At 39.6% G+C, this 118,210-nt stretch overlaps 1 protein-coding gene across 2 annotated transcripts; it reads left to right on the top strand.

Annotated features, from left to right (window-relative positions):
• The first annotated feature begins 14,915 nt into the window (after positions 1 to 14,915).
• On the top strand, positions 14,916 to 111,321 carry rspo2 (R-spondin 2). Of its 2 annotated transcripts, XM_062991323.1 has the most exons (6): positions 14,916 to 15,031; positions 54,530 to 54,715; positions 75,123 to 75,266; positions 75,397 to 75,585; positions 84,531 to 84,536; positions 110,525 to 111,321. In XM_062991323.1, exons 1-6 carry the CDS (start codon positions 14,932 to 14,934, stop codon positions 110,632 to 110,634), a joined length of 735 nt encoding a protein of 244 aa, XP_062847393.1. In that variant the 5' UTR covers positions 14,916 to 14,931; the 3' UTR covers positions 110,635 to 111,321. The 2 variants fall into 2 exon arrangements, with proteins under 2 accessions (XP_062847393.1, XP_062847392.1); XM_062991322.1 differs by lacking the exon at positions 84,531 to 84,536 and having other exon boundaries at positions 110,516 to 111,321.
• Positions 111,322 to 118,210: the final 6,889 nt, after the last annotated feature.

The raw sequence follows: 118,210 nt of genomic DNA, 5'->3' as shown, positions 1-118,210 counted from the left end.
TCCTTATCTCATCCCTGCATCAGCACAGCTGCGGGCTTTTTGTGTTTGTTCTTTCATGTCTTTTGCTGCTTCGTGTCTTTATTATTTTCTCTCTCATACACGGTGGGGGCCGAGACACGATGCACGTTCTCTGTCTGTTTTGGCCTCTATCAGCTGACACGTTTATGAGCGCTGTCTTTCTGGATGAGTGAAGAAGGGGGAGCTTACAGCTGCCATAGTGTTCAGGCTCGTAGCCAGACTGCTAAAGCACTGACGTCATCTTTGCTTTCACAGTGAGAAAGCGGGCAAGCAAGCGGGCGGGCGGCCACGGAAAGAGGAGGTGGAGGTGGATAAAGTGATTGGTTTACTGGTCTTTTGTCGGTTCTTTGCCATGACACATTACAAAAATAAAACTTGTAGACCTTAATTATCACCATGCACCTTAGAGTGCTGTATCAAATGTTGTTTCAGTACCACATCCAGACCAGTGTTCGACATGGCAGGCACATTTCTCCACTGCGATGCCTGTAACTTTTCTCTTAATATAAAAAAAATTAAAACCAAACAAAGGTCACTTGAGCTTTTGGTTAACATTATAACATTACTGCACAGGCTTTCCTTTCATGTGAGAAAAATGTTTCACATTTACACAAAATAAGCTGCGGTAATATTCACTGTTATGTTTGTTCTGGTCAATTTTCTGTCATTGGTAAAGTTTTATTTCTCCTTTACAGAGCAGTTTGAAAAAGTACAGGATATTACATTTAGCGTTATACCTCATTAAATTCAACCTCGGTGACATTTGCAAGTCATTTATTTATACAGTAGGACAAATATTTACACTTGGTTAATCCCATGCAGCACTTCTATGTGAATGGAATAGATTAAACATGGTATGGGCCAGAGATGCGACTCGAGTCCGAGTCGCATGTAAGTCGCACACACAGCGACTTCAGACTCAACTCGGACTCGACTCGTGACTCGCAAAAAAAATTACTTGTGGGCAGCAAAAGTCAGCAACGTTAGTTACGTGTGACAATTATTTATATATATATACTGTATATATATATGATCTGACATTTGATCGTGTCATTTTCTGCTCTCTCATAGCGCTCCGGCCGTCTTAACCCACAACGCACGCAATGGCTAAATGTTCCAGCCATCTTTCGGCATAGTGATGAAACGTTGCTCCCTACTCCCTCCTTTGAATTTAAATCTCACTTCAAATGGTGGAATACGTAGTGCACTTCACAGTAACAGATAATGTGAATGGAACGCCCCGAATTGGTGCTAATGATTGAAAAATCTGCTTTCTGAACCAATCAGACCTTCTGATTAAAATATTTAGTAAGAAATGCTGTTATTTGCATGTATTTAGTTGGTAGCGTCGCACTGATGTGTCAATGAAACGCTTGATTGGCTTTCTAACGAGTTAGTGTTTTACTTTACAACCGGGAAAAGTTTGGAGGTTTTTAATTATAAGCACATTTACAAAATAACGGATTATATTCCTAATGGGACACACGGTTATAAATTTAATAGCATCTGGAACAACATAAGCTAAGCATAAGCAGTGGTTTTAAGCTTTTAACTGGTACCTAGGAAAGTAAAGGCACATAGGCAAGATAAAAAGCAAAATACAGTTACTAATCTGTTGCTGTTTTTTTTATCTGAACTTACATATTATTTGTTAATTTCTACGCTACATTTCCAATATATGTTTTGTGTTTATTATATTGACTTGTGACTTGATTTAGACTCTAGCCTAATGACTCGTGACTCGACTTGGACTTGTATTTTGTGACTTGTGAACATCTCTGGTATGGGTTCTGTGGTTAAGAGCCTGCATTTGGGACCATGCAAGTCCAAGCTCCACGACTGGCAAGTCAGAGAGACACCAGTACTACCATCCTATACTGCCCAGAAAAGCTATGGATCCTTAAAAAGTCCAAATCGGGTTTGATTGTAGAACAGTGTTGGTTCAAGCCCCACCATTGCCAAGTTACATTGTTGGGCTCTTGAGTGAAGCCCTAACCCTTAATCCTGGATTGGATAATTTTAAGTTGCTGGGTTAAAGTACAGAGGGGCCAAAAAGTATTTAGTCAGCCACTGATTGTGCAAGTTTTCCTACTTAGAAAGATGAGAGAGGTCTGTAATTTTCATCATAGGTACACTTCAACTATGAGAGACAAAATGAGAAAAAAAAAATACAGGAAATCACATTGTAGGATTTTTAAAGAATTTATTTGTAAATTATGGTGGAAAATAAGTATTTGGTCAATAACAAAAGTTCAACTCAATACTTTGTAACATAACCTTTGTTGGCAATGACAGAGTCTTCACCAGGTTTGCACACACTGTAGCTGGTATTTTGGCCCATTCCTCCATGCAGATCTCCTCTAGAGCAGTGATGTTTTGGGGCTGTCGCTGGGCAACATGGACTTTCAACTCCCTCCACAAATTTTCTATGGGGTTGAGGTCTGGAGACTGGCTAGGCCACTCCAGGACCTTCAAATGCTTTTTACGGAGCCACTCCTTCGTTGCCCGAGCGGTGTTTTTTGGGATCATTGTCATGCTGGAAGACCCAGCCACGTTCCATCTTCAATGCTCTCACTGATGGAAGGAGGTTTTGGCTTAAAATCTCACGATACATGGCCCCGTTCATTCTTCCCTTAACACGGATCAGTCGTCCTGTCCCCTTTGCAGAAAAACAGCCCCAAAGCATGATGTTTCCACCCCCATGCTTCACAGTAGGTATGGTGTTCTTGGGATGCAACTCAGCATTCTTCTTCCTCCAAACACGACGAGTTGAGTTTTTACCAAAAAGTTCCATTTTGGTTTCATCTGACCACATGATATTCTCCCAATCCTCTTCTGGATCATCCATATGCTCTCTGGCAAACTTCAGACGGGCCTGGACATGTACTGGCTTAAGCAGGGGGACACGCCTGGCACTGCAGGATTTGAGTCCCTCTCGGCGTAGTGTGTTACTGATGGTAGCCTTTGTTACTTTGGTCCCAGCTCTCTGCAGGTCATTCATCAGGTCCCTCCGTGTAGTTCTGGGATTTTTGCTCACCGTTCTCATGATTATTTTGACCCCACGGGATGAGATCTTGCGTGGGGCCCCAGATCGAGGGAGATTATCAATGGTCTTGTATGTCTTTTCAATTTCGTTGTATAAGTGTACAAGTACAATGTGCAATGACAACAAAGGATTCGTATTTCGTATCGTCTTCCATTTTCTTACAATTGCTCCCACAGTTGATTTATTCACACCAACCTGCTTGCCTATTGTAGATTCACTCTTCCCAGCCTGGTGTAAGTCTACAATTTTCTTCCTGGTGTCCTTCGACAGCTCTTTGGTCTTGGCCATGGTTAAGTTTGGAGTCTGACTGTTTGAGGCTGTGGACAGGTGTCTTTTATACAGATAACGAGGTCAAACAGGTGCCATTAATACAGGTAACGAGTGGAGGACAGAAGAGCTTCTTAAAGAAGAAGTTACAGGTCTGTGAGAGCCAGAAATCTTGCTTGTTTGTGGGTGACCAAATACTTATTTTCCACCATAATTTACAAACAAATTCTTTAAAAATCCTACAATGTGATTCCCTGGATTTTTTTTTCTCATTTTGTCTCTCATAGTTGAAGTGTAGCTATGATGAAAATTACAGACCTCTCTCATCTTTCTAGGTAGGAGAACTTGCACAATCAGTGGCTGACTAAATACTTTTTGGCCCCACTGTATCTGCTAAATGTAAGTATTCAACTGTCTAAATTCTACGTAAATATCTTAAACCCCAAATATTTTGAATCTGATTTGGTTGTATGTAGTTCAAGATTTGATCCATGTTAAAATGTTCAAATGTATCAGATGCTCTTAAATACTGGGCCACTTGAACAAGGCAAGGAGTATTTTAAATCAGGAACTAATGTTATTGTTTCATAAACCCTATACAGAAAAATGAGCCAATATATTAACACACGCATTTTAGAGAATGTTCTTGGTGTTCTTCCAGGTATATATAGCTGATATTCTCTCTGACTAAGCCTGTCAACCTTATGAAAGCACTTTACATGATGTTCCTAAACTACATCTAATATATCAATATACGCTGATCAGCCATAACATTAAAACCACCTCGTTTCTACACTCACTGTCCATTTTATCAGCTCCACTTACCATATAGAAGCACTTTGTAGTTCTACAATTACTGACTGGAGTCCATCTGTTTCTCTGCATGCTTTGTTAGCCCCCTTTCATGCTGTTCTTCAATGGTCAGGACTCTCCCAGGACCACTACAGAGCAGGTATTATTTGGGTGGTGGATCATTCTCAGCACTGCAGTGACACTGACCATGGTGGTGGTGTGTTAATGTGTGTTGTGCTGGTATGAGTGGATCAGACACAGCAATGCTGATGGAGTTTTTAAACACCTCACTGTCACTGCTGGACTGAGAATAGTCCACCAACCAAAAATATATACAGCCAACAGCGCCCCATGGGCAGCGTCTTGTGACCACTGATGATGACCAACTTTACATCTACAAGGTGAACCAACTAGGTAGGAGTGTCTAATAGAGTGGACAGTGAGTGGACATGGTATTTAACAACTCCAGCAGCGCTGCTGTGTCTGATCCACTCATACCAGCACAACACACACTAACACACCACCACCATGTCAGTGGTCTGTTCTCTTATTGTAAGAAGACAGTTGGCAAACAGACAAGAAAAGTCTAATCAGTGAACCTAAAGGTCCGGTCTAAAGTAAATATTAGTAACCTGGTGCATCAGGTACATTAGCACGATGCTTTTAACATGCAGCATGCCTTTATCTGGTGATTAAAGGAATACAAAACAGCAGTTGTCTGTTATTAATTTTGGGAGGTATTATGTGGTTGTGTGTGCATTTTAAGCATCTGTAAATAATTTGGATAACCGCAGCCCTTTTAATCGCATGTCAAACTTGCCATTTCTTTAGGTTGAAATCATTAAACCTTAACCTTAGGCTAAGTGACTCTCTTAAGATTTGCATTCTCTACTAGATACAGATTATTAAAGCTCTTGTTGGTAGACGGAGCTTTGCTTTGGCAATTCCCATTGAGAATTTTTGAACTTAAGGATCGGATATTTCCTATTGGTGATCAGTGAAGTTAATGGTTTATGGACTAATTCAATTATTTACTTACTTTAAATGTAATCTATTCCATGACCAGGTTACGTTTTTCTTAGGAGCTTATGACCACATACTAGCATCATACAAGCTGACATGCTGAAAATGCCAAACATCAAACTGAAATTCCAAATAGACTAGGCATGTAAAATTTTGGAATTGACAGTATTGTTGTGTTATATTACCTTGTTTACAGTATTGGTATTTCTTAGTCTAACTAGGTTCGATGACAAGAGTTTGATGCTTAATGTTAACCATGAGTCAATTTGATCTTACTGAAAGACTAAAACTAAAAGCTAGACCTTTTTAGGCATTAACATTAATGAAATCAAAATTTGGGCACAAATCATTACTAAACATCAAAGCAACAACACTTTGAGATAAATAAATTACATAACCTGTTTAATCAGTTAATTCCAACCAAAACACATATGACTTTTATGACAATCATTTATATTGTGATATCAAAATACATATCACTTTTGTGATACTCATTTATATTATGACAGTAAAATACATATCACTTTTGTGTTACTCATTTATATTATGAAATCAAAATACATATCACTTTTGTGATACTCATTTATATTATGACATTAAAATACATATCACTTTTGTAATACTCATTTATATTATGACATCAAAATACATATCACTTTTGTAATACTCTTTATATTATGACATCAAAATACATATCACTTTTGTGATACTCGTTTATATTATGACATCAAAATACATATCACTTTTGTGATACTCGTTTATATTATGATATCAAAATACATATCACTTTTGTGACACTTATTTATATTGACATCAAAATACAAAATTAGTAACAAATACTTTTGTGTTACTCATTTATATTGTGACATCAAAATACATATCACTTTTGTGACACTCATATTATGACATCAAAATACATATCACTTTTGTGACACTTATTTATATTGACATCAAAATACAAAATTAGTAACAAATACTTTTGTGACACTCATTTGTATTATGACATCAAAATACACATCACTTTTGTAATACTCTTTTTATTATGACATCAAAATACATATCACTTTTGTTACACTCATTTATATTATGACATCAAAATACATATCACTTTTGTGTTACTCATTTATATTATGACATCAAAATACATATCACTTTTGTGTTACTTATTTATATTGTGACATCAAAATACATATCACTTTTGTAATACTCTTTATATTATGACATCAAAATACATATCACTTTTGTTACACTCATTTATATTATGACATCAAAATACATATCACTTTTGTGTTACTTATTTATATTGTGACATCAAAATACATATCACTTTTGTGTTACTCATTTATATTGTCACATCAAAATACATATAACTTTTGTAATACTCTTTATATTATGACATCAAAATACATATCACTTTTGTGACAATCATTTATATTGTGACATCAAAATACATATCACTTTTGTGACAATCATTTATATTGACACATCAAAATACACATCACTTTTGTAATACTCTTTATATTATGACATCAAAATACACATCACTTTTGTAATACTCGTTTATATTATGACATCAAAATACATATCACTTTTGTGATACTCGTTTATATTATGATATCAAAATACATATCACTTTTGTGACACTTATTTATATTGACATCAAAATACAAAATTAGTAACAAATACTTTTGTGTTACTCATTTATATTGTGACATCAAAATACATATCACTTTTGTGACACTCATATTATGACATCAAAATACATATCACTTTTGTGACACTTATTTATATTGACATCAAAATACAAAATTAGTAACAAATACTTTTGTGACACTCATTTGTATTATGACATCAAAATACATATCACTTTTGTTACACTCATTTATATTGACATCAAAATACACATCACTTTTGTAATACTCTTTTTATTATGACATCAAAATACATATCACTTTTGTTACACTCATTTATATTATGACATCAAAATACATATCACTTTTGTGTTACTCATTTATATTATGACATCAAAATACATATCACTTTTGTTACACTCATTTATATTATGACATCAAAATACATATCACTTTTGTGTTACTTATTTATATTGTGACATCAAAATACATATCACTTTTGTTACACTCATTTATATTGTGACATCAAAATACATATCACTTTTGTAATACTCTTTATATTATGACATCAAAATACATATCACTTTTGTTACACTCATTTATATTATGACATCAAAATACATATCACTTTTGTGTTACTTATTTATATTGTGACATCAAAATACATATCACTTTTGTGTTACTCATTTATATTGTCACATCAAAATACATATAACTTTTGTAATACTCTTTATATTATGACATCAAAATACATATCACTTTTGTGACAATCATTTATATTGTGACATCAAAATACATATCACTTTTGTGTTACTCATTTATATTGTGACATCAAAATACATATCACTTTTGTGTTACTCATTTATATTGTCACATCAAAATACATATAACTTTTGTGACAATCATTTATATTGTGACATCAAAATACATATCACTTTTGTGACACTCATTTATATTGACATCAAAATACACATCACTTTTGTGACACTCATTTATATTATGACATCAAAATACATATCACTTTTGTGACACTCATTTATATTGTGACATCAAAATACATATCACTTTTGTGACACTCATTTATATTGTGACATCAAAATACACATCACTTTTGTGACACTCATTTATATTATGACATCAAAATACATATCACTTTTGTGACACTCATTTATATTGACATCAAAATACACATCACTTTTGTGACACTCATTTATATTGTGACATCAAAATACACATCACTTTTGTGACACTCATTTATATTGTGATATCAAAATACACATCACTTTTGTGACACTCATTTATATTGTGACATCAAAATACACATCACTTTTGTGACACTCATTTATATTATGACATCAAAATACACATCACTTTTGTGACACTCATTTATATTGTCACATCAAAATACACATCACTTTTGTGACACTCATTTATATTGTCACATCAAAATACACATCACTTTTGTGACACTCATTTATATTGTCACATCAAAATACATATCACTTTTGTGACACTCATTTATATTGACATCAAAATACACATCACTTTTGTGACACTCATTTATATTATGACATCAAAATACATATCACTTTTGTGACACTCATTTATATTGACATCAAAATACACATCACTTTTGTGACACTCATTTATATTATGACATCAAAATACATATCACTTTTGTGACACTCATTTATATTGTCACATCAAAATACATATCACTTTTGTGACACTCATTTATATTGTCACATCAAAATACACATCACTTTTGTGACACTCATTTATATTGTCACATCAAAATACACATCACTTTTGTGACACTCATTTATATTGTCACATCAAAATACATATCACTTTTGTGACACTCATTTATATTGTCACATCAAAATACACATCACTTTTGTGACACTCATTTATATTGTCACATCAAAATACACATCACTTTTGTGATACTCATTAATATTGATACATCAAAATACATATCCTTTTTGTGTTATTCATTTATATTGTGACATCAAAATACACATCACTTTTGTGATACTCGTTTATATTATGACATCAAAATACATATCACTTTTGTGATACTCATTTACAGTATATTGTGACATCAAAATATACATCACATCCAGTAGTCTTAAAATGCAACTGTATATAAATTAAATAATCTTACTTAATTAATAAAAGGTTTTTTGGGTGTAAAATTATTAGGATTAATAAGATTGTCTGAAAACTGTACAGCTTCCAAAGTCTAGTCCAACTTAAGTACTGTACATTAAAACTAACTGGTGCAAATGCATACTGATTTGAATTAAAGAGATACTTTACATCAACACTAACTGCCAAACAACCCTAAAATATTTAACCTTGAACCAATGTTACCAAACATACTTTGTAAATCAAATAATTACACTCAGATTGTAACAAGATTAAGCCAATTTTAGATTTGAAATTACTTTTAAAAGATTTGTACAGCTGCTGTACGTTTTTTACAAGGACAATAACAAAAAAAAAACCATGGAATTAAAAAGAGAATGCAGAATTTTTAAGTGTAAATGGTAAAAACCAAATCAGTAATATATCATAATACCTTCATTTTAAAATTACAAGGAAATTCAAATGTAATGGTTAGCATATTTCTCAAACTGCATTTTAGTACAACAGATTTTTTTAGTAAATCCTGCAACTACTTATAGTTTTAAACTTTCAGATTTAAATGTGATTAGTTTGGCTACTTCAGGAAGAAAATAATAAGCATTAGATTAAGTGACTAACAGCAAACAACCACACAGTATTTTTTTTTACCTATATCATCTGTACAGAGAGAATTTAACCTAACAGAATTGAACCAACTGTGTTTTCTTGACCCAGTTCTAAGCTTGCTGTGGGAAACCTAAAACTTTTTAAATTCTGTATCTAAAGACATCATTACTATAGAAAATCACTTGTCATTTTCCCAGCTGTTTTTAAACTAGCTTTAGTATAACATCTTTTAAAGGAAGTGAACCTGGATATCAACCAGTTATTTTAAAGCTTTCATTTTTAAGCAAAATTTTTGAGAAACTAGTTTTTAATCAGCTACAAAGTACATTTAAAATGAAGCACCAAAATATAAATGTACCAGTGAAGTTTTATGACACATTACAGCACAGAACCTACCTTTTTAGAAGTAGTGATTAATATCATAACAATATTGAGTGCAACACACCTACAGTTCTGGTACTAGCGGACCTGTGTTTTGATTCAACAAATTCTTTTAGAAAGATTCATTGAGAATGTTGGTCTGTCTGGAATTGTTTGACTACCATGACTTTGAGGAAGAAACTTTTTGCATCTATAAATGACCACTCCTCCAAGCTCTATGAGATTGCCTGTGGGTTACCACAAGGATTAATTTTAGGACCATTACTTTTTAATTTTTACTTGCTTCCCCTGGGCCGTGTCATTCAGAGGCAGGGCTTCATCTTCTACAAGTATGATGAAGATACTCTGCTTTGTGTGGTTTATCTCTTGATAACACTGGGCCAATTGATACATTTGTTAAATGTTTCTTAGATATAAAGGTCTGGATGTTACAGAACTTTCTACAGATAAACCTGGACAAAACAGAAGTATTGATCATTGATCAAAAGGCATTAATGAGAAGCCTTCAAAGTTGACTCCCAAACTAAATGTGCTAAGACTTAACTCAATCCAAGAAACAATACATCTAGCTGTGCTTTTTGACTGTGATTTTAATTTCAGAGCTCATGTGCAATAAGTAACTAAATGCCATTTAATCATTTAAAGAAAAGCAAGAAATTAGGCCATTTCTTTCTCTTGGACTAACACAGAGACTGATCCATGCTTTTGAAGCTATAACACTCTTTCAGTCTTTCTGGTGTATTAAATAACTTTCAGTGACAATTTATTCAAATTTCTGCTGCATGAGTACTGACTAAGCAAACTACCTTGGACATATGAACTAGGTAGGCTCTTCAGATCCTTCAAGTCCTCTCTTCTAGTTCTTTCCGGAAGCAAAACAAAAACATTTGGCGATGATGCATTCTGCTATTATGCTCCAAAACACTAGAACAGCTTTTCAATGGATGTAAAGGAATCTTTAATACATTGATATTTGATATTAATAAAAAAGAATGAAAACATTCAGTTTGACTTCATGTAGTGCTTTATAGTTATATGGTCTTAGTGTCTTACTGTTTTATAATTTCATGATTTTGGTGATTAATGGTCTTAATGTTTTATAATTTGTTTAGATTATATTTTAATGATCTTAATTAATCACTCATTCACTCACACACTGTCTTAACTGCTTATCCAATTAGGGTCGCAGGGGGGTGCTGGAGCCTATCCCAGCTTTTCAATGGGCGCAAGGCACACAGTAACACCCTGGACGGGGCGCCAGTCCATCGCAGGGCAGACACACACACACCCACACCCATTCACCTATAGGGCAATTCAGTGTCTCCAATTAACGTGACTGCATGTTTTTGGACCGTGGGAGGAAACCGGAGGAAACCCATGCAGACATGGGGAGAACATGCTCCACACGGAACCACCCTGTCTGGGGATCGAACCCAGGACCTTGTTGCTGTGAGGCGACAGTGCTACCCACTTAGCCAATATGCCGTCCGTGATCTTAATTACACTTACAGTATTTTATGTATGAATGTCATTTATGTTAATTTCTATTTCTTTTCTTTCATTTCAATGTCCATTTAACTGCTTTTCAATCACTTTAAACTGTAATCTGATTTGAGAGGTGCTATAGCTGTATTAATAAAGTTTTGATTGATTTATATTAGCCCAACAAATGCAGCACAATACTAAAGATGCATGATTTATTTGCCTAATGGAGTACATGGATTACTAGCATAAATACTACTATTTCCCCTCATAATTATTCATTTTAGTCACATTCAGTGACACCTGAACAAAAAAAAAAACTGTGTTCTTTATCAAATGATACATACAGTATTATTGAAATTCCCGGCTAGCACCTTGGGCCATACTGGCACAGCAAATGGTTTGGTGGACCAGGGTTTAAACCTTGCCTTTGGTCACTGTTTATTAGAAGTTTTGTGTATTGTACCTGAGGGAGTTCTTTGGGCATTTAGGTTTTTGTTTTACATCGAGTTGGATTAGCTGCTTTAAATCTTTCACAAGATTAAGTAAACATGAGTGTGATGCCTTTGTCAGTCATTTGATGATAAAACTGACAATCTGTTGTGTGTGATAAAGGGATAAAATAAATATGAAAGCTTTTTGTCTGACTAGGGGCTTCTGTGATGTAAAATCCTTGCAGACTCCCTATTGGGCAAGCAGTGCTTTTACTGAGAGTGGGGTTATTCAGGATGTGTCCTGAATCTTTTTGCATGGTCTGTCAGTACTAATGGCGCTTCAGTAGCCACCAATCTGGCCTTCATTTGTTCTTCAAAGCTTATTCTAGAAGACTGCTATTGTGTATAGATTGTGCTAGAAGAAAAGCCACAAATGTTGGGAATATAAAGGACAAATAAATAGAAGATTAAGTGCCACACCTAGTGGTCAAGCAGGGTAAAACATTTGTGTTTAATTTATTCACTGAAACACTTATAGATAGAAGGAGGTGCATGGATGTCTACAAGTGAATGAGTATTTGCATTCTCTTCACAAGTGTGTATATGTGTGTGTGCTCGCTTATAACCATGTATTACAAGCCTTTAACACTATTATACAGCATTGTTTTAAATGTTTCTAATCATTTATAAAGACATTTGTAAAGTGATTTTTGATACTGAGTGCAAATGTTCAAGACTATATGTAACTTAATTTTATGCATTACACCTAACATGCACTTGTTTAAAAATGCTAAGCAGACCCAACCCAGAGGACCTTGATTTCTGATCTAGATCTAAATCACTTGAGAAAGAGTAACTTCTGACTCGTGTTCAATATGATGAAACATTTAATCCTGATGAAGTGGTTTCATGCTCCTATCCCCAAGCATGTTTAGAAGGGCACTTCTATAAACACCTCTTGGAGATTTCAGTCAACAGAAATTAATTATTCATCATTTTTTTGGAACATTGGGGTCATTCGTATGTACCATCCAGTACAGTTAGACTTGCGGAATCTATCACAATGTGAATAAAAGCTGTTCCATTGGCTTTTGGTCGCCCAGCACCTTACTAAAAAGTGGTTAAAGTTGGGAGTAAAGAGTTTTGCATCTGTCCACATCGGTTTTCTCCCACATGGGATAATCCAGTTTCCAATTACCCTCCAAAGAAAAGCGAACATGCTGAAAAGTGATGAATTAGCTACTGTATACTTTTAGGTTTGAGTGAATGTGATGCCCTGATATGAATCTGTGCCCTGTCTAGGGTTGGTCCCTGCCTTGTGTCCAGTGTTTCTAGGCAGCACTGATTCCATTGTGACCCTGACAAGAATGAAGCAGATATTGAATCTGTTTTTTAATGATGCTTTATAGGAGTGGCATAATGGTGCAGCTGGAAGTAGGTGCTGCACAGCAACATGAGTCCTGGGAACATGGGTTGCAATCCTCACCTATGGCCACTCTTGAGAGTTGTGCATGTTCTCCTTGTGTCTGTGTGGGGTTGCTCGGTTTTGATGTTGAGTCTCCACCTTCCAAAGCATGCATGAATTAATAACTAATTCTGTAAAGCTGTAGCCTATTGGTTAAGGTACTGGGCTAGTTATCAGAAGGTTGCTGGTTCAAGCCCCACTAATCACCTACCAGGTTGCTGCTGTTGGGCCCTTGAGCAAGGCCCTTAACACTTAATTGCTCAGACTGTATACTGTAACAGTACTGCAAGTCGCTTTGGATAAAAGCATCTGCTAAATGCTGAAAATGTAAATGTAATTCTTCCCAAGTGTAAGTGGATGAATGTATGTGGTGCCCAAAGATTCACTGGTCTAAGGTGTAGAGTGACCACCAGAATGAAGCAGTTATTGAAGATGAAAGAAAAAATGATCAATGATTATGGATCAAGTAGTAATGTTATACTACAGCCATGATCACCAAACAGATTCAGAGAAAACACGTGCTCACCAATGCCACACCTGCTTAATTTTAATGCGTGCCTAAAACTCGGACCTAAACCCTTCCTTATCAGCAGGCTACCATTAATTCCTGTTAGACCCGATGGATTTAATTGCGTGTATCAATTTGGAAATCACGAACTGGGGACGGATCAGGGTAACACACAGTGTTCTCGCCGGCGGGGCTTCCAAAAGCCTCACGAAGATGTTGAGTCTCCACGTGACGAGAGCGCAGAGCTTATATAGTAAAAGCAGCCAAGCATCAGCACCACTTCATTCTCTTCATTCAGTCATCAGAGCAGCACAACGAGCGGAGCTTATAACGCGTACATACTGCTGAACAGAACAGGCGGAGAGAGGCTCACATACACCAGCGACCTCACATGTTTCACGATCACTAATGAGATTCAGGTGATCGACATAAAGTCTGTGTGTGTGTGTGTGTGTGTGTGTGTGTGTGTGTGTGTGTGTGTGTGGAGGACAAAACTTGAGCGCGTTTTCAGGCTGCTGCACATGAAGAGCGATTGTGCGCTGAATAGCGGATCCACTGCAGCCGACTGACTAACTTTTCTCCGGCGGGAGGGATGCTCTGTGCTCCAACTCCACTTTGGATTTCTGAAGGAACTTGATATTGGTAGTCTGTGTATGTCTGATCGTGTCGGTGTGTCGCTTTATTAAACATTTGCACGTTTTTTTTGCCGAAATATTGGGTTGGCGTTGTGCGCTTTTTGCAAGCATGGGGCAAAGAAACTTTGGTTTATTATAGGATAAAGTGCTATATTTTTGTTGATTAAGCAGAACCTTCATCCTGCTGTTCTAGACTACTCTAATTCTACACTAATCCGAACTTACAACCCACACATTGCAGCAGGATCATTACTTTTTATGATTAACCTGTGTATGCGCTTCGGACATGCTTCATAAAAATGACATTAGTCGCTGATAAACTCTTTCCCGTCTAATGAGCGAAACGCTGAACTATGGACTTCTAAACTGCCCCTACCCGTTTAGGATCAGTCTATTCTACAGACTGGCTTAAAGCTCATATACGGACACTGAGGACTTGGGAAAACCCTTTGGCACTTTTAACCTGAATTGACAGAACGACCAGCCGCCCAGATGCAGTTTCGACTTTTCTCCTTTGCTTTGATCGTGTTGAACTGCATGGACTACAGCCACTGTCAGACACAGGCGCATCGCTGGAGGAGGAACAAAAGAGGTAAAATAACACACATTATTAATTAAAATACCATTAATACATGTTCCACTGAAAGAAAAAGACCTGCGTTTTTTTTTTTTGGCTTCATTCAAGTGGGTCTAGTTTAGAGGCAGATTTTAGACCCCCTATAAAATGCTTTTACAATAAAAGAAGTGATTAATGCTGTTAATTTGATTGGATTTACTCTAACTGCACAGGTTCCTAAGTACTATTAGCCAATAATGTGCAAAGTAAAGAGTTTATTAAGCATGGACAGCATGAAACTTGTGATTCTAGCTAGAATGTTTCAGGTTTGGATCCATTAAAGCTCAATTAAGTTGATGTTAGAACCCTCTATAGCCACAGCAAGAAGGTCCTGGGTTCGATCCCCAGGTGTGGAGTTTGCATGCTCTCTCCATGTCTGCATGGGTTTCCTCAGGGAGCTCCGATTTCCTTCCACAGTCCAAAGACCTGCAAGTGAGGTGAATTGGAGATACAAAATTGTCCATGACTGTGTTTGACTATAAACTTGTGAACTGATAAATCTTGTGTATTAAATGACTAACATTTCTGTCATGAATGTAACCAAAGTGTAAAACATGGTGTTAAAATCCTAATAAAATCATAAAACAAATAAGTATTATTAGCCTATTATGTGCAAAATAAAGAGTTTATTAGGCATGAACAACCCTTAAGTTAAAGAAGTTAAAACCCTCTATTGCCACAGCAAGAAGGTCCTGGGTTCGATTCCCAGGTGGGGCCATCCGGGTCCTTTTTGTGTGGAGTTTGCATGTTCTCCCCGTCTCTGCATAGCTTTCCTCCCACAGTCCAAAGACATGTAAGTGAGGTGAAATGGAGATATAAAATTGTCCATGACTGTGTTTGACATTAAATCTTGTGAACTTGTGAACATGGCATTAAAATCCTAATAAAATAATAAAATAAACAAGTACTATTAGCCTATTATGAGCCAAATAAAGAGTTTATTAGGCATGAACAGAATAAAACGTGATTCTAGCTATCACAGGTTATGATGAATTAAACCTTAAAAGTTAAAGTTAGAACCTTCTAAAGCTACTTTTGGAAACATTGTAGCCTGTAGGATTTGATTTAGTGCTTGCATCCTGTGTTATGTTGGTTTGGTTATTTGGGTTTAGGGAATAGCAAAAGACTCTTAAAGACTCTTAAACTGGAGATACAATACTTTAGAAACTCATTGAACTCATTATGTCTAGGGAACTCATGTTCTTAAGACTTCAAGTGGGGGAGGTCAACGTGTTCCATACATCACACATGGGTTATGAGTTCCACATCACAGTTAAACTGTGTATTTGTATTAATAAAGTTGTACTTTGGTTTTTGATAAACAAAAGAGGATGAGAGGTTTATTTGGTGATATTTGATGTTTAAGTTCAGCTGTATGGAGTATTAGCGCTCATTTGTGCTGTACGGAACACCAAGACTTTGCTTGTGCTGGTTTAACCAAAGAATCCTTAAAACATTGTCCAATATATGTCCATTATGAATGTTAAGGAAACCATATATTAACTCTTGGTACAATTCTTTGCATTGTAAGTATTAATATCAGACTAATGTAATGTTTTTTTTCCAGTACTCCATGTATTTCCATGTAAAGAGTTTTGCCACTTGAAACTGTATAAAACATCCTGGTCTTAAGTAAGATTTAAAGTTAATCTACATTTACATTACATTTACAAAATTTAGTTGAAATGTTTCAGCAATTTCCTTTGTATTAATTAGGGTGAACCTGTGTCTGGCACGTTGTCAATGAAATATTTCAATCAAATGGAATTTCATCACCTGCAACCTTACGTTAGTGTCCCTGCTGCAAGTAAAAACAGCCTGGGCCAAAGAATTTGCTTTCAGCTGGTAACCAACTTCAGCTGGTAAGGCTTGTCTAGGCTGATGGTTTGAGAGGAGTTTTAGATTCTGGTTAGGCTGGTTGTCCTTCTTCTATAACTACCGGAAAATGTGTTTTATCTGGTAACCAGCTTCAGCTGGTAAGGCTTATCTAGTCTGATGGTTTAAGAGGGGGTTTAGATGCTGGTTAGGCTGCTTGTCCTTCCTCTATATCTACAAGAAAATGTGTTTTCATAGAACTGTTGATAGCCTGTATAGTGTATATAATAAGACCGATTTAAAACATGATGGTTCATTCGTGTAGTCTATTTGTAAGCAACCTTTAACAGTACGTTGTATTGGAATACCTAGAATTACACATTTTGGGGGGTGTACTATTTTAGGTTACAAAGTGTGTAATATCTAACTGGCCCCACTGTGAGTGTTGGGTAGAAAAATAAACTCTTGGTTTAGCACATTCCCCCATGCCTTCACACCATCTCTGGGAAGTGTTCCCACAGGAACAGAGCACTACTCCTACCTTTGATTTTGCTTCCACTCCAGAAAAAGAGAGAGAGAGAGAGAAAGAGAGAGAGTGAGACAGACAGATAGAATAGAGAGAGTACGAGAACTAGAGAGTTCGTGTGTGCGCGCGTGTCGCATTACTTAAAGTGCTTAAAGGTAACAGCAGTCATGACCGTCGCATAAAGTGGCAATGAAGCAGTATTATACATCGTTTCTTTTCAGTACCGCTTTACAGTCACACAGTTAGTCTTACGGTCTATTGTGATAAATCTTTTTACCTAATATTCTAAATATAAGAAAATATTTATTGTATTTATACAGATACATATAACTGAACACTTTTGTCCGAAAAAATTACCATGAATGTTAATTGTGGGTGTATATATACATACAACCAGTTGGACTGCACTGTCACTTTATGCTGGAAGGAAATGTGTCCAAGATGTAACATATAACCACAAAAAACATTGAATTTAAAGCTTTTAAGCTGTCAAGTGAGCTTCACAGCAATATGGGCTTGAAGGCTGCTTTGCAAGAAATAATTCCCTGCTTCAAATTTGGCACCTAAAAGCACAAGGTTTGTTAATCACATGGACAAAGAAAATACATAAGCAGGGGCTTCTTTTCTTGCCTCTAAGCCCATGACAATGTGAAGACTGTGGACAGTGTTTGCTGTGCTTCAGATGTTTCATGACAGACCTGTCAAACTAGCTCTATTTATATGGGCATAATGAATTCTGGCTTGTAAATCTTACTAAATTATCTATTTACAATTAGCAGATCAAAGTTTCTCCACAAGGGGGAGCTACTGGCACTGTAGTCATTATGTACTTGTTTTAATCAACCTGCCCTAATTCATAAACTCAAGTGTTTATGAAAATATTATTTTCTCACTAATAATTGTAAGATTATATCTGTTTATAATAATTTTTTCTATTTGAATTCTTTGGGAGTTGAATTTTACCCATGCTGGATACAGACACAGTGATATTGCTGGTATTTTTATTCAGCATAATTTTTCCTAGTCAATTGTTTAACTTGTAAATAGACGTTTTTGTTTTTTTTCCCGCCCAATTTTCCTCCCAATATAGTCGTATCCAGACTAACACGCGCCCCCTTCGACACGTGCACAGTAGCCGACTGCATCTTTTCAGCCACACCCTGATCAACTCATTATCCATTGACTCTTTGCAGGTGCCATCAATCAGCCAGCAGAGGTCATAATTGCCTCGGTAATGAGGTCCCGTCCGTCTCTCACCCTGTATGAACAACAGCCAACGTTGTTTGTGTAGCTGCCCATCCTTCGACGAGTTCGAAATTTCAGCTCTGGTGTGCTAGCGTGTTTTACCACTGCACCACCTGAACGGTCATAGACGTGTTTTTAAGTTGTTGCATTATATATACAACATTTTCTCTAATTACAAAGAGCCAAATGTGACTGTTCTTTGAAGGCAATCTATATCTCACATAGTCAATATGCACACAATTCTTTCTCACAATCCATTATGATCTTTCAACACAACCATCAGTTTAGAAATATGGATTTGGATTAAAGCTGTACATAGTTCTCTAACTATTTGGTGGTGAATTGTAGAATCTTCTGGCTCCCACCAAACAATGGTAAAAACATGTACGAATTAAACCTTTTGTAATGCCTTTATTTTAGGCATGTACAGTCACAACCGACTTCATTACCTTCCTGTAGCCCATATGGAACAAGATGTCTAACACTGTATTAGCGTATGGTTAATGCTTATTTACAGTAGGAGTGATGCATTGCAACAAAAAGCTGACACAACGTAACACCATGCGTACACAGCCTACAACTGTATTTGATTTTCATGATTGACTGAATCACAAGCACTAATCATTTTATAGGGTTTTTTCCTCACACCCAGAAATCACTTCTTAAGTGGTTCAGTGAGCCAAAATATTTTACTGATGTTAGAAAACCTCTTGACCTGTAGTAGATCAGTTGTGACATTTGTTTTACTGTTCTGTCTACCTTAGACATACAGTATTTTTAAGTGGGTTAGCTTCGTTCTCCTCAGTCGGAGCAGGGATCGACATTGGTGGAGAGGAAGCATGATGCAATCGGGCAATTGAACGCGCTAAAAAAAGGGAGAAAAAGGGGAGAAAATGCATAAACAAAATAAAAAAAATAAAAAAAGTAGGTGGATTGTTTGCTTTACATTGTCCATAAGCAGAGTGATTAAATGGGTGTGCCCTGTAATGGATCGGAGCCCTGTTTATGGTGTATTTTGGATTTGTGCCCAGTGTTTTTGGTTGGCACCAGACCCACCACAACACTGGTTTAGAAAATGGATCATTCATTATTATTCCTATTAAAGGGTTACATTACATTCTTGATATATAGATATGCTATGGTCTTAGCATTTACTTTGTCATCAGTCATTTCCACATTTTCCTTTCCAACTAAATTATGCTGGCAACATCACTGCGAAAGCCGCAACATTCTTAGCACATTCTTGACACTGTGCAGCTACTTATAATATTACAATAGGTGTTGGCGGTTAAGAAAAAGGTGTCAGGTCTGAACATATCCCAAGTCATGAAAATATGTGGTCTGCCTCAAAATGTGTATTCTCAATAAAAGCCCTGGGAGAATCAAATGACCCAAGATGTCAATAAATGTCCATTCATGGTGTACTTTTACCTGGCATAAATTGGTCCATAAAAAGATTTAGTTATTGGTAATATCTTTAATTGGGGGTGGTTCTTGATCTAAATATGCAGCACTTGTGGGTCACTATGAACTTCTATGGAAACACGCCAGTTGTTTGTTGTTAAAGCTTTTACTTTGGCTAAAATCTACAGGTCCTATAATTATGTGGTTAAAAGTTATTTTGAACATTAAATACACTGGATCGGGCATCCAGGTGGCACAGCGGGATAATCCGCTAGCACACCAGTGCCAAGATTCTAAACTCCTCGGTTCGAAACTCGGCGTTGCCACCAGTCGGCTGGGCGGCATCTGGCGGGCATAATTGGCAGTGCCTGCAGCAAATACTAATTGGCCACCGTATCTGCTAGGACAGGACGACCGGACTGTGTGTGTGTGGGATCTTCTTATGCTGTGTAAGGACCCTGATTGGCGGAAGAGACGCCTGTGCACAACGCAGGGGCGAGAAGAGGAGGGCTGTGCACGTGTCAGAAGAGGCGTGGGCAGCAACTTGCTCTCCTCGGATGCAATCGGGTATCCCTCAGCAGCGGAAGACAAAACGACTGTGCTAAATCTGTAGGAAATCGGGGAGAAAATGCATTAAAAGAAGCACAGTAGGATGCTAGGTCAATGAGTTCGCTTCTGTAATCACTGAATCCACTTCTTAATGTCAGTCGTGTTTATCCACATCCTCTAGTTGATGCTGGTGGATTCATCTGGAAAAGAAAGAAATCTGAATCAAAATACCTTTTTGACATAGGACATCACGGCACAATGATCCATCAGTAGCTGCTTCGTGTTTCACCATGCATGCGTACAAGGAGTTGTAATATCACGGCATAGAGGAGGTAGCCAAAATGTAAACTAATGACTAGCATGCCTTCCAAGAACTGCACTGCTAATTATTAGCAGCAGGATAGCCCAAAGTCTAAATCATCTAAATTGATTTGAAATAAATTGCTATCAGATATAATGGAGCTAAAAGCAATGTAGGGCACGTGCCTCCTCAGCGTGAATGGGCATGATGCCCCTGATGTTAGGTATAATTATTTGCATGACATGGTGGGCGGGAAACCTACTTTTTAGCTTTAAGTCTTCCCCATCATCCATCTGCAAATAATCAGGCCATCACTGCCGGGGTACTGGCACACACACGTCTTCTGCTCCCATATATTTTGTATGAGAATTCTGTGATCTCAGATACTCCGTGATATAATTTTCTTAATGGGACCACAGTTGGCAAAGGGAAACTTTTTTTCCCTGAAAGAGAGCAGAAAAGGTAGAAAATTTAATTAATAAGGAAAGTAGTGACTAGGTGCAAAAATCAGTGTGTCAGGTGTAAAAATCAAGCTGTAGGGTTGCTGATTTGATCCTTTTGTTGATATTGGTGTTGAGTTTGTTACATGGGTTTTCCCAGGCGTCTAATTAAAACATGCCAATATACACTAATCAGCCATAACATTAAAACCACCTCCTTGTTTCTACACTCACTGTCCATTTTATCAGCTCCACTTACCATATAGAAGCACTTTGTAGTTTCTCTACATGTTTTTTTAGCCTGCTTTCACCCTGTTCTTCAATGGTCAGGACCCCCACAGGACCACCACAGAGCAGGTATTATTTGGGTGGTGGATCATTCTCAGCACGGCAGTGACACTGACATGGATGATTGTGCCAGAGATTGTGTTGAGATCTATTTTCATTATTTTATACACACTAAGCCATTCAGTTATTCTCTTGTGGGGCAGCACGGTATCTCAGTGAGTAGCATCGTCGCCTTACAGCAAGAAGGTCCTCGGTTCGATCCCCAGGTGGGGCAGTCCAGGTCCTTTCTGTGTGGAGTTTGCATGCTCTCCCTGTGTCTGCGTGGGTTACCTCCTGGCGCTTCGATTTCCTCCCACAGTCTAAAGACATGCAAGTGAGGTGAATTGGAGATACTAAATTGTCCATGACTGTGTTTGACATAACCAAGAGTGTAAAACATGACATTAAAATCCTAACAAATAAATAAAATAATCCTCTTGTGTCCTGTGGATGGTGACATTGTCATTCTGGCCCCTTTAGTTAGCAGAAAAATCTTCCATCATATTGATCAATGACTCCATTAATTTGGTATTTTATACCAGATCTTTTTATGTGTGACTCCTCATTTATGAAGCTTTTTTCCTTTAATTTGCCACGTCATTGAATACATATTTAAAAATTAGACCTACACAGATGTGCTACATATACATTTGCATCCACGATTCCCATCACTATGTGATGTAGCACTAGTGGGTGGTGGTAGCTCACTAGTCCCTGGACTAGTAATCAGAAGATTGCCCCACTGTTCAAGCCCCACTGTTGGGCCCTTGATTGCTTACCTTGTATTCAGTCACAATTGTATCTGTGACTCCTCATTTATTAAGGTTTTTTTTCCTTTAATTTGCCACCTGGCATTGAATACATATTTAGAGATTAGACCTACACAGATGTGCTACATATACATTTGCATCCACGATTCCTATCACTATGTGATGTAGCACTGGGGGTTGGGGTGGCGATAGCTCAGAGGTTAAGGTGATGGACTAGTAATCAAAAGATTGCAGATTCAAGCCACACCATTGGGCCCTCACTTGATTACCTTGTATTCAGTAACAATTGTAAATTGCTTTGGAGAGTGTCTGCTAAAATACCAGTAGAAGCTTCTATAGCTTACAGGACCTGTCCAGTATTTTGGGGCTCGAAAGAAGTAATGTGTCATGTTGGTCCTGACCTCATTGAAACAACATGTAAAATGTAGAGGCAGCCAGTCAAGCTTTAAATTTGCTTCCTTCCTACTGACCCTGCTCCAATTGACTGTTTTTCTTGCCTTGTGGATTCCTATGACAGCTTTATAAGCAGTCGTTGCAGGCTTGCATTTGTACAGCGGTATTTGAATCATTCCAAGGTTTGCCAGCCATTCCCTGTAAATACCATTGTACCGCTGTTATGCTCTCATGGAACAGATGTACGCATGTGCTGTCTGTGCTTATTAACATGTGCCGTCGGGTCTAAGGGTGGCATGGAGGGAGGTGCGACGGGTAGAGTGGAAGCCACACAGCAACATGGGTCTTTTGGGCCGGGTATTACATTTGCATTTACCCAAAGTGACTTACAGTACTGTGACAGTGTTTTGTCTAAGCAATTAAGGGTTAAGTGCCTTGCTCAAGGGCCCAACAGTGGCAACCTGGCAGTGGTGGGGCCTGAACCAGCAGCCTTCTGTTTTCTAGTCCAGTACCTTAACCACTAGGCTGCAATTGCCCGGGTATTGTTGCGATACCAGTTGTATTACATGACAGTTACTGTAATATGCTTAAGGTTGCCATGTTTTGCACTGTTCCACCTAACATTTGTATGCTTTGGAATGCAAAAATGCCAAATGAATTTTATTCTGATGCATTCGAATTGTATTCAAATGAATAATTTTTAATAATTGAAAAATAAGATATGTCCTAAAGTATTACTTTAATTATTAAAAAAAAACAAAAAACTCATAAATAACGAAATTATAAGAAATTCAAGGTGGTGTAGTCTTACACTCTGCCCTCTCTGTGCCTTCAACTTGACCCCATTTTTCTGTGTGAATAAAACACAACTGGCAGTAAGAAACATCCAATTTACACCTCTTTACCCCCTACTGTGCATGCTACAGAAGCAGAGGGGGTGCCAGCAAGCCCTGCTATGATATCATTGCTAGACTCTAGGGGATTGGTTTTCACTTTATTCCCTGGCTAATGATGCCACCTGCTGACTACATAAAAGCCACAAGGCTGAAGTACCATTAGCCTAGAGGAAGAGAGCAATCAGGGCTGTGGATTTGTAGTAGGGGTATTGATAACTTTTTTCTTGCTAATTATGTGCAAGAAATAATTGATTTTTGTGATTTTTTCCCTGTGAATAATTAATTAGGTGCATTAACAGTTTACTTAACCCCTTAAATGTGACTTTTATTATTAAGTAACTATAGAGGAAAGAAAACAGAATTAAATGTGTATTTTTTACAGTATATTGCCAAAAGTATTTGCTCGTCTGCCTTCACACGCATATGAACTTGAGTGACATCGCATTCTTAATCCATAGGGTTTAATATGATGTTGCACCTATAGCAGCTTCAACTCTTCTGGGAAGGTTTTCCACAAGGTTTAAGAGTGTGTTTATGGGAATTTTCCAGAACTTCCAGAAGCGCATTTGTGAGGTCAGACACTGATGTTGGACGAGAAGGCCTGGCTCGCAGTCTCCGCTCTAATTCATCCCAAAGGTGTTCTATCGGGTTGAGGTCAGGACTCTGTGTAGGCCAGTCAAGTTCTTCCACACGAAACTCATCCATGTCTTTATGGACCTTGCTTTGTGCACTGGTGCGCAGTCATGTTGGAACAGGAAGGGGCCATCCCCAAACTGTTCCCATAAAGTTGGGAGCATGAAATTGTCCAAAATCTCTTGGTATGCTGAAGCATTAAGAGTTCCTTTCACTGGAACTAAGGGGCCGAGCCCAACTCCTGAAAAACAACCCCACACAATAATCCCCCCTCCACCAAACTTTACACTTGGCACAATGCAGTCAGACAAGTACCGTTCTCCTGGCAACCGCCAAACCCAGACTCATCTATCGGATTGCCAGTCCAGTGGCGGCTTGCTTTACACCACTGCATTCGATGCTTTGTATTGCGCTTGGTGATGTAAGGCTTGGATGCAGCTGCTCGGCCATGGAAACCCATTCCATGAAGCTCTCTACCCACTGTTCTTGAGCTAATCTGAAGGCCACATGAAGTTTTTTGGTCTGTAGCGATTGACTCTGCAGAAAGTTGGCGACCTCTGTGCACTGTGACCCCGCTCTGTAATTTTACGTGGCCTACCACTTCGTGGCTGAGTTGCTGTCGTTCCCAATTGCTTCCACTTTGTTATAATACCACTGACAGTTGACTGTGGAATATTTAGTGGCAAGGAAATTTCACGACTGGACTTGCACAGGCATCCTATCATGGTACCACGCTGGAATTCCCTGAGCTCCTGAGAGCGACCCATTCTCTTACAAATGTTTGTAGAAGCAGTCTCCATGCCTAGGTGCTTGGTTTTATACACTTGTGGCCATAGAAGTGATTGGAACACCTGAATTCAATGATTTGGATGGGTGAGTGAATACTTTTGGCAATATAGTGTATGTCTAGACCAGTCTTCACAAGCTCTATTTGCAGAAAGTTTCATTGTGTGTCCCAAGACAAGTTCACAGTCTTAATTGATTATTAATTTTATTTGATGTTATTTATTTGATTAACCTGAAAGTGTTGAGATTATTTTTTTATATTCTGTACTTTGAAATGAATGATGGTTTTAAACCTGTAGACCTGTAAAAGTTCAAACTGCTGGGTGTAACACCTGTAAGTGGTTGTAAATGTGTAATGTATTCAGACCATTACCCTGATTCAATAACCACTCTGTGATGCTTAGTAGGTCTGAGAGGAGTTAAGAAGAGGCTGATTAAGCACTTGATAATGGAACTAATAGCTTGTAGGCAGAGAATCATGGGTGCTGTAATCCATAGAAAGCTTCTCTTATTGAACTCCTGAGCTGTGTATTACCCAGACGTGCTGTACCGCTGAACTGACATCACCCTTTCTTTTTTGGGAAAGTGATAATCAAGTAACTCTTTCGGTGAATGAAATCACAAAGACATTCTCACAGTAAAGCTTTAATTCATCAAAGAATATGCTTTTAATTGATAATTGCACCACATTCAAACATCATTGTAAGAATTACAGTGGCTGGTATTGAAACTAAAGTAATATTATGGCAGACAGAAACTGTCAGTGCATGACATGTAAACATACTTCACTCAGTGAAGTGTAAATACAAAATGTGAAAAAGAATTAGGGCAAATCAAATTTCCTATAACTGGCAAAAAGATGTATTAACTGAATACATCTGAAGTATTCACTTTTGGACTGAAAACTAGGGCCAGCTATAGCCTAGTGGTTAAGGTACTGGACCAGTGATCAGAGGGTCGCTGGTTCAAACCCCACCACTACCAGGTTGCTGCTGTTGGGCCCTTTAGCAAGGCCCTTAACCCTCAATTGCTCAGACTGTAACTGTAACTGTAATGTAAGTCACTGAAAATGTAATTGTAAATGTAAATGTCCTAAGAAAAACAGGCAAATGGCGGGAATACATTCTAAATAGGCTGTTAGCTTATTGCAAAGCATTATATGCTAGTTTACTCATGCCTGGGGAAAATTTAGAGTATTTAAACAACCTGTTAGCAGTTTGTTGATGCATGCTCAATAAGCCAGGTACACAAATCCACAAAGTTGAATCAGTTCATCCGGACACACGTTAGTTGTAGATATACGTTTCGCCACTCAATCCGAAAGACTTCTTCAGTCTGAGCTGGTGGTGGATACCTCAAACTTATATGCAGTTGATTGAGTGGCGAAACGTATCTCTACAACAAACTTGTGTCCAGATGAACTGATTCAACTTTGTGGACCTGTTAGCAGGTTTTGTGAAAGAAAAAACTGAGAAAACACACACATCGTAGAAGAGATGGACATATAAAGCTCCACACAGGCAGCAACCAGAGGTGGGACTCAAAGCTAGATTGCTGCAGATTTGTGCTGCCAACGCTACCATGCAGCTTTGTGTAAATATATTGTACATTAACAGACATGTGACAAAGTTAAAACATCAGTGGTGTGTTGGTCCTGTGTAATGTGTTGTGCTAAATAGGCTGATACTGATGGTATCAATATTAAGATGGTATAAAATCATTAACATTAACACTGGTTTTGTCCTGGTTAGGGTGATGGTGGAACCTGGGTGGGCGTTGGTAGAAAATACCAATTTAGAATAGCCAAAACAATATCAAACATTATGGGTCAAACCCCTGACCATGGGGCTGTGTAGCATAGCACCTACAGTACCTGCCTCTTCTTTGCCAGTGGTGGGTATAGGGCAGTTGTAGCCTAGTGGTTAAGGTACTGGACTAGTAATTAAAAGGTCACTGGTTCAAACCCCGCCACTGCCAGGTTGCCACTGTTGGGCCATTGAGCAAAGGACTCGATTGCTTAGACAATATACTGTCACAGTACTGTAAGTTGCTTTGAATAAAAGCGTCTGCTAAATGCCAAAAATGTAAATGTAATTCATTCATTTACACGCTAAATGTTTCTCATTAGGGTCAGAGGTAACTCAGTGGTTAAGTAATCAATAACCAGATTACTGAATGTTGCCGGTTCAAGCCCCACCATTGCCAAGCTGCTACTGTTGGACCCCTGAGCTAGGCCCTTAACCCTCATTTGCTTAAATTGTATTTGGTCACAATTGTAAGTCACTCAATGGTATTGTATTGTTCTGACAACAGTGCTTTTATTTAAATGTAATTAATTTATTTACCTATTACCTAGGATGGCCAGCCGTCCGGCTTTAGGTCGGACAGTCCGGTTTTTCAGCTGCCAGTCCTCCGCCCATGCAACGCTAGGACGGACACTTAAAAATCCTCCTTTTGGAGTGAACTGGTTACATTTTTTATCAATATTATCTGTCATTGACTCAGGTACATGTCAAAACAAATGCTTTGTATTTCATTGGTTTAACAGCCTCATTTGACTGCTTATAGTGCTACCTATCGTAGGCGGACCCTCTAAATGCTAGTCTGTGATTGGGTGGTTGAATTTCACCCGCTCGCTCTGTTCTGCGTACACCTCTACCTGAGTCAATTGGTCAGCTCTCATGCTCAGGAACGCTGTGAAAATGCCAAATATATCAAAAGTAGACACAACATTTGTTGAGTAAAACAGTAATTTGTTATAGAATTCTGTGTTATATGGTCAAAAACTCTGTTATATGGGTTATGGTTTCATTCTGTGTGTTGCAGTATCATGTCCCCCTGTTCCTGGTATGACGTCCTCCTTCTGGGGTGTAATGTCCTCCTTTTTGTGACTATAAATGTGGCCACCCTATTATTACCTAATTTATTTGTTTTGAAGTCTACTCTTTACACATAGTAGAGTAAGTAGAAAGTACCATAATTTGTGTGATGACCTGAAGCATAACTAAATTAACCACTGACAGATACTGTGAGTGCAGATGGCAGTTGCATCCTTGTACTTCTAGTTCTGTGCTATTCTTGCATAAGGCCTCATCTACACAGCCTCATCTAGCCCACCACCACTGAGCTCTCGAGTTTGAATCTCAGCTATCAACCGTACTAGCAACCTTAGAAGACACGATTGTCTGTGTTCTGAGGATAGGACGTCAAACAAGTTCCTCGTTGCTGCTGCAATTGCGGCCTGTGCTGGCTGGTCGAGGCGCATGCACGCCTGCACGCATGTCTCTGGCAGGTGAAAAGCTGTTGGCTGTGTTTTGCGTGTCTTATGGGGCGCTTTATGGTCTGTGGCTATCCTCAGTCAGGGTGGGGTTCTGCAGCGGCTGAGGAAGTTGCAGTTGGGGAATTTGCTACCGCTATATTAGGTGGAAAAGGGAAAAAATACAAAGATATAATAAAAAACACGCAGTGAAAAAAAAATGGTTTAATAAAGATGTATTTTGTGAAAATGTTTACAAGGTCATTGGGTATAAGTGCAAAATGTTGGCCCCTGATATGTTCCCATATTATAATTCATTAAGTGTCTGACAGGAAAGCAGAGAAGCCTACAAAATGTTTCTAAAAATGTTTTGCCACTTTCCATTTGGAAAAAGTGAAAACACTGCAGATGGCATTTCTGTTAACAAGATTTTTTTTTCACATAGTGACTTTTTAATCCATGAGATGGATGTTCTTTACCGAATGTGCCCCTCCTTCCAGTGGCAGAGTTCAGTCTCCTGTTCCACTAGCCCAGGGGTGTCAAACTCATTTTCACTGAGGGCCACATCTGCATTATATGTACCAGTTTTTCTTCTTGAAGCACAAACTTGCATTCACTTTCCCATCAATTGTCTCTTCTTGTACATTTTGGGATTATTTGTAAATATTTTTCAACATCACTTGTTGGAAAACCTCCTCAGTTAAACGCTGATGTGGAAACACTGCCGTCTAGTGGCAGGATGCGGTCACTTTGCGGGTCACAGGTCGGCATGCATTGTGGGAGATGCAGTTTATGTAAAATTTTACAGTGTATTTTAAGACAGTCATACATCTTTTAAGCTCTTGCGGGCCACAATTAATGACATGGCGGGCCGGATTTGACCCGTGGGCCTTGAATTGGACACGTGCACTAGCCCTTAAGTCATGGACGGCAGACCTTTCTGGCTTGTTAAGTAGTTTGTGTGATTCTACACAAATGTTTGGTGGTATTACAATAACATTTCAGCAAGTCAAGATTTGTGATTGTGTGTGATTGCTTAATACAAGACAAAGAAATAGCGTTCTTGACCAAGGGGCCATCCAAGGCTGCAAAGAAGGAAAAACAAAAGCAAGGGTGGGGGAAGTATATTTGAGGAGATCAGTTAGAGATGGTTTTATTTGAGCTTTATCAGCTGAAAGGGATTAAAACTAGCTCCTAAATTGGTGCAAGACTAATGGGAATGGGAACTCCCTAAGCTGATTGAAGTGACACATCCAAAGATTTTTCTCAACAGCACTGAGCAATTCCAGCATTTCTATGGGTTAAGTGTATTGTTTAAGATTTGTTCCCTGAAAGACAGACCATTTTACCAGCTTTGCCACAAGTAGATTTGTGGTTAGAACTGTTTGAGCTCCTTTGGTTCATTGTTTTAGCAACACTGCTCAGAACATTTGTGAGAAGTTAAGCACTGATGATGCCCGGTTGTTCCTGGCTATATTAATATACTATTTGGTAATTTGACAGACCTAACCAATGTGTAGTCAAGGTATCAGGACAGTTAGGGAATTGTAGAAGCATGAACTGTTAATCATACAGATTCCTTCCAGCCCCATGTTACTCACTGTGGCATATCTGGTTTTGATTCTTTTTGTTTGTGTTTACTACCAAAACACCCACACATTCTCTTCCCCAACAATGTCAGTGAGCATTAACTCATTTAACCAGCTGACAGACTCCTGATTCAGATTTAATGTGCCGTGTTTTCCCACTAACTGTATATTTCTGTATTCTGTGAGCTGTTGCTTCAAAGGTTGTGTTTTGTAATGCTTACGGACCAGTAAAACAGGAGATTATTCTGATTGGTAGGGTTTGTAAAACCCTGAAGTTTACAAAAAATAAAGAAAAAAACATTTTGTTTAATTTTAATAAAGTAGATCATGTATAGTCACTGACATACTATACAGGAGGTATATGTTTCCCAAGCTGGGGTTTGCTGTACCCCAAGGGGTACACAAATAAAAAAAACAAGGCCAAAGGCCTGAGATAGACTGGTGTCCTGTCTGCGGTGTGGTACTGCCCAGCAGCCAATGATTCCAGAGAGGCCGGAGAAGCCAGACCCACGGAAGGTCTGGTTTATCTGGATTAACTGGCCACAGAGCAGGAATACCCTGGACAGAGTGCAAATCCATCACAGGGCTACAGTCATTCCCTTCCCCTTAGATATAGTCAATCATTTCTTTGCAGATGCCTGGCCAGAGAATAGCACGGTCAGTGGGCTAGTGGATTTACCAGAGTGGCACTGTGACTCTAATCTCACATGCAGCTTTGATAAAAATGGCATCTCTTTGACTGCTTAACTATGTGTGTATTTAAAGACAATTAAATCAGTAGCTTTTGATACTAGCTTGTGATAATCCACTTCCAGCCATCTAAAAATAACAGAAATAGATAAATAGAATATAATTTATATACAGGTGTACAGTACAATGAAAACATTTTTCGCATATTCCAGCTTGTTTGGGGGTCAGCCATTGTTTAGCGCCCCTGGAGCAGACAGGGTTAAACGCTTTGCTCAAGGGCCCAACAGTGGCTGCATAGCAGAGCTTGGATTCGAACTCTCAACCTTTTAATTGATAGCCCAAAGCCCTATTACTAGGCTACCACTTGTGGGATTGTTGGAAACAAATATCTGTGATTTGTTCATTCTCTTTATTTAACTCACAGATGTACAAAGAAAAGAATGTAGAAGTTGATGCCTGCAACACAATTAAAAAGTTAGGACAGAGGCATGTTTACCACTGTATTACATCACTTTTCCTATTAATACCCTTTTTTTAAGTTTAAGTTTGGGAACTGAGGGAACACTAATTGTTGCAGTTTTTAATGGAATGTTTTGCCCATTCTTACTTGATATGAGACTTCAAGCTGGTTAACAGTCAGTGGCTGCTTTCTATCATGCTGCAGTATGAGATAGCAGTGTTAAAACAGTCAATAAATGAATGGATCTCAAGGTTCCATCAGTAGTGCTTTTACAGATATGAATATGATGTCCATTTTCCCCAAAACAAGCTGACACTACAGCAGGTTTCCACTGTCTTTTGGTCCATCCGAGACTAGCGTGGGACGAGAGAGTAAGAGAGCATATTTATGTAGAATTGATGTGTGACTTACTCCTTGCCTGTTAGAGATTCAAGCATTTCTTGATGCAGCAATAGCCAGTGTTAAGTGACAATGGTTTTCTGAAGTACTCCAGAGCCCATGAGGCTCAACATGCAATGCTGACTAAAGCACTTTATGCTTAAAAAATGGAGCAAAATAACATTCGGCTTTATGTTACTTGGTGACGTGACTAAGGCAACATTCCTTATTGCATAGCAGTACAGAGTAAAGTATGTATGCATACTAGACCCAACATTCACTTATTATACACAATTTCTAACGCCCTTCTAAAAGCTTTGTTAAAATCCAGCCTGGTGTTAGTCAGCTGGATTTCTTCACACATGTGCAGTAGCAGAAATGTAATAGAAACTGAAGAACCCAGTAACGTGCCATTAATAATCTGGACACTGGGCTTAAATCCAGCTGGCCTAATGGTATTTTCTCAAAATCAGAGAATGGCCACACTCCTATTTCATTTACTGAAGAATGTTGTTTACACGACCACTTGAATAATCAGAAAACTGTAGAAATCAATTTATGATTGAAAGGAATTGTGCATGTCAACACACTCACTGTCATTATAGGATTTGATTGTGTGTGTGTGTGTGTGTGTGTGTGTGCTGGCAATGCTAAATGCCAAACAGATGGTTTTCTTTCAGAACACATTTTACTGTAAAAGTAAATTTTCGGAAATGAACTAAAATAAAAAGGACTTATTATATTATTTTTGTAATACACTCCATATTTCCCCAGTGCTGACTGAGAATTGCAAAATCGTGGACAAAAGCTCCAGTGTCCCATGAGTGAGTGGAATAATTTAACCGTCACCTTTGTTGGTCCCTCAATGGCAAACCACCTTAATGTGTTTTCTTTAAACCTATTAAATATGGTAAGTCAATTGGGTACAATAGCCTTTAGTTTACCAACCAATACAATTTCTGAATGTAGGACATATTTCCAAAAAGCACACATGAAACCTCACAAAAAAACAGACTAGCAGCATTAGTCACAGAGTGGCATGGAAGGTGAAAGCTACTAAGCTGCTGGACTGTTAAAGATATTGGCACACTTATTTTAGAACCTTTGCCATCCTATGGGCACATTTCCATCTCTTAATACTCTATTAATGAGAGCAGTTCCAGTTGTGGCAGCTGCATTATGCCATGGCTGCCACATGAGCAAAACAGTTAGAGTTTCCTTTATTTGTTCAGTATAGTTATTACCTTTGAGTTCTGTTCAATGCTAATGTGAAATAAAACACATGGCATTAATGTTAAAACAAACAAATGAAGTTACCACTGCTGACTATGTGTGCCAGGTCTTCAGCCAAGCCCACTTCTCTCGGTTTGACTTATTCATGACCCTTCGTGACTGTTCAGCCTGCCACCTGCAAGCTGCCGCATCTTTAACAACCCCCTAAACTGCAGGTCAGAAAAGCCTAATGAGGTGTTTGAGACAGTTTAAAGAAATACCCACTGTCTGAGTAACCAGACTCGCTCCAGGCCACATTTCAGATTTGCTATTTCTCGTGTTGCCCGTCTCGGGACGCGCTGCCTCCTACCTTAGCCTAATCGTTTTCTGAGGCTGTGCTGAAACCCGAGCCTACGCACGCTAGTAAGTGCTGATCGTGTGGGGCCTGTCTCTAACTCTGATGGATATTTTCAGCCACGCCTATACACATTACTGCGACAACACTAGAGCAGTGTGGGCTCTACACAACCCTCCACCGCTCGTACTCGACAGATGGACAAATCTCCTCTGTTTCCTTGCATGTTATGGGGCCTCTAATTACACTCGCTCTCCACATCAAACCCCGTCTCCATACATCTTGTCTTTGCTATGGGCTGGAAGTGGGCTGGTCAGTTGAAACAGAGAAGCTTATGGCATGTGGTTGTGGTTGTGCAGAGGATGTTGAAGGAGTAGGGGTCAGGTCTCGTCTCCCTGCCCTCTCAAAATCTATATGGCAAGGGTCCTGCTTTAATCCTGCTAGGCCAAATGGAAGCATCTTGAGTTGAGAATACGAGACTACAGGAAGATAGAGGAGCTCCTGGCCTGGGTCCTGCCTGTAGAAACTCTGGTGTGGTTTCAATCAGAGCAAGGCATGGAAGTCATTAGAGAGTCGGGCTGCTGATCTCATTGTCTCTCCATTCTTTTTATTTCTTCCCTTTTCATTCACTATTTTTCTCTGTCTGTATTTGTCTTTCTTGTTCATACTTTCTGAAGATAATACGAGTTGCGAACATGAAATAATGAAGTAATTAGGTCAACTGGAGAGACATACTCGTAGATTAGTGGATGGTTTCATGTAATTCTAGTTCAAACAATAACAGAACTTCCCAGCAGTAGTGAGATGGTTATGACATTGTTATTGCTATGGCTATAAAACACCCAATTAATTCTATCACTGTCACAAAATGTTTTATGAGCCTGTCTCAAAACCATATTTATTGGTATATAATCTTATACTGGTGTGGATACTGGTGCTGATGTTGGTAATGCCTCAAAGTTATTCCATTTTAGAGCTGCTGTTTAAGTCCACAACATTGTGATTGAGCTATGAAAGGTGATGTTGCATGTCTGGAAGCAGAAAAAATAATCAGTGTAGTTTAATTTGGCACCATTGCATATTGACCTGCGACTTGCACTCACCAGATTGATCCTTACCAACCTCCCTAAGAGGTACATATTGCAGCTACCTACAAACATCATTTATGGTTAAAAACCACCCAGGTTTAAAAGCTTGTCCTTTTTTTATCTACTATTTAACATTTTTAAATGTCAAATTTCCCATAATATTTGTGTCATGCTTGACAGATTATTAGATTGTTTTATATACTTGACACTTTACATCTACAAGGTGGACCAACTAGGTAGGAGTGTCTGATAGAGTGGACAGTGAGTGGACAGTGTCTGATCCACTCATAGCAGCACAACACATGCTAACACACCACCACCATGTCAGTGTCACTGCAGTGCTGAGAATGATCCACCACCTAAATAATACCTACTCTGTGGTGGTCCTGTGAAGGTCCTGACCATTGAAGAACAGGGTGAAAGCAGGCTAAAAAGATATGTAGAGAAATAGATGGACTACAGTCAAGTCACAATGAGGCCCTGCAATTGATTGGCTTCTGCTCTGGGTATGTTACTGCATTAAGCCCAGTGATTCTAGACCCACCACCCTGACTAGAATAAAGTGGTGGTAAAACATGTAAATGACAATTTTTAATTTATCACATTCTCTGTCTCTCAGTTACACATCATTAAAATGTTTATTTACTTACATTTGTTTTATAAAGAATAAATACAGATATTTGAAGAATTGACTTACATTATATTTATTATGAATTTATTTAAAATAAGGTTTTACACGACATTTTGGGTTCTCTAGTTCTGGTAACGTCATTATACAGAAAACAGCACCCACAATCTTACAAATTGTAACTTTTTATGTGAAAGGTTTGAGGAATATTGATACTGAAATAGCAATTTACTTGTGGACTGGCTTCTATGTAATTAGGGATGTTTTATTGTGCCACAATATCAATTATAGACTGTGGAAAAAGAGTCCTAAGGTGATTTATAACTTGTGTTCATAACTTGAGCAACTCCAGAAACAGAAATTCTTTCAGCTTTATTTCTCATTAAGCATCGTTGCAGACACCCTCACATGTGGTGCATTTATGAATTCTGAGATGTGATATATTTGTCTTTTTCTCTTTTCCTCTCTTTCTTTCTTCTATCCTCTCATGTTTAGTAACTAGGTTGCACAGCAGGATCCAGCCTGTGGTAAAGCATGTGGTAAAGAAAATGTGTTGGGTGGAGAAAGATATCCACCAACATTTTTAAAATTCCAGGTTTTTTTCACACAGTTGTTATTCACTTACATGTTGCATGACTTTCCCTCAACTCTGTATCATTTTATTTGGGTCGGAGCCAGACCTCAAGAGCGGACTGTCGTCTTTGGCATGAAAAGCTGCCAACAGGCAGTGGTGGCAAGGAAATGGTGCAACGCAAAGGTCATGTGTAGTTTACTTGTTTACATGACAGTGGCACGGCTGATACCACTGCCTGGCTTTATACTGCAGACAAAAGATAAACATTGGAGCTGTGAGACGAGTACTGTTAGTTTACATATGTAGACCAGCTGTTGATAAGTAGATTGATAAGCTCTTTGTTAATGCTGATGGCTTTGTGAAAGGGTGATGAGCGGCCTGGTGACAGAAGGGTAACCAAAAGAGAGAAAAATAATAGCAAGATGAATGAACAAAGTAATAGTACACAGCACAAAACCAAACCAAAGTCACAACCCTAAACAGGATTTGAGAATAAAAAAGACAGACAAACACATAATCAAAACAGAAAGAAGAAACTGAGCAGTGTTACAATGATGAGGTTTGCAGACATTACCTTGATTTGTAACACAACAAGGTGCAGTACATTTCAGAACAGTAAAGAAATGCAGATGGATGGATGGATGGATGGATGGATGGATGGATGGATGGATGGATGGATGGATGGATGGATGGATGGATGGATAGATAGATAGATAGATAGATAGATAGATAGATAGATAGATAGATCACCACAGAGCAGGTATTATTTGGGTGGTGGATCATTCTCAGCACTGCAGTGACATTGACATGGTGGTGGTGTGTTAGTGTGTGTTGTGCTGGTACGAGTGGATAAGACACAGCAATGCTGACGGAGTTTTTAAACACTGTCACTGCTGGACTGAGAATAGTCCACCAACCAAAAATAAATCCTGCCAACCGCACCCCGTGGGCAGCGTCCTGTGACCACTGATGAACTCAAACAGCAGCAATAGATCGTCTCTGACTATACATCTACAAGGTGGACCAACTAGGTAGGAGTGTCTAATAGAGTGGACAGTGAGTGGACACTGTATTTAAAAACTCCAGCAGCGCTGCTGTGTCTGATCAACTCATACCAGCACAACACACACTAACACACCACCACCATGTCAGTGTTACTGCAGTGCTGAGAATGATCCACCACCTAAATAATACCTACTCTGTGGTGGTCCTGTGGGAGTCCTGACCATTGAAGAACAGGGTGAAAGGGGGCTAACAAAGCATGCAGAGAAACAGATGGACTACAGTAAGTAATTGTAGAACCACAAAGTGCTCCTAAGTGGAGCTTATGGTGGCTTATGTTAAGTGGAGCTGATAACATGGACAGTAAGTGTAGAAACAAGGAGGTGGTTTTAATGTTATGGCTGATCAGTATATAGGAGCAACACCCAGCCCCGTCACTAGCTCCTGCCGTCATAGCAGAACTAATGCAGCCTCTCCAAGGTGTGGAAATATGATGGCCGCAGTGACTGGCAAATGTACTGTACATCAATTTGCACGGGTTACTGATGCCGCAGGATGAAGTGAGCAGAGGCTGGTGACAGCATTGGAAGGCAAAGCTCCATTAGCGCTGATGGACCGTTCACCAGAACAATCATCTCTTCACTGCCAGAGCTGAAGCTGGAGGGACACTGTAACCATCGTCACCATTTATGTCTGCAGGCACGGACACTCCGACTTGATGCTTAAGTCATCAAACTCACTGACCCCCAGGCTTTATGAGATTGTGAGACATTTAGAGACATTGTGTGGGCATGTTGGCCGGCAACAAGGATGCTGCCTGAAACACTGGGTTTATAGGACAAATAGTCTATACTACAATATATATATTGCTTAGATAAAGCAATATAGATTGTTAAATCATTCAAACATATCTTGCACCTTGGTGTGTTGCAAATATACAGTACATATTTCCTCTCTCTTGTATGACACACAGGTTAATAAAGCTTTTGACCAAGACACTGAAGTTTCTGACACTGTAGCCTGAGATTGATTATGGGCAAGGGAACTGTCAGTGGAGGTTGATAAAAAATTCATTCCAAATCACATCTTAATAAAATATTAGATAATATTTTATCCTTTAATTGTTCTTTTTATGTCTTATTACCTTTGCTCTACACTGAGCATAGTTTCCCCATATATGGAGAATGTATTCTGTTTCAGTTACAGACCACATTTTCTTTCTCAGGAGATGCTTAGAGATGCTTAGACTTAGAGAAGTTCAGCCAATCACATTTTCTCTGCCCGGCTCCGTTAGCAGATAGCTTTGACACATGGTGTGGTTTCATGAAGACACAGACACATACGCAGGTTTTACCAGACATGGCTTTGGTAAAGTATGTTTAAGGGCTAGGCTATGTTTCAGGAAATTTAGTTTTTGCTGCACTCATCTTACCAGCCAGCTTGATTACTTGCTACAACTCTTACCAATTCATTTAATGGCTAATTGATTTGGCCATGTTCATCTTTTGTGTCGGACCTTGAAGACAGATGTGACAAACTGGTTCCGATTTTTCTGCCTCTCATACAAGTAAAAATTTTTAGTCCTCAAGTTAATAATGATATTAAGCCTTGAAATGTTGCGAAGTATGATCCTGTGAACAAATACATTCATTTTTAGAAGATGACAGAATGAGGTATGTTAATCAGTGGCGTCTCTGGCACAGAAAGCCTGGTGGACCACAATAGGCTCTGTATGGGTGGTTTCTGACTTGTCAGTAAAAGTACATGCAAACCTACTTGCGTAGTGAATCCAAACACAAAAGCACCTAATCAATTAAGTCACAAATGCACACAATAGGCTGCCCCGGATATTCCACTAGCACACCAGCGCTGGAATTCTAAACTCCCAGAGTTCGAATCTTAGCTCTTAGAATCTTAGTTGGCTGGGAGCCTCCTAGCGGGCACAGTTGGCAGTGCCTGCAGCAGACAAATTGTCCACTAAAAGTCTGCTGGTGGAAAAAGGGACAGGGGTCTTTTCCACTGTGTAAGGACCCTGGTTAGAAGCCCGAGGCGCCTGTACAGAAGTGGAAGAACACAGAGATCAGTGTGTGACTCTCTGTGTGCAAGACTGGCCTCATGTGAGAACCCACCAAAGTATGGCAGAATAAGAAGGGGGTCGGTGGACTGCACATGCATCAGAAAGACCCTCCTTGGGGTCTCCAGCAGCGGAAGACAAACTGGCTACGCTACATTGGGACAAAGGGAGAGAAAATGCATGAATGAAATAGCAAAAAAAGCAAACAAACAAATGCACACATTTATGCAGAGCAGGAGTTAGCAGAAGTGGAGAACGGACACCAATAGCGACATTTTATCTCACACAACTGGTATAATTACCTTTCTATAGAGCATCACATTACAAACTAACTTTACATCGATTATACTTCAAGCAAAGACTGCAAAGAGAAATACTGGCCATTACGTAACAGGTAAATGGAGATTTTTTGGAATGTATTAGTAATGTAATAAAGGCTTAACAATGTTAGTTGTTTTATATAAAATACTGATGCTCTCCAGTGATGCATCTGGCCCAAATGGCTCCAAATGAAGAGATCAACCTCTAATGTTAATACATGGCTAATCAGGACTTTTATACTCATTTTCTTTACCAGACTGTAAGTTACATTTTTTTGCTATATTTTCAAGTGCATTTTCATCTTATATTTTCCTCCATTGGGGTAAGCCTGAAGTAACGTTTGATGATGTAGTTTGTTCCATGCTAAGTTCATAAAGAAATAAAAAAATAAAAAATAGAATTATTAAATTGGTTGCTGTGACCACCCCACCTGTCTTGGAACTTTTAAAAACATTTGTAAAATGTTTAAGCGTTTTAGTATATAAACACAACAACACTTGTTATTTAATACCTTAAATTTAACAGATCCTTCCTCTATTGCATGTTCTGTTAAGTTATCACCCCGAGGTTGTTTTTTGTCATGCCGGCGCCTGAAGGTTGAGCGAGGTGCCATGAATCTTCTCTAACTGCTGCTGATGTTTGTAAAACTAGAGTCACAGTCATGGGCATCAGGCTTTTGAAGTGTTCTCCGAGTAGCCAGGACCATATGTGAGATTGTGTGCGTGACTCGGTCTGGGCACCCCTGTGGTGTTCCACACTTTTGACCCTGTAGATCGTTTTCTGATTTGGCCCGTTGGTGCGGGCTTCGGCCGAGCTATGGTGTTAACTAAAGAGCGGCCTCATTAAAACGTTAATGATGTACAAATGGCGGCGCAGTTTGCGTTCTCTCAGATGACACAACAATGTTTTATAATTGGAGGAACGTTCAGATATGTGTGTGCAGGTTTGAGTCTGTTTGTACCAGTGAGGTGTTGAGGTTGAGCAGCTCCACTTGTTATGGTTTGAGACTTCATTTCAGTTTTGCGGTTCAACTTTTGTTTTTTTTCTTTTCTTTATTTGCCAACTGTATGAGAGTTTCCAAAAGGTGATGATGGATGTGCTGAGCTGTTGGCTTAGTTGATTCTCTTGATGCAGAGGTATAAGCAATAGAGGACCACTTAAGGTTTGCTATACTGGGTTATAAAATTACATTCATGGTTTGGATTTTCTTTAGGCTGTTCCTGTATGTAGGGTCCGCATAGAAGACTTGACACAGTTTTAATGCATGCAGGATGCCCTTCCAGATACAACCCTCCTATTCCTATTCGGTCTTTGGACCAGCATTGAGAACATGCCACCTACACCATGTCTTTCCCCTCATGCAGATGTCAATGCAGATGCCTGAGCGGCTGATAGCACTGCTGAGATTCAAACTCTGGACCCCCATGGCTCAGCAGTTGTGAGATAGCGTACTTTCCTTCTGCTAGTTTACATTTTTTACATATTCTGCATTTAGCAGACGCTGTTATCCAAAGCGAATTACAGTACTGTGACAGTATACTGTCTAAGCAATTCAGGGTTAAGGGCCTTGCTTAAGGGCTCAACGGTGGCAACCTGGCAGTGGTGGGGCTTGAACCAGCTACAACTACTGGTGGTTTAGATGGTTCAGTGCACGTGTCATGTGTCCGCCAGGTCATTTACTGTGGCCCGCGAGAGCTTAAAAGGTGTATGATCGTTTTAAAAAAGCATACATTGTACGCTGTAAACTACATCTCCCAAAATGCAAGTCGATTTTGTGATCCGCAAAGGGACTGCATCCCGCCACTAGATTGCAGTGTTTCCACTTCAGCTTTTAACTTAGGCAGTTTTCCAACAAGTGGAGTTGAGAAATATCTACAAATAATCCCAAAATGTCCAAGAAGAGAACAATTTATGCATAAGGAAGGCAGTTTAATGAACAATAGGAAAGTGAATACATGTTCATGCTTCAAGAAGTAAAACTGGTCTTTTGTGTTATGAGGCAGTGTCTGTGGTAAAGGAGTACAATATATGTCACATTTTGACACCAAACATGGAGCTAAGTATGCTAAATTTAGCCTCCAACAACACATTGTCCAAGAATTGTTGTGTGATATGGTGTCTCAGTTTATTTAACAATATGTTAAGCAGTAGTTACATTTATATAGTCTTACAAATGGTTACAAACGGCCCTATGAGGGCATCCATTATTTAGGCTCTCCATGGTAAAGCCCTGTCCTACATGTCTAATCTTATCTGCCCCCATTCTTCCTTCAGAATTTTAAGATCTTCTGACCAGTTGCTTGTAACTGTCCCACACACTCGGACGAGGTCCAACGGTGACCGGGCTTTCTCTGTGGCTGCCCCGAAACAGCTTGGCACTTTTTATTAAGGCGCCCCTTACAATTGATCGTTTTAAATCCAACTTGAAGACCTATTTATTTTCACAGGATTTTGGGTTTTAGCATGGCTTTATTCTGTGCCAACTGTTTTATTTACCGTGCTATATGTCTTTTACTGTATGTTATATAATTGATTTGCTTTATTATTGCTCAGATTTTATTGTAAAACGCTTTGGATGACACTTGAGGTCTTTAAAGGCGCTTTATAAATAAACCTGACTTGACTTGACTTATGCTGATGTGGCCCTCGGTAAAAATTAGTTTGACACCCCTGGTTTAGTGCGTTTGTTTGTTTATTAGAACTTTAACGTTATGTTTTACACTTTGGTTACATTCATGACAGGAATGGTAGTTACTCATTACACAAGGTTCATCAGTTCACAAGGTTATATCGAGCACAGTCATGAACAATTTTGTATCTCCAAGTCACCTCATTTGCATGTCTTTGGACTGTTGGAGGAAACTGGAGCACCCCGAGTAAACCCACGCAGACACGGGGAGAACATGCAAACTCCACACAGAAAGGACCCGAACCGCCCCACCTGGGGATCGAACCGAGGACCTTCTTGCTTTGAGGCGACAGTGCTACTCACTTAGCCACCGTGCCGCCCGGTTTAGTGTGTTTAAACCAATCTCCCAAAACATGCAGTGGTTTGGCTACTCTAAGTTGTTCCTAGGTGTGAGTTCGTCAGTAAATGCACATGTCTGTATGTGTGTGATAGATTGCATCCTGTTTAATTCTGCCTTGCACCCACTGACTTCAGGTAGCACTGGACCCATGACACCCTTGAGTAGCATGAAGCATCAATAGAAAATGAATGAATAAATGATCTGAAGATGTACTTATCTCTAGAAATAAGGAGAGAAAAGCCAAATCCTGATAAATAACATTCTGCTTACAGAGTTACTAAGTTACAGAGTGCTTTATGCATCTCGCTACGGGAGTGAAAATTAGGTGTGAGTTTTATGTGTGATAAATCATAAACAGGTGGGCTAATCTAAACAGTTCCACTTCCTACGCTGCAAAACACACTTTTAGAACAGCTTGTTTATCCTATATTTACAGCACTGAGCAGACACCTTTATCCAAATTGACCGAATACAATCCAAGCAATAGAGGGTCAAGAGCCTTCCATAAGGGTCCAACAGTAGCAACAGTTTATTTATTTATTAGGATTTTAACGTCATGTTTCACACTCGTTGGTTACATTCATGACAGGAATGGTAGTTACTTATTACACAAGATTCATCAGTTCAAGTTCAATATGAAACACAGTCATGGACAATATTGTATCTCCAATTCACCTCACTTTGGACTGTGGGTGGAAACTGGAGCTCCCGGAGAAAACCCACACAGACACGGGGAGAACATGCAAACTCCACACAGAAAGGACCTGAACTGCTCCATCTGGGAATCAAATCCAAAACCTTCTTACTGTGAGGCAACAGTGCTACCCATCGAGCCATCGTGCCACCCATCAGTAGCAACAGTAAGCCTACCTTAATCACTGAACTAGCACTGTCCTTACTTTTAGCTTTAGCATGTTTTGGAAAGGAATCCTCATGCAGACATTTTGGGGAAGCAACTTCTAACTGACTGTAACCAGAGGCAGGGATTAAACCCCGGTCCTTAAGTGTGCAGCACTCACTCTACCACTAGGCAGTCCATAAAAATGTCCAACTGTTAGGTGCTCAGGTGACGCAGTGGGATATTCCACTAGCACACCAGCACTGAGATTCTGAACTCCTTGGTTCGCCGTCTGGGCGCCTTCTGGCGGGCATAATTGGCAGTGCCTGCAGCAGATACTAATTGGCCACCACATCTGCAGAGTGGGGGCCGGACTATGTGTGGGTGGGTGGGTCTTCATACACTGTGTAAGGACCCTGATTGGCAGAAGAGACGCCTGTGCAGAATGCCGGGCCGAGAAGAGGAGGGCTGTGCACGTGTCGGAAGAGGTGTGTACAGCGACGTGCTCTCCTCAGATGCAATCGGGTATCTCTCAGCAGCGGAAGACAAATTGAATGCGCTAAATCGGGAGGAAAATGGGGAGAAAATGCATAAAAAAATGACCAATTGTGTGTGAGCCTTTTTTATATTTACAGCATTTAGCAGACACTTTTTTCCAAAGCAGCTTACAATTATGAGCAATTGAGGGTTAGGGGCCTTACTCAAGGGCCCAGTATTTGCAATTTGAAAGTGGTGGAGCTTAAACCGGCAACCTTCTGGTTACTAGAAGTAAACATTTTTATTGTCCAATATAGTTACTCAAGCTAGAAGACGTACTGAATATAAATTCATTAAGGTGACACAGTGATAAAGTAGGTAGTGTCAATGCTTTACAGCCTTATGTTCCTTGGTTTGATCCTGACCTCTGGTTGCTGTGTGGAGCATGATGTGTTTTTCCTGTGTGGGTTTCCTTTGGGTACTTCTACATTCCACAAACAGGCAGGGTGTTTTGCCTCTCTAAATAGTGCATAGACGAGTAAGTGAGTGAGTGCATTGGCTGGTACCATGCCAGGGTGTATTCCTGCCATGTGCTCACAGTTTCCAGGATAAATTCTGGATCCACTGCACTAAAATAAATAATTGAAGAAACTAATTTGTTAGTAAAGACCAGCTCACTAAAAATTTTTGTAGCAGCAGTCTAGCAGCCCAGGTCTCTACCCGATCCGTTACGCTGACTACACGTTCTCACTGCCAGCTATTCACTCTCTCAGGAGATGTTTATGAATTAAATCCTTCAATTTAGGCATGGAGATTCAATCTAGAAATCTAGCAAAGTCTGCCATGCCCTCAAGGCATACAGCAGAGGAACTTTTCCAGCTAAGCTAATAAGATGGCAAAATAAAACGTGTTTACTCAGGCACATGCGGCAAAATCATTATAAGCGCCGCGCTTGCTTTAAATTGTAAACATATGCATACAGTGCGAACTGTTAAACTGGAAAAAAAGGCTTAAATCTCCAAAATCCCGACTATTTCCAGCTGTAAAGTAGTCAGAGGCTGCTAAACTAAAACAGAACCGTACGTTTGGAACATAACGTGCCCTGCCCCCTCAACCACCAGCGCTCTTGTTTTAATATTTAGCCAAGAGAGGCTTCCTTAAGCAAAACAATGAAACTCAAATGTAACAACTGTGGGTGATTTGATGTTGTATTTCATGTACTGTTCTCAACAATGTGGAGAAATGTGGAGCTGTCAGTGGGCTGGCGTGCACTTTGTAAGGCATCTAAAGCTTTATTGATGGAACATGACTTGATTTTTTAAGTGGTTTGAGCTTTTCGCATTTCAAGAATTAAAAAAATTAACTAATAATCATGAGTATTAATTCCAGTCTTGGTAGAATTAACATAAAAAAGATACCAGTTATGCTGCTGCCACTTGAGGAACCTTCCCTGGAACTTAGAAGCTGTAGAATTTTCAATTGTAAAATGCTCTAGGGTGGCCTTTAACTGCAAAAATATTTAGTGATAAAAAGTCTTTTAAAACTCACTGGAATCGGCCGCTCAGGTGGCACAGCGGTAAAAACGCACGCTAGCGCACCAGAGCTGGGATCTCGAATACATTGTATAGAATCTCAGCTCTGCCATCCGGTTGGGCTGAGCGGCCACATGAACAACGATTGGCCTGTTGTTCATATAGTGGTGGGGTATTAAGCCGGATAGGGACTTCTCGTAATTGATGCGCTACGACCTCTGCTGGCTGATTTGATGGCGCCTGCACAGAGGCAGGGAAAGAGTTCGCATATAGCACTCGCCTAGTATGGGTGACAAAATGCATACGGCTGCTGCCCACATGTTGGAGGGGGTGTGGGTTAGCTTCGTTCTCCTCAAATCAGAGCGGGGATTGGCATTAGTAGAGAGGAGGCGTGACGCCATCGGGCAATTGGATGCTAAAAAGCTCTCTCGGGAGAAAATGCATAAACAAAAAATATATATATATAAAAAAAACCTCTTGAAGACTCTTGAACACTTGAAGATTTTAGGAAACATATCAGAAACTCAAGAACTTTTGCCACACTTTGTTGGAATCTAATTCGAAAATGAAACAATTGAAATAAACATTAATGTGACTGTTTTTTTAAGAATGGAATTAGAGCGATGAAGACCAACATTTCTATAGACACTAAATTGAAGGATTTAATTTCTATAGACACTTTTAGCCTATAAGGAAGTCTGCATGTTCATTATATGTCTGTGTGGTTTTCCTCTGGGTCCTCCAGTCACATATTACTTTTAAAAACAATGTGTTTGGTGGGTTGGCTGATCTAAATGACCCATAGGCTTAAGAAAGTGAGTAAAATGTGTGAGTGTAGGCGGGATATTCCGCTAGCACACCAGCGCAGAGATTCTGAGCTCCTCGGTTTGAAACCAGGGGGTCGGCTGGGCGTCATCTAGCTTGCATAATTAGCAGTGCCTGCACTATGTGGGTGGGGTCTTTAAACGCTGTGTAAGGACCCTGATTGGCAGATAGAGAGGCGCCTGTGCAGAGTGCATAGGTGAAAAAGGGTTCCGCAAAAGGCTGTGCGCGGGTCGGAGGAGGCGTGAGCAGCAATATACCCTCCTCGACTGGATCCCCCAGCAGTGGAAGACAAATTGACTATGCTAAATTGGGAGTCAATGGGAGAAAATGCATAAATACAATAGAAAAAAAAAATGTGTGAGTGTGGGATGTGCTGAAATGGATTGGTATGTATTCCTACCTGGTCTTGGTGTTTCTAAGTGGCACTGGACCCATCCTGACCGTTGAACACAGAACTCAGAGAAACAGCACTGTATTTGTGCTTCTGTGAAGCACTATAGCTCTTATAAAAATGCTTTTTTAGGAACGCACTACAGAAATGCTTTATTACAAGCGCATAGTTCTGCTGGCAAGCGGCATTTTCACCACAGAACCGAGACCTCAAAAGAAGGCTGGGGTTCAGCTGCTGATGTCTGAGGTTTACCCAGTTCTCTGGCTCTTCACATGATTGCAAAGCTACTTAATTTAATTTTTCTTTATCAACAGGTGCATACATTTGTTTTTCTACTTACTTTTTAAGTATTTTGTCTGATTTGTAAAATTTGCCTTTTGTAAGGACATTTTTACATCTTAGCACTGTCTGTCTGGCTTTCTCTGTGTACTCTGGATCAAAAAAAACCCAACAAATTCACTCTTAAAAATGCATTAAGATATATTACCTACTCTAAATGCCTCCTGACTGTGATTAACTAAGTTTTGATGCCCTGTGATGGACTGAAATATGTTCTCAACAGAGTGTCCACAGTTCCTTTTACCAAGTGTTTCTAGGATGGGCTCTCAAGCATCTGCATCTCTGACCAAGATAAACAGGCTAATGAAAAATAAATAAATACATTCTTTCAAACCAGAGCTTTTGGACCTAGCATTTGGTTAAGTGAATGAGCTGTTTCAAACCAATTTGTGGTCTTGGGAGCTGATCTCTAAAGTATCTCTGGGAATGGCCTGGCACCCTCACCAAAGAATATATGTACTATTATATATACATTTACATTTTCAGCATTTAGCAGACGCTTTCATCCAAAGCGACTTACAGTTATGACTGAACATGATTTTTTGAGCAATTGAGGGTTAAGGACCTTGCTCAGGGGCCCAACAGTGGCAACTTGGCAGTGGTGGGGCTTGAACCGGCAACCTTTTGATTACTTGTCCAGTACCTTAACCACTGAGCTATCACTGCCCTTTAATTTATGAATAAATTAATGGATGTATTATTGAATTGTGATTTTTAAAGCTGTTAAGAGTTCTTGGGAGCTTGATTTGATCCTCCCTTCTGATTGGCACTTGACATGTTCACCATGTTTTCTTGTTTTCTTCATCTTTCATTTGCTCACCTTGGTTCTTGTCACCTCTGGACAACATACCGTGTTTCCCCGAAAATAAGACATCCCCTGAAAATAAGACCTAGTAGAGGTTTTGCTGAATTGCTAAATATAAGGCCTCCCCCGAAAGTAACACCTAGCAAAGTTTTTGTTTGGACCGTACGCTGTCCCTGCTGTGCTGTACGAGTGTGCTGTGGTGAGCTCCCCCTGGTGGCCGGAATACCGTCCCTGCTGTACAAGTGGCTCAGTATATATACAGTATATACACAGTATATAATAAATGTTCTTTTTTTTTTTGTTCAACAATAAATGTGAATTCTTCTTCATGGAAAAATAAGACATCCCCTGAAAATAAGACCTAGCGCATCTTTGGGAGCAAAAATTAATATAAGACACTGTCTTATTTTCGGGGAAACAGGGTATCACCAAGTTGGATTGGCTAGTGTTAATTTTTCCTAGGTGAGAGTGTGAGAGAGCGATTTCCTAAATGAGTGCTTGTTGCCCTTCGATGGATTGGCACATTCTTGCCATATGCAAGAGTGTTTCCAGGATAGGATCCAGACCCAGTTTGACTTTGATTAGGAGGACGTTTTGTTAAGAAAAACATTAACATTTACAACATTTAGCAAACACTTTTATCTGAAGCGAATTACAATTATAACAGAATACAATTTAAGTAACTTAGGGTTAAGGGCCTTGCTCAGGGACCCTACAGTCATGGGGGGCTTTAACTGGCAACCCTCTAATTACTAGTTATGAATAAACCCATAATCTCCCTTTAATAAGTTAGTCCAGACACTTTGTCCCACAGACTCCTTCTAGGATACAGTATATACAGTATATATACACTGATCAGCCATAACATTAAAACAACCTCCTTGTTTCTACACTCACTGTCCATTTTATCAGCTCCACTTACCATATAGAAGCACTTTGTAGTTCTACAATTACTGACTGTAGTCCATCTGTTTCTCTACATACTTTTTTAACCTGCTTTCACCCTGTTCTTCAATTGGTCAGGACCCCCACAGGTATTATTTAGTAGTGACTGCAGTGACACTGACATGGTGGTGGTGTGTTAGTGTGTGTTGTGCTGGTATGAGTGGATCAGACAGCAGCGCTGCTGGAGTTTATAAATATCGTGTCCACTCACTGTCCACTCTATTAGATACTCCTACCTAGTTGATCCACCTTGTAGATGTAAAGTCAGAGACGATCGCTCAGCTATTGCTGCTGTTTGAGTTGGTCATCTTCTAGACCTTCATCAGTGGTCACAGGACACTGCCCTTAGGGCGCTATTGGCTGGATATTTTTGGTTGATGGACTATTCTCAGTCCAGCAGTGACAGTGCTTCTATATGGTAAGTTGAGCTGATAAAATGGACAGTGAGTGTAGAAACAAGGAGGTGGTTTTAATGTTATGGCTGATCGGTCTTCATAATGTATATTTATGGCCAAAGATATTAGGACACCTAAACATGAGCCACTCTTTTGTAACCGAATACAATTTAAGTAGCTTAAGGTTAAGGGCCTTGCTCAGGGACCCAACGGTGGATGTGGGGCTTGAACTGACAACTTTCTAATTACTAGTTCAGTGCCTTAGCTGCCGAGCTACACTGCCCTATAATACAATAACTGAATGAGAGAATAAATAAGTAAATAAATGAAGTAATACATTAATTGTGATGTGTAAGTAAGTAGATGTAAGACAGGAAATAAAGGGCAGGGCAGTTGTAGCCGAGTGGTTAAGGTACCAGACTAGTAATCCCCACTACTGCCAGGTTGCTGCTGTTGGGCCCTTGAGCAAGGCCCTTAACCTTCAATTGCTCAGACTGTAAACTGTCACACTACAGTAAGTCACTTTGGATAAGATGTCTGCTAAATGTCGAAAATGTACAAAATGTAATACATAGTACTGGAAAGAATTGTAAAAGCAGTATTAAAGGTGGCAGAGCAGCTAAGCCATGTTTTTAGCAGCTCAGTTTAATGACATCTCACATCTGTCTTTTTCACAGCTGTTACTAATTGGATGAATATTACCCTTTGTGATGTGGTTAACTTAATTTTGTATGTAATATCAATCAAAGCATTGCAATTGCTTTATATGGTTTTAAAATAGCAGAAAAGGTTAAGTAGATTGGTGTTAAAGGTGTGTGTGAGAGAGAGAGAGAGAAAGAGGAAAGAGAAAATACAGAAGTTCTGCTTGGGCATATATCTGTCACAGTCATTTAGTGGTTGTTTTATGAATTTCCACCCAATTTTCTTTCCAGTCTAGTTGTATCCAATTTTGTGACTTTTATTTCCACCTTTACTGCTGCACGCCTCTCTTCCTGACCTAGAAAGTGCCGTAATTAACACACATTCCCTGCATGAGGAGGGTTCACAGAGAGTCAAGCACCCATCTCCACTATCCTCCGTTTCATTGTGCAGGCACCATTGATCAGCCATTAGAGGTCGTAATCGCAGCAGTTATAAGAAATCCCTTCAGCCCTCCCTCGGACTAGCCAACCGTTGTCCGTCTGGGCACTCGGCCGGCTGTTAGCGGAGCTGAAATTCAAACTCGTGAGCCTGATATATCAGCATTGGTGGGCTAGCGTGCTTTACCGCTGCGCCACCCGAGCGCCCATTTAGTGGGTTGTTAAATGTACCTGCACTTTTCAGCTGGATCTAATTCCTGCTCTAATTGCAGTTGATCACAGTTCAAAACAAACCTCCTCAGGCTGCATGAAGGTGGCCCAGTCCGAATAAGCATGCCTCATGAAATGCATCTGCGATCTGCATGAACGAAAGACCAAAGTGCAGAGCCACACTATCCCTCCTGCAGTTAGACAGAGTGACACTAATACAAAATTATGTTGGAAGGATATGTTACCCCTTGCGAATTAAATGTAATTTCTCGTCGTTTCAGAGCAAGCAGATGGAAATGATTGCTCTGCTTGTCTGGATTAATGTTTTAGCCTCCCATTAAGTGCAGTCAGTATTCACATGCGGTGTCAGCTTCAGGCTTAAGGCGGTCTGTTGTTAGTTATGAAAGGGATGTTGTATTACCTGTGTGACCAGTTATAAATTCGAAAACCAGAGGAAAAGATTGATGGAATATTGAAGAAAAAAAAACATCGCTAAGAATGAAATAACATTTTTAAAACAGTAATGAATCTGCAGTCTTACTCTCTGAATAAACCCATAATCTCTCTTTAATAAGTTAGTCCAGACACTTTGTCCCACAGGCTCCTTCTAGGCTAACAAGGCATGATCAGGCCTTTACATTAGAATAGCAGCACACTGTTGAGTAAAATTTATATGCTGACCCACCTGGACGCCTAATATATAGGCAGATCATATTGTGTGTTGACGGTGTAGCTAGTAATAACCATTTTTTCCTTCTTCATAATGTATATTATGGCCAAATATATTTGGACACCTAAACATGAGCCACTTTTCTGAAAAGGTTTGTAGTTTGATGGAATTTGTGCCCATTTAGTCAAAAGAGCATTTGCATGGCTGGGCAGTGATGTTGATCAAGAAAGCCTCAATTGATGTTCCAGTTCATTCCAGAGCAGTCCATTGGGGCCAAGGTCAGGGCTCTCTGTAGGCCACTGGAGAGTTTTTTTAAACCAGGTTTTTCTTCATGTCTTGTTTGTTTGTTTGATTATTAGGATTTTAACATCATGTTTTACACTTTGGTTACATTCATGACAGGAACGGTAATTACTCATTACACAAGGTTCCTCAGTTCACAGGGTTATATCGAACACAGTCATGGACAATTTTGTATCTCCAATTCACCTCACTTGCATGTCTTTGGACTGTTGGAGGAAACCGGAGCACCCGGAGAAAACCCACACGGACACGGGAAGAACATGCAATATCCACACAGAAAGGACCCGGACCGCCCCACCTGGGGATCGAACGTAGGACCTTCTTGCTGTGAGGCGACAGTGCTACCCACTTGCCACTAGGAAGCAAATGTATATGACCATATTCTAACCACCAAATTTAAGTTATTGTAATCAAATTTTTAGACCTTTAGCTCTTTAGTTCTTCTCTTTTGTAGGTCAGTTTGTCTGCTGAATGTAAATAGCTTTCCTCTAATATCATACTTGAAGCTAGAAACTGGTTTCTGGTTTAAAGCTTGATTGTGGTCCCCTCTGAGCAACTGTTGAAAGTATCGGTTGGGTTAAGAGATGCCGGCCATAGCCCTCAAGCCCTCAGGTATAAATTAGTTGGTGGTAAAAAAATTTCCATAAAACATGTAGGTCTTTCAGGACACCCTGATTAAAACACTGAATCTTAGCCTTTTATTTGACATACCTGTGGTTTGAATTGCAGTGTAGACACGATCTTGTTCCAGAATCTCATCACGGCAAAAGTGAAGTCTTCTCAGCCATCAGCTGTGCCTGTGCTTTCCAGTTTTCCATGTGTAATGGGTCTGTTTGTGGATAACACAGTCTCTACTGTACATGTTGACCCAGGTCAGAGTAGGATGTTGCTCAACAGAAACAAGCAAACAATTCCTCACAAAGTGCAAGCCTAGCAAATACATTGCTTGCTAAGTCATGCTAATAGCAACCAACGGTAAAATGTTAATTGGTTTGTTGCTTAAACTCTTCAAATTGGTATTATTGAAACGGATGAACGGGTCGGCGGTTGGACAAAGTTACAAATATGGGAGGCAAGAAATAATTCACTATACCACCCACAAGCTAGCTTGCTAAGTAATTCCCCAATCCTATTTGTTTTACAGAGTTTTAGTCTGTAATTTTACTTGAGGGAATCTTACTTTTCTCAATTCTTCATCCTACAGTCGCAATCAGGGTATAGAATGGGGGAGTTGGGTGTGCCAAAGTCAAGTTACTATAAACACGTAGCTGAGTAAAAATGTGCCTATTGTGCTTTCTCATCACATATTTAACAGATAGAATCTAGGTAAACAAAAGTTATATATATTACAATGAAATAACCCAATAGTTAGCTTATATAAAGTTATAGTTAAAGTTATAATCCTTTGATGTAAATTATGTATATACTCAATATTTAATTCCAAGTTCTATGTTTATTTAGATTTATTTAGATTTACCTTGGGCACTAAACACTAAAACCAGGGGTTTTTTTGCTAACAAATCTCCAATGACGTAATGTGATGCAGTATTTACTTTTGCCAAACATTTATCATATACACTGATCAGCCATAACATTAAAACCACCTTGTTTCTTGTTTCTACACTTACTGTCCATTTTATCAGCTCCACTTACCATATAGAAGCACTTCTATTGTAGTTCTACAATTACTGAATGTAGTCCACTGGACTGAGAATAGTCCACCAACCAAAAATATCCAGCCAACAGCGCCCCGTTGGCAGTGTCCTGTGTCCACTGATGAAGGTCTAGAAGATGACCAACTCAAACAGCAGCAATAGATGAGCGATCGTCTCTGACTTTAAATCTACAAGATGGACCAACTAGGTAGGAGTGCCTAATAGAGTGGACAGTGAGTGGACATGGTATTTAAAAACTTCAGCAGCGCTGCTGTGTCTGATCTACTCATACCAGCACAACACACACTAACACACCACCACCATGTCAGTGTCACTGCAGTGCTGAGAATCATCCACCACTTAAATAATACCTGCTCTGTGGTGGTGTTGTGGGGGTCCTGACCATTGAAGAACAGGGTGAAAGCAGGCAAAAAAAAAGTAAGAAACGGATGGACTGCAGTCAGTAATTGTAGAACTACGAAGTGCTTCTATATGGTAAGTGGAGCTGATAAAATGGACAGTGAGTGTAGAAACAAGGAGGTGGTTTCAATGTTATGGCTGATCAGTGTATAGTGTATACATTGCATGTGTGGAAAAAACACAGTGTGTTGATAGTTACCTTCCGTTGAATTTTGGTTTCCAGAGTGTTTTTTTATTCTGAGGTGGACAGTTGTTCGCACTTACAGCATTAAGGTCAATCTGTTAATTTACATTTAGTATTTATTCATTCATTCATCGTGTGTTTTACAACCACTTTATCCTATTCAGGGTCGTGGTGGGTCCGATTCACTGGGCAAAAGGCATGAAACAACCCAGACAGGTTGCCAGTCCATCACAAGGCAAAAACACACACACACTTAGGGCATTTTTTAGTCTGTTCATTTGGCCTGACTGCATGACTTGTGAGAGGAAACCGGAGCACCCACAGGAACCCACATGGAAACTACACACAGAAAGGACCCTGGTCGCCCGATCAGAGAATCAAACCCAGGCCCTTCTTTCTGTGAAGCGACAGTGCTACCCATTGTGCTCAATCAATCTATCAATCTATCCATCCACTCAGCCATCTATTACACTCTATACGGCCAAAATTTTGTGCACACCTGACCATGAGCTTGTTCGGCCTGTGCAACTGTAATGACTACCACTTCTGAGAAAACTTTTCGGTGGGTTTTGGAGTGTGTCTGTGGGAACTCTGTGCCTATTAAAATCAAAAGAGCATTTGTGAGGTCATTTACCAATCTTGGAAAATAAGGCCTGTGTGTTCAAATGTTTGTTTGAGCTTATGTTTGGGCTCTCCAGGTGTTCTTGGTGTGGTTGTACACTGGTGTTTCTCAACACCAAGCACCGTCATTCTGAAACAGATAATGGTCCTCATCAAAAATGTTGCCAATAGGATTAAGTATAGACATATCATTTATACTGAATAACTGTTAGCACTTTATATATATTATACACCCGATCTCAATAATTACGAGGGGTGTCCTTATACTTTTGACCATATGTGTGTGCTTTTTTTCTTAATAAGCAACATCATGGCCCAGATTATTCAGCGTATACCCATTTTGAGTTAAGTTATTTCTATTCTTGAATCGGTTATTTCTGCCAGTCTTGACCCCACTCACCCACACATGTTCAGATTGTTTTTAAAAACAATCCTGGAAAGGACCTTGTTCTCTTCTTTCTCCCACTGTTGCCAGCATATTTAATGAAGCGTTGTGGTAGGTCGTACAGTCAGTCCTGTTACTCTATCTTGGTACATGATATTTAAGACTGCTTTAATCGATAGTAGTGTCTCTCGTTTGCAACTATTGCATTCACTCAATGACATTTTCCTGTAAGCTGGACACTAGAAAGTTACATTATAAAGAACAGTCTGGTTATTACCAGCTACACTGTCAACCAGCAATATGATCTGACTCCTAGTCACTGCTGTTTTGGTCTTTGGCAGCTTTCTTAATGCTGCTATTAAAAGTTAAGCTCCGAATCAAATCAGTGTGCTGTTCACGTTCAGTATGGATTATGTTTTCCTGCAAATATGACAGGGCCAGCCAAAGTTTGCTTAAATTGCTATTTCTTGTTTCAGCAAGATTTTTTATGAATTCTAATATTGCATTGATCAATTAGTTTAGAAGAAAATCTATGTAAGCCAGACTTACAAGCACAATTTATATCTTTGTGCTTCTTGTCAGAGCCTTGATCTTCATGATTGACTAGACATGCCATTACTCTTCTTTATAATCAGTGTCTTTTTTGTCTTGTGTTCCAGCTAGCTATGTTCACCCTATTTGCAAAGGATGCTTGGTGTGTTCGAAGGACAATGGGTGTATGACATGCCAGCCCAAGCTCTTCCTTTTCCTGAGGAGGGAGAGGATAAGACAGTATGGCGAGTGTCTCCACGTCTGCCCTTCAGGCTTCTACGGCACTCGAGGGCCAGAGATCAACATGTGTTCAAGTATGACCCCTCTTTTTTTATCATTACATGTACATGGCATGAATGCAACCTTTCTCACATTCAGCTCTCACAGAAGCAACTTTCACAGCCCAAAATTTGGGTGATTACTGGTTTATCTTCATTTCATTAGCAATGACAGCTTTCACTTAGAAATTTACTGAGTTGCACTCATTCACAAATTTACCATGACTGTTACAATAGGGTAAAAAAAACTAATCTGGTTTTGGTCTTTTTTTCTAATTTTATTGCTGCATACTTAAAAATATTTTGGGTATTTAAAAGAAAAAGATTTAGTATCAGGTAATCCCTTTTATTTAAATGAAAAATATAATTTCGCACAAATGATTTTTTCAAACTTTACTATTGGCATTCTTTAAAAAAATTCAATAGTAAGTAAAAACTATAAAAATACTGACCTTTCATCCTAATAGGTGTGACTTAACCCAGTTTGGTAGTGCACTAGGTAGTTAAAATATATACAGTGGTGCCTTGAGACTCAACATCAATTGGTTCTGGAGGTGGCGTTGAGTTTAAAAGGCGTTGAGTTTTAAGGTATTTTTCCCATAAGGATGTATGGGAAGCCTGTTAATGTGTTCCATGGTCCCGTGGAACTGCATATATTTTAGGGTAAAACAGTTAAAAATCAATCAAAAATACAATAAAACCTGCTCTTTACCTTTACTTCTTTATTGTTTCCTTATGCTTCTTAATTAGTGGAGAGAACAAATAAGCAATAATAATTAGGGAGGTTTAGTGTTCCTGTGTCGTTCTTTTAATACATTAAGTTACAATATTTTTTTTAATGCTAAGTGTTTTAGACTCTCTTGGTAAAGCTGATTCTTACAATTTCCCAGCACCCCGAGCTGTAACACAAGTTTCAAAGTGAAACAGGAGAAAAGTGAAAATCCAGCTAAACACAGATACATGTGAAGCTTTCGGAGTAAATTTGTCAGTTATTCCACACAAATGCAGATTTCTCTCATGCTCACATGACGTTTTACCGCACTGCTCAAACCGAGCGCTAAGCAAATCAGCAGTCCCACACACGTTGAGTTTAAGGGAAATGTTGAGTTTAAGTGTACACATTTCTCGAAGAGGGTACAAGGTACCACTGTATTTAAAAAACCTTTCTCCATTATTGATCTTTTCAGGCCAGAGGCCAAAAGTCTTTTATTTTATTACATAAATCCAATACTTCCTAATTTCTGGCAACAGTTTAGGGTGGCCCCTTCTATGACTTTGCCCTTATTCACAAAACATTGTCCAAAAAGAGGGTTTGGTGCGGAGAAACTACAGTCCTAACCTCAACCACACTGAACACCTTTGGGATAAACTGGAAGGCTGATTGTAGCCAAGCCTTTCGACAGCAGTGCCTGATCCCACAAATCCACTTTTACTGAATGGTCACAAGCATGTATCAGTTGAATTAGGATCTTGTTGCCTAATTTTTTTATAGAGCAGATGTGCTGCAGTGTGATTCACTTGGTTAGCATTATAGATTTCAAAAGGACCGCTAAGTACTCATTTACTTCTAGTCAAAATAGCAACTTGTAAAATGTGCAGCGACTAAAACAAACGAAACTGACATTTGAATTTTAGAATTATGTCCAGCCATCAAAAGCTTTGTAAAACATCTGGATGCAATGCAGTTCAGTGTGGATTTAATGGAAGTGCAGTATGGTTATGGTTTCATATACAGATGGAAATGCCTGAGTGACAGTACTCTGTTTCAACAACCATTCATAACAGAGCTATGTCTGGTGGTTATATGATTTATTGAAAGTAAGTACCTAACTTCCAATTGAAACTTCCTGACTTTTATTTTTTTAAGAAATTGTGGTAAATGTCTTTGTGGAATCCAGCTGTTGCAATTACTATAATATTTTCTTTAGTCACATTTATTTAGGGTAGAGTCCTAATCAAGTAGCAAAGGCTGAATTAAATTGTTTTAAAGAATGTGATTAAATAGATATCATTATTAAACAATAATACTAATAATAATAATTGTAATACTACTTACAATAGTAATAATGATAATAATAGTAATAATAATAATAGTAATAATAATAGTAATAATATTAATAATAGTAGTAATAATAATAATAATAGTAATAATAGTAATAATAATAATAGTAATAATAAAAATAGTAATAATAATAGTAGTAATAATATTAATAATAATAATAATAGTAAAAATAATAATAATAATAAAAATAATAATAGTAATAATAATAATAACAGTAATAGTAATAGTAATAATAATACTACTACTAATAATAACAGTAATAGTAATAATAATAGTAATAATAATAATAATAGTAAACATAGTTATAATAATAGTAGTAATAATATTAATAATAGTAATAATAATAATAATAGTAAAAATAATAATAATAATAAAAATAATAATAGTAATAATAATACTAATAATAATAATAACAGTAATAGTAATAATAATAGTAATAATAACAATAATAATAATAGTAAAAAAAATAAAAAAAATAAATAAAATAATAATAGTAATAATAATAATAACAGTAATAGTAATAATAATACTACTAATAATAATAACAGTAATATTAATAATAATATTAATAATAATAATAATAACAGTAATAGTAAGAGTAATAATAATACTACTACTAATAATAACAGTAATAGTAATATTAATAATAATAGTAATCATAATAATATAATAATAGTAATAATAATAATAACAGTAATAGTAATAATACTACTTCTAATAACAATAACAGTAATAGTAATAATAATAGTAATAATAATAATAATAACAGTAATAGTAATAATAATAGTAATAATAATAATAACAGTAATAGTAATAATAATAGTAATAATAATAATAATAACAGTAATAGTAATAATAATAGTAATAATAATAATAATACTAGTAATAGTAATAATAATAGTAATAATAATAATAAATGAGTTTAAATAATATAGCACCTTTCCCAAATTAAAGGTTGCTTTACAAAAGCAGGACAGTAAATAATAATAGTTGTCTGGAGATAGGGAGAAAACAAAAACAAACAAAATTGGGACAGAAATACGGCTTATTAAATAAAAAAAACAGACGTTCAGTCACAAAGAGTTTAGGGCAAAGAGTTCCAGCGCTTGGGGGTTGCAGCATTAAAAGATCTGCCACTCATTAAGGAGAGTCTAATATAAGAAACAGTAAGAAACCTGCCATCAGAGGACCTAGGGGGTAAGAGTGCAAGGGGGTGAGTAAGGCTTTCCAAAATATGCCAATGCCAGACCATGAAGAGCTTTAAATAATTGTAATAAATAAGCAATGTTTTGTAGGGGACCAGTAGCCAGTGCAGCTGGTTAAGAATAGCACTCTCGCTGCAGAGTTTTTGATGTATTAAAGTTTATTGATTGTTTTAGCTGGAAGACTGAGAAAAGAGAATTACGATAATCAATACGGGAGAATTTGAAAGCATGAATCAATGTTTTGGCATCGCTGGTAGTGAGTAAAGGACACAGACGGGCAATTTTACAAAGATGGGAAAATGCAGATTTGGTTAGTAAGTTAATGTCAGTCTTGACGTTAAATGAGGGATCAAACAGAACTCCAAGGTTTTTTGCAGTAAACATCATCACGGTGGCACGGTGGCTAAGTGGGTAGCACTGTCGCCTCACAGCAAGAAGGTCCTGGGTTCGATCCCCAGGTGGGCGGTCTGGGTCCTTTCTCTGTGGAGTTTGCATGTTCTTCCCGTGTCTGAGTGGGTTTCCTCCGGGAGCTCCGGGTTCCTCCCACAGTCCAAAGACATGCAAGTGAGGTGAATTGGAGATACAAAATTGTCCATGACTGTGTTCGATATAACCTTGTGAACTGATGAATCTTGTGTAATGAGTAACTGTCATGAATGTAACCAAAGAGTGTAAAACATGATGTTAAAATCATAATAAATAAACAAACAAACAAACATCAATGTCAGTAGTGATGTTGGGCATTTTTTAGATGTTCTTGGGCCCAACTAACATGAGCTCAGTTTTGTATTTATTCATCCAGGATTTTAATTCATGGATGCAGGCTGCCAGAGACTGGGGTGGAAAGATGGGGGTATATTTTATACAGACATATATTTGAATGTCTTTAGCATAGCAGTGAAGAATAACATTATGGCTTTGGATAATTTGACCTAAGGGTAACAGGACCAAGAATGGATCCTTGAGGGACACCTTGGGTAACAGATGTGGTGGATGATCCATGTTTACCAACTCTAATGAATTGCGAATTGTCTGTATTGTCACATGCAGTAAAGTCTTGTGTTATCAATATAGCCGAGCACAGTAGAATGTCTTAAGTACGCTATATACGAGCATTTTCTTTCTGTAAAACTGTCATTAACACTAGAAATCAATGGAAAATGTAGTATTCTTGTTTCATTTTTGCTAAATAGTGTTGTTTATTTTAGAATTTAGTGTTTAGTATTTTGGAATGCTATTGTAACGGCAGCAGTAGCCATATTTCAAGCATGTTAGTCTAGTTTATTCAAACAGTTGATAGCTATTATTGTTATTTAATTCAAGTCATAATCAGTAGCATGTTTAAATGTACAATAAAACATTTGCAGGTTATATTGATTTGACATACAGATGTAAATAAAATACAATTGCAGAGAAACAATGCATCCTTTACCCTTCAAATACAACACATAAGCCAGCATTGATCATTTGCTCCATCACAAATGGTCTACAGTAGTTAAATGTTCATACGTTTCATGGAAAAACTGAAAAAAGATACAATTTCTGTTACTGAATAAAGCATCATTGTTATAAATGTTATCTCTCAACATTTCATTACTTAAAACAAAAACACTTTCAGTAATCTAATATTTCTGAATAATACAGATGAGTGTAGTAATATTTTAAAGTCCCTCCACTGAAGAAAAAAAAAAATTATTAGCAATGCGTGCCCCTCTACTATGCTTTCACTAGTGAGCATCATAACCATATTTCATCATTTCTATGTGGCTGGAAAAAACTCTGGGCTTTACAGTAGAGAAAAGCCTAAGGTGTTGGCTGAGTCTTTCATGTGAAAATGGAAAGCAACAAGAACCTGCTAGGTTGTGGGAGCCAAGCTCCTGACAGACATGACTGAAACTGGGCCCCTGAGGACCGTGTCAGGGCTTCCAGACACTATTATGTAGACATGCTGCAGACATTTCAGGAAAAAAGTCACTTCCCAGCCCATGTGGAAGGACTTCTTCATTCTCAGTTTCAGTAGGTAACTGATTATAGATTATAAATGTATTGTTAATGTATTTTTAAATATTGTACATCATATTGTAAATATTTGATTAACCCTATATTGCAAGGATTGCTACAACTATAATTTAATTTAAATTAATTATGGCAAATTGCATGTGTTTGCCCATGGCTGCATCTCAAATGTCATTATACTTGGTATAGTGCACTAGGTAGGTGGAGAAATTAAATTGTGTTCAACCCTTTGAAGTGAGCATTTCAAAAATGAACAAAAAACAATTAAGAATTATATTACTGGGAAGATCATTTTACTAGCGTTAGTAACACCTTGCTCTTGAGCCTGATGCGCCATGGACTCCACGAGACATCTGAAGAAGTCCTGTGGTATCTCGGTCTAGGACATTACCAGAAGGTTGTTCAACTTCTGTACATTGCGGTCAGTCATCTTCCATTGTTCCAATGTTCAGTTCCAGGTTAAGTTGCTTATTGTAGGTGTTTTTGGTGACTAAATTATGAGTACACTGTCTGTGGAGAAGGATCTCACTGACAAAGTCTTACATGGAAGCTCAGAGAATGCAATAAGAAAGAAAGAAATTAATCACTCTTTATACTCCCATCAGTGATCTTGTAGGACATTGGAAGATTCCATCGTTAACAGAGATTTCTTTGCTAGAAAAAATAGGAACTGGTCTGAACCAGCTAGAACTGGGTTTTGGAGGTCATACAATGTAATTGACACATTTCTTGTCACTTACACCACTTTCCAGTAACCATTCCAATGTAGCAGTATTTATGGAACATATGGAATATGACTACCTAAGCATATCTACACATTCTAAGTAGTAATTGATTATGTATTAATACTTCTAGTGTAAATGAACATTTTACACATTTTAACAGCTGTCCAATGCACTGTGTGCTGCAATACATTTCTTTTATCACCAGTATTAAAATGATCTGCAATTTGAGCTGTAGTAGCCCTTCTGTTACTCTGTACCAGATGCGGTAGCTTTCATGTTCTCTGGCATTAATCAGTCTTGGCTGCCCAACACTGTGTCTGTGGTTTGTGGCTTGTCCCTCGTTGAGTCACTGTTGGTGGATACTTGCCATGGCTACCTGCGAGCACACCTTAATAGTGTTACCTTAGTAGTTCAACCCAATCATCTGGCTGTCATGATTGACACTCATTTCTTTTTATCTGACGGTATCATTTAACACGTGGATTATGAGTAACTACCATCAGTCTTGTTCAAGGGCTCAACAGAGGCATAGTGGTATATTTGGGACCCTCAGATAACCCAGATCCCCAAACACTGAGCCTGTTACAGTTTACCCTAGATCTATGACAAAATATAACAAGCCAATTCCTAGCTGAAAATTTAAGAATAGAAAAGACAGTTGAACGCATTACTGAAGCTGAAACACTGCACTCCACATGATCTGAACTCCACATGATTGGAAAACGTAGTAACAGACTTGAGTAGAAGCAATGTTTTGCATCCAGTTGGTTTCAACCCAATCAGTAGCAGCAAAAAACACAAGAAAGCTGCAATGCCATCTACATGACAGCTACACACACAGACCAAGCTGTTGTTTACTGGCTGGGCCAGACAGTCAGGGAGTCACAGAATCTTAGGACTCAGCCCAGGCTGAGTTCCAAATAGATCTATAAAGAGCCACTCCCAGGTGTAATGTATAAAATGTAATTAGGCACAGAGAATGCTTTAAAGGAGAGTTTAAAGAGAACTGTACTTTTCATCTATAAATTCTGGCCAGTATGGGTGAGGCGGGCAGGCAAGTTACAGATCCTATTAACAATTACATACTACTTACGTTACTTGTGCGGCATGGTGACTTGGTGGGTAGCACTGTTGCCTCACAGCAAGAAGATCCTGGGTTTGATCTGGGTCCTTTCTGTGCAGAGTTGGTTTGCATGTTCTCCCTGTGTCTGCGTGGGTTTCCTCCAGGAGCTCCAGTTTCCTTCCATAGTCCAAAAAACATACAGTCAGGTTAATTGGAGACACTAAATTGCCCTATAGCTGTGTATGTTTGTGTGTGTGTGTGTGTGTGTATGTGTGTCTGCCCTGCAATGGACTGGCACCCCCTCCAGGGTGTTACTGTGTGCCTTGCGCCCATTGAAAAACTGGGATAGGCTCCAGCACATGAAAGTGAGTGAGTGAGTGAGTGTATGTTACTTAATTTGACTAAACAATGCTCATAAGAACAGATGAACTAGAGCTTTGCTTCATACCATAATCTGAGGTTCTAATTTTAAACAGTATCTTATACTGACAGTTGTGACCTTCTGTGTGGTTTTAAGTTAAAACAAAGCCAAAGTTCTTTAAAGAACCATAGAGTGAGATGTTGGGCAACATAAAGTGATAATACCTATAACTTCTTATAGATAACTTCTTATAGTGACTGTAAGAGAGGATCAACTCCAAGTTCCCAGGTCACCCACCCCACCAGCTGCACCATCACACAGTCCAGCCTTGAAATCTCTGTGTTTAAACCAGTGTTATAAATCCTGAATCCTACACCCCTTCTTGGCATCTGTAAATTTTGATGTTAAACCAATCTGATATGCAGCAACTTAATCTGGGTTCCTTTTGGGAGAACCTTTTACGAAATGAAACCTCACATTGTCACGTACCATCAGATCTTGGCAGAAATCTTACTTTGATGTTATCCCAATATTGGTGGTGAATTTATAATCCTGCTTTACTTTTGACTTAAATTTTTCTCTTTCTGACATCTGAGCTAAGCTGTCCACTGTCATGGCATGTTCTGTCCAGACTAGTGCTAAATGTCGCTTTGCTGTAAATGATGTTGAAAACACACACGTGAATTATTACAAGGCTCTTTTCTATCACTGCTTTTTGAATGTGAACTGTGGGTTGCCACATTAGGGTGACTTGGTTCCATTTTTAAAAACAGGATCTGTATTCACTTAAGCAGCAGCTGTGTGTTATTATGCTGCAGTGTGCCTTTGTGATCTTATCTCATTGAAAAATGCATTGCAGGTCCATTTCTAAGCAAAAACAAAGGCAAAGTTGTGGCAGGCTCACATTGTGTCAGTGACCTTTTCTAAAGAGCTGGTGGATCAGGTGGTGCTTTGAAACATCCAAGATACTTCACTTCCTCTAGGAATTATCCGGAGAGCATCATCTCAGTGACCCCTCTCCGTAGGTGTTAACTTCAGCCACAAGGGGAATGTGGGTCATTTAGTCAGACGCTTTTTGTAGGAGGATGGGCAAGAGTGAAGTGATTAAAGTCTTTTACTGGTGCTTACTTGACAAATGAAAGGACACAGATAAAGTTGGAGAAATCTTCTGACCTAGTTGGAGTTTTTAAGTGCTTTAAAGTCAAATAAAACCCGTCCTTATTGATCTTACCCTCCCAAATGAATTTCTACACATTAAACACACACACACACACACACACACACACACACACACACTTATAAGCATCACTTATAAGGCACATTATTTAAATGCACTACTTGGACAGCGAATATGTCAGAACTGAACACTGGTAAAAAAAAATTAACCTAGGTACTCAAGACATTGGAGTAACTCTTCCTGTTCTACTAACATATCAACCATAAATATGTAACCATTAATCTCTTCCCCAAATTACTAACAGTTGTACCTGATCAATCTTATGCAGTGGCTGCTCAGTAGTGCTGGTTGACCTGAAGAACCTAATTAGCCATAAGTGTGCATTTTAAAATATTTGAGAGAAGAGGGCTATTACACGCTTATTCATGGGTTATTATAGGCTTTTTGTACCCTTTTCTATAAATATGGAATCCCATACGTGCATACCAACATAGTCTCTAATCAATACTGATGAGAAACAGGTGTGTGGTTTATGATGAGAAACAGGTGTGTGGTTTTCATAAATCTATGAAGTCAGAAATCCGTGTACTTACGTGTATTTACGGTTTCATACAGTATAGCTCTAGGAAAGATTAAGAGATTGCAGACCAGACGGAGGACAGTAGGGTTTGCTTTTTTCCATTATGCAGAACTTCAGAGTATAGTAAATTTGGAGTTTAGGCAATTCTCTTGTGTTTTGTTTTAATTATTCAAAGCTAAAGCATATGTTTTTTTTTTTTCTGGCAGTATCTGTGTACAGCACAACACTTGATCCCTCATATTATGCAGCCTTCTGATCAACAGCATATTGGAAGTATGGTTTAAATATCACAAATAGCACCACAGGCCTTAAGCACGGAAGCAAGCAGTGAATTTGAAACTTATTTTGCAATCAAGTCTATTTCTAGCAACCAACACATGTCTACTGACATCTGGTTTAATCAAAAATATACATTTTTAATGTATGCAATATTAAACTGCTTTACAATATTATTATGTTTTGTGTATCATGAAGTGAAGGCTTTCACACACTTTGCTAACAGTGCTTTATATTGACCAGTTTTTGATAGATTACTTTCCCTTAGTTAAACGGATTCAAACTAAGTGTTAACATGATTCTTAGTTATTTAAATTAGCTTCTAGATGTTTCTAGAATCTGGTGGGTGTGCACTGTATAAGGAAATGACAATGTGGCATGCTGTTATTGGCAAAATATAAGCAGTGGTTTCCTCACAAACACCATTTGTATGTGGTTATACAGCAAAGAGGCAGAATGGTTTAAGGGTTAGTCTTTTCACTATCCGCTTTATGTCTCAAAGTATCATGTATTAGAATTAATGTAATTTTCCTAATGGAAAATGCACATTAATAGTACATATGATTTATCCTGACTACTTCAAAACTTTGATGTTCGAAAATTTAACATATTTTGACTAATTACAGTTCTTTTTTTTCTATTTTATTTATGCATTTTTGAAGACCCCACCCATATAGTGTGGTCATCCCGCCCTAGCAGAGACGTGTCTGCTGCAGGCACTGCCAATTATACCCGCAATGATGCCCAGCCGACCAGTGGCAACGCCGAGTTTTGAACTGAGGAGTTCAGAATCTCGGCGCTGGTGTGCTAGCAGAATATCCTGCTGTACCACCTGGGCGCCGTATAATTTTAAATTCTAAATCTTTTATTTTGTGTTAATAAACATACTGTATAACTGTCTTTTATTTTTCATTTCAAAAAATATTGTGGCTTCCAAACTTTATACCTAAAGTATATGAGCACTGGGAGCTTAGTAGTTAAAGTAATGGACTAGTGATCAGAAGGTTGGTGGTTTAAGCCCCACTACCACCAAGTTTGCAGCTGTTGAGCCCATTAGCAAAGCCCCTAACCCTCAACTGATTGGATTGTTTCTGGCAAAGTTGTAAGAAGCTTTGGATATATAGACATCTGCTAAATGCCATAAATGAAAATATGAAGTATACACTACAACATTTTGCATGCTATTCTAGAGTTATTGGAACCATTGTCACCCTTAATGTTTGTTATAAGTTGGAAATGTACACATTTGGACTATTTCTGTCACCTACCTTTATCCTGCCATGAGCCAAAGTATGTTAAAGTCTCTAAAAAGTTTGGAGGAAACATTAAATAACTGGTATCTATAATGGTACCCAAGAACTATAAAGTACCTAGCACATAACCTAGTAAAATGCCAGTCTAAAGCTGCCAAAGCATTATATTTTTGGGTCATGACGTCATTTAAGACCTGCACTGTGGTTGCATTTGGTCCTTGAGCCTGCATAAACCACATAGCCAATCCATCTAATGTAAAATTTGTAAGATTTGCGGGGAAACTGTTGTATGTGGTGAAACAGCTCATAAGAACACAAAGAAAATACCTGGTTTGGTCCAGGTACTCAAGACATTGGAGTAACTCTTCCTGCTGCACTAACATGTCAACCATAAATATACAACCATAAATATCTCCCCCAAATTACTAACACTTGTACTTGTGTGCTCTATCTTATGCAGTGGCTGCTTAGTAGTACTGGTCGACCGTACCTAATTAGCCATAAGTATGTATTTTAGTATATTTAAAAAGGAAGGCTATTACACGCTTATTGATCGATTATTGTGCGCTTTTCATATTTTTATCTATGCCAAAGCATTATATTCTACGCTTTTGAACTGGCTATACCATTTATAGTGACGTCATTTGGGACCTGCACTGTGGTTGCCGTTGGCCCTTGAGCCTGCACAGACCACGTAATGCAGCGTCAGCCAGACAGTTTGAGAGATGCCTGTCTTGCATCTGTCAGCAGCTTCAAGCAGACACAATCTTAAACAGGTTTAGCACACTGTACATATCTGCAGATCACTGAGGGTATCTGAAGTGCTCATCCATTCCTGCCCAGGCTGGACAGGAGCAGTCTTGGCATTGCCAGCAGCAGAAAAAATTATTCAGTTATGCTTTTATTTGATTTAAGTAAAGGCCAGGAACACGTGTCATTCCTTCTGTTCTTCAGTCTTTGTGATGGATGAGTACACCAATAGGCCGCTGTTGTGCAGAGCTGAGCAGCGATCAGCAGTGTCCCTGTGAGCGCCCCAGGGAAAACCACAAAAGGCTTGGCTTACCCTTTGGCATTGCTAGATGACACAGCTGGGTGTGAGCAAAAAGTCTGTATGATATGCCTTTACCAGCGTAAGGTCATAACAGTCAGACGGCCTCAACTGGGCTTTCTAACGGAAAAATGTGGCTGGATTTTCCCCCCACGTCGGCACAGTGGTTAGAGGCTGGTTGAGGGCGGACATCCCTGCTGCACTAAGCATCTGCTTATGGCTCCACAGAATGTGCTGGCCAACTTCAAATTTTGTAGGATTTTTTTACAGTGCAGACCTGTGGGTTTCTAGTCAGCTTGTTTTTATAAGTAGGATTTACAGCTACAAACATGAGTAATGGCAGTGTGTGCCAGTGTAAAGCCTCAACATGTAACACTAGCTCAAACGTACCTGACATGCTATGCTTTTTACTTTTTTTGTGCGTATCGTATGTGCTTATCAAATACGTCCCTAATTCACATGACAGAAAAAGTATACTCAAGTGATTCATCCTTATTAACTGTTTTATTACAGAGAAGGTACAGGACCAACATATGGTAGAAGACAAATATATGCCCTGGTCTAGTTGTCTGTGCAGGAACAGTGTTGCACCTTGTTGCATTTTGCTTTATACCAGCTGAGCTCATCCTGCATCTCACTCGCAAGATCTTTCACAATCCTGTAAGCAGGGCCTGATCATGGTAATATCTCAAGGTACCATAGCACCAGGGCACCATTGTGCCAGTTTACAGATCTGCAAGGTTTTAGGAAATCAACCCAAGTTGCAGGATGCTTAACCAAGGTAGAACAGTACTGTATCTAAAAAGTCACACAATAAACAAGAGGCTGACTAATACGTAAATATAAAATTGCCAAAGTAATAAAGTAACAAAAGAAAACCAAACCATGATCCACAGCTCGAAGCAGAGAGAGAAGACAAGTAAGGAAAAGAGACAGAATGACAACTGCTTGTCACCAGCTACTCAATCCACCATCCTGTGACAACCCAAGTTCTCAAAAAAGACTAAACTGAGGGAACTCAGTGAAAAATTAAAACTGGCAGTGGCTAGAAAAGAAGAGAAAAACAGACTGGCTACTTCATCTACTAACAAGTAATTTACTGTGTAGGGTTTACTTATATGAATGTCATGACATCCCTGGAGGCAGCACACATCCTGAGCAGTTTCTCCATGATGGTAAAAAGAACTGGAGCCAAAATATTGCTGCATGGCCAGCTCAGTTTACCAGATAGAAAATAAAGAATGATGCCATGCACCCCAGGCAGAAGAGATGAACTTGTTCAAGCCTGGTGTGATGCCTCAGAGAAAGAGAAGGGGCAGGTATAACAGAGAAGCCTGCAAAGGTCTGGCAGTGATACCAAGACTTAAAGAAATGCTTAAAGAAATGCAGTGCCTCCGAATTAAAGTAACTAGCACTGTCATTTATCCAGTCCCCTTTGCTGGCTATTAGTGGCATGCCAAGTGGGTATGATACTGTTATCCACTCATCCTGCCCATCTATACAGCAAGGAAGCCCAATCTTTACAGCCTGATATTTACAGCCTCTCCAGAAATTGCAGATGACCAAGTTATAATAAATCTACCAACAAAAAAGAATATACTGACAGTCACGGTTGTCTGTCAGAAATGTCTTTGACATTTTAAGCTCAAATGTCTTACATTTTCTAGGTTCTTAGCAAATAATAACTCAATAATAATAATAAAATATATATAATAAAATAATACAACTACTAAAATATTACAAAACTATTAATGCAAAAACAGAACAAAAATGTGCTTGAAAAAGGTGCCAAGCAAGAAAGTCTAATTTGTTAATGAAGACAAATGATCCAGGTTGCACTGTGAAAGCGCAAGTGATTAAACAGTCTGTTACTATAATAGTTTATTATGAATGATTCCTGTATAATAGTCAAAACCCTTTACATCCCACTGCACATGTTGTAGATAAAAACACAGCTTCAGCTATATAATGGAACCCATGATGTTAAATAAATATCTACTGTAATGCATGCTGTATTCATTACATTCACACTAGATGATAAGAGTCTGTTTCTGAACACAGGTCATGTAAATCCACAACTCAGCATGAGACACAGCCTGGTATAAATCTCAGAGGTTGTGTTTGCTCAGAAAAATATTCGGACTGACTGCTATTACTGTCTCGTCAGTATTTTATTCTATTGGTTCTGCATATACATCAACTAAATGAATTTGCCGGGTCATCGTCTTTGGCAGTCTTGTTCTCCTCTGTGTCATTTTATTGATGTTTAACGTCAAAAACAGAACACAATACAAAGTTCATCTGAATATTCAATCCTGCATGAAACAGCAATCCATAAAAAGTTTATCTTTTCTTTAATTAGTGGTTTCAATGGTACGAGTTTAGTCACTGACAATTTACAGTATTAATAAAAAATATGAATAAACTAAACTTGAAGTAGCTCCATGCTTTTAACAACAGCACAGGTGTCAGAAAGACCAATACACAATGGAGTCTACAATTTATTTATTTTATTAGGATCTTACATACACTTTGGTTACATGTATGACAGGACAGGTAATCACTGGATACACAGGATTCATCAGTTCAAGTCTTCCTGTCATGGACAATTTTGTGCCTACACTTCATTTCACTTGCATGTCTTTGGACTGTGGGGGGAAACCAGAGCTCCCTGAGAAAACCCACGCAGACATGGGGAGAACATGCAAACTTCACACAAAAAGGACCTGTACAACTCCACCTGGGAATCGGCACCCCTAATTATTACAGCATAACTAAAAGGTAGAGCGAACAGGTAACAAGGTCATGAAGACTTTCACAGGACATCAGCGCCCGCCTCCCCCACCGTCATCAAACCTGAGTGATCGGACAAGAGAGGCAGAACGACAGCAACCCAACATCCCTGATTACCACAAGTTTGTATTACCTAGAACCCCCAAGCTCTGCGCCTTTGTCTATATTTGAGGTGGACTGCTCTGGTCCTAGAGTCCAGAAGCTGGACGCAGCCAGAAGCCAACACGCAGCGCCAGCAAACCTGACAAAACATTCGTTTACACTAGTAGTCCTTCACACTATGCTTAATGAACTGTAGACACGTATAAGAGAATCATCTTCATTCACAGGTTATAAACACCCCACTGTTGACACAGGTCCACTGTAAATCATTAATAACTAACTCATACACCTGTCACCTTCCCGCAGATGTATGAATTAGGCAGTTAGGCTTTTTCATTTTCTACATATTTTATTATTTCTTTGATTTATGACATTTTTGGAAGGACAGACGTTGAGTAAGCTGTGAAGCGTAATCCCAAAAAATATTTACACATGTGAAATTCAATACAGCATTTTGACCTCACTTGTGATTTTTGGCATTTCACAATCCACCCTGCTGTTTACAAATGACTCCAAGTTGCACAGGATGTTTCTGGCTGAGCTTTAAGTCAGATGTGAGTGTTTTTTCACATGTTTTTCTTTCCCTTGTCTTTAAAGAAAAAGATGTGATCAGGTGATGACAGGCTCACCAGGCCTGGTGTTTAATGGACTGGGAGGACTTTTTTTATAGAGCTGATTTATTAGCTGTTGGTTGCTGTCATGTGCTGGACGTGTAGGGACGTTGAACTGCTCAAAGCTCTTATTACGCTGGCAACGAAATCGCATCACATCCCCCTGTGTGGCCTTTCCTGTTATGCCAAGATCCCCACAGCTCACTGTAACTCGACCATCTAAAGCACATGTTTATCAAACAGTGCGGTGCTGTTGTGGTGTCTGGTGTTGGGACGGTATGAAGACAGCATGTTGGAGACTGATATGAGGACAGGGTTTGTTTTTACTGACTGCATATTCTACATTCATAGCCCACATTTGAAGCTATGTGAGGTATGTAAGAATGGTCCTAGTCATTTTTCTTATATGAAATAGGCTTTGTATTTTGTTAAGAAACGTTTTAATGGTGGGATGCTGTGTAATGATGTGGTTATACTTGGTGCATAAGTCTGCATAGGTGTATGCATGCATTTTTCATTTCCCAAGTAATGTGTTGTTTGTGCTTCTGGAAGATCACAAGCACAAGTGTCATTTTAGGGAGCTTCCAAAGGACATGGGCAGACTTTAAGCCCATGATTATGTAAATCTCACTTGACCGTAAACATTGTCACCACGTTCCAACAGCTTTAAATTAATGGCAGACCTGTTTTTGGCTCTTGAAATTCGTCTGACCATGCGACCACAAATTTCTGTGACAGTATTGGTTTTTGTTCAAACCTTGGCAGGAGACCACTGTTCTGTGTTGTTTGTAATAGGTGCAGCCCTATTTATATGAACATAGAGAAGACAACTGTAATTAACTACAATTACTAATGAGGAATTAGGCTGCCACACCACATAGCTTTGGTCTGTTGCTCTTAGATGCTTTAAAGTTGCTTTGAGACAATGTCTATTGTGTGCTATACAAATACATTTGGCTTGACTTGATAGCTTAATGACAATTATAATCTTTTTTTTTTCTATTTTATTTATGCATTTGCTCCCCAATTTAGCATAGTCTATTTGTCTTCTGCTGCTGGGGGATACCTGATTGCAGTCGAGGTGGGTATATTGCTGCTCACGCCTTCTTCGACCCACACACAGCCCTTAGCGGAACCCTTTTTCACCTATGCACTCTGTACAGGCGCCTCTCTATCTGCCAATCAGGGTCCTTACACAGCGTTTGAAGACCCCACCCACATAGTCCGGTCATCCCGCCCTAGCAGAGATGTGTCTGCTGCAGGCACTGCCAATTATGCCCGCTAGATGGCACCCAGCCAACCAGTGGCAATGCCAAGTTTGAACTGAGGAGTTTAGAATCTTGGTGCTGGTGTGCTAACGGAATATCCTGCTGTGCCACCTGGGCGCCCAGAATCAAAATCTTTATTTCGCCAAGTAGTAGGTGTACAAGGAATTTCTCTTGGTGCAGGTGTCAATCTTTAGATGTAAAATAAAACAAAGGGATGTAGGAATGGTCCCTGTTTAGGAGGGTGATAGTCTATTTTGTGATAGGAGAAAGAAGCTGTGGAGGTGGCGGTTTGTCTGAGACCAATGCTACTATTATTGATATTGTAGAACTTTCTGTAGCACTAATTTTATAATGACTTAGCATATTAGAACCATTAGAGATAAAATGTGTTTTAATTACTTGTTTAAATTTAGTGAGAGAAAATGTCAATAAAATCCCAAGACTGCTATGTAATACAACTGTAGCAAGTGTATGTAAACTTTTGACTAGAACTGATTTAGTAAACCTGCTCCTCATTCCTGCCCCTTACCAGCTTTTTTGACATCTGAACTAGGTCATTGTTCTGGATGCCTTGGTACAGGTGGTTTTGAAGCTGGGAGAAAGCAAAGCTGGCCCAAAGGACCAGTTTGGGAAATACTGATCCATGTGGTGAGCTTGTTTAGACTGGTTTGGATGAGGTAAAAAGGGTACAGGTTTCTTTGGTTTTGGGCAACATCCCTGAGGAGGCAGGCTGCTCAGCAGAAGAAGGGGGTAATATTACTCCTAATTAAATGGAGGAGTCATAATGGTAATCCACAGACCAAACCCAGGTCACAGAGCAGCAGAGATATAATATTCACCTCTTTTTAGGTGGTGTCTACTCTAATATAAACATATTTAGTCAAATAAAAATATGTCAATTTTTATTAGAACCTTATGTGTTCATTGTGCAGATCTGGTTCCAGTCTGGTTTTATGGGGCGAGTGTTGTTGGGTAGGATTTATCTGCAAGCGTGTTGTGTTTTGTCTTTAGCAGATCTTGTACAGTGGGCAGGTTTGAAGACTAAAGCATGACAAAATGTGTAAAATTGGTATTTCATATTTTCAACATTGGATTGTCTAGGCCAGGAGTTAGCTACCTTTATCATTGTGCACCACATTAAGACTCTTGGCAGCGATAGCATAACAGGATCAGGTAGCGTGCAAATTCTCAGTATAGAAGTTTTTCTAACATCTCAGTATTACAGAAAAGATGGAAAACCTCTTAAAAACAAGGTAAAAAGCCAATGTGGATGGAAACGTTTGGAATGTAATGACAGTGTTTTAAATGTATCTGTATTATTATGAACAAAGCCTTGGAAGCATAAAAAAGTTCCACAACATTCATTTTTACCCTCAAACAGGAAGCCAGCTTGCAGTCAAAGTAATAAAAAAAGTAGTTGGCCCAGATGATCTAAGTAGGACCAGTCACTTGGCACGGGACAGGCCTGAAATTGCTAATTTCTTAGACTCAAAGCTAATCAGACATTCAGACCCTTAGAAGTGCTTGTAAACAGCATCTTAAATTAGACAAGACTGCTTTTAATCAGGGAGTCAAGTGTTTTGTCTTTATGGTGTGGCTAATGTAATTTGGCTTATTGTCACGATATTTGCTATGTCAGAGCTTGGTGGTGTAGCATAACATTTGACAGGATAAAACTGGCTGAGGGAGCAAAAGGGAAATGAGGTATTCACCAAGCATAGGGACTAATGTTAGCATATATTATTTCCTTCAGAATGTCAGTGTTCAAGCCAGAACCAGATTTGATGGTCTTAATCAAGGCCATATACACCGACCAGGCATAATATTATGAGCACTGACAGATGAAGTGAATAACACTGATTATCTCTTCATCACGGCACCTGTTAGTGGGTGGGATATATTAGGCAGCAGGTGAACATTTTATCCTCAAAGTTGATGTGTTAGAAGCAGGAAAAATGGGCGAGCGTAAGGATTTGAGCGAGTTTGACAAGGTCCAAATTGTGATGGCTAGACGACTGGGTCAGAACATCTCCAAAACTGCAGCTCTTGTGGGGTGTTCCCGGTCTGCAGTGGTCAGTATCTATCAAAGGTGGTCCAAGGAAGGAACAGTGGTAAACCGGCGACAGGGTCATGGGCAGCCAAGGCTCATTGATGCACATACTGACCATGTACACCCTAAACGGTATTTCCTGATGGCTGTGGCCTCTTTCAGCAGGATAATGCACCCTGCCACAAAGCAAAAATGGTTCAGAAATGGTTTGAGGAGCACAACAATGAGTTTGAGGTGTTGACTTGGCCTCCAAATTCCCCAGATCGCAATCCAATCAAGCATCTGTGGGATGTACTGGACAAACAAGTTCAATTCATGGAGGCCCCACCTCACAACTTCTTGGTGCCAGATACCACAGCACACCTTCAGGGGTCTAGTGAAGTCCATGCCTCGACGGGTCAGGGCTGTTTTGCCAGCAAAACGGGGACCAACACAATATTAGGAAGGTGGTCATAATGTTATGTATGATCGGTGTATACATTATATGGACAAAATATTGGAACACCTCTTCTAGCTCTTTAATTTGTGTGTTTCAGCCACAACTATTGCTAACAGGTGTAATAAATCAGTTTTATAAAGGCAATGATATGCTTCCAAGTTTTTAGGCAAGGTCCTTTCCTGTTCCAGCATGACTGATCCCCTGTGACCTTTCATGTAAACAAATAATTCCAAAATTTATTTATGTTTTGTTTGCTGTATTTTTGAACATTGTCAGTACATCAGTAATTTTGCATTTCATTTCCTGATAAAATCTGATCTGAATGCATTTCCACAGGTTACAGGTCTGGCTAGCCTAAATAAACTGTGCTTTATCACACGTTGCACAAATCAGCCTAAAATTCTGGCAACTGTCTTTCACTTCGCCCTCTTTTACAGTGTTTTGTTTGGATATTCTCAAACTGAACATACATACAGATGTGTATTGTGGAGAGTATTGGGGTAATACAATAGACCTACTTCTTCAGACAGGACAACACTCCCATGTTTATTTAAATGTGGTAAAGATTACTTACAAGCAAATGCTCAGCAGCCAACCTAACATCTATATGATACAACTTAATTGGAATGCAAAAGAGACCCTCTGACCCGTGGCTTCAAATTTTTAAGTAAACAGGGAATAGATTATCGTGCTGATGTGCTATTTTTCCTCCCTGGCTAAAGGAGGTCATGATAAGGTAATCACTAGAGACCCCCAGCTGAGGACGTTTGCGTGATCCTAGCAGGACACACAATTTAAACATACCTCAGCCAGAAATGCCTGTCAAAGGTAGATGCTCTGGATTCCCATAACTTCGAAAATGCATTTTGTAAAACCCATAATTCTTTTATGACCTTCTCTCAGCCTTTATCAGCTGTAGATCACTGTTAAACCCCTCTCGTCTTGATGTTGAACCTATTTTGTCTTGATATTGATAAAAGCTAAAATTTAATTTAAAATCAAGACCAAAACCTGACATTCTCGCAATGTTAGTGGGTGTTCTTCAGACACTCACTGTCCTCCCACCTTCCAAAGTGATGCAGATGTTTAATCGGCTAGTGTAAATTGCTCCTAGGTGTAAATAACTAAGTTCATGTAGGGGAGTATTTGGTACCCTGTGTACCCTGTGGATTGGTGCCCATCCAGGGTGAATACCTACCTTGCACCCAGTATTTCCTGTTGCAGCAGTCCAACCACAGCCATGACCAGAATGAAGCAATTAATAACGTTTAATATAAACTGTTAGCATTCTTGATCTTGGTTCTTATTCTTAATTAAGTCTTCATCTAGTTTAAGATGGTCTTAACAACAGCACTACTATAGATAAAAAAATTGTGTACTTACTGCATCTGTTCCTCTTTTTGTCACTCTGTAGGATGCAGGATAGACAACTGTGAGACCTGCTTCAGCAAAGAGCACTGCACTAAGTGTAAGCCTGGTTTCTACTTACACAAAACTCACTGCTATGAGAAGTGTCCGGAAGGCTTTGCACCTCTTGATGACAGCATGGAGTGTGGAGGTAAGTTAACCATTCATACAGATCACATGAACAACTAATAGATTAATGACAGAAAATAAACTGTTGAATGTATTTATACGAGCGTATTTAAACTTCTGGTTTTTAAATGCTGACCCTTTTGCTCCTTCAGAGGGCTGTGAAGTGGGCCAGTGGAGCGAGTGGGGAACGTGCACCAGAGGAAACAAAAGCTGTGGCTTTAAGTGGGGACTGGAGACCCGCACAAGGCATATTGTGAAAAAACCACCAAGGGATACAATACCATGTCCCACAATTGCTGAGTCTAGGAGATGCAAAATGCCCATGCGACACTGCAGAAAAGGTGAGATTACAATTATTAATAAGTGCCGTCTAGTCGATTGTGACTCCTGCTGAACATATGGATAGTGTTTCTCCAGAACATCTTCTTCTGTTTGGGTCTTTAGGCTTCTTAATGGCTTGGGTGTACCCATCAATCTTTTTTCTTATTTACCTTTAAATCTTCTGAGCATTATTGTCTTTTTAATTAATTTGCACCTCTCATAATGTGTCCAAAAGAGAGTTTCAGTTTGATTATCTAGGCATCGAGTGAGAGTTTAGGTTTGATTCAGTTGAGGATTCATTTGTTTTTTTCTTTGCCATCCAAGGTTCTTTCAAAAGACGGTGCCTGCAAAAGTGCAAAGTCATCGTTATTCTCCCTGTCCTGCTTTTTTATTGTCCAGCTTTGACATCCATAAAGAACCACAGAGAACATAATCTGTGTGTGTCATTATCACGGTAGTACTAGACATATAAATATTCATAGTAGGCAGAGTATGCTGTCTTAAAGGTACAGTGAGTGATTTTAATGTCACAACTGTGTATTTTTCTGTAAACACAAGCCTCAACATAGAGAAGTGTTATGATAGCAATACAATTAAGGTTCTGTGTAAAAATTCTCTTGTGGTGCCTATAACTTTGTAAACAGCATTAAAAGCAACCTACGTAGACCCCCACTGACCAAGCAAAAAGAACAATACTTCAGACCTGTTGACTTGTTGTTTATGCATGTTGTTTTGGGAATAGATTTTCTGCTCAGAATTCTTTAAATATTCATTTATTCATTCATTTTCATGTTTTACCACCGGTTTATCCTGGTCAGAGTCTGGGTGGGTTTGGTTTCCCCAAAATCAATGGGCTCAGTGGTGTAACACAATTATTCTGTTCTGATGAGTACATGTGGCTCAAGTTCAGTTCGAGTTCAAGTTGAGTTCTAACATTTACAATTGATCATGTTACATCAAATTAGATATTATAAAGAAAAGTTTAAGTGTTAATATATGCTAAATTGAAATTGATTGTGCACAGAGGGTGTAGAAATTTGCACATTGTTACTGTAATTTATCTTTTGTTGTATATTTCAGTGATTACATTTTCACAACGTATTCTAACCATTATAAAATAACTGCATTCTGAACATTGAGTAATTCATATAAATATGAATTATAGGAAAATAAAAAATTATAAAATAAAATTTTTTTTTATTTCCTGAATACATAATACTGCTGGTTTTTATCTAGAGCCCAACCCTGGTCATTGATATTGAAAACACACTGTTTTGGTGTAAATCTACATGCTGAAAATTCATCTCACATTTTGCCTCATGGTGAGAAAGGTCACGTTAAAGGTCTGCATTACGAGCAGAGAATGCGGAACATTCACACTCACCTGTTTCAGCATTTTTTTTTTCTTCCCCATGGTTCTGTCTAACCTTAGTCTTTGTTTTTGAAGTGTTAATGACCCATGGTGTATTTTCATGCTTGATACGTTAGTGTTTTTTCACGCTTAGTTTACTCTGCTTTGCTGTAGTATTTTTTTTCCAGTCCTTTCCATTCCTGTCACAGTTTAATTACTCAGTATATGAAATGGACTTTCTGTTTTGTTTCTTCTACCCATATTGTAAATTCTATTATTAAACAGGGAGTCCAGGCTGAAATAAACTAGTTTTGCTTGAAACACAGGAGTACTGCAAACCCTATTTTCAGAGAAGTTGGGGGACTTTGTAAAAATGCAATAAACACAAAAACACAAATTGTTAAATTGCTTAAACTTGGCCACTCAGGTGGCACAGCGGTAAAACACGCTAGCACACCAGAGCTGACATTTCAAACTCGTGGGTTCGAAACTCAGCTCTGACATCCTGCTGGGCAGCTACATGAACAACGATTGGCTTGTTGTTCATACAGGGTGGGAAGCCGGAGAGGGACCTCATAACTGATGCAATTACGACCTCTGTTGGCTCTGATGGCGCCTGCATAGGGTCGGGGAAAAATGCGTTGATCAGGGTGTGGCTCTCCGTACACAAAGCTGATCCGCATTTGAACTCGCCTCGTGCAGGTGAAAAGATGCAGTAGGCTACTGCACACGTGTCGGAGGGGGCGTGTGACAATCTCGCTCTCCTCAATTAGCAGTAGGGATCAGCATCAGTAGGGGGAGATGTAATGCAATCAGGCAATTGGATACGACTAGATTGGGAGGAAAATTGGGAAAAATGCAAAAAAAAAAAAAATCCTTTCATTTAACCAATAAAAGTACAAACAAACATTTGGTAAATACAATAGAACGTGATGCATGTAACAGTCTCAAAGAAAGTTGGGACAGGGGGAAAATAAGACTAAGGTTATTCAAGTAACACTGTTATGAAAGCTTCCACAATAAGCAGTTTAACTGGTAATAGGTGAGGTCAAGATTGAGTTCAAATGAGCATCCACCAAAGGTTTAGTCTTTGCAGCAAGGGTGGGTCTTGGCTCACCACTTTGTGCCAAACTTCATGAGAGAATTGTTCGCCTGTTTAAAGGCAATGTTTCTCAGCACAAGATTGTAAAAAAAATTAGATCTTTTACCATCTACAGTTCATAATATCATGAAAATGTTCAGGGAGTCACAGAAAATCTCAATGCATAAGGACTAAGAGTGAAAACCACTGCTGAACGTGCATAACCATCTCAGGTGGTATTGTTTGAGAAATTGTCATGCTACCATGATAGACATAGCGACATGGGCTTCGGAAAATCATTATCACCTACTACAGTCCGCTGCTCCAAGAAATGCAACCTGAAATTTTTAACAGCTCTCCTCAGAATGACTTAGTAATTCTGTGAATCCATGATGCCAGTCACAGGGTCAAGGCTGGCAGTTTCTGCAAACTCTAAAGGTTTAAGGGACAGTGGTAACCTAGTGGATAGAGCTTTAGGCTATCAAATAAAATGTTGTGGGTTTGAATCTCGCCTCTGCCGTGCAGCCACTGTTGGGCCCTAAAACAAGGCTCTTAACCCTCTTGGCTCCAGTGCCTCTGCGCTCTGACCCCAGCTTCCAAACTAGCTGAGATATGCAGAAGAAATGTTTGATTGTACTGTACACGTGTATAGGTACAGATTATAGAAATAAAGGCATTTAATTTGCCCGATATTATTATTATATTTATTAAAAACAATTAACAAATCACAGATTCTTGTTGTACTGTTTTACAGAATGACCCAGCTTTTTTGACCCAGCTTGTATACAGGATGTGGTCTTCCAGTTATGATACAAATCACACAATTAACAATTCAGTTTAACACTTCATATAACCCTAGTTGCTTTGGTTGCAGTTTTAGTTCTGTAATTTAGTTCAGACTTTCAGTTTTATGTTGTATTATTTAAGAATCTACAGTTTAGAAAGCAGTGGGAAACCCTGTGGGCTGATTTCCTGGGGCCTTTCCTCCCAAACTATCAGTATTTACTTAACTATTGTTTTCCTCCTAGGCAGTTGTCCATGAAATTCTTTATTCCATTTTCAGTTTCATAACAAGCCAAAAAATCCCTTTCAACAAACCACTGATCACAATTTAGAGCATTTTTTGGATTGTGGACCTTGGCCACCCCAATATTCTGAAAATACCCTGAAGTGAATTGGGTCATTGGCTCTGTGTGCGTGTGAGCTGTGAGAACTGCTTTGAGGTGCTGATTAGATTAGTAAATCTGAGTGATGGTGTGAAGTTCTCGTCTTCCATAACAGTATTAAGAAAGTACAAGATTTCTGTTTGAAAACAGTGATTATTTATTTAATATAAACACCTCCCGCTGGATTAAGAGTAATTCAACCTTTTATTTGCCTCTCCTTGACCTTTTTAAAACATTTTGTAGTATGCTTTAATTACAACCTTGCATTGTGACACATAGTTATGGGGGTCAGCAGTCTAATATAAGGACGCAGGTTGGGGTCCACTGTTATTACTTTTAAATAAATCATTTTTTTTCTTTTTCACGTAAATGCCAATCATCTGGAATGAGCAAAAAAACCTCTTAATTAATATGCGTAACCATGTGACATGATTCTGCACAAGCCATATACACTGATCAGCCATAACATTAAAATCACCTTCTTGTTTTACACTCACTGTCCATTTTATCAGCTTCACTTACCATATAGAAGCACTTTGTATTTCTACAGTTGCTGACTGTAGTCCATCTGTTTCTCTGCATGCTTTGTTAGCCCCCTTTCATGCTGATCTTCAATGGTCAGAACTCTCCCAGGACCACCACAGAGCAGGTATTATTTGGGTGGTGGATCATTCTGAGCACTGCAGTGACACTGACATGGTGGTGGTGTGTTAGTGTGTGTTGTGCTGGAATGAATGGATCAGACACAGCAGCGCTGATTGAGTTTTTAAACACCTCACTGTCACTGCTGGACTGAGAATAGTCCACCAACCAAAAATATCCACCCAACAGCGCCCCGTGGGCAGCGTCCTGTGACCACTAATGAAGGTCTAGAAGATGACGAACTCAAACAGCAGCAATAGATGAGCGATCGTCTCTGACTTTACATCTACAAAGTGGTCCAACAAGGTTGGAGTGTCTAATAGAGTGGACAGTAAGTGTGCCCGGTATTTAAAAACTCCAGCAGCACTGCTGTGTCTGATTCACTCATTCCAGCACAACACACACTAACACACCACCACCATGTCAGTGTCACTGCAGTGCTGAGAATCATCCACCTGTGGGGGTCCTGATATTGAAGAACAAGGTGATACTGGCTAAAAAAAAAGCATGCAGAGAAACAGATGGACTACAGTCAATATTTATCAGCTCCACAGGTAAGTGGAGCTGATAAAATGGACAGTTAGTGTAGAAACAAGGGAGTGGTGTTAATGTTATGGCTGATCAGTGTATACTATATATAATAATTACAATTTCTTAAAGGAAAACTGATTTTATGTCATGATGGGATTCACAGTAATCTCCCACATTAAAGACAATGAGACTGTTAGGGTGCCTGCAACGTCTGGCGAACGTACCACCAATTCACAGCGTTGCAGGCGTTACAGAACAAAGAGCAGCGTGGCCTCAAATAGGAGGCCAGCTGATTAGGGCAACGACCTGCAGCTGTCAGCTTCCTACTTAAGGGGGCGTCGCCAGTCTGCAGGCGTCGCACCTTTGTTCTTTGTTTTCGACTGGCTGCACTGCTGCAGCCATTCCTTTTGCAGGGCTAGTTTGGTATCCCCAGGCGCCTGGTAGCGCGGTTGGGTGTGTAAGTCGTAAGACTGAGGTAACTTAGGGTCTTTGTTTCATTTAATAGGGAGAGCTGGTGCGATTCCTTACAGCCCTCGAGCTGTGGTTGTTTTGGCGTTGCCACATATGGTCCCCGCTTGCAAAGCTAGCAGCGGGTTAGCATCAGGCTAATTGCCACCTTCCGCAGTCCTTTAAAGGCGTGAACTTTTGTCAGGGTTATTCACTGCTGTTTGGTTGAGCGGTAAGTCGCCGCTCCTCCATGCGTGAATCCCCGGTTCGAATCCACTCGCCTGAACCCTTTTTCCAAACTCAGTCATCGGTTTCTTCCCAGTCTTTTAAACTGGTGACACAACCGATCCATTATTCCCCTCACAATTATCTTTACAAGTTTTGCCCCTTTTTACGGATTATTTACTGAGATCCGTTCTCTCATTTCAGCCTCATATTCAGAAGGCGAGTGTGTAACCTCAGCAACGCCGTAGCGTAGCGGGGTGATTATAATTGCCGCGAGTGAGCGACCCGGGTTCGCGCCTCGCGTTGGCTGCTTTTCTATTTTCTGTTTTTGTGTTTCCTTTTCAGTTGCCAGTGACGAGAAAGGCGTCGTTCGGGATTTCCCGAATTGTTTTTGTTTAACTCCTTTCCTTTGTTCATCTGTATATATATATTTATTGTTAATAAATATCATTTTTTGCTCCGCATCTTTGGGTCCTACGCCTTCATTCATTACAGAAAGGTGCGACCTGTTATGGACCCAGCGGAGACTCCCCCTGTGATTGACGTGCTTCGTCACCAGGGGGTTGCTTTAGGTCGACACGAGCTGGCGCTTTCAGAGCTGGCTCAGCGGGTAACTGAAATTGCCCAGCTGCTGCCATCTCTGGGTGCCGGTTCGGGTTCCCCCAACCATCCTCCCGCCCCCGCAGCGGTTCCAGTAGGAGTTGAAACCCCCATTCCGCCCCCCGAGCGTTTTTCAGGGGAGGCGAAGAAATGTCGAGGCTTCCTCCTACAATGCTCCCTCACATTCGAGCTTCAGCCGTCCCGCTTCCCTTCTGAGCGCTCCAAGGTCGCGTTTATAATATCTTTGCTGACAGGCAAAGCCTTGGAGTGGGCTACTGCCCTGTGGGAACAGAACGCTCCGGAGTGTTCTTCAGAGTCCTTGTTCACGGAGGCTCTGAGGGATACTTTCTTTCATCCCACGGGGGGAAGGGAGGCGGGTCCGCGTTTGCTCGAGCTGTCCCAAGGGGGGCGCTCAGTCGCCGACTACGTCATTGAGTTTCGTACTCTGGCGGCTGAGTGCGGTTGGGACGAGGGGGCATTAGTCGCCATTTTCCATCGTGGTCTAGGAGAGAGAATTAAAGATGAGCTGGCCACTCGAGACCTTCCCACTTCTCTCAAGGCCTTCTATCTCCTAGCCACCTCGATCGACACCCGACTCCGACAACGTAACCGGGAGCGAGGGCCTCACCCACCCTTTTATCGGCCTCAGGGCCAGCCCCGGCCCGTTTCGGGAGATCAGGACCCAGAACCCATGCAACTGGGATCGACTCGGGGAGCCGCCCCACGACCATCCGACCCCGCCTCGAGAGTCCGACCTCGGTTAAACGAGTAGGCCACTCTCGGGGTAGGGAGTCGAGGGCGAGCCATACCATCATCCCTGAACAGGGTCTTTTCCTTAGCGCATCGTTGCATTGGGACTCTGGGACCACTGATCTCCAGGTCTGTGTCGATTCAGGCGCGGTGGAAAATTTTATTGATCGCCATCTGGTGCACGGGTTGGGGATTGATCTTCAGCCGCTACGAGTCCCCATAGTGGTTCACGCTGTGGACGACCGGGCGGTGGCCGGGAGCCCGATCACGCATCAAACGCCTCCTCTCACGATGCGTTTGGGGAGGCACGAGGAGCGGGTCACATTTTTGGTGACCCAGGTTCCTCAACTCCAAGTGGTCCTGGGGCACTCGTGGCTGAAGAGGCACAATCCTCAAATTGATTGGCAAACCGGGTCAATCTTCGCCTGGGGAACACGGTGCCAGGATGCTTGCCTGTTGCCAGCAAGCATGTCATCGGCACCACAATCGCCTGTTGCGATGACCCCTGATTTGACCCGGGTACCTCCCGTGTACCATGACCTACAGGAGGTGTTTAGCAAATCCCGGGCGCGGGACTTGCCCCCACACAGACCTTTCGATTGTGCTATTAATTTGCTTCCTGGCACTTCTCCTCCTAGGGGGCGCCTCTTCTCCCTGTCGGGACCGGAGAGGATCGCCATGGAGGAATATGTCAAGGAGGCGCTCGATCAGGGGTTCATCCGACCATCGTCCTCCCCAGCTGGGGCAGGATTTTTCTTTGTGGGAAAGAAGGATGGAACTTTGCGCCCCTGTATCGATTATCGAGGTCTGAACGCTATAACGGTTAAGGATCGTTATCCGCTGCCGCTGATGGCCACAGCTTTTGAAGCTCTTCAGCGAGCTTCAATTTTTACGAAGCTAGATCTTCGCAGCGCGTATAACTTGATTCGTATCCGGCGAGGGGACGAATGGAAGACTGCGTTCATTACGTCCACGGGACACTATGAATATCTAGTGATGCCCTTTGGGTTAATGAATGCCCCCGCGGTCTTTCAACGCTTTATCAATGAGGCTTTGCGGGAGGCCCTTGACAGATACGTCTATGTCTATCTGGACGATATCTTAATCTTTAGCCGATCCATCGAAGAACATGTCAGGCACGTTCGTCGGGTTCTCCAGCTTTTGCTCGACCATCACTTGTTCGTCAAGCTGGAGAAATCCGTTTTCCATACCCCATCAGTGTCTTTTTTGGGGTTTATAGTTTCACAAAGTGTCCTGCGAATGGATCCGGTTAAGATCAAATCTGTGGAGGATTGGCCAACTCCTAGTTCCGTACGCCATGTGCAAAGATTTCTGGGCTTTGCCAACTTTTTCCGGCGATTCATTCGGAACTTCAGTTCGGTCGCCGCTCCTTTGACGGCTCTCACAGGGAAGGGTCCGTTTAAATGGACGGTGCAGGCCCAACAAGCCTTCAATAGGCTCAAGTCTCTCTTGACAACTGCTCCTGTATTGCAGTTGCCCGACCCAGAGGAATCTTTCATAGTGGAAGTGGATGCCTCTGATGTTGGGGTTGGGGCGGTTTTGTCCCAGAGAGGGGGTCCGGAAAAGAAGCTCCACCCATGCGCTTTCTTTTCGCACCGTCTAACTCCTGCTGAGCGTAACTACCCGGTAGGAGATAAGGAGCTTTTGGCCATCAAGCTGGCGCTAGATGAGTGGCGACATTGGCTAGAGGGGGCAAAACATCCCTTCCTTGTCTGGACAGACCATAAGAATCTGTCATTTATCCAGCAAGCGAAGCGGATGAATTCCCGTCAGGCTCGGTGGTCACTTTTTTTTGGTCGGTTTCATTTCACCCTTTCTTACAGACCAGGGTCGAAAAATGTTAAGCCTGACTCGCTGTCTAGACAGTGGGAATCGACCAGACCCGAAACCGACCCTGATCCTATCATCCCCCCTAGTCAAATTGCTGCCCCAGTAACGTGGGGCATATTTAAAACAGTGAGAGACGCTCAAGTTGTTGAGCCCGACCCAGGTGGAGGTCCACCTGACCGGATGTTTGTACCATCAACAGTCCGCCGTCAGGTGTTTGAATGGGCTCACGCGTCCTCGTTTGCGGCTCATCCAGGAGTCTCTAAGACCCTGGTGTTCTTGCGCCGAAGGTTCTGGTGGCCAGGGATGGAGAGTCAGGTCAAGGACCTTGTCCGTACCTGCGCTATCTGTGCGACTAATAAAAGCACAAGAGAGCGTCCTCGTGGACTCCTCCATCCATTACCAGTACCCTCTAGACCGTGGTCCCACCTGGCACTGGATTTCGTCACGGGTTTGCCAATATCCAGGGGATTCACGGTGGTACTGGTGATTGTAGACCGGTTCACCAAATCTTGCCTTTTCATTCCGATGCCCAAGCTCCCGTCCGCCATGGCTACCGCACAGGCTGTTCTGCAACATGTGGTGAGAGCACATGGGGTCCCGTCCGACATTGTGTCGGATCGGGGTCCACAGTTCATTAGCCAGTGCTGGCGAGCATTTTGCCAACTTCTCGGCGCGACGGCCAGCTTATCCTCGGGATATCATCCCGAGTCCAACGGGCAATCGGAGCGGGTCATTCAAGATCTAGGCAAGATGCTTCGGTGCTTGACTGCAGGTAATCCAGCCACTTGGGCGGATAAGCTGTTGTGGGCTGAATTTGCTCACAATACCCTGCACCATGCCGCTCTGGGTATGTCACCATTTGAGGCACAGTTCGGCTATCCCCCTCCGCTGTTTCCTGATCAGGAACAAGAGGTTGCGGTGCCGACTGTGCAGCAACATATCCGTCGCTGCCGCGCCGCCTGGCGGAAAGCAAGACAGGCCCTTTTGGCCTCTCAGCGCTCCATGAAGCGCAATGCTGACCGTAGGCGACAGCCGGCTCTTACGTTCCGTCCGGGCCAACGTGTCCTCCTATCGACGAGGGATCTCCCCGTCAAAGGTACCACTCACAAGCTGGCACCGAGGTACATTGGCCCGTTCAAGGTAGTCCGACGGATTAACCCGGTGACATATAGGTTGGAGTTGCCCCCCAGGATGAAGGCGCATCCGACCTTTCATGTCTCCCAACTTCGCCCGTTCGCGGGTAGGGGAGCTTTACCCCCCCCACAACCTCCCGCCCCTCGTATCATCCAGGGTGCCCCTGCATTTACGGTCCGCCGTCTCCTGGATAGCAGGAAAGTGCAGGGTAGCACTCAATACCTGGTGGATTGGGAAGGTTACGGCCCCGAGGAACGTTCATGGGTACCGGCTCGACGCATCCTGGACCCTGAACTGATTCGTGAGTACCGAAGGAACCGGTCTGCGGGTCTTGGGACCTCGGGAGCTGTCCCTAGAGGGGGGGGTCCTGTTAGGGTGCCTGCAACGTCTGGCGAACGTACCACCAATTCACAGCGTTGCAGGCGTTACAGAACAAAGAGCAGCGTGGCCTCAAATAGGAGGCCAGCTGATTAGGGCAACGACCTGCAGCTGTCAGCTTCCTACTTAAGGGGGCGTCGCCAGTCTGCAGGCGTCGCACCTTTGTTCTTTGTTTTCGACTGGCTGCACTGCTGCAGCCATTCCTTTTGCAGGGCTAGTTTGGTATCCCCAGGCGCCTGGTAGCGCGGTTGGGTGTGTAAGTCGTAAGACTGAGGTAACTTAGGGTCTTTGTTTCATTTAATAGGGAGAGCTGGTGCGATTCCTTACAGCCCTCGAGCTGTGGTTGTTTTGGCGTTGCCACATATGGTCCCCGCTTGCAAAGCTAGCAGCGGGTTAGCATCAGGCTAATTGCCACCTTCCGCAGTCCTTTAAAGGCGTGAACTTTTGTCAGGGTTATTCACTGCTGTTTGGTTGAGCGGTAAGTCGCCGCTCCTCCATGCGTGAATCCCCGGTTCGAATCCACTCGCCTGAACCCTTTTTCCAAACTCAGTCATCGGTTTCTTCCCAGTCTTTTAAACTGGTGACACAACCGATCCATTATTCCCCTCACAATTATCTTTACAAGTTTTGCCCCTTTTTACGGATTATTTACTGAGATCCGTTCTCTCATTTCAGCCTCATATTCAGAAGGCGAGTGTGTAACCTCAGCAACGCCGTAGCGTAGCGGGGTGATTATAATTGCCGCGAGTGAGCGACCCGGGTTCGCGCCTCGCGTTGGCTGCTTTTCTATTTTCTGTTTTTGTGTTTCCTTTTCAGTTGCCAGTGACGAGAAAGGCGTCGTTCGGGATTTCCCGAATTGTTTTTGTTTAACTCCTTTCCTTTGTTCATCTGTATATATATATTTATTGTTAATAAATATCATTTTTTGCTCCGCATCTTTGGGTCCTACGCCTTCATTCATTACAGAGACTGAGGTATTTATAAAATTGAATGGTTACTGTTTATCTATAAAAGATTATTAGCTTTCTTTGTATTCCAGTAAATGGATGGTATGAATACTAATATTTGACATGGTTGGTGGTCCTATTGGCTAGTCTTGCTTGTGTAGATGACCAGGAAATCAATGAGCCCCTCAAAAGTTTTTATTAAGCCTTTGTTAAAGCAGAGGCCTGGATAGTGTTCCTCCCAGCTGACCTCTTAAATTACACTGGATTCCAGGGGCTTTATGAACAAGCCCTTGACTGCTACCCAATATGACAGCTTTACTTTGCAATACAACAAATTGCATCTAAAGACAGATATAAAATTACAGCCAGACTATAAACATGTATGTTTAAAGATTTCATGGTCCCAAGCAGGCCAAACAGTTCTGGTGCTGAGAGGAGGCAGACGCAGACTGAGGAGCTGGGCCTTGAATAATGTCTTGTTTACCGTGATACGCCTAAAAGCAGACACTAGACACCGGTCTTGAGTTACATAAGAGAAGAACTTCTATACAGTTATGGATTAAGTGGATACAGGATATCAGAGAAGGGGAAAATGTACTGGAAAAATGTGAAGGTCCACTATTTCTGGCATTGTTTATCTGATCATCTAGCTTCTATTGCTCTCAGCTTAAATACCTTTACAAATTATATACAGATACCCAGCTTTTAGCCTGCTTCTAACCAGAGCAAGGTACCAATCTGCAAAATAAAGTACACAATTAATCCTTAGTAAAACATTTTGGATAGTGTAGTACTTTCACAGGATTCCACATGAGCTACCAGGCTTAGACATTTTGTGCTGCTTGGCTGCTTAAAGTTGGGGAGTTAAGGTATGGTTGCTGTGCCAACACTCCCCTACGGGCGAGTCTGCCTTTGTGGCAACGTGTGACAGGGCTCCCTGTGGTGGGCTACTGCCTGGACCATAAACACTGTTTATTAATAGGCGTTCAAGTGCTCTGAACAAAAGAATGAAAATGAAACGCCTGCTGAGTTCCATTCTGTACTTCCGTCTGTCTCATCATTAAACAGAGACAATATGGTAAATATATGAAAGAGAAGAACAGAGAAGAGAAAAGATTAACAAAGGTAAAGAGAATACATTAGGAAAAGAGACAAGCATGGACAAGAATGGACATGAGATTGTTAGAAATACGAAGGCTTAAATGAAGAGGATAATTAGATATTAAAAGGAGGAAACTTAGGTGGCACAGCGGTAAAATACGCTAGCACACCAGAGCTGGGATTTCGAATAAATCATATCGAATCTCGGCTCTGCCATTCGGCTGGGCTGGGCGGTCACATCGTTTGGCTGTTGTTCATCCAAGGAAGGAGCCGGATAGAAATCTCATAACTGATGCAATTACGACCTCTGCTGGCTGATTGATGGCGTCTGCACAGAGTAGAGGAATAATGCTGATCAGGGTGTGTCTTTCCGTGCACAAGACTGATCACAAATGAACTCGCCTCGTGCAGGTGAAAAAATGCAGTTGGCTACTGCTCACGTGTCAGAGGGGGCATTTGTCAGTTCGCTCTTCTCAGTCGGGGCAGGGGTCAGTGCCAGTAGAGAGGAAGCATAACACAATTGGGCACAAATTGGACACACTAAAATCGGGAGAAAAAGTAGGAAACCGAAATGAAGAGAAGAAGATAAGAGAAAATAATTTCTTTCTCACTGAGGAGAGATGAAGAGAGGAAAGTAATAAAGAAGCTGTAGAGAAGAGATGAAAGACAGAAGACGTTTAGATGAGACAAAGATAGACTGGGAAAATAGCCAGGATAAAAAGCGACGAGAGGAAAGAAAGTAAAGACGAGAAGAGGGCTCAGCAAGGAATGAGATAGGAGACCAAAAAAGACGAGAAGAGATTAGATGAGATTAGAGATGCAGAAATCGAAAGTAATGAGATGAGCAAAGATTAGAAGAGTTGAGATACAATGAGATTAGAGAAGCAGAAATTAAGAGGTGAATTAAGTGCTCAAGAAAAGAGACAAGCATATCGGAGCTCTGTAAGATGTCCTGTCAGCACTCTGACTAATCTTCCAGCATGTGACTGATGTTTTCAGCCCTTCAGTTAGCTTACCCTTATAAGCGCACGACTGTTTCCCTTGTCTGCTTTCCTTCTTTTCAGCAGCAGGTTATGTCATGTCAATAATTCTATCCGTTGTGTATATAACTTGGAATTTATTTTCTTAAAATAACTGCTTAATATTGTGTTAATTCCCTGATATTCAGACAGTGTGATGAAAACAGACGTAATTAAGGATTAATTAATAATAATACTTATAATAATCTTTTGGGATTGGTGTGATAAGAGAAAAGTAAGCACTTTCTCCGTAAGGCATCTGGATTTAGCTAAAGCAGCTGGTATAATACAATTGATTTTTCATTTCTGTAATAGGAGTGTGCCATTCTTTGATCTGCCTCCTGCACTCAGGCAATTTACTTTCCTACTTGGGCATATGTCAATATAAGACACTTTTCACTACTATAGCATTACATTAACAAGAGTACCTCAACTGACCTGGCGTTCAGCGTTGAGCTTTGTTTCTTTTGCAACTTGGCTTACTTTTTATTTTCTACCATATAGCATATGGGGAAAAACTCTATTTATTCTATCCTTATTATGGACCACCAAACCTACACTTAAGTATAATTAATCGTTTATTTAAACCTAATGAATAACAGAATCAATCCTACTGGCCATGACAGGTCTACTTTTCCTGCCTTGGTGCAGTACACATGAGCGAGTGTGGCTTTAGTAATACAGTAGTATGGAACTAATCAACTAGTTCTGGGACTTATTTAAAAGTCCATGCAGACTCATGCAGATGATTAACTTGATTGTGTAATAGGTAGACTCACTATTACACAGATTACTGGCAGTGCTAAGACAGCTTTGATAGTTGGATGTTTGTCTAATTTGTAGATGCTCTCTTGGGGAAAAAAATGGTAGGGCAGCTAAAACTGATAAGATTTGTTTGAGGTTTACTTCATTTGGGAATAATGGCACTCACTTTGGTTTGGTGGAAACCCAAAGCCTTTGAAATGTATTTGGACTATTATACAGTACTACTGAATTTCTGTTAATCAGCTGTAGTGTGTAGCTTGTTTAGACCGTTTGGCTTTACTTCTCTGTGCTAAAGTGATGTCTTTAAATTAAACAGTAATCGAGCTGGTGGTAATCAAGCCTGGGTCTATTTGAACACAATTATAAATTATATTTGGTTTATTTGTTTATAGATTAACCTCAAGGGCAATTACTACTTGCAATTACTTACTAACACACCGTCAGTTGCTGTTAGATAACTGTTTTTTATTAAAAAGTGTTAATTATAAGACAATGTTGGGCCACTCAGGTGGCGCAGCGGTAAAATACGCTAGCACACCAGAGCTGGGAATTCGAATACATCGTATCAAATCTCAGCTCTGCCATCCGGCTGGGCTGGGCGGCTATATAAACAACGTTTCGCTGTTGTTCATACAGAGTTAGGGAGCCAGATAGGGACCTCATAACTGATGCAATTACGACCTCTGCTTTGCATATGAACTCGGCAGGTGCAGGTGAAAAAATGCAGTCTGCTACTGCTCATTTGTCGGAGGGGGCATGTGTCAGTTCGCGCTCCACAATCAGGGGCAGGGGACAGCACCAGTAGAGAGGAAGCATAACGCAATTGGGTAAAAATTGGACGCCCTAGAAATCGGGAGAGAAAAAGGAGAAAAGGCATTAAAAAAAACCTGAATGTTGTTTAAAAAGAATAAATCAGACTTATATTACATTTAGTTTTAACATCTTTATCAATTAAAAGACAAATATGTAAAAACTGAAGAAATCAGACTGGGGACAAATACTTTTTTAACACTAGAAGCACCTCGCCGGGTTGTATACATAAAAGCCTCGAGCACCAGTCATGTGACAACCTACTACAAATGCCATGTTGCTTTTGCCCACTTACAGCATGCCTTTGTGGTCACTGTAACTCAAAGACGAACACTTATTTACACTAATTTACACTTATTAGGCTATCCATTCTCTGGTAACTCCAAACAGACAGTAACAGTATTCTGAAGCTGTGCAACATCTACACTACTTGCTCTACCACCATGCCATCCTGCTCCTAAACTTTATTAAAGATGACCAGAAACAGCACGTGCAGATCAGCATCAATAGGCATAGACAACTGGATCCAATGTCTTCATCCTGAAGGCTGACCCACAGCTGGAGTACACTTATCAAGCAGCTTTTATGCTTTTTAAAATGACTGCTGGTGCCTGAACATCTGCCTTAGGAGTCCTGACCCTGCTGCCCCTGTTGACACAAGGTCAGTCTGTGAGTTAGGGTGTCTTGTTAGTTCTAAAGCTGAAAACACTCAGCCTTGCTGATTCCCATGTCAAGTAAGTCTCAGTGATGATGGTGAAGTGATACTCAAAAAAGTAATTCCCTTTAATCTGTTGTGTACAAGAGGATATAGCATGGACAAAACTCTTCTTCATTTTCATGTAGCCTTGCCTTTGATTCTTAATTCTGTGTTTATGATAGGACAGTAAAGCACTTAAGAGCTTTGCCAGAATAACATCATTCTCCATTCTTCCCCCCCTGCACATTTCAATTACAAATTCGGCATCTGACTTGCTCCCCGTGTTTGGTTTGGAAAACCAAACAGATCCATTTTTGAGCATTCTTGTGTCAAACATGCACTTTTTTTGCCCTGCTGTCAAGCCAGCACAGATGCCTGCTTCCACAGACAGCTAATTTACTTCTTTTGGCATGCACTCTCATCCCTGTCTGCAGAGCAGCACACTGGGTCAACTTATCCAAAACAAATAGCAAGCGCTGCTCTTTTGCCACCACTGAGTAAAACCCTCTTGGATGCACTTATTACAGAGAGACAGAAAGAAAGTGAGCTGGTGCTTCGGCTTATTCATTTGATTACTGTCAGGCTCCTTGGCCTCTTCACAGAAGCCTGGGGCCTGTCGAAGGAGAAAGTGATCCGTTGATGATGACTCCCGAAGAGATCTGGCCTTGCCGCTGAACCTTAGGAATGATTAATGTCGAATTATGTCTCGGTATTATGACAGGCAAGTGCTGAACTCAAGAGTCTTGCCATCAGGAGCTCAGGGCACATTGCTTTCCCAGGGCAAGTGGAGCTCATCAACTGGCTGTTGTCTCATCTGTGTGACTTTTTGTCCCCTTTTCTATGAATACTGAGCCTGTGCACTAATCTCCCTTTAATTATCTTAATCTTTTCGGCTGACTAGGGGCCAACACATCCCGGTGTAGTCGTGCCAATATTAACACTACAACCCCCTCAATCTGTCACATAAACATGTAATGCTGAAGAATGTCAGATCTAATATCAACCACTTAGTCAGTAATCACTGATTGTCGTGTTGATTTAGCCAACAGAGATTTTAAAAATAAAAAGGTTGGAATTTTCTTACCAAGGATTTAAATCCAGTGCACTGAGTGCACAGGGTTCAAGTTTGAGGCTGCTAAATTGGGGCCCAGTTAACTGATTAGGGCTTGATCTCAAGGTTTATCCAGTGGCTGTACTGATAGTTCATGATTATAGGAACTTTAAATTTCTCTTGTTAAAATGTAAAACAAACCCTCCACGTTCTTGGTAGCCAGAATCTGGTTTTCCCTACTATCTCAAGCAAACGTACAATTACTTTAGTTTCTTATATTTACAAGAGTTCAAATGTTTAACAGTTAGAAAAGGGATCACCTGCAATTAAAGCAGACATAGATCATAACGGCTTCCTGCTGATCCCGGTCACAAGGTGTCTTAATTCTATCCTGGGAACATTGAGCACAATGTGTGGATAACAACATTGTGCTCAATGTTCCCAGGATAGAATTCACACTCATGCAAAAAGGCAGTTTGAGCCTTTTATATTGCAAAAACAAAAAAAATTCCCATTGACCGTAGGCCAAGTACCAAAGGCATTCTGGGAACCAGTTCAAATTTGGCTCCACAATAGGCAGCACCAAAGACAAAATTCAACAAAAAGGTAGAATTACAGAGATGTAGCCATTCTACCAGCTGTCATGATCTTGGGAGGGGTAAAGGAAACCAAAGGACCCAGAGGAAGGCCACATAGACATGGTTAGAGTACTGACTCCAGCCAGACAATAACCAGAGCCGAGGCTTGTACACTACCAACTGTGCCATCAAGGTTTAACTGTCTATATTAATATAATGAAACAATAATAATGCAGTCCATTGAGCCACAATTATGAAAAATGTTTAACCCATAATAACTTCTGCTGTAAATGCAGCACTGGTTTTTACTAGAATGTCTGTGCTCCTGTTTGATAAGTTTGGTGTGGAGAAACTCCAGTGGCCTGCACAGAGCCCTGACCCCATCCCTGCTTTATAGAACATACTTTTGGTAATGTGGTATATAAGAAAATAAACATGTTGAGAGTGTTAATCTATACTATGCTTCTTGGGCAATACAATATACTATATGGACATTTACATTACAATTACATTTTCGGGATTTAGCAGATGCTTTATATCCAAAGCGACATACAGTTGTGACAGTATACAATCTAAGCAATTGAGGGTTAAGGGCCTTGCTCAAGGGCCCAACAGTGGAAACCTGGCTGTTGTGGGGCTTGAACCAGCAACCTTCTGATTACTAGTCCAGTACCTTAACCACTAGGCTACAACTGTGTTTCAGCCACAACAATTGCTAACAGGTGTAATAAATCAATTATAATAAGGAATTTATATTATGTATATTAAGGAAAGGCCCTTCCCTTTCCAGCATGATAGTTTATAAAGACATGAAGAAAAGCTTGGTTTAAAGAGGACAGCTGCACAGAGCCCTGACCTCTGCCTCACTAAACAGCTTTGGAATGAACTGGAACATCAGTTAAGGCTTTCTTGACCAACATCAGTGCCCAGCCATACAAATGAGAGCAAATGAGCATTCTCAACTGGTGGCTGTTATTATACCTGAAAGATCACATAGAGGTCAGTCTATTTAAAACTATTTGTTTATTGTCATTTCCGCTATATACAAGTACATATTAAAATGAAACAATGTATCTTTAGGACCAGCATGCAACAAAGAACACAAGTGTAAAACAATACAAAAAACACAGTGCAGATAAAAAACAGTACAATAAATACCTAGAGGACCTAATAGACCTAATAAGGACCTACAGTGACTAGAGAGACATTTCTAATCTAAAGAAATTGAAGGGGGCGGGACCAAAGACAAGTGTAGTGTTGGCCAGGGATAAAAACATATTAAGAACATATAAAGAATAATGTGCAAAAATGCCATGTTGTGCAAAGATGCAAGTGATACAGTCACTAAGTAGTTGTATGTATCAGGGTCAATGAAGCATGACTGTGTTGCTTGTGTGTGTGGTTGTGTGTATATGAGTTTGTGAGTGTTCAGTTTGTGAATGGTCAGGTGTTCAAATATGTTTGGCCATATAAAGTAGTTTTAACTCATGACAAACTAACTGATTTGAAAAGAAAAGAGACGACATAGGAAATTAAGTTTAAGACCATTTGCGGTATAGGTGTGTGTGCGATTAGGACTAAATGGATTTAGTTTACATCACTTCACTGCATCAAAAGCACTCAGCTCATCACAGTAAGAAAAGTTAAAACTTACTCTCACCTGAGCACAGATTTCAGGCTTTTCTGTTAGGGAGTGACTTTTTGAAGAAAGGAAGCATAAACCAGGCTTGAGCATCATCATCATCTTCATCCATTTCTTCCTTTTTTACAAAGTAAATGTTCTATCCTGTTTCATATTCATCAGTCCCAATGTCTGTCAATTTCACTGGCTCTGGAAATTTTTGCTCGTGTTTAATTCTCCAAAGGAAGAGAGTCGTTACCAGTATTTTCATCTTACTTACACTATCTACAGGTCCTTCTCAAAAAATTAGCATATTGTGATAAAGTTCATTATTTTCCATAATGTAATGATAAAAATTAAACTTTCATATATTTTAGATTCATTGCACACCAACTGAAATATTTCAGGTCTTTTATTGTTTTAATACTGATGATTTTGGCATACAGCTCATGAAAACCCAAAATTCCTATCTAAAAAAATTAGCATATCATGAAAAGGTTCTCTCAACGAGCTATTAACCTAATCATCTGAATCAACGAATTAACTCTAAACACCTGCAAAAGATTCCTGAGGCTTTTAAAAACTCCCAGCCTGGTTCATTACTCAAAACTGCAATCATGGGTAAGACTGCCGACCTGACTGCTGTCCAGAAGGCCATCATTGACACCCTCAAGCAAGAGGGTAAGACACAGAAAGAAATTTCTGAACGAATAGGCTGTTCCCAGAGTGCTGTATCAAGGCACCTCAGTGGGAAGTCTGTGGGAAGGAAAAAGTGTGGCAGAAAACGCTGCACAACGAGAAGAGGTGACCGGACCCTGAGGAAGATTGTGGAGAAGGGCCGATTCCAGACCTTGGGGGACCTGCGGAAGCAGTGGACTGAGTCTGGAGTAGAAACATCCAGAGCCACCGTGCACAGGCGTGTGCAGGAAATGGGCTACAGGTGCCGCATTCCCCAGGTCAAGCCACTTTTGAACCAGAAACAGCGGCAGAAGCGCCTGACCTGGGCTACAGAGAAGCAGCACTGGACTGTTGCTCAGTGGTCCAAAGTACTGTTTTCGGAAATCAAGGTGCCAGAGTCTGGAGGAAGACTGGGGAGAAGGAAATGCCAAAATGCCTGAAGTCCAGTGTCAAGTACCCACAGTCAGTGATGGTCTGGGGTGCCATATCAGCTGCTGGTGTTGGTCCACTGTGTTTTATCAAGGGCAGGGTCAATGCAGCTAGCTATCAGGAGATTTTGGAGCACTTCATGCTTCCATCTGCTGAAAAGCTTTATGGAGATGAAGATTTCATTTTTCAGCACGACCTGGCACCTGCTCACAGTGCCAAAACCACTGGTGAATGGTTTACTGACCATGGTATTACTGTGCTCAATTGGCCTGCCAACTCTCCTGACCTGAACCCCATAGAGAATCTGTGGGATATTGTGAAGAGAAAGTTGAGAGACACAAGACCCAACACTCTGGATGAGCTTAAGGCCGCTATCGAAGCATCCTGGGCCTCCATAACACCTCAGCAGTGCCACAGGCTGATTGCCTCCATGCCACGCCGCATTGAAGCAGTCATTTCTGCAAAAGGATTCCCGACCAAGTATTGAGTGCATAACTGAACATAATTATTTGAAGGTTGACTTTTTTTGTATTAAAAACACTTTTCTTTTATTGGTCGGATGAAATATGCTAATTTTTTGAGATTTTTTTTGGGTTTTCATGAGCTGTATGCCAAAATCATCAGTATTAAAACAATAAAAGACCTGAAATATTTCAGTTGGTGTGCAATGAATCTAAAATATATGAAAGTTTAATTTTTATCATTACATTATGGAAAATAATGAACTTTATCACAATATGCAAATTTTTTGAGAAGGACCTGTATATAGCTTGCTTGTTACCAATGGGGGGAAGGGGGGGTGATTTGGAGCCTCTGAATAACTTCCCGAAAGTATCCTGCTCCCTGAACAAAATAAATATGGACACTGTCATTCTGTCAGCAACTGTTTTTGGAGAGCAATATTTGAAACACCCCACGACCCTGCCGGCTTTTATATGGAGAATCCATCGTCATACCACAGGCATGAGCCATAAACACATGGACTCCGCACATGGTCACCGCGCTTCCGTCATCTGGCTCACTCAAACCCTGAGAAGCATGGCCCATTTGCATGACGGATTCTTTTATATATATATATATATATATTTACACATAATGGTGGTGATTGGTGCTAGTGGAAAGTGTGGGTACTGGGTGATATTGAGTAGCGTGGGGTGATAAGTGCTAGTAAGTAGTGGTAATTATTGGTATTGGCTTATTTGTTGTGATAAATGGGGTAGACTGTGGATAATTTGTTTTAATTATTAGTGCTAGTAAATAGTGGTAATTATTGGTATTGGCTGATCTGTTGTAATAAGTGGGGGTAGACTGTGGATAATTTGATTTAATTATTAGTGCTAGTAAATTATGGTGAGCAGTGCTTGGTCCTTTTGCTATACCCTTAGCTCTTACTAGGGCCCCAAACATCCTTTCATCTTCATGCACCACACATGGTAAGCTCCACACTTCCGCCTGTCCTTCAATAAACATGTGCATTCATGCATACACACACATATCCATAAACACATGCTTGTATGCACAGACACATGAACACTCTATGATCTACGATGAGGGTTTTTTGAACAGTTGAACATTGCTATGACCCAGACAGCCTTCTGTGGAAGAAGCATGGCCATCAACATCTGGAGCACAGTTGCACCAGTTCAGAATCTACAAGTCTCTAGCATCTATTTTACTCTCACGCTCTCTTTTTCTCTATCTACGTGTTTTGTATCTCTCTCACTCTTTATTTGTTTCTGTTTATTTGTTCTGTCTCTATTTTTACCCATCTGACAGCCTTCTATTCCTTTTATTCATCCTTATTTTTTCCTCTCTTGAACTCCTCAGCTCTCTTAAAAGTGTAGCTGCTTAAATAAAGTTTTTTTTAGCATAAGTGTGGTTCTATATTTATATAGTACTTGCAGTTGGCATTAAAACATTGACTTAATAATATGACATTCCTAAGTTGTTGTTAGGGGTGGCACAGTGGCTTCCTCTGAAGGCTCCGGTTTCCTCCTACATTCTAAAGAAATGCAAGTTAGGTTAATTGGGGCTAATAAATTTGCCCTAAGTGTGAGCCCAGTTAATTGGACCCACCGCAACCCTGAAAATAAATGAATGAATAAATGAATGGACAAATGTTAGCATTAGTATTAGCAGCATGGCTCAGCGGCAGTAACATTTGTTTTTTCTTTGGACCACTGATTTACAGAGGTAGTGTCTAAATTTATTCTAATTTGTTTAAACAATCATCTTTGGGACTACAACTTCATTCCTATAGTCTGTTGTATGTGTTAGTTGCTTGTATGTAAAAACACAAATATAAAATAAAACACTAAAATACAATTGAAAACAGTTAAATACAACAAAACCTGCACTTCACCTTTACTTCTTTATTGTTTCCTTATGCTTCTTAATTAGTGGAGAGAACAAATAAGCAATAATAAGAGAGGTTTAGTAAGAGAGGTTTAGTGTGTCTATGTCGTTCTTTTAGTACGTTAAGTTACATTATTTTTTTCAATAGTAAGCGTTTTACACTCTCGGAAAAGCTCAGAACAATTTCTCAGAACTCCAACTGTACACAAGTTTCTCATGTTCACATGACGTTTTACCGCACCGCTCAAGCCAAGCACTGAACAAAGTAGCAGTCGCACACACGTTGAGTTTAAGGGTACAAGTTTCTCGATGAAGGGCACCGAGTTTCAAAGGTTTGGAGTTTAGGGGACGTTGAGTTACAAGGTACCACTGTAAATAAAGAAATGTTTCTTTTTCTCACCCTCTTCAGACTGTGTCCCACCTTTGCTACTCTTCAGTTCTCATCTGACATGTTTATTGAGACATTCCTGCTTTTAATCAGAACATGGTGATGATAAATTAGACCTGTGGAGGTCAGTGGTGGTTTCTGACCTACTCATGCTCAGAAGGCAAGACCACTTAAAGAGACACTTGGTCATAACAAAAACTCTAGGTGGTTGGATAAGGTACTGTTCATTTTTCAGTTCTGTCAGTGTTACTTTAATTAAGTACTTTAATTAATTATAAGGACTGTGTTAAATTACAGATGAGGCACTTCAGCTTTTGCACACAAGTGGGCAGCAAGACAAATAGTAGGGTTTAGTTTAGAAGCTATATTTAACCACTGAGTCCTAGTGTTGCAATTTCCCATGGTATGAAACTTGTTGAGTTTATGTAGGATTTCATACCGTGCTTTTTATTTCCCTAAGGTTAACATTGTGGAAATAAAACAAAAATTCCTACAGTCTGTCTCTCATTTTCTGCTTATTGGTTCATGGTATTGTTTCTTCTCAATGTCTTTTAAGTCCCTCTCTTCCACCGTCGTGTATTTAGACTGGATAATACCTGGACATTTCACAAATCCCTACAACCCTGCGGGTACAGTTGAATCATTTCCATGTCATGCAAATGTCTTCCTTCATGATGATGCTTTGCAGATCTTTGACCTTCTATAGCTTAGCAGCAAAAAGCAGTTTTGCATTCTTTTACATCTCCATAGGTAGGGTAATCCTTTCAGTAGCTCTTTCCAGATCCACCAAATCTCATTTTTTAGCTTAAATTATATAGCAATCAAATGAAGAAAAAGTGCACATGCATAATCGAAAATGTTTGCCATATGTTTTAAAGCTCTGCGTTTTGATGAAGGAGTATACAGGGGTGCTTCTGTGGGCTGTTGTAGCGCAGTAGGTAGATGATAAAAGCTGTCAGATTTACTCAGATGTCCACGAGTGGCATTGAGCGGTGTTTATGATGTGTCTTGTCCCAGGGAACAAATGCTCAATCCAGATCTCTTTGGGCTGAACATCAAAAGCACTCGAACATACTGTATATTTTGACCACATCTAATACAGATTGGTCTGTTTCCTCTGTTTTTGCGTCATGTCTCAAAAGGATATGGGTTTGAGCATGTTGTTTTAGAAAGATGAAAGGTGTTTGGAGAGGTTGTAAAATGGAAAGAGGTAAAAGAAAGCAGGCCTGTTTGCGCAGACTATTCCCAGAGTCGTGGAGCTTTCACTGCCTCTGACTGCTCCAAAGCTTTAGCGTGTAAGCCATAAAGATTTGTTGAGGCCCCTTGACCCCATGGCTGTTTCCTTTTTTTTTAAAGCCTGTCCTTCTCCTGCAGACATGAAGCAGATTTTCACCACCAGTGTCTTATTGGTAAGAGCCTTGAGCTGTTATGAGACATTATGAATGAGGAAAAATTGTGCTAGACATTTACCTCTACAGCCCTAAACAGGTCATTGTGGGATTGGACTATATCAGAATTATTTAATGATTGGAGAAGCCTTGTAGCAAATAGAAGTCTAACCCAACATCACTAGCGTCTATCCATATGTCTTTATCATCCCATTTAAAGCTGTGGGTCCGGTGCCACCTAAAAAGGCCACAAGCAGAGAATGTACAATGAACAAGGCACCCATCCATTGCAGGGCACCACACACTTATTAATTCATTGTCTGTTTCACTTTAAGGGTGATTTAGTGTAGATTGATGGGTAATGTGACACATATATCCATTCAAAACTTTAAATCATTTATTTATAAGCAATTGTATTTCAAAAACACATTGAAACACATATTCAGACACATTTAGCATAGCTTTGCCTTCCCACCACCTTTATCGCTTGCAGGAAATGAGCTTTAAGGGTAAAACAGAAAACAAATGTTCCTTCGAATGGTTTGTGTAACAGTGCCGTGAAGAAAGTCACTCCCTTGGCAGAGATGATATTTTGTACATTTTTTTTTGACAACCATGAAGATGAGGATTTAAATCTACAGTCAGAGTAGGTCTTAAGGTTGTAGGGATCCTGGCCAGCCTGTTTATTTGCACAATCAGGGCTGCTTTGGAGAGGTACCTAAAATGAGTTTTGAGAATTCTGGAATGTTCAGGGTTTATTGTAACAACAACAATAACTAAAGATTTAATATTCTATCAGTGTCATGATGTCTATTCGAACAAAAACATCAGTTTTGAGATGTTTCAAGTATAGGGGCTACTAACACAATGTAACAATGTAAAATAATTTGCTAATAACTAATAAAAACTGCTTTTTAATATAGCAAATGTTTAAAGTTGCAATGTGGAGGTGCGAGTGACCAAACTGTCAATAAAATAATTTGAATCCAATCCTTGTAATACTATTTTACAGAGTAAATAAAAAACCTTAACAGTAAATAACTCAAAAACTTTGGAAGCCTTTTTAGAAGGAAACATAATCAATACCCTATTGTGTTTTGCTGTGAAATTCAAATAATGATTCTTTCACCTAATACTTCCTGCAACTAGCAAATAATGTTCAAAAAGTAACACTGAACCTAAAATGATGTAAACTATGTGTCAAGATTGTTCACAGATTTTAGGATGAAAAGAAATGTAATTAACTTTAACTGACTATAAGAACCTATAATATCCAGTCACTGTCTTTAGACCATATACATCTAAAAAGATGATTAATTATTGGCCGCTCAGGTGGCACAGCGGTAAAATACGCTAGCACTCCAGAGCTGGGATTTTGCATACATCGTATCAAATCTCAGCTCTGCCATCCGGATGGGCTGGGCGGCCATATGAACAACGTTTGGCTGTTGTTCATCCAGGGAGGGAGCCAAATAGGGACCTCGTAACCGGTGCAATTACGACCTCTGCTGGCTGATTGATGGCGTCTGCACAGAGTAGAGGAATTATGTTGATCAGGGTGTGTCTCTCCGTGCACAGGGATGATTGCATATGAACTTGTGCAGGTGAAAAATTGCGGCTACTGCTCACTTGTTAGAGGGGGCATGTGTCAGTTCGCTGTCCTTTATGAGGGACGGGGTCAGCACCAGTAGAGAGGAAAAATAATGCAATTGGGTATAAAATTGGACGCACTAAAATCGAGAAAAAAAGGAAGATAATATAATAAGGCTTTGATTTTATTGTTCAGACTAAATAAGGAAAATCCCCTAAATACATCCTATTAATTGATTCATGTAATTGCCATAATTGACTAGTGAAACATGACTGATATTTAGACCAGTCTTTATGCCAGCCTTCTAATAATGGTCTGTAACACAAACTCAGTCACATGTGCAGATTCTCAGCCAAAACAGCTCTGACAAACTCTTTGATACACCAGCCACAGATTTATATGTGAATCATTAAAAATGAGACATAACACTGAGTAATTAATAAAACACATAATTTAAACTAATTATGTCTAATTTTCTAAGTGTCACAGGACTGGTGCTCCTTTTATTTAAGGCAGAGGTGGGCGAGAGTCAGACAGAAATCAGCCTCTGCAGCCGCTGCATAAAAGTCTGATGTTTAATGAAGACATGTGGGTGGTGTTCAAAGAAGCTTAGTTGAGAACATTCTGGCAGTGTTGCATAGTTGTAAATATAAATTCATAGTAGGATGAAATGTGATGCTTCTTGCAAACCAATGCCATGCAAACCTTGTAGAAATACTATAATATATTATAAATAATATATGATATAGAATTTAAAGGTGTACTTACACCAGGATTGTTTTCGGCAAACTAGCCATGTGAAATTAATACATTATATTGAAGATAGAAAGACTATACTGAATGCTTGTTCTGTCTTTAATCACATACTTATAGGTGCATCTGTTAGAATTCCAGTTTTAATGGTAAGAAAGCCACAACAACATTTAAATAATTTGTTTACTTCTGGGCCCCACTGCCCTGTCATGCACATAAACACAAATTGATGCATTCCAAAGTTCATCCCTGCAACACACAGTATGTTTTTGAAAAAAGCAGCTTCATGATTTATTGCATTAGGCATAATAACACATTTTGGGTTTTGATGCTAGAAATGTTTTTTTGTGTATTATAAGGCTAGTAAAAGGGGCTTTGTTTGCTCTTGTAACTGGCAGCCAGCCTAGAAATTCATTTTTAAGATTTATGATACATTTTACTTGATCACACTGCTTCAGCATTCTCTTTCCTTGAATTCACTAGATAGTACCTCTTTCTTTGTGATATTGAGAACAATCAAATATAGACCAGGCACCTTCAAATGTTTCTAAAAGTTTTATATTAATTAGCTCATGCAAATTTTTGTACAAATTGGCATCATGAGGTTATATTGCCTCTAGAATGTCCTTACCAGGCAACACATTTTGTACTTTTACTTATATACAGTAGGTCTGGATTGTACAATCATGTCAAATTTATTTTGTACTAGTTAATGTCTCGGATATGATTTGAAAACAAGTTCCGCAGAAGCTTATAAGCTTTTACCTAGTGCACGTGTCAAACTCGAGGCCCGCCATGTCATTTTAAGCAGGAGCCTGATTGTCTTAAAATAGACTGTAAAGTCGTACATAAACGGCATCTCCCACAATGCTTGCCGATTTGTGACCCGCAAAGTGACCGCATCCTGCCACTAGATGGCAGTGTTTCCACATCAGCGTTTAACTGAGAAGTTTTTCCAACAAGTGATGTTAAGAAATATTTACAAATAATCCCAAAATGTACAAGAAGAGAATTGAGCCAGAAGGAAGGTCATTTAATGAAAGATGGGAAAGCGAATAGAAGTTTGTTCTTCAAGAAGAGAAACCGGTACGTCTCTTGTGTTATGAGGAGTACAATATAAGTGTACATATACTTTATAAATATACAGTATAAATTTGGCATTTTAACACCAAACACAGAATTCAGCCTCCAAGAAAAACAACAAATTGTCCAAGGCTTAAGGGCAGACTGCAATCACAGCAGGATACGTTACAATCGGCTCTTTGAGGGCCACCATAATGCAGATGTGGAACTCGGTGAAAATGAGTTTGACACCCCTGACCTAGGGAGACTTTCTAGATGCCTGTTAAGATAAACGTATCATATTAATCAGTTCGTCACATGTTCAGATGCTCTTTCTAATCACAGGTGCTAATCTTTAGCCCCAGTTTGTACTGCTTTGATTTATTGACAGTTAAGGAAGCTTAAGAGAGCATCTCTGACATCATGTACAATGAGAAAATAATGACACACCTAATCTGGACATTGGCTATTTTTCTTCTGAAATGCACAGGTTTTACATCTGATAGTAAGCAGAGCACAACGAGGAAAGAGAGAAGGAGACTGTACCACCCACAGTAACCTTATTAGACTAAGTGAAGTTCTGCAGAGAAGGTTCTTGTCAGCCGAATGGAAAGATGAACGTATGCGCTAGGACCATCCTTCATCCTTACATTTGATCTCCTCATTATCAACCATTTTCACTGCAGTCTTGGTTTTCATGCTTCTCCTTTGTTCACTTCTTTGCTTTGTCTCAGCACACGTAGAGGAAAGTTGTTGTGCTCTATATCTGGCTTATAAAGTGCTCTGAATAACTTAACTTTTTTGTATTTGGTTATGTTTGAATGAATGTTCATGAGATGCAGCTCTGTACAGCATGTAAATCATCATTTAAAATGTGGAACGTAGTGAAGGGGCCAGGGCCTGGAAGAATAGATTTAACATTCTATGAAGAAATTTTACTTTAAAATGGCCGGATGGCGATCGGTCACAATTGCACTCATTGTCAATCATTGCAGTGTTCTTGAATAAAACATGGAAAATACGAGAAATTGGTTTACTGATTAATATAAATAATAATATAAATCAGTCTGTAGCTCTGAAAATCGTTTTCTTCCTCTACTTGCTTTGTTTCTGTTTTAATTCCAATCATTTCTACTTCCTTTTCCTAGCTACAGAGCATGCCTAATGCAAACCTTGAGTAAAGCTGACAGATTTTTTACGTTGGCAAGCATGCAGGTGTCAGGGTTTACTAAAATATACTGCTTGAGGAAATACAGTGTGTGAGAGATTTAAAAAGCATGTGTACTATTTGACGGACACAGATGAACACATACATGCGCAAACGCTGTGAGTTCTTTTTCAAATATAGAAGTCGACAGTGTGAATTAAGCTGGCTCGAGCTCCGCTCTCCTTCACGACATTATAAATGTATGTGTGAGGAGGCCCTTAATGGCTGCTAATCTAATTTCAGTTACTGGAATCAAATCTCACTGGCGCCAGTAGTCCTTTTCTTTCGCGCACAAATAATGGTCTTTGCTTTGGTGTGTTTATGAAAACAACGTATTGCCAAAAATATGTTGTTTTATGGTGGAGTTCTCAAACTCAGCTTCTCTTTTTAGAGGGTTGGAATTGAGAAGTCAGATATTAATTGTTGGTCCCCTGAAAGATGAGAAGGTTTTAAACAGAAGGAGCAGAGTGTCTTTACAGTGAAGTCCATTTACCGCTCCCACGTAATGTATTTGAGGTCAGTCATCGATTTGCCTAAACCGCATGCTGCACTGATAAGATTAGGCCTTTCGGTTCCTGAACTGCTTGAGTCATCCAAGTGATGAAGTCACTTTGGGTTGAACAGACAAGATAGCTTTGTTTTCATTTGGTTGTGGCCTCTCTCAGAACAGGTTGACTTTTTCCACTCTCTTTCCTACCCTCTGTTTGTCCTGACCTGGCATAAACAAAACCCATTATTTCATAGTACAATAGTAACAGCTCGTAAGTGGCACTTTGTGATAAAACAGGTCGACATGGACTAAAAAAAGAAAGTGATGGACCACAAATGAAAGGCAATGGGTTGGGAGTCAACCTATGATTCAGCTGTAATGCAATTTGGCACATTATAATACAATGGCCAGCCATGCAAAACATCATTATAACATAAGGCTAGAAGATGGCTAGAGCCACCGGGCCGTGGACCAGTACCGGTCCGTGGGTCATTTAGTACCGGGCCGCACAGAAAGAATAAATAATTAGAGATCGCTACATCAGCAATGAAAACACTGCTTCCATTTCCAACACACGGGTGTTTATCATCTCATATCACCCCCAGGTGGAAGCAGCATCTCGTTGCAGCAAAAAAAGCTCATTTGTGACTTTAAATTCCTTTGGGATCAATAAAGTATCTATCTATCTATCTATCTATCTATCTATCTATCTATCTATCTATCTATCTATCTATCTATCTATCTATCTATCTATCTATCTATCTATCCATCTATCTATCTATTAGTATAGTTATTCTACTTTAAATCCTCCTGCCCCCATCGGTCCATGAAATTATATCTTATTTGAAACCGGTCCGTGGTGCAAAAAAGGTTGGGGACCGCTGGGCTAGAGGACTCACTGCATCCCTGATCAGGATTAAGAGGTTACTGAAAATACATTACAATTGCAAAAGCATGTTGGAGGGAGCATTCTGATTTTGGGGCTGCAATCATTATTCCTAAGGTAGGTTCTGTTACAATAAATGAAAGTGTTTACATACACAATCCTTTTAGAGTCGTTGTGCTTCAGCCACATCCATTAGTAGCCAGTGTATAAAGTCAATTATATAAGATGAACAATATGCTTTTAAATTTGTAGCAGCAGTTTGGACATGATTTGAGTTGAGTCTGGTGTAGAGGAACTCCAATGGTCTTCACAGATCCCCAATCTCAGCGCAACTGAACACATTTTTTTAAAAAGCCACTTGTGAGCCAGACCTTCTTGTCCAAACTGGGTGCCTGACTTCACAAATGTTCTTTTGACTGAATAAGCAGTAATTCCCGCAGACGCACTCCATAACATTGTGGAACACATTTTTTTCAATTCACGCTAAATTTACGTTTGCTGCATTTAGCAGCTGCTTTTATCCAGAGCGACTTACAACTGTGAACGAATTTAGGGGTTAATGGCCTTGCTCAGTGCTCCAACAGTGGCAACCTTTTGATTACCAAACCAGTACCTTAACAGCTGAGCCGCCACTGTTTTTTCAAAATCAAAAACAATTGTAATTTATGGACAGAATCTATTTTTTTCCTAATATTGGCTATTGCCCCTAGAATTGGCTTGTGGTATTTCTGCCTTGAATTCATTGATTCGTGGTAAAACTCATACTAGGATAAAGCAGTTAATGAAAATGAAATGAATGACTAGTAATGGAGTTGTTAGGGGTCAGATAAACACTTCAGAAGTTTGATACATAGAGCATACATCAGGAGAGATGTAAGCCACTCTCGACTCAAAACTCAGACAAAACAACCATAGATTTACAGCCTCAAAAGAAAACCGACCCTCTCACGCCAGCGGGTGGTAACCAGTTTCCCATGTGGACAAAACAAAACACTGAGCAACATGAAAGTAATAAACTGTATAAGACTACATTGTTTTGGGTTTGCATTTAGCCTAATTTGTTTGTAGAAATTTGATTTAGAATAACTTTGTTTTAACTTCAAAAGCTGTATGCAGTATCTAACAGACGTTTTGTCTAACTCCACCATACTGTTTACCTTAACCTTAATTTAAAAGACCAGCAGTAAATGCATGTTTTGTTACATCTGATATTATCTGTCAGTATCATTCAGTATTATGCCCTCAAAAGAAGTAAGTATTCTGTCAGCATTATTACTTTACTGATCTGTCAGTATATGTGTATATTAAGCAATCAGTATTATGCAGTGCTTAGTACAATGCAGAAAGTCTTCATTACCTATCATGCAATTAGTATAATTCAGAGTTTAGTCAGTACAATACAGGCTCAGTAGGGCGACACGGTGGCTCAGTGGGTAGCACTGTTGCCTCACATCAAGAAGGTCCTGGGTTTGATTCCCAGGTGTAGCGGTTTGCATGTTCTGCATGGGTTTCCTTTGGGAGCTCCGGTTTCCTCCCACAATCCAAAGACATGCAAGTGAGATGAATTGGAAATACGAAATTGTCCATGAATGTTTTTGACATGAAAGATTTGAACTGATGAATCTTGTGTAACCAGTAACTACCTGTGCTGTCATAAATGTAACCAAAGTGTGTAAAACATGACGTTAAAAACGTAATAAATAAATAAACAATACAGACTGTATACAGTTAGTATGAATAAGTCATTGTTATGCAATGTAAGTAAGTAAATGCACTAGGTAACATGCAATTGTATTTTAAAATCAGTATTCTGCAGTCAGAACATATTCAGTATTGTTCTGTCAGCATATTTCATTCTATACTACTCAGTCAGCACTATTCTGTCTGTATTTTTATTCACTATTATGCAGACACAAAATGTAGATCCATGGCAGGATTTATTTGCCCACTGTGGTATAAAAACAGTTATCCACCAAAAGCTTAGTCTTTGCAGTCAAAGATGGGGTGTGGTTCACCACTTTGTGCCAAAAAGTGTGAGAGAATTGTCAGTTTATAGCTAATCGTTCTCAATGCAAGACTGGGAAGGATTTGGATTTAGGTCTTTCACCATCTACAGTTCATAATATTATAAAAAGATTCATTATTATACTATGTAAAAGACAAGGCAGAAACTGTTTGATAAACTGTCATGCTACCGCGATTGAAGTAGCCACATGGGTTTGAGAGTACTTATTACTACTACTACTAGTAATTAGTACTAATTATTATCCCCTACTACCATCTACCACTGCATCAATAAACTGAATTATGCAAGAGGAAGCCATGCATTAAATTTGCGCATTACCCAGTATGTGCTATTCAATTAGCATCTAGTCCTTATTTTTCAGTCAGTATTATTCATTCTGTTTTCAACCAGCCAGTATTTTATGCCATCAGTATTGTGAATTGTAGGCAGGGGTTAGGTTTAACCATTTAATTAAGCCACAGTAAATCCTGGGGACATATTGATATAATTGTCCATTTTAGGGAACGCAGAGTAACAATCAAGCTTTCAGTTGGTTTGGGTTGCCCTCTAGCTGCCAACTATGAAAGATTGTGAAAAAAAAACAAAAAACAGCTCAGGAGACTTTAGTTTGTCAGTGAGTACTAATGTGTAAATTCCACAACCACTTCTGCAGATCTAAAGCACAACACTGGAAATTTGGCATTAGTCAGTTTCTTGCAGAGGGTGTTAAATAAGCCCCAAGTGTTTTTCGTGACCATGGTACAATTAACAGTGTTGGGTATGTAAAACATAAAGCCCAAATGAACTCATATAAGGCATATTTACAGCACACTATAATACAGACTTCACCGCTTAATAAGACAGGATATTGCCCTAATGCAGGGAGGAAAAAATGTGTTCTGTTCTGTTCCAGTGGTCTTTTTTAAACAGAACTGTGCATTTTATTGCCATCAAATGTAATTCATCTTGAGCTGATTGCAGCAAAGGTCTGTTTATAAAGTGCATAGCAACACTGTTTCGAATAAAAAGGTCCTCTTTAAATAGCAATTAGTAAGAAAACAAGCCTATGGTCCAGATGTTCTAGTACAGTATGGTATGGAGTCATAACCTTGCTGGAGCTCAGTAGAATAAAGAAGGACAGTTGTAAAACCAGCGGCTTTGGTGTTTTTACATAAGGTCTGTGGAAACCTTCATAGCTTCCTAAATAGCTGTAGCTGAAGAAAGGAACAGTAATGCTGTGGGAGAAGAGGTTTTGGGGGCCTCTCTGGATAAATAACAAGCGATCGCGTGAAGACAACATTTTCGCATCCTGCCAAATTGCAAAACTGCAAGGTTTCAGTCCCAAAAATAGTGTGATTGGACTAATAGCAGGAAATTGCCCTTGGAACATTAAGCAAAATCGTTACATTTTTTTTTGTCTCTGTGTGTGTGTGCCACTGAAAAGAGCAAAAACAGCCGTGCTCTATTCTCAGGGTTGTTTCCACTTAAGAAAATCATTTTCAAAGAATTTACAGTGCTGTGCTGGGAAGGGCAATAGGCAGCTGTTCAAGCCAAAGGGCCTGGCCATGGGTGAAAGCGTCTCATTTCAGATAAAAACACCAGGCAGTACTTAGACCTCATTTTGCTACACTAAACGACCTGAACAAGTGCAATAAGGAGATATTAAACTGAGCGCTGAAACCTGACTACAGAAAAGATTTCAGCAGCATTTTCCCCTGCACTTTCACTGTGTGTAAACCATGCAAAGAAAGTGCTGGCTGGTTCGATACCCATTTAGCATTGCAATTTTCCTAAATACTGTTAGGTTTCTGGGTGGCACAGTGGTGCAGCATGTATTAGTGGTGTTATGCAGCGTCCAGGACCTCAGGCTAATATTTGCTTTGGGTTACTGACTACATTGTACTGAATGTTTCCCTTTGTGGGCCTTTTTGGGTATGTTGGTTTCTTTCCTTTAAGACATTACAGTGGGTGAAGTTTATACACTGAAATGCCTTCAGTCATGGGAGTGAATGAATTAATGTTTGATGCCCTGCGATGGACTAGCATCTTGTCCTCCAGTGTTTTTGTCTGAGTTACTGTTTCTGCCACTCATAAATGTATTATCTTATTTATAACTGAAGTTAGAGGGTGGCATAGTGGCTCGATGGGTAGCACTGTTGCCTCACAGCAAGAAGGTTCTGGGTTTGATTCCCAGGTGAAGCAGATCGGATCCTTTCAGTGTGGATGTTCTCCCTATGTCTGGTGACCTGTCCAGGGTGTTTCCTACTTTTGCCCAGTGAATTGGACCCAACGTGACCCTGACTAGGATAAAGTAATGGTAAAACAGACACTAAATGAATAAATAAATGAATTGAGGAGGTACAGGTAGTGTGGGTGATGTACAGCTCCAGGATCCTGATTCTTGCCTCTGGGTTCTATGTAAGTGGTGTTCGCCATTTGGGTTACTAATAGGTTTATTTCCTTTTCACTTCCACAAACAGAGGTTAGATTGTTTACGTATAAATGACTGAAGGTTTGATGCCCTGCGATGGACCCTGACTAAAATTAAGCAACTACTATAGATGATCAAATGAATGTCTACACTAGATTGCCCCTTGGTGTGAGGCTGAATAAATGAGTGTTTGATGCTTTGCCATGAACTGCCATGCTTTCCAGAATGTATTTCCGTTTTGCGTACAGTGTTTTCAGGACAGACATTGGCTCACTGTGAGTATGAATAAAATAATGCAGTAAAACGATTACTGATGATGTATGACTAATAGCTTTCCCCTTGGTTATTACTCCAGGGTGTATTTCTGTTTTGCATCCAGGTAAGACATGTGGGCCGCGTTAAGTCTGGTTTGGGTGTTTCTCTCGCTTTACTTCATTTGCACTGGTGTGAAAACCTGAGAACAGGGTCAGAACAAGTTCATTTCCCTTGAAGGTCGGCCACAAGTTTGTAACGAAGTGTTCTTTACTTTGTGTTCGCTGCAGGGGGATCAGGGAAGCACAAGTCCAAAGACCAGAAGAAGAAGTCTAACAAGAAGAGCCTGCGTGTCCGGGCCCAGCATCACCACAGTGACCACCTGGCCTCGTCGAGGGCCAGCCAGTAAAGACTGAGATCTCCAGGTGGAACGAAGATCGGAAAGCTGCTAGCTGCTGCTCAGTACACACATTCACATGTACACACATGCAAACCACACACACACACACACAGACATACACACATACATAATGCACATACCAAGAAATGCAGTCTATCACACATCCTTAAGCTGTTTAAACACACATTCACACCTTCACTCGTGCGCTGTCTCTTGTACCTCCTGCTGCTTCCGTCGTGCCAGCGTCCCAACGCCTGACCCTACTTATCATCATCGAACTGTACAGCAGCTGTTGGTACCCGGTCAGAGCTAGAATATGAAGAAAACAGAGCTAAACAAGGACTGAAGGAGTCATGGACTTGTTGGAGGATGAGCAGAAAGTCAGAGAGAGCAGGAGATGGAAGGTGTTCAGATGGAGGTTAAGCGAATGTCCAGAGAAGAGAGAGACTTGTCTATATTTATGTAAAATGTGCATTTATGGATCCAGAGTGGCCTTTTCAGTTGGCTCTGTACATTTTTTGAGAGTAAGCCAGTATCATGTGTAGTTACAAAGTATTTTATTCTCTGCACAAGATGTTTACGTCCAGTCCGCTTTATGCTCTAATTGTATATTGTGGATAATTATAATGAAAAAAAAATTGAGTTGTTCAGTTAGCATGGTCACAAGCTCATGTGTACATAGTTGGTGAGTTCATCTAATGATATTACTGAAAGAAAACATTACTGAATTTTCAGTATTGATGCCTTTACCGTTAAATGTGTTAGCGAAAGGTTTAAATGTGTTATAAAGGTTATAATACCAGCTACAAAAGAACAAAAAAGAGTTAAATAAAGCATAGCCTTCATATAGCTGTTACATTTATATGGTATATATTTGATTTATTTATTGATTTCATTTTTTTACTTTTGTGTTTGGTGACAGTTTTGTCTCTGTATCTGTTACGACTCTGTGCTGACATATTCTTTGAAACACGTATAACAATACAGATATCTCCATCAGTGGAACCAGTTTCTGTCAGATGTGTCAATTAACTGTTCTTTAGAAGAACTTGCCATGCTTTAAGCTTTAAACTGACCTATAACAGAGCAGCTGAATATATTATAGACAACGGAATGACAATGTATATATGATGTTCTATTAAAAATGCAATTCATGTCATCAGTGTAATTCTGGTTTGATTTTTTTGTGCCGTAACATAATCTCCATTGTTTGCTGCTGGGACTAGCATAGTTACATGTAGCAAAGATATTAGTTTGTGATTTAATTACTACACCTCAGATAAAACATTTGTAATTTCTAAATCATATTATCAACCCAGTAGTTGGGTAGCATCTTTAAATTTACATGAGATAATAAGTCAGGTCAAATATGAGTAGTCTAGATGACTTTTGGGTTTGGGTTCAATTTAGATATTAAATACAGATACTGAGTAGATGAAAAACATCTATTTGTTCATGGGGTTCATGATCCTTCAGTTCAGTTTGTGTGACAATAAAGTCTAATGATGAGTTTCTGAACATCGTGTATGCACTGCAGATTCCCATCACAACTAGCAATTACGAAGGTAAAGAGGCTTCCTACATTTCTTTAAAACATCTACAGAGGCATAAGACACATTTTCTGTCAGTACTATTGCAGAATAAAGTCAATAGTACAACAAATCATCATTTGGCAGGTCATTAGAGGGTCCCGGAAATTAAAGACACTTTGGAAGGAGATAACAGTGCTTTAAATGCTTTAAAAGGTTAATTATTTCTCATCATAAAGGTATTAAAGCCAACAAAATTTTTGCAACAAAGGACACATGTAATTAATGTGTGGTGTCTAGATCTTTTTTCAACGGTATTTTTAAACATATATTTCATTGTGAATGCTTATAAATACAAGTGTTTTGTTCATAAATGCAAAGTCAAAACAAATACATTTAAAGCAGATATATGCCCAATTCCCTTTACTGTACACCTTGGACAGGGCACCAATCCATCACAAAAGAGCACATATTCATTCCCTTTCTTACATTGAGGGACAATTTGGAGTAGCCAGTCCACCTTTCTTGGATGTTTTTGGGAAGGAGAAGAAAAGCAACACAGACACAAGGAGAACATGCAAAACTCCTCACAGACAGTGACCAGAGGGCAAACTCAAAACCAGGTACTTAGGATTTATGTTGCTCTGTGTGGGTTTGTGTGTGTAGCTCTACCCTAATCGTAATACACTACAATATAAGAATATAGTTTTTAAATGTATGTATTGCAGCAGCATAGCAATGCTACGCTACTTATCAAATATTCATTTATTTATTTATTAGGATTTTAACATCATGTTTTACACACTTTGGTTACATTCATGATGACAATTTAGTATCTTCAATTCACCTCACTAGCACGTCTTTGTACTGTGGGAGGAAACCAGAGCGGACACGGGGAGAACATTTAAACTCCATACAGAATAGACCCGGACCGCTCCACCTGCTATTCACTGAGCAACCATGCAACCACTTCTCAACTAGGTTGCATGCTAAAGGTATCTCAACTAGCTAAAGGTAATCAGGTGCCTAATCTACAATGATTGCAGCTTTGCACATGAGCTACAGGTGATTCCACTTGCTTCATTTGTTGGTCCTGCTCTTCAAACAACTGATCAGTTGTATCAGGTCAAGCTCAAGCATGGACAGTACAGTATGGAAACCAGCAGCTGCAGTGGGTCATGGTGGATAAGTACAAATGATTTAACTGATCTAAGGTGTGAATGAATAAACCAGATGAACCAAAGTTCAGAATGGAATTTTACTAATATTTGTAATATTTCCTTTTTGTGGAAATTCCACAAAATAATCCATAATCCAGTGAAACCCCTAAAGTATTTTATTATTGTAAAAGTAGCTTGCACATAGTAGCACTGGCTTTAAAAGTATCATAAAGTATTTTATGATTTTCTGATTGCATACACTGTTTAAAATCATCATCACATTGCAGAAGTCATATTTTTCCATGGGTGGTATGCTAGTATTAGCTGTGTACATACAGTTGTGGATTATATATACACAAGAGACAGTTTGCTACTTGTATACCACATGACCTGGAATGTTCTATAGATTTAAGATAACAGGATTGCAAAGTAAATATAAAAATAATGCAAAGAAAATGCAAAATGGTTTAAATATGTGTATTCACCTTCAACAATTGATATTACCGGACATGTAGTGTAATATTATTGCTATGCAAGGAGATCACCTAGAAACTAATGCTAACTGTTTAAGCCTTTTGAAATTTTCCTCCTTTTTGTGATTATTTTATTCATACAGGCCTATTGGATAAGCTCTTCATCTTAAAGAAAATAAGAAGAATCATTTCACTAATGTCTGAAGATACAAAATTAAGCTCTACAAAGAAAAAAACATTAATAATCTATTAAGAATAGACTGGGATTATAGCTTGTAGATGTAAATGTATAAACTTTGCTGAATCAAACAATATACTTTGTGTTTGCAAGTGCATTGCATCAGCACATGGTTGAACCAGCTAGCCTGATTGCTAAAAAAGGGCAAAGACAGTCAAAAATTACCATCTTTATGTGACATTCTTCTTCATAGTCTAACCAAAGAACTTGCTGTTTGACAAACAAGTAATATTACTAAATCTAAGCATAATTCATGATTAAACTGTTGCCAAAGCTGAGAGGGCAAGTGTTATACCAACTATGATGCAAATTAATACAGGATAAAGTAAAATAACACAGAATTAGCTGTTGTACAACTGGTACAGTGGGTTGACAACATGTGGGCATATAGAGCAACTTCTGGGCTACAGTCAGTAAATGTATATCCACAAAGTTCCTATTTATGGATAGCTTTTGAAATAATCAATGAATGCATATACAAGACGTTAAAAACACACTCATAAACCTTTACCCCTTACAATCTACTTTACAGTGGGGAAAATAAGTATTTGATCCCCTGCTGATTTTGTAAGTTTACCCCCTTACAAAGACTTGAACAGTCTATAATTTTTATGGAAGGTTTATTTTAACAGAGAGAGACAGAATATCAACAAAAAATCCAGAAAAAAAACTTTAAATAAAGGTTATAAATTAATTTGTATTTAATTAAGGGAAATAAGTATTTGATCCCCTACCAACCAGCAAGAATTCTGACCCCCACAGACCGGTTATGTGCACATGAGGCACACAAATTAGTCCTGTCCCTGTATAAAAGACTCCTGTAACAGAATCAGTTTCTTCCGTTCAAATCTCTCGACCACCATGGGCAAGACCAAAGAGCTATCAAAGGACGTCAGGGACAAGATTGTAGACCTGCACAAGGCTGGAATGGGCTACAAGACCATCAGCAAGAAGCTTGGTGAGAAAGAGACCACTGTTGGCGTGATAATTTGAAAATGGAAGAAATACAAGATCACAGTCAATCGCCCTCACTCTGGAGCTCCATGCAAGATCTCACCTGGTGGGGTAAGAATGATTCTGAGAAAGGTGAGGTCAGTCCAGAATTACACGGGAGGAGCTTGTCAATGATCTCAAGGGAGCTGGGAGCAGAGAAATGCTGGATATGACCCCAAGAACACCATCCCCACTGGGCATTTCTCTGCCTCCAAACACGGCGAGTGGAGTTGATGCCAAAGAGCTCAATTTTGGTCTCATCTGACCATATCACATTCTCCCAAGCTTTCTCTGAATCATTCAGGTGTTCATTGGCAAACTTCAGACGGGCCTGTACATGAGCCTTCTTGAGCAGAGGGACTTTGCGGGCACTGCAGGATCTCAATCCATTACGGCGAAGTGTGTTACTAATGGTTTTCTTGGTGACTGTGCTCCCAGCTCCCTTGAGATCATTGACAAGCTCCTCCCATGTAATTCTGGGCTGACCTCACCTTTCTCAGAATCATTCTTACCCCACCAGGTGAGATCTTGCATGGAGCTCCAGAGTGAGGGCGATTGACTGTGATCTTGTATTTCTTCCATTTTCGAATTATCGCACCAACAGTGGTCTCTTTCTCACCAAGCTTCTTGCTGATGGTCTTGTAGCCCATTCCAGCCTTGTGCAGGTCTACAATCTTGTCCCTGACGTCCTTTGATAGCTCTTTGGTCTTGCCCATGGTGGTCGAGAGATTTGAACGGAAGAAACTGATTCTGTGACGGGAGTCTTTTATACAGGGACAGGACTAATTTCTGTGCCTCATGTGCACATAACCGGTCTGTGGGGGTCAGAATTCTTGCTGGTTGGTAGGGGATCAAATACTTATTTCCCTTAATTAAATACAAATTAATTTATAACCTTTATTTAAAGTTTTTTTTCTAGATTTTTTGTTGATATTCTGTCTCTCTCTGTTAAAATAAACCTTCCATAAAAATTATAGACTGTTCAAGTCTTTGTAAGGGGGTAAACTTACAAAATCAGCAGGTGATCAAATACTTATTTTCCTCACTGTAAGTGCCAATAATACAACTCCTCCTTGCTGTATCCTCTATACATCCAATTTTACTTCCCCCATGTGTAACTACTAGTGTGAGTCATAGCTAATTGAGCCAGCGTGGTGTACTTTATAATCATTGCCTACACAAAACTTTGAAGCTTAACCTGCCAGACAGTTTACAGAATCCACCAGTGTTCCATACATTAAACCCAGACAGTTCCACAGCACTTATATATTCTTTGCTCATCTTATGAAGAGTATTTCTAGAAGATATAAAAACACATAGAGAGAGTGCTTTATAATCTTAAGCAGTGTTAAACTAGATAGGATGTCAGGTCAATCTAATACAGCCTTTAACTGGAACACAATCCTGGCTATACTGGGTAATTAAAGACATCGGTTCTGCAGCTCTTAAGGTGCAATAAGTTCACTTATACCTGATTTAATATAAGTAATTATTATCTAAAGATAGTAGAAGAGGAAGTGACCAAAGACTATCAATCTCTCAATTTACAGACTATTAATAACTCTTTCTATCGCACAGTGCAGTACAAGATGGTACGATCTAAAAATTGTGATCATTGCTTCCATTTGTTGCCTCACCTAAGTACCACTGTAATGCTTCTGATACATATATAAGCACAGACTATATAGAGTAACACTTAGGACATTTAAGCACAGATTATATAAAGTAACACTTAAGACAATTTCTTTTCTTCCAGACAGTGCAGCACAGTGGCTTTCTTTAGTTGTGTAGTTATTGCATTTTGACAGCATTTTTAAAATGCCTTTTCACTAGTGGCATTACATGTAGCTGAAAAAGCAGGTGCCATACAGCAACATAGGTGGTGGGGGCTTGGGTTCGATCCTTGTCACTGTGGAGTTAGCTGAACCCCTGTTTGTTTGTGGGGTTCTTTCACTGGACACAGTTTCTTTAGATCTCCTAACACATGCTTAAAGTTTAAATGATATTACTAAATGTTTAAGCTTGTGAAATAAATGGGCATCCAGTCGAATGTGAATTTGTGGCCTGTAAATGTGCCTGGAAAACGCTCAAAACCCACTTCAATCCTGTTCAGTATAATAATCCTCAAGTGTTATTGAGGAAAAATAATTGAAAAATCAATTATGTTACATAAGGAGTACTTGTAAATGCCCATAACCAGTCATGTCTAATTAATTTAGATTTGATGGGGATTAGAAGTGGAACAGATTTACAGATTTTGTTTTTATTTATTACTTGAGTTATTTCCTTTTCCTGGTCGTTGTCACAAGGAATCAAAAGCCAGTCCTAGGACTATTGTGCCTTATACTATTGCATTGAATGACAGATTTTAGTATGTGAATTTAAAGTATAAATAATAAATGCATAAGGATTGTCCATCACTACTATTATTCTCATTAGTCACATTAGCTTCCTAATAATGATAAATAATAGGGTACTTGATACAAAGTATAATTGGTATGTTGGCATGTTGTATTAATTATTATCCATCCTTAGTACAAGTGTAATCCTGATCAGGATCATAGGATCGGTATTGAGGGCTATAGAATTGGTTAAACTGGACATTACACACTCCATTTAAATTCATTCACAGCTATTTCCAGTTTTTGGAAGGTCTGGGGAAACTGAAGTACCCAAATGAAACCCAAATGGGCATGGAGCAGTGTAACATCAATAATGCTAAAACACAAGAATAGATCTGAGCAAGACTATAAAGAGGAAGTTCTCATGCTTTGCTGTGTGCAGAGTTCTCTGTTAGCCCACCTTTGAAGTATGAGTAAGGTCCATGATAGTGGGGTGGAGTAAATGTATATATAACATGTTTAAAGAAACGTTCTGTTGTGGGTTATGACTTAATGAATTACTCACAGATGCCATCTCGGGGGCACCAGGCTGTCAGTGCTATAGAGATGGAGATTCACTTATAAAAGACCTGTGATAAACTGAATTTATTTTCAATTCAATCAGCAGTCAGAGGCTTTATTTAACTGATAAAAGTTCAAAAATGTCCTATGTTTTCACTGATTAATGTAATTATATTTTGTAAATATGAAATAATCTATTATTTAATGCCTGCAACACACCCAAAAAAGCTGAGACAGAGACACGTTTACTACTGTGTCACGTCGTCTTTCCTATAAATTACACTTTTTA

The sequence above is a fragment of the Trichomycterus rosablanca genome, chromosome 3 (assembly GCF_030014385.1).
Source record: "Trichomycterus rosablanca isolate fTriRos1 chromosome 3, fTriRos1.hap1, whole genome shotgun sequence".
Lineage (NCBI taxonomy): Eukaryota > Metazoa > Chordata > Actinopteri > Siluriformes > Trichomycteridae > Trichomycterus > Trichomycterus rosablanca.
The sequence above is the reverse complement of the archived record's forward strand: the minus strand, read 5'-3'. Positions and strand labels throughout refer to the sequence as shown.

Excerpts from the sequence above, each read along its gene's own strand:
- rspo2 (XM_062991322.1), top strand. The coding sequence starts at position 14,932 with ATGCAGTTTCGACTTTTCTCCTTTGCTTTGATCGTGTTGAACTGCATG. Across the intron at positions 15,032-54,529 it reads CTGGAGGAGGAACAAAAGAG|CTAGCTATGTTCACCCTATT; the intron begins GTAAAATAACAC and ends CTTGTGTTCCAG. Across the intron at positions 75,267-75,396 it reads TGACAGCATGGAGTGTGGAG|AGGGCTGTGAAGTGGGCCAG; the intron begins GTAAGTTAACCA and ends TTGCTCCTTCAG.